The sequence below is a fragment of the Melospiza melodia genome, chromosome 2 (genome assembly GCF_035770615.1).
Source record: "Melospiza melodia melodia isolate bMelMel2 chromosome 2, bMelMel2.pri, whole genome shotgun sequence".
NCBI lineage: Eukaryota > Metazoa > Chordata > Aves > Passeriformes > Passerellidae > Melospiza > Melospiza melodia.
In genome coordinates, this window is record NC_086195.1 from 125,562,743 (window position 1) to 125,706,921 (window position 144,179).

General features: G+C 43.1%; 2 protein-coding genes and 1 long non-coding RNA gene across 3 annotated transcripts in view; 1 reads left to right on the forward strand and 2 right to left on the reverse strand.

Annotated features, from left to right (window-relative positions):
• Positions 1–27,773: 27,773 nt before the first annotated feature.
• On the reverse strand, positions 27,774–43,186 carry LOC134415240 (uncharacterized). Its single transcript, XR_010026975.1, has 3 exons — positions 43,033–43,186; positions 41,866–42,018; positions 27,774–27,933 (listed from the first exon to the last, which is right to left on the reverse strand). It is a non-coding gene; the product is annotated as an uncharacterized LOC134415240 (long non-coding RNA).
• A 3,636-nt stretch (positions 43,187–46,822) lies between these two features.
• GAS6 (growth arrest specific 6) lies at positions 46,823–86,571 on the forward strand. The gene is made up of 15 exons (XM_063149892.1): positions 46,823–46,905; positions 47,263–47,429; positions 61,175–61,199; positions 62,014–62,076; positions 66,549–66,671; positions 68,251–68,370; positions 70,371–70,496; positions 71,691–71,812; positions 71,924–72,042; positions 72,435–72,624; positions 77,941–78,105; positions 79,728–79,896; positions 81,458–81,630; positions 82,405–82,630; positions 85,985–86,571. The coding sequence occupies exons 1-15, from the start codon at positions 46,836–46,838 to the stop codon at positions 86,134–86,136; spliced, it is 2,010 nt and encodes a 669-aa protein (XP_063005962.1). The 5' UTR covers positions 46,823–46,835; the 3' UTR covers positions 86,137–86,571.
• Positions 86,572–90,428: 3,857 nt separating this feature from the next.
• Positions 90,429–144,179, reverse strand: part of TMEM255B (transmembrane protein 255B) — a 70,080-nt gene continuing 16,329 nt past the window's right edge. Inside the window, exons 4-9 of the mRNA XM_063149893.1 lie at positions 130,179–130,268; positions 106,752–106,832; positions 102,808–102,893; positions 99,945–100,104; positions 93,861–94,004; positions 90,429–91,105 (exon numbers count right to left, since the gene is read on the reverse strand). Of these exons, the coding sequence (XP_063005963.1) occupies positions 90,938–91,105; positions 93,861–94,004; positions 99,945–100,104; positions 102,808–102,893; positions 106,752–106,832; positions 130,179–130,268 (729 nt within the window). The 3' untranslated portion in view covers positions 90,429–90,937. The remainder of the gene's footprint in view (positions 91,106–93,860; positions 94,005–99,944; positions 100,105–102,807; positions 102,894–106,751; positions 106,833–130,178; positions 130,269–144,179) is intronic.

The following is a 144,179-nucleotide window of genomic DNA, read 5'->3' on the forward strand; positions in this document are numbered from 1 at the left end:
CCTGTCTGTCTGCAGCATATGTTTCTGATGCTATCTTCAGAAATAGTCAGAAATCCTACCCACAAGAGAAATAGTCTGATTGGGAAACTTGGGATGGCATCCCTTGTGTCTGGAATGAAGAAAATAGGGGGAAAAAAGCATAGGCATAAGTAAACACATCAAGTCAGTTTTCTTCTCTCCTCTGTCTGAGGCTGAAAGACAACAAAATTATTTTTGATTGAAAAAATAGTTAGAAGCTGGGCTGTTCTCTCCTGGGACTCCTACTGCCAGAGAAGTTCCTGTGCCTGTTTTCTCCCTTGCTGAAGCAGTATGCTAGGGCAGGGCTGATGGGGTGACAGGACCCAGATGTGTAAGGCAGCTGGCTGTGTGACACAGCTGTCTGAGGCACCTGAACTTCAGTGTGATTCTCCTCCTCTTTCTGCCGTACTCTCTGCAGTTTCACCTTCTCAAAGGTGTGTGTGAGAAGTTCACAGGACAGCAGGAGAATGTGAGAGCCCTTCCAGCCCCCATTATTAGGTGCAGGAAATGGGTTCTGCAGCAGGAAAATGGTGTAAGGACTGACAGTGGGTGGTGCTTGGAGATAAAGAACAGCATCTTCCCACAAGCCACCTTCTGTGGGTGCACTGCAGCTGGGCTAGCAGGGCTGACTGAAGGCAGCATTTCCTTCTGGCTCTTGGGCTACGGTCATTAAATGGCAAATAAATTATTCCAAAGCTCAAGTGGGTACTGAGGAATGGAGGAAGTTTTAAGACAAAAGCACTGCATTCCCAGATAAGATTCTGGATATGATCTGTGAAAGAAAAGATTGCAAAAAGTAATCATGAATCAGTTGTTCTGGATTCCTAAAATAAAACATATCTTGAGGATAGAAACCAGCCCTCGTAACCTGTGACCAATTACACATGCCTTTAATTTCAATCCTTATTTTTCTTCTGCTACTCCATTTGAGCCACTCTGACTTACCTGAAAATTTAACATTATTGTATTTCCAAGTTTTGTGCAAAGCTGTGACTTTGAACCACAAAGTTGCCTGGTGTTAGTAGGTTTGCCTGCAAAAATGATGTGGAAGTATTGATTAAAAAACAGGCTCACCAGCAGCCTGGGCTAGATGTAAGGAATGTTGAAGTGGTGAAAACAGAAATTGGCTTTTTACTGGTTTGAAAACCTTGCTCTGCTGAATCTTAACCAAAAGCATGCCCTGGATGACATCAGTCTGCTTCGTGTTGAAAGCAAATTCTCTCTACAAGTGTGGGGTCTGTGTGGTGTCTGACTTTACTAAATTAATTCATCATCTTTAACCTCTGTCACAGTTGCACTGTTCTGTCCTAAAGCTGTGAAAAGGAAATACACTTTTTGTTGTTTGCTTGAGGCCATAACAAAAGTACTACCTAGATATGGACTCTTACAGCAAATGAGTAAGTTTTCCTAGAGATGACAGCAGTGCACAGGATTGCCATCATGTACCAAAGGTAAGAATTTGTAAATTTAATTGACTAAGAAAGATACTTTGGATAAATGTAGCCATATATTTCTCTGGGGGTGGAAACTAAAACTACAGTCATCACGTTTGTGTAGAGAAATCTAATGATGGGAGTACAAGTGAGTTTTATGAATTAAAGATGAAGAAAGACATACTTGATAAAAATACAAATGGTGCACAAAAAAAGGGGAGGGCTACCCTGAATCTCCTTGTGTTTTACTTTCTTTAGCAAGTCTTTCTGCATTTCAGCTCAGCTAGAATTCCTACTTCTCATTCTCTATAGAAGCTATCTCTTTGGCAGCCAGGAGAGCCTATGACTAGAGAGGACACAGCTGAGAAAAGCAACTTTAAAAATAGACAGACTCATCTGTGGTGTCTGGAGATGCAAATGCTGTGCCTCCCCCTGCACCCAGTGTTGTGAGAACAGCTCTGTGCTATGTCTCCTCTTGTGGTAAGGCCCCCTGAGAGAGATTCTGGCTGTGCTTCTGCATCCCATTAATAGTACTGATTAAACTGAATCAGTAAAATAATTGGGAGTTGTTAGGAGGAGATTTTGGAAAAACCTGGACTGTCTACCTAACCAGGGGTACAGCAGTCTCATAAACACCTGCACCAACAGAGCTGACACGGACAAGCCACCCAGAGAGCCTCACCACCAGAGAGGATGTGTGATACCCTCCCCACCAGCCCACAAGATCCAGCCTGGTTTTCCCACTAGAGACCTGGGCCTTAATCTCCTTTGTTTGAACATCATCATTCATTGTATAATTTCTGCCAAAGATGCAGGAAGAGGGAACAGTGAGCAAAAAGCCCTCATAGAGAGCAGTTTGTTGAGCCCTCTGAGAGGACTAAGCACTGAGTCTCACCGAAGAGTAGCTGGTGCCCAAGCTATTTTGGTGTCAGAGATGGCTGATGCTTTTGCTTTATTTAGAAGTTGTGACTACAGGAGAGGGGATGAAGACACTGGCAGGCCTGGGCAGATAGTATCAGTCTCATTAAGAGGAGAAAGGTATGAAAATCTCATGGACAGACAGGACCCATCTTCCTGGGCTGGAAAGGGCCAAGTGCTCGGGTGTTTAAGGGCCTGCTCAGCTCTTGTGGTGGGACCTGACACAGTCAATGTAAAGCAAGAGCCAGGAGGCCATGGGCAGCCTAAAGTAGAAAAATCAGAACTGGTTTTGCCCACTGGGCTCCCAAAGCTGAATGATGCTCTCTTAATTGAGCTGTCCAGTAATTAAATTTCTCTGCACGTTTCTCCTGCCTAAGCAATTTCTGCTGTGAAGGAGAGCTGTTGTTTTCTGTTGTGCTCCTTCAGAGCTGAAAACCCTGCAAGCCACCATGCAGCCACATGTACATGGATCCCCTGCAGCTGCCTGGGGCCAGCAGGGAGGAGAGTGGGGCACTTCCCTGGCTCCCTGCATGTGGGAGCTGCAGGGCAGGGCTGCTGGGAGTCTTCCCAGGCTCTGCAGGCAACGTTGCCACAACTTCTTTTGCCTTCCTGCCTTCCTTGGCCCTGCCCTTCCAAAACTATCCCAATTTCTTCTTCTCACCTGGTGCCTGGACAGAATAGATGGAGACACACCCTGCTTACCAGCACCTTCCTCTTGTCCCAGGTGCAGGCCCAGCCTGTTGCCCCTTCTGGTGTCTCAGATCTTGTGTTCACCATTGCCCTAGTCCTGGTTGCCATCACTAATCACCAGCAGACTCAGTGTGGAAGGGACCTCCAGGGGCCCCCTCATCCCAGCTGCCCCTCAGATCAGGGCTTTTGGCTGCTCCTGAGAGTGCCTCTGTCTCTGAGACAGCACTGCTGTTTCACCCAGTCAGGGAGGTCACTTGGGCAGGGATACAGTGCTGCAGTGGGGGAAGAGCAAAGCTGGTGAGCTCTCTGGGAAGTTTTGTTCTTCCCCTACAAGAATCTCAGTGCTGCTTGGAGGTAATGGGATGCAAAGAGAAGTATTTCCATGCCACAGGCAACTATGCCAGTATCCTTGCCTGTAAAATTTCACTCATCTGAGTATTTGTGTGTGGCAGGGGCTGAGTGTTCAAAACCAGACATTAGGGGCTTTGAAATGGCATAAACCAGAATGAGTTTTCTTTTGCAGGGAATGGAGAATGATGTTCTGCAGAATATGCTCATACACAACTCTGACAGCACTGTTGGAGTGTTACTTAAACAGGCAATCTCAAACCTCTTGTGATATCTGTGAGAAGCAAGATTTGTATTTAAATTGATTCAATAAGACATCATAAGATAAAGAAAATAAGATCTACCTCTCAGTTGCAGATGTCCACCATGACATTTCAAATAGTTACTCATCCTCCAATAGTCAGGGGAAAGAGAGAGGCCTCTCCAAACTGATTCACAACACTTTTTAGTTTGTCTGCTTTAGGATTAAATTAATCAAACCTGAAAACTTTTCAGTTCCGTTTTGTAGACTGCAGAGAACGTGGCAGGATCTCTTACAGGACAGCCACCTGAAGCTGGTGAGATGAAGCACAGCCAGGGTGACAGGAGGGAGTCCCAGCTGCTGTGATGTACCTTGTCACTCAGTGACACCCCCGCTGTGCAGCTGGAGCCCTGGATGTCCTCTCAGGGTTTTCCCTCCTGCCTTTGGTGCCACAGGGACCGCAGAGGCCACTAGATGGGGGTGCAGGATCTCCTGCAGGACCCGTCCCACAGCCCCGGGTCCGGCTCAGGGTGTGCTGTTCGGCACAGGCTGACCCCGAGCAGGAGAAGCCCAGGGATGCTTTCCTGGCTCTGGGGGTGCCTGGCCCTGGGGGTGCCACACAGGGCCCAGGTGGGATGTGAGCCCATCGTGGGCTCCTGCTGAATGTGCTCTGAGGGCTCAAACTGAGTTGTTTTTCCTTGGCTCCTGTGGTGGGACAGGACCACACCTGGTCAGGCTGGCGCTGCTCCAACAGCCCTGGAAGCTGCCAGGACCCAGTGTGGCCTCCAAACAAACCTGGGCTGGCAGAATCTGAGCAGGTTGGTTCAAGCCTTGCATGACAAATCCCCAGTGCTTTCAGCTGTGCACTGATGCCAGATGAAACAATATTCCTGCTTGGCAGAGGGCAGCCAGATGAGAAAGGGGAACCCCTCCTGCTTCAGTGCAAGGAGAGTGGCAATTCCCATGTGGTACCACTTAGTTCTAGAGCACAAAAGCAGCAATGAATTTCCTGGTCATTGCTTTTGGTTTGCTTTGTACTTCTTGTATTGCATGTGGGGGATATTGTTCTAATTTTTAACAATCTCTGGTCCCCTGATTTGTTGTTCTGTCCTCTTTTCCAAAGTGCAAAAGGAAACACACTTGACTGGGTGAGCTGTGCATCCTTATTGTGAAACTCACACTGGAAAATGACTGTGTATTTAAGTCTCCAGTGCCACAAGTGATTCCTGTGGTGTGGATCAGAGAGCTACAGGTAGCCCTGTGGTCATTTCTGGGGTGGCTGGAAAGAAAACCCAAGGCCAGAGGGCCTTACAGCATTAATGCAGTACATCCCATCCACATTGCCATCACATCCACATTAGATGTGACAAAAGGATTTACGGCCCAAAGGACTTATGTTCTGGAAAAAAAAAAATTATAAACAATGTGAAGGATACTGGCATTCCTAAATTTGGAAGTGGGTATATCATCCTATTGTTTTTGCAAGCACTAGCAGAACAAGAATACTATATATACTATATTTGATCAATCTTGTGAGCCCTGAATCTTGTGAGACTCCTTTAGAGCTCCTCAGCTGACCAAGAACAACTCACAAGTGCATCCCTAAGACACAGAGAGCATCCTTTGTGCCTTACTGCTTTGTTTGCAGGGATCAGGTGGGGTTATCAGCAGAGTGGGGTTATCAGCTTAGTAGGGAGCTGCTGGCAAACCACCTCTGCTTCTGCCTGGTGTCCAGCCCCAGAGAGGCTGGGCTGCTTCCCAGGCCGACCAAGGCAGGAGAGAGAAGGAGCAGTGCTAAACAAGCACCCATGTCTTGGGAGCTGCTCAGACCTGGTCTGGGGAGGGGTCTGCACCTCAGCTGGACAGGGGAGAAGTTTTCTCCACAGTTTTCTTTCATGTCCCCTCCTGAGCATCACACATTCAGACCTTGTCCCTGGCACCTCTTAATCAAACCCTGACCTCCACAGCCCCTCTTGAGCTCCCATGGCACGAGCATGGCTGTGGCAGCTCTCCTGGAAGGAGCAGATCCTCCACGGGCTACCAGCCAACCCTGGCAGGGCTGTGTGAGCTCAGGGAGTTTGCCAGCCATGCCCAGCTGGCACTGGGGAAGCTGTAACATGTGCCCATGGAGCACCTGGCAGGGCTGTGTGAGCTCAGGGAGTTTGCCAGCCATGCCCAGCTGGCACTGGGGAAGCTGTAACATGTGCCCATGGAGCACCTGGCAGGGCTGTGTGAGCTCAGGGAGTTTGCCAGCCATGCCCAGCTGGCACTGGCTGTAACATGTGCCCATGGAGAACCTCTCCAGCGCTCATCCTGGAAGAGGAAGCATAAATCATGCTGGCTGTGTGGCTCTCTCCCAGGGCTCTGCACAGATCAGCTGATCTCTTTTTGTTTGCTCTGTGGTTTTTCCCTGGCAGGCACGTGACTCGTGGCCTGCAGATATCCCTTCTTAAGAAATGTTTGCCTGAGATTGGAGCCAAGGCTTGGAGCTGGGAGTAGAGCACTTCTCAGCCAGCTCCTCCTCTGCAACAGCCCTGAATGTCAGCATTCTGTGCCTTTCCCCAGGGCAGACAGGGCTGGCAGGACCTGTGTGCTGGGGGCACAGGCTGCTTTCAGCTACGTTTGCCAGACTGGATGGTTTGTGTTTGGTTAGCTGAGATGTCTGTCTCCAGATGCTGCAGTATCTCATTCTTGGCTGTGAGGGTTGACATGGACCAGCTGAGAAGCAGATGCTACTTTAAACAGAAAAACAGAGCTTCAGTCTGGTTTGCTGCATGTCCAAGACACTTTATACAGAGGAATTACATCCATTATGAGGTGCTGTGGTTGGTGCAGGGTGAGGCTGTGATCTCTAATGCTCACTTCTAAAGGGCTATGCTGAAGCCATGCTCCTTTTCCTTCAATGTGTGGCTTTGTTTAGCTGAGTATCTGCTCTCACCCCATTAAATTCCTGCTGCTGGTCTGTCTCACACCCATTTCCTGTCATCTAAATTCTACCTTCTTCTTCCACCATGGTCATTGCTTTTGTAGTACAAAGTACAGATTTGGTGGGAAGGGCTGTGGGCAAAGCACAAAATTAGGTTCATCCTGCACCAGTGAGGTGGTTTTGGTTCAGGCTGCTCTTCTCAAAGTGACACTGGGGTAAATACAAAAGACTGTGAGAGAGGAAACCAATGTTAGATACAGTATTCCTTTCCCTGCTATCTGTTTTGTTTCTCTTATAACAGACACAGGTGAGATGATGCTGGAAGATTTACACTCAGCAGAAGGTGAAGAGGCCACTTCCCACTGATGAGAGCTGTGTGTTCCATGTGTTTGTTCAGAGGCTGGGGAGGGCACTACTGAGCTAAAACCCAGCAGAAACATTTTCCAGCACTGAGAAGCTCTCTATGATTTGCAACAGAAAATGAAGAAAAGGGTGAATGAAGAGCAAATTCAGCTGTGAGAAACCTGCTGGAGGTTAAATGTCTGCCTTTGCTGCCCCCCAGGGCATGTTAGCTTCAAAGGAGAGAGAGGTGCTGCATGCTCTAGGTAAATTTTGCTTTAAACACTCAGCATGATGCTCTAGGTAAACCACCTCTGCCTGGTGCAGTGAGAGCCACACAGCCAAAAACTCATTGTGCAGATATACTTTAGTCTGCTCTATCAGAGCTGGGCTCTCTGGCAGCCTGACTTTCACTAACAGGGGAATTCCCCTGCCTCACTCAGCAGAGATCTGAACATTGCTCTGGGAGATGTTTTTGGGGCAGTGAGTGTATGAAACACTCATATCAGCCCAAGTCACACACACTGCCTCTTGTTAAATGGGTTTTAAAAGCTTTAACCTCAGGGTTTTGAATTATGAGCAAACAAAACAAGACTTAGATTCAGTAGAGAGGCCTTGGTGGATTATGCTTCACCCTGAGTATATAGCCCCAGCATCCCACTGTGTGCTCTCCCCTAAGCCATTCTCTGGACTGAAGGCTTTTGGAGACACAAAGGGATTGTAGTGCATCCTCTTCACTGCCTACAACAGATTCCACCTCACAGAATCCCTGGGGGCTGCTGGTGGTGTTTCCCTAGATGAGCCCTGAGCTGATCCCAAGCACTCGCTCCTGGGCCTGGTGTGTTTCTGCTGTGGTAGAGGAGAAGCAGAAATGATCTGTCACTGCCTGCACAGTTCCTGACTCCAAGGAACAGCTTCTGGAGCAAGTCCAGGGGACATGACTTCAAGGGCCCCTGATAAACTCTGGAGTCAGGTGAGGTAAGTCACAGGAGCTGCTTATCGTTCAGTTCCCTTGAAACAGAGGAGCTGAGCATTCTGTTCAGATTTCCATGATGAGAGAAAAGCCTGTGCAGCCTTAGATCCTTTCAAATCCTACCAAAACTAAGAGCTGGCATATTAATCTTAAAAAAAAAGGCACCTCTATTCCCTGCTAAACACAGGACAGCAGTTCCCAAACTTCTCTCTTGCCTACTCTGTTTTTTTCTGGGAGACACTGGCCCTACAAACCCTCTGGACAACGTGAGCTTGCATCTATAAGTCTCTGAGGCAGAAGGTGCAAAACCAGCCAGACTCCACTGCCACCACTGTTAACCCCAATGCAGTAGAGGCAGATGCAGCAGAATTGCATGTTGGGGTGTTGAGGTGCCCCTGGCACACTCAGTAATGCTCACTCGCTGCCACTGCTCTCTGTGCTTGGGACATACCAGCAGCACTATTGGAGCTGTGGCAGTTCCAATGGCTCACCCAGAGCTCTGCTTTTCACCAACATATTCAGAGGATGACCAGAAACTGAAGTGTGAGCTGTCTGTCTGTCAGCTGGCCCTTAGTGAGGGGAGTCTGAGGACATCACGTCTGTTGACTGTTAGAATTATGAAAGAAATGAGAAATCTGCCTTCCTCCAAAACCTCCCAGCAAACCTCCCTGCAGTCAGGCAGCCAGAGGTCTGCAGAGTCTGAGCAGTGCTGCTCCCTGAGGGTGGCCCTTAGTCCTCAGTGGTGCAGGGCTGTCTGCAGCACAGCTGCTCCAGCTCAGACTGAGGCATCCAAAATATATTCCAAGGTCACCATTGCTTTCCTTCCTGTAGGACTTGCCTGCACGTCAGCAGCCCTGTGGTGTTTGTTGGAACTACAAATAATTTTCCATCTTGCAAAGCACAAGGTTTGCTGCAGCATAGTGGGCAGGCTGGGTAAAATCTCCCACTTACTCCATGTTTCTCTTGTAACATTTCCCTCCTCTGCCCTGCCTCTATCAGTGGGGCTGACACATTTTCTTCCAAGTTACCAGCATACATCTGCCAGCTTCATGGGAAGTCCTGCTGTATTCCTCAAAAGCACAATACTTTCTCTTGCTGCAACCAAATCAATCACTGCAGAAAAAAAAAAAAAAGTTTGTGAAAAAGTTTGCGTATCAGATACATCATCAGCAAACATTGGGCAATTCTTGCATTTGCCCCTGGCAATGTTGCACAGGGAAATAAGTGTCATGGAATGTCAGCACAGTCTGTGTCCCTAGAAGCTCTGGAAAGCATAATTCCCTTTTTCCTGATGTAAATGCCATTTGGAGCTGAAGAATTTAATCTGATGTTCATACAGCCCCCTTGAAAGGCTAGGGGTAGTGTTTTCTGGATTGCCATTGAGTGCATCCCATCCCAGCTGCAGATGGAAATAGCTTTTCATAAGATAATTCTTTTTCTATTCTTTTCCCTGAGATCATTTTTGCTGTAGGAAATATGTTCTTCAGAGCAATGGGCTTGCAGGGGGCCAGCAAAGCATCCATGCAAGCTGGATTTTTTCACTGTGTTCTGAATTTTCTTGGCAAAGGTACACAAAAGCAATGCAGAGAGCTGCCTGGGAGGAAAGTGGATGTCCTGTAGGTCATGATCTGATGTTTTCCAGACAATGTCTGGCAGCAAAATGCTCTTCTCCAATTCTTTAATGTCTTCCAGAGGTGGGTAATTTAATCAAATATAGGTGTCCAAGATTAGATTTGACTTGTCTGTTTCTATCTGTCTTTTCATGTACTTAACACAATAAACATCACTAGGAGCTCAATTTGAGCTCCCCACTCAAACCTGTAAGTATTTTTTGGATCTCCTACTCTGCAGTTTGCAGTCTGAGCCTGTCCCACTCCCTCTGCTCATGCCTGGGGAGCTGTGTGGTGGGGCTGGCTGAGAATAGCCCTGGTCAGCTGGGAGCCTGGCAGAGCCTGCACCCACCAGCCCTCACCAGGGGCCCCAGGGCCTCGTGGTAAGGACATGACGTGGGCATGGCCAATACAATGCTGATTCTCATGCAAGGAGTTGGAAAGGTCATGGAGGGGCAAATGGCCAGGAGAGGTTGGCATGGCCTGACTCATCACTAAATTAGCACAGTGGCAAGCCTCATCTCTTGGGATGGTCAATGTAAAATGACAGGCAACTTGTGTCTGCAGAACCACTGCTTGTAAAATTGGGGCAGGTGAGCTTTGGGTTTAGCTGTGATTAGCTCAATGCTGCTACCTCATGGCCAGAGAGAAAACTGCTTCACCCTTGTATCTATTTTTAACTTTTTGATTTATCCTGTAGGGTGACAGACTTGCCACTGGAGTCTCTTACCAATGGACAAATATTCCAAATACATCCAAGTCTCCAGCTGCATACATGGGGACTTTTTCTTTTTTTTTTTTTTTTTTTTTTTTTTTTTTTTTTTTGTGGAGACAAAGTGCAGACTTAAAAGTTGCAAGCTTCACAGAGTACTCCAGTTGAATATAAAGTTTCTGTTTGTCCTTGTTACCTAGCAGTGTTGTACCCACCTCAGACAGGGAGCTCTTTGGCACAGGGGCAGCTCTGGTGCCCAGCTCCCTGCAGAGGAGGCCACAGGGGTGCAGCCACCACAGCTGGCTGGAGCTGCAGCTGGTCCCCACAGACACCATGCCCTATCTTGGGAAAGATAAAGTTAGGAGCAAGCCAAAAAGAAACTGCTCATTCCTCTAAAAAAGTTGCCAATGGGAGCCTGATTCTTTTGGGCTTTTTGTTCTTTCCCCCATTGGATGCCAACTGTCTTCTTTTCAATACTAGCTGGAAAAGCATCAAGCACCAATGCACACTAGAAATGACTCATGATTTGGAAAATTGGTCTGGCATGGGAACCCCTCATTCCCTTTCACCACCTTGTTTCCAGCCCTGACACTGAGTATTTCTATGCTGCTAAATAACAGAGAACTGGACCCATCATGAGGCCAGTGGCTGTTGCCTGCCCATGCTAGGCAGATTTAAGCAATGATTGCTGTATCACACGCACCCTGGGTCTCTTCTGAACCGCAGGTGGTGCCTCTTGGACCCAAAGACATGTTTGTGTTTTGCTGTCTCCTTTTGGTGCAAGGGTCAGAAATCCTGTGAGGCCTCAGTGCAGCCCCCAGCAGTTGCTTTGTAGCCGAACACCAAAGGTGGGAGGGAGTCCCCACAGTGAGTGCTCTTATGAGCTAATTCCAGTTCCTGCGAGAAGATTCAAAGCCTCCATCAGATGGAGAGCAGAGGCTGCAGAGCTGAGCTTGGTGTGGTTCTGCATTGGCTGAGGCCAGACCCACAGCTCCTCTGGGACTGGCACCACCTCTCCTTCATCAAATCAGCCCCTGGGCCAAGAAAGCTTCTCTGTGGGGTACAACTATTGCACCAGAGTAATAATTGTCCAGTTTGTGCACCAGAAATTAGCTCTGTTTGCCAAAAGCTCCTTCAGTGGTTCTGAGAAAAGTTAGAGGTATATTGCAAAATGATCCTCATGTACACCATACTGGACCTGATAAGATGCAAGATTTTAGGATCCCAGTGACAGAGACACATCTGGTGTTTGTAAGAGAAAAACAGTCACCCTCTGGGAAAATAAGTGTTGGGACCAGTGTAACTGGTGTCTTCCTGATGCCTTCCTGTGGAGATGTGGTTTGCTCCAGGTCAGCTCACCTTGTTAGCTGAGCTGACCTGGAGTGCAGTCCTGCCCAGGGACAGAGCCAAACTACTGTAACAAAGTGTTTGCAGCTCTTTATTTGGCATGAGGTTTTGTTTGCCAGCATGCAGGAGCTGGAGGGAGGAGCCACAACTTTGTGTCAGCAGTGCCACTGTCCTTGGAGCTGAGCTGGAGAACTGTCCTCCTCAGATGGACTCTGATTTAATACTGGTGAGCCTATGTGAAAAACACCCAGTGTTTCACTGGCCCTCTCTCTTCCTGAGCTTCCCTCCCAGCAGAGGCACAGGGCTTTGTATGGATGGGAGCAGGTCTGCAGGCAAGGCTCCAACCTGGCTGAAATTCATTGCCTTTGGCAATTGGTAAGTGAATGTTTTTGTCTGACAGAGCTTCATGGTGCATCCTGGAAGCAGCAGCCAGCCCTTGAGATGTTTTCCTCAAGCTGGGGTCTGCTGGAGGAGGATCCCTGCAAGGGAGGATGTGTGAGGGCTGAGGAAGAATCACCCACCCCTCAGCTGGACATGAATGAATGCTTAGTCAGTGAGGAAGGCTCCTCCCCTCTGCTTTGGGACCTTGAAGAAGCATTCAGAGAGCGACAGGAAGATTTCCACAATGTCCCAGCAAGGCCTGGGTGTGTGTCCCCTGGCTGTGGGGACACAGAGTTTCCAGGAACCCCCTGAGCTGGTGTGAGAGGCACTGAGGTCTGCCTGGCAGGAGAGCTGCTGGCTCTGCACATTCACTCAGCCCCTGCCATGGAGGAGCTCAGCCAAAGGACTTTTTTGGCACATTTTTCTTTCAGAAAACATTGAGAAATAGAAATTTAAACTAGCAAGCTTGTCACTAGAAAACCCCGTGGAAGAGGCTCAGTATTGCTCCTGTGGGAGCTCTTGACTGACATGTGGTGTAGAAGGTTTCAGTCTTTGGATGGTTTAATGTTAGCTTGACTTCTTTTCTGTGGTGCTGATGCAGAGAGACACGGTAATTGTACTGCTTTTGCATAAGTGCAAAATTCTGGCAGCCTCAGCTTAAGAAAATAAAATATTAAAGTTCAGATTGCAAAATATGATCCAGTTGTTCTTGGTATTAGAAAAAATACTCCAAATATTACAGTTGAGGCCTTTCCCATTTTCTCCAATTTATCTCTTTTATGTGCTTATAGCTGCTGAAGCAATAGGGACAACAAGGAATACTAAAACTGATTAACCATAGAAGTGAGTATAGAGCTGCCAGGCTGTTTCTCCAGTATCACTGCACTTTGTCATAAATCTGGGTCCTGGGGGACCCCTGAATGAAGAATGCACACAGAGAGCATTGGCATGACTCTGTGTGAAAGGCAGTTGTTTGGAGTTGCAAATAGCACTCTCCATCCCACTGCTTGCCAGTGGCTACCTATTCCAGCTGACAGTCAAAACAAGCCAGATGTAGCAATCCAGACAAAAACAAAGCCCACAGGACAAACCACACAGGGTAAGCAGCCAGAAACACAAACAGAAATACAGAAAAATATATGGTTGTGTGTTTTCTGACTTCTAAACAATTGTCTTGTCAGAGTGGGTTCCCTGCATTTATTTACTTCCATGGACAATAACCTGTCTTTTCTTAGTGTTTCAGTGTTTTTAACCACCTCATCCTCTGAGGACCATCACCCTCCAAAAAGGACCCACAGCACAGTGTGACCTAGGCTGCAGTGCTGCAGAATAAGGGTTTTCCAGCTGTGGGAGCTAGAAATCCCATTTTTCAAGAATGTTCCAGTTTCCAATATGTACCAACAACCTCCAAAAAAAAAAAAAAGTTTTTAAATGTTAAATATTTCTCCTGACTTCCTTTGGAAATCAGAAAATGCTGGAGTCATAGGTGAGGAGCATGACTAGTGGAGCCAGGCTTTATGAGTGAGCCCCCAGATAGATTGCTCACATCATATTCCCTGTCTCTGCGTGATGACTTTGTGTCCAATGCTGCCCTGGGACAGCCCTTAAGGGATCCCACTTGCTCAGCCCATGGTGCTGTGGGCATGTTTCCTCACAGTCACAAAATGTGATGCTACATTGTGCTAGACCAGCAGGATTTTGCTGTTTGAATAAGAATCAGTAGGTGACAGTCCTACTTTTCTTGTTTGAGCTTTTATATCAGCAAAACTTCCTTTCCAAGCAGCTGATGGTAGGACAGCTGTCTAGGGAGCTGCCCCATGCAGTCTTGCATGAGGAAAACCCCTCTGAGGAGCTCCAGCTTGCTCTGCAGGAGCAGCACATCAGCTGTGCTTGAGGCATGTTCCTGCCAGCATCAGACGTGACGTGCTGCAGTGGGACTTTCTTAGCCTGGCCTCTGCACTTCACGTGCTTGGTGGTGTTGGAGATGTTTCCCCAGCTCATGGCTCGTGTCTCCTCTTCATTGTAGATATTACAGAGCAAATTTCACAGCCTAACTCTCTGAAACACTGCTCTCCCATTACCAAACTGTGACATTAACTCCAAGCAGGGAAAATGCAGGTTCAAACCAGTTCCAAGAGCCTAATCCATTCCACACAGGAGAGTTTCCCCCTGGATTAGAATGCTAGTGGTGACAGGAGAATAGACCCCACACTAACCACGTGTCATTGAGTCACTGTGAAAAATGCCAATCACTTACTTTTAAAATTTTAAAAGTTTAATAGTAGTAAAACAGTTATAATAATAGTAACATAATTCAAGTAATAAAAATTTGGACAATTAGGATTTAGGATAATACGAGGCAATAAGAACAAAGAGTAAACCCAAAAAAGGACACACGTTAACAGAGGATTAACCCTTAAAAGCAATAGCCTGTTGCATATTCATACACCTCATACATGATGCATAAATTCCATTCAAACACAGGATTCTGTCTGGTCAGTGTCAACTTCTTCCTCTGAATCCTAACGGCATCTTCAGGACTGAGCAGGTGGGAAGAAGTTTGTTTCTTCTGATAATGGTGCAATAAATTCTTTTTCTCTGAAAGATTTAGGTGTCCTGTGGCTGCTATCTGGTGTGAGTCCTCTCTTTAAAAAAAGTATCTTACATAGCATAGTCTCTATTTTAACATTATGTTATAACCTAAAACTATATTTAACACCCTACTTAAGAAAATTAATACAGCATAACTTTCTAACATAGCACATACAATATTCATTTTAATATTTGTAAACAGCCAATCATAAAATACGCATTTTTCACAGTCATTAAGCTGGTTTCCTTCAGGGTCACTGCTCGAAGCTGCAGCTCTGCCAGAGGGTCAGTGCTGAGCTTTTGTCTGTGCAAGGCCCTCAGGGATGCTCAGGTGGGAGCCCTCAGCATACCTGCATGTTTTCCTATGCACATCATATGAAAGAACACCTATGAAAAGGAGAAGGTCATGTTTGACTGCAGAGTGTAAATGCATTTGTATCTTCAGCAGTTGCCTTGAGAGGGGTCAATAATCCTCAGCAGATTTTACCAGGAGGAATTTCTCTCCTGTGAAAGATTTTGGTCTTCAGGTCATGTTACCAGATGCAACTGAGCCAAATTCCCTCCATACCTGTGGGCTGGCAGCTGCTGTGGACTGTGTTCCCCTACATTCTCATGGGTTTTGGGTCATTTGGCCAACTTTAAGTTTGAACCCTTTTTTAAAAAATATGCAACATAGGTAATTTCCTCTGTGCTACAGTAAAAAAATGTCACTTAGGAAGTGTCCTTTCAAATCCATATTTTTGATGTTATCATCAGTTTTGTTTCCCTTTTTTGTTTCATTTATACTTGCTACAGCATCTTTTTTTTTTTTTTTTTTTTTTTTTTATTGTGTCCAACAGAAAGAGGCAGCACTCCAGGTTAAGATGAGATGCTGTTAGAAAGCAGCCATGTTAGCTGTGCAGCATTCCCTTGGTGCCAAATATTCATAACCATCCTGCCTTAAAACAGTTAGTTAATTATCAGATAAAACTCAAGGGATCAGCCTGATGACCTGTAGAAAGTGCTTTGTGACCGTGTGTGTCATGTATGTGGCACCATCATTGATCCCCTTCAATGACCAGGTGAATTGGTGCCACAGGGATGTAAAACTCAGAAGTTTTAGTCAATATAAGTGTTCTCCTTCTGCTGACATGAAAGCTGGGCCTGATGCATGTTCTGATCTAGGCTGGAGCAAGCCCAAAGGTAAGAGAAGCATGTCTGTCCCACTGATCCCATTCCTCACGCCACATCTGTCTCCTTTTATCACTTCAGCCTTGGTTTGTGTTTAGACTTAGCTCAGCAGAGAATGATCTTTTGTCAAGAAAGGCTTTTCTCTCTGTCATGCTCGTCATGAACCATCTTATCTGATTTGCTGCTTCTTGAGCAGAGAGCAGAGGCTGTGTGCAGGGTACCACAGGAAAATACTGCTTATAACTGTAGGAAAACAAAGTTCAGAGAGTGCTTTATGCTGCATGTGTCAGCTGATTATTTTTGCAGAACATGATGTTATTTCCTCCTAAGGACTGAATCTGCTTTTCTTAGTCTTTTCTTGTGTTATTTGTGCTTTGTTGCATCGTATCCTTGCTGCTCCTCAGCCTGTTCTCTTAGGCTCATTGGGCCCCTCTTGACAAAGAAAGCAGGTTCGTGACAATGAGTATTTATTTGCAAATATAATACCCTGATAAATGTGGTTTTCTAATATCTGCACTGGTCTTGGGAAGAGAGGAAAAACTAATACCTATGGGGTGAAATTGGAAGGCAGTGGTGGCATTTCCACCAGCTTCGCTATGGCCAGAATTTCACCACAAAGGGGTTGGGAATCCAAAAACCTTCACTGCCTCCTCTAACTGCCTGCCTCAATGCAGAACCAGGAACCCACAGAAACACCTCTCAGCTGCTGCCTCCCTACTGTTTCATCACAAAAGAGATTATTTAGGAACAGGGGAGTGCCCAGGCCCAGGCCCAGGTGCTGCTCAGCCATCACCAAAGCTGCAGAGTAGGGCTGACACCCATGGCCTCACTTCACACACTCCTGCTCCTTGTCTGGCAGGTGCTCTGTGTGGACACACCTGCAAAATCACCTTTAGCTGTGTGGGACACTTTGGCAATGCTGCTAGAGAGTGGCTTTAGTGGGCACCTGAACCTCCTGAGTGGCCTCAGTACCTAAATCAGGCCCACTCTGTCCCATCCTTCTTCCCGTGCTTTCTTCAGCCGATGTTTTCTCGAAGCAGCCCCAGAGCACTCAGACATGGTGATGCAAGTGAGGGTTTGTGTGGCTCTCTGCTCTGCAAAGCGTGGGATTAAATCCCGTAAACCTTTGGCCAAAGCAAGCTGTGCTGTCCCCTGGGACTGATCTGCCCTTGCTGAAGTCAAAGGCAACTCTGTCTGATTTTGCTGACTGTTGTGAATTATTGTCTGAAGTCAGGATTTCAGCTTTCATCCTCATGCTGTGAGGATGGCAGGATGGACCACAAACCACCATTCAACTCTCACTGTTAAGGACTCCACCAGCCTGGACCTTGTCTACTAAACAAGGAAAGCAGAGATTTGTGTATAACCATCCCACCCCACTGGCTGATATCAAAGTGGGAATAACATGGGAAAGAAGCTGCTCATAGGGAAGGCACCCAACTGGTTTGTGATCAGAGTTTGGTGTTTTTCTCATCTTTGCTATTTTCTGGAAAAGAAGCAGAATGGCTTGAGTGTGCTCATGCTCAGGACTTCCAATTTCTATACAGAAAATTGTCATAGAAAATGTGATGCAGACATTTATTCCTCTCCTATGCTCTTGCCGAAAATTATCTCATCTGTGCTCCTTCAACCTCAGATGCTGATGAGCCTGATCCAAAAACCTCAGAGGGATGATTCAGTAGGATTTCACTTTGACAAAGGCTCCTTACAAGCATGTAGTTTCCTTGGAATGGCTCTGTTGCAATTCATCATTTTATCTGAGTGCGGTTATCCCTCAGGGCACCCTGGGCTAGTGGCCCATGCTGGGCCGGACCAAAAGCAGAGCTGTTCCTGAGACTGAACCTCCCCTATCGTACTTCTGCTTAATTTATTTGCTCATGTTTTGGCATTGCTGCAAAAAATGTCCTGGCCTTTGAAATGTCAAGGTGTGTAGTGCACAAATGAGAAATCAATAATCTCAGTTGAGACTTGTCATGAGAGAGGCTTGTCTGCAATTGCCTCCTGGCAATCTTTTAAATTAATTTCTTTTAACATCTCTGTCCTTGTTCTTTACAGAGTCCAGAAAAATGCATGTGAACAGAGGAATGTGCCACCTTCAACAACTGCACAATTCATGTTACCTCTGTGTGCTGGGAGAGCTTGTCATGAAAAGGCAAGTGCTGGCAGCAGATTTCTGCTTTTCTTGTGTTTGACATTGCTTGGAAACATTTTGTGGCTTCAAACCTAAGGCCTAGGAGGCTGTCAAGAGAAATAGAACCCTCTGAGTGGGTTATTTATGAGGCTCACACTCTGGGGGAAGGGCACGGAGTGTGGATCAGTGCTCATGGCAATTTAGCACAGCACAGGTGAAGAAGGAGCAGGCACCCAGACCTAACAAAAGAGGGTGTTTCCTGACAGAAACAGAGCTCAGGCTCAGCAGATGCATTCTGATTTTCAGTTTCTGTGGTTACTGACAAAGTTTCTTTGCATGATCACATCAGGGCAAACATGCAAATCTTTCCAGGAAGGGTTTCATGCGAAACATTTTTGGCTCCTGAAAGAGAGAAGGCTGCTTGGCTTCAAGATCCCCTGGGATAGAAAGGTTTTTATATATGGGACTTCAAATCAGAATTTCTGTTTTCCACTCCACTTTGCAGTTCAGTCTGGCAGGGATGTACCAGATCTTGAGCTTTTCTAGAGTGTGGAAGGAAAACCTCGAGCACAAAGATCATTTGAGTACCAGATAGTTTCCAAAAGTCTCCTACAGGAGGATGAGCCAAACTGGAAAACTGTGATCTAGTCTTCTGTTCACATAAGACCCTCTGCACTGCTTGGGCCACAGCTTTTATAAAATTTGTCCTGTCTTACTTATTATTCCTGAAAAATAAAACTAAGCATTCTAAGAGAGTTTTAAAATAGCTCAAGTGTGACTCAAGTCCTGCAAAAGTATGTCATTTTCAGCTTAGAGAAAGTGTTTTATCCTTAATTTGCCCTGCAAAGTTCAAATCCACAAAATGAGGTGCTATTCACACCACTCTTGATGGTGACTCACCGTCCTTTAACCTCCCTGTGCTGGGCCCAGAAGCAGATCCAGGTTTCCATGGGTGGAGGCAGGGACCAGCATTTGGTGTCTTCACTGTGTGTGTGGCAGCCAAGGAGAAGCATGAAGGGAGCAATTTGCACTTGTGTCTGCATTTGAGGGATGCTGAGGGCAGTGAGGAGCAGGCACTTCGAGGGGCAGGAGTGGCAGCAGGGCATGGATAAAGCATTTTCCCCAGCCTTGTGCTGCCCACTGACATTTTCAGCAATGTTGGGCAGCCCTGCCCTAGTAAAGCTCTCCATGGACATGCACAGCTGTTGAGATGTGATTATTTTGCCTCAGTAGTTTTACTTTTCATCTCTCCTTTTCTCAGTCTCCAAGAAGGAGTTGTGCTAATGTCTTTATTCACTGCTCTTTCCTTTTTTGAGTGTAATTCTTTCTTTCCTCTTCCTCCTGAACACGAACAAATCCTCTCTTTGCTGCAGCAGTGTTCAGGGCTGGCTCTGTGCTGCAGTTTATCACCATGTCACTCAGACCCGGAGAACCAGGTGCCACCACCTGTTCTACAGATGTGGGGCCAAGTGAGCACACCATGGTGAGACTTCAGGATGCATTTCTGCTGTAACCTCTCTCTCTCTCTCTCTGTATAGAATCTATATGGTGACAAAAGGAGTTATCTTAATGCCTCCTCTGGTCCCCAGCCATTTGAACACTCTCCTTTCACAGGTCTCCTGCCCCATGCCAGCTGTGGAGTTACAAACATTGATGCTGGCACTAAAGAAAGGGGGACATCCCATATGGTCAGGGGTAAAGGAGCAAAGGGAAAACTGTTTTTTGGTTCCATGTGGACCTGGCAGGTCAGCCCAGGTCAGGACAGAGCTACAGCTCTAGAAGTGCCCCAGACAGTCACAGGATCTCCTTCCCCAGCACCCCACTGACATGGATATCACAGGTGATATGGTGGACACACATATTGGGAGTACACCTGGATGGACTCAGGACTGCATGGACAACCTCTCTCCACAGCACTCCACCAAATCCCTCAGCTGCCTTAGACCAAGCCACTGCAGTTAGGGTGTAGTTATTTTAAACTGGGACATCTTCAGTCCACTGGTGGGAGGTTGGTTGAAGTGCTTATTTCAGAAACAGATACACATTTAATGAACTATGGCTCTTTTCCCTCCCAAGTGAGTATCACTGTTCAGAATAGCTGTGAGAAGGGGAGCTGTAAACATCTCCCAGGCAGCCTGGCACAAGTCAGGCACAGGAACATAGAGATAATCTCTGTGATGCTCTGGTTAGCAAACATGGCTAATCATTCTCAGATTTTTCCTCCAGGCATGGACAGCTCAGAGATCGCCATAAAAACTGTGTTTTACAGTCTCCCTGGAGGGTAATTAGCAGCAATAAAAATATTTTCAAAATTGCTGGCTGGTTAATAGTGTGCACAACACAGGAGAGCTCTGAGCCCCAGCATCAGCTAATTATGAGGCATGAATGCCTCCAAACCAGTAAGCAGTCCAAAACAAAAACCTGCATTTGCTTCTCCATCATACAGCAGCAGCAGTATGGGACATGCAGGGGAGGTGTTGTTTCAGCCAGGAAGCGACATAAAACTCAGATATTGTTTTTAACCACTATCCAAGTAAAAGAAAAAGAAATCTCTCTTGTGGAAACTGAATTTAGAATTGTTTTCCTACACAGGGATGGCTGAAGCCATTAGGAGCCACCATTTTGCACCTTCACTTGCTTCAGGACATTTGCAATGGGAAGAAGCTCAGTGTGATGGCGTTTTACAGATCAAGCTTGTGTTCTCTCCTGAACCCCTTAATTGCCTCTTTGTGTTCAAATTTCAAAGTGTTCCTATTCCCCTTTTAGGTTCCTTCAATGAGCCAGGAGGGAAAGATTGAAAGGGGAAAGGTGGAGGATATGCCATGGGTTTACAGCTTGCAAACTCCCAGGCAGCCTGCAGCTCCACAGCTGTGCTGCTCAGGGCTCACTGCCTTCAGGCCTTGGGAGCAGCAAGTCCTTCCTTCCAAACTGATCAAAGGAAAAAGCAAAAGAAAACTATACAGTATGAACATGAGCTGTGTACTAACCAGGGACCTGGGGATGCCAGAAATGAACCTGCAAGAGTCAGGAAACAGAGCAAAGGGTGACCCCACCTGAGCTCCAGGTGGGCCCTGCTCATTGCCCCTTCCAGTGATTTTGGGTTTTGCACCTGACAAAGAAGGCAGCTTTGAAGTTGCTTTCCACATTTTGCAGACTGCACGTTACCTCTATCAGTGTGACACTGGCTGTGGAGTGCAAAGGCTGTGACTGACAGTGAAATAAAATGCTTTATTTTGAAAGAGTTACACCACAACCTTCTCACTTGATTATTATTTTAAAGTACAAAAGGCTTAAAAATAGGTACATTAGCAGTTGTACATGAACAATATGTTAGCATTGGTTATTTGGGAGTTTGTAGACTGGTCAGTCATACATCATCTGGAATCCAAGTCCATTTGAGGAAACACTAGAACATCACATAATGTTATCCTTAAAGACCTTTTGCTCTGAATACTCCTTTACTGTGATGTTTTACATGTCTCTTAATATCACACATAAATAAGAAAAAAAATTTTGGGAGTAAATTGCAAATTTTCTGAGATTAGAAAATATTTGTCCATAAAATTATCCTCCTTTCACTAACAAGTATCTAATTGTAAAACTGACTTCTGGAATGGCTGAGAAGGGTATTGTGAACCTTTCAATAATATAATATGTATAAAAAACACAGTCTTGCAACCTTCCATTTGTTCTGTATGAATAAAGTCTTCATTTAAATTCCTGACAGTTTTAAAAAGGGCACCTATTTTTAACCTAATCTATTAATAGTATTCAATATTAAATTACCCTTAAAGACTGCAAAATTATAGAGGACATTTTTTTTCAGTACAAAATCAATGCCTAAATAATTTTCACAAGAGTGTTCTGGATGAAAATTAATTTCTGCAAAGAAATTATTTAGAAAAATGGTCTAAGTTATTTGGTCTAAATTTCAAGAGAGTATTCCTGGTCAAGTACTTTGAGAGCTTAAATGGGTTTCTGGTGGCATTAAATGAAAACATGAAATGGGTTGTGAATGGGAGTGGGTGGAAGCAGTTTTGATCACTGATTGCAAGTCTCCCACCTTTCTTTGGCTCATTATTGCCAAGATTTGCTTCTGCAGAGACATTTATGGCAGCGGAGCAAATCTTGCTTTACTGAGCTGACACCATGCTCTCTGGCTGTAACAAACATACCCCACATGTTTGGGGGCTGAAATGTTTCCAGCTCTGTCCTTTCCTGGCACTGGAAGGTGCTGGCTGTGGCATTGGAGAGAAAGACCTTTCCTTTGGGCCACCAAGAGTGCGTCTACCCCTCTCTTGCACAGTCCATAGCCACAGAAGATGCAAGGTCATGGGGTTATGTGGCGGGGAGATCTGGAATTTAAGGACTCTGAGGAGCCCAAGGCCACCAGGCAGCTTTGGACACTCAAAGAGAGCACAGTCAGAGCTCTCCCTCCCTCCTCTCCACTGCTCCCCAGCCAAACATGCACATACAGGGCTAATGTGGTGTGCAAGAGCACTTGGGAAATCAAACATCTGTTTGATCACGGATCAAAACGTAATAAATGGAGGGGGGTCAAGAAGTGTTGCCAGAAAGATCCGAGAACACCCTGCTATCAGCTACAAATCACCGCTGACACTCTGCAATGGCTGGTATGCTCATACAGCGAGAAAGTTTGTACTTGGCAGTGTCAGAGCTTGGAAGCTAGCAGATGGCAGCCTGTTTTTCCAAAGGCTTTTCTCATTGAGGGATGCAAGCCACTCTCATAAAGCTGCAGGCCAGCTCCAAGTCCTGGGAGCCAGATCCCATTCTGATTCCTTGTGATTGTAACATGAAAGAACAAAGGGCGGTATCCTGCCATTGATACATTTTCAGGCCTTTTGATGGACACAGCTTAGGGACCCAGATATAGATCAATGGCAGGATGTAGTCATAATGACCAAAACTGAGCTAAAAGAATGGTGTCTTCCTATTTCAACTTTATATGACATAACACTTGCACATAATGGAGACCAGGTTTTTCTTTTAAACAAGTTGTCAAAGTATCTATTGCGTCCCATTGAAGGGATGCTTGAATAGCAAATTCCAAACTTAACACTTCAGTAAATCTAGCACATTTGTTATACTATATGTGAGAAACAACTGCTCCCTTTGAAAATTTAAAAGGTTTATTAAACCTGGACAAAAATACAACAAAAGGACTACATAAGGAAAAAGTTACAGCGCTGGGAACTGCCCACGTGCATACTACACGGCTGGTTGATCTTCAAGATGGATGCTCAGTCTTTTATACCCCTGAGAGTTGTATCAGCCAGCCCTGGCCCCTCCCAAAGTCTGTCAGTCAGCTTTTCTTTGCCATTTATCAGTGGAGACTGCTTTCTTGTTACTTGATTGAAGGTCAGGTGTTGCCCTGCCACACCCCCTAAGCACCAAGCTTTTCCATTCCCAGTTGCCCCAGGCAAGGGACACATGTGCAGCCTTCTCTTTCACCTGTCCTAGACAACCCCAGCTGTCTGATGGTCACAATACGGGGGGGAAAGGGAACTATGGAGAGAACAGAGGACATCTAAACTACAATAACATAACTATACATCACTAAAGCTTTTATTAATATTCACACAATAGTTATCTTCTAATTGCAAGAGCCAATCATCTCATTATCCATCTATAACACTCTACCACACAGAGAACTCTCTGCAGATCTTTTCAGTTCAACTTCTGCAGATAGAATATCTTGGCTGAGACCACAGCTGGGGTTGTTACCAATAAAATGAGCCACCAAGAAGATGATGGGTGATGATGCTTCTCCACAGCACTCGGTACCAACCATGCCATGTCTCCCAATTTATGCAGCACAACATTTGTGTGATGACTTTGTCTTAGAGCTAAACCTGCCTATCAAGTTGCTGAAAGTTTAATCTTTACAGTGTGTGCATTACTGCACAGATCAGTAAAAATTCCCCCTAAACCAGACACAGAAGTTTTGGCCAAACAATATTTTAAGAAGTTTACTTATTCTGCTGGTGGTTATTAGTTCAAATAACTCATGACAGCCTAATTTCTCTTTAAACTTTTTCTTCCTCAGAGTCAGAGGTAGCATTTCAAAATATTTGGAAGGGTGCTATTTGTTTTTCTTCCCAAAATCTCCACAAAGATGTTGTGGATAACTGCAAGAGTATCATCCACATTCCTTTATGGTAGTACACAGGGATATGATTTATTCAAACTCAGAGTACTTTAAACATGTGCCAGGTCTCACAACGGAGCCCTGGAGCATCCACCTAGACTGCTCACAAACCTGGCTTGAGAAAGCCATCTCTGCACTATCCAAGAGTAACAGGGTATTTGACAGTGCTGCTGAAAACCTGGGAGGCTAATGTGACCCAAGCAGGCCATCTGGGGCTATTTAGCTGCTCTTGCTGTGTGATAACATAACTTGGCGTGAAGGGCTGGAGCCTCCAGCAAAATCAGACATGACAAAATACTCCGAGCTGAGTCAGAAACAATAATGACTCTTTTTGCTGTATATAAGCAGAAATCACTGAATTTTGTATGGCAGAGAGCAGGCTGACAGATAGGAGTGGCTGCTCAGTGGTGCCTTTTGACTGCTGATCCCCTCTCAAATGCTAAGAAATGGAGAGCTCCTTAGGCTTTATTGCAGTGAAAACATTTACAGTGTTGATTCCTTTTTGGAAAATGAGGCCTCATCTGCATTAGAATGAGAGGGAGCTACTGAAGCATCTGTAGCTCAGGATGGACTCCCAGGAAGCTGGCAACCATGAAGTTGCCCTGAGATTAAATACAGAATATTGTAATTTTTCAGTCTTTTCCCTTTATTGAGGCTAAACGTGAATTAAGAGTCTTTCAGTGTTTGCCTTGGAGAGAAATAACTATTCCTCCTGCATGCTGGGATGGGACAAACTTGGTCCTGATGTGACACAGAGGAATGGGAAGTAGGAGCCCAGCTTCCATAGCTACAGATCAAGGGATGCACATCTGGGGTGGGCTTTCCCCCACCAGCAGCATGGATTAACAGCAATATCAGCAGCATTAGCAGGGATGGAACTGTGCAGACCAGACCCATGACATGATGTAGTCTCTGTTGCCTGAGGTGATAGTTCCTCTAACCTGGGTCTGCTGCTGTGGGCTGTGCCTGAGGGAATAAAGATGTCTGAGATTACACAATGAGGTAGCCTGAGGTAAAGCTGAACATGCTTTTTACTGGGTGGCAAAAAGGTAAATGTTGGGAGCCTCAGAAGAAGGCAGAACTGGAGCTGGACCCTTGCAAATTCATCTGTGCATAGCTGGCAGCTGCTACCTGGGAGGAAAAGCAAACCTAAATTTCCCTTCAGGTACTGCTGCTCTAACACTTTGGGAATGCTCCCTGTGAACACTGCCCCGAAACTGCTGTTTAAGGATAATTTTTGCAGTAGGTTAAAAAGTGAGTGAATTCAGGACAGCTTGTGACTACAGTGGAGATCTGCTACTCAGAAGAGGTATAGATCCTGCCCCAGGCTCTCTGTAGTTTGTTTCTCACAACTTGTGAGGCTTCCAACCTCCCCTTCACCTGGGGCTAGGGGTGATGTTCTGGTTTGGTAACATTTCTACCCTTGATATCTGGGACACATGACCCACAGTGCATGACAATGATGCCTCAAGCCATTCTGGTTTTGGTGGGTTTTTTGCAGCTGACATCCTCGTTGCAAAGTCCCAAGCATGCACAGGCAGAACGGTGCAAAACTTCAAGCAATGACCTCAGTTTTGTGACTTAGGAGTGCTTGGTGGTGCTGGAAGGGAAAGCAGCAGTGTGTGATTCTGTGACTGCTGAGACAGAAGTGCTCCTGTAGGCACAGCTTGCTTTTGGATTTGAAGAGTTACTGGGAAATTTAGCCAGCCTGGAAAGTTATAAAAGGAGGGAAAGATGTCCCAGAAAATAACCCAAGCTGGTTCTGGGAGCAGAAGTGTCAACAAAAATCTGTTTTCGCATGTTTTTTTTTTCTTTTGTGACCTTTTGCATCCTACTGCTATAACTCCAGGTAACTGTTCCAGCCTCTGCATTTGCTTTTCTCTCGCTTTGTTTTATTTTTATGGCTATGCTTATTGCCTATCCCATATACAGATGAATTCATAAATCATTATTTAAAAAAAACAGAACACCAGAAAGCCTGAGATGAGGGAAGGCAACTAGAACTCTAAACCAGACTCAGCTAGAGCTCTAAACCAAAGGAATGCCACTGTGTCTTTCCCAAGACTCCCAGCCTCTCCCCAGTTCCTTCCCATGTCACCTGCAGCTGCTGGTGCAGCCCTGCCAGCTGTGCTGCCTGACACCCTGCACAGCTGGCTGCAGCAGCACGGGCTGGTGAGGGTGGAGCTCCCTGGTTCTGCTTTCACAAAGGCAAGACTTAGAGAATGGTTCTTCTCAGCTGAGCTGACAAGGGCCATGTATCAGAGCCAAGGATCGCTGCAGAACTCAGGGCACATTTGTGCTGCTCATGGCTCTCTAGGTCAGGCTCAGAGAGCTGTGCAGAGCATCCAGAACACAGCTGAACATGAAGCATGCAGGCAGTACAGAGCTCTGGTGACACCCCTGCCCTTTTTTTCTTGGGCAGAATAGCTATGAAGACCCCAAAAGTGAGAAGCTAAAACCTGTTAGGGGACAGAGAGAGGAGGAGGAGGTATTGCTGCTTATAGAGCTTTTAAGACCCCAGGAGTCTTCCCATCTGAGAGCAGAGGTAAAAGCAAAATGAGATTTGCCATTGAAGTCTGAAAGTTTCTGCATGTGTTTTATTTGTGTACATGTCTTTTTCTTCAAATGGATTTTGGACAGTGTTTTGCACGGAGTGATTTCCAGAAAGTCTTGTTCTTTCATCCTCATGGAATTTTTAAGGAGATATTTGCCCAGGCTGTCCACATGAGTGTGTCTTGTAATGTTGATCCCTCAGAGAACAATCATGGATGAAATAGCAAAAAATGTTGTGCAACACTGTTTTTCTGAATTAGGAGCTTGGAAATAACAAATATACTGGAATTTGGTTTCAGTCCATTCCCTTCTTTATTTGACCTCCTATCAAAAAGAAATAATATATTCTTGTAGAATAGGAGCTGTGTCAGCCAGTATATTGGCACATCTGTGAAATGCACAGGCTTACTTCAAAACAACATTTTCTTTTGGACAGGAAATTGCACTGAATTTTTCTGAAGTCATTGGCCAACCATGCAATGACGGGATGGGAATTTGTCCTTTTTGACAGATCACTGTAGTCCTCAGTCAACTGAAGCCCTTTCAGCATGGTCCCCTTTGATACCTCTGGGGGTTACCCCTATCCTTCTGCTCCAGCAGAGCCAGCCCTCTATCCCAGCTCTTCCCACAGCCTCTTAAACCACTGAGGGCCCTGTATGTCCACCAGCCCCTCACCCTCACAGTGCTCACACAAGGTGCTGTCTACCAGTCCTGGGACCCTTTGGGGAACCAACCTTCATCCCACCCAATCATCCCACATGTGGAAGCAGGTCTGCTGCTGCCACTGTGAGCTCCATGGCTGTGTGGCTCATGGCCACAGACAGACTCTGTGGGCAGGAGAAGCTGCCCTGCCTGCCTCCACCCCAGCTGCATCCTTGGTCTGCAGCTCCTGCAGTCTTCTCGTCACCTTTGCAGAGAGCAGAAGGGAAAACAAGGAAAAGGGGTACAGCCAAAGAGTCTTCCAGTGGCTGCTGCACCTTCTCCTCACAGCTTCTGCACCCATGTGAGCCTCCACTGCTGCACCTGCTAGCACTGGTGAAGTCAACAATTCCCAGCTTGGACAGCTTGACAACCTCACCACCTTCTCAGGCACCCTCCACCACAGCCACACACACAGATCAGTGTTCCCTTTAGATCTGCTTAGAACATCTCCTGCTCTGCACTCACCTTTTCCTACCAGCAGCACATCATTTTGGAGCTGCTCTTCTTTCTTCATCCTCCCTTGCCTCTTGCTGCAGAGGAAGCTTGCAGTCAAAGAGCAGGAAAAAACAGATCACTGGGATGTTCACACCATCACAGGGTCTGAACTCCCTGCTTGTCCACAGGGACGTGCAGGCAGTCACTGCTGAGATTTTCAGGAATGGCAATTGAGAAGAGGAGGCCTGGAAAGGAGTTGGGAAGATTATGTCTACACAAGCAATTGATCACATTATTTGGCTTGCTGATTTTATAATTGTAGTCCTAAAGGCAGCAGGACTCTGTACTGGGGTTTTTAAAAGCTTATAGAGGCCATATTTGTCCTATCAATTTTTTTCAAGTCTTGGTTTGCTTTTAAAGCATCATCAAATAATATATAATCTTTTGTGAAGTCTCCCCCTCTTCCCATTTAAAACATACCTTCCAAACAGCACAGTCTGTCCAAAAACTGGGAAAATGTTTGTGTTGCTAGTATTTATTTTTTTCTGTTGAATAGTGCAATAGATATTGTGCCTGCATAAGGCAAGAATTTAACATAATTCTGAACTGACAACCTAAATAAACAGCCAACATGATGGCAGACTCCTGGGTTCTCAGGGAAGGCAATTTCATCAGCAGCCTGATCACTGAACAGGCAAAACCTGCCTACAGTTCATTACAGGCCTATTTTGAAAACACTGACTGCTTCTTGAGAAATATGTGTATTCACAGGAGGTGAAATAACTGAGAGAAGCAGCACAAGCTTCTATTTGCACAATTCACCCACGCTAATCAGCCTCTTGATTTACCCAGAATATAGGAGCTGATGTAACTGCCCTGAAATCCACTGTGGATGTAATTGAAACCTGCTGCAAAATTGTGCTTTTCTTACTGAGTGCTTACTCACTGTAACTGTGAAGTTTCAAAATTTTACCACTGTACTCTATTGCTTGTCCTGTATAGTAAATAGAATGTTGAAAAACTGGCCTTCTCCTCAGGTTTGTTGGTTTTGCAATGATTCCAATAACTACCACATCACTCAATATCTCCTAATATGCTTGCACAGACATGAAAATTTATGATAAACAGATGGATTTTGAGAAAAAGTACAGCAGCAGTTACTCAGATGTGTCTTTCCATGTTCAGCTGCATGCTTTTTTATTATTATCTATATACTTTTTCCAAGCTATATGTTCCCAAGAAACACACATTCCTTTCTGCTTGGAACCATGCAAGTGCAGCAAGTCACCCAATAGGAATATATGGGTCATGGTACTACATGACTGAACTCTGATTCAATGACTTATGCTCCTTTTCAACTACTTCATCACCAATAGCTGCTGCTGAAGGAGCCAAAACTGAATACAAATTGGAAGAACATAAGGAACAGTTTTTTTCATGATGTAAATATCTATTTTAGGCTCATTTTTAAAGATATTTCCATTTATTTTCAGAAGGAAAATGTTACATTTACTTAACTTTTGTCAACTGAAATGAATGGGCTGTATTCATTTGCTCCCAAAGGGAGCATTTAGAACTGCCATTAGTCCTATTAAAACCAGAACTAGACTTAAAGTGACCTGCAGAATGTGGTGTACAATAAAACTGCAGATGAGTCTTCTGGAGATGCTTAAGGCACAAATATTTCTCAGCAATGTACCAAACTTTGCTATTTCCCCCAATGACAATGAAAATTGTACAGAATTCCTGAAAGATTTCATAAATGATCCTATGTGTAAAAGTAGATATGAACTTTCTACTCTTCCTGTGCTGGAAAGAGAGGCTTTTAGAGTAATCTCAGGCAGTCACTGTTGTCTCCTCTTGATATCGTTGACATTTCAGGTTGTTTTTTAAAATATGCCACAGTCAGAGAGACAAAACAAAAATGACCACAAAACTTCCAAATTTTAACCAGACAAGAATGTGTAAATATAAACAGGACAGATGAAAAATTCAATCAATTCCATTTTTAATTGCAGACAGCCAAAAGGTCCTTTGCCTCAAAATAGGCTGCATAAGTTTGAATCCCACACATGACATTAACCATGACCATGCTACCATTGCTTGTGGTAGGAAGACCTTTATTTGATGCCAGCACTTTGTTCAGTGTATATCTTTCCATGACTGGCCTAGCCTTTCCACTGTGAGATATTTCCATTCTGCAGTACTCTTGAAGTAACAGAGAATAAGAAAAAAGGAAAAATGAGTGTATGTAAACAGAGTTGAAGTCTTTCAAACCACTCTGAATCCCTTAGGCTTTTGTATTTTCCCCACTGGAGACCTTTTGATTCCAACCTCAGTCCTCTGTACACTTCCCACAGATTGGAGAAACAATAGCAGAGACTGACCCAGTTTGGGCTTTCTGCTGCCACTGCCTCTGCCCCTGTTAGGGCAATGGGTGAAAGCAGTCAAAGTGCTCGGCACAGCAGGGCTGGCTGAGCCAGCTCAGGGGGCCTGGTCTTGAGAACTCCTGCAGGTATTATATCTGGATCCTGGATTTCTATATATCCAAAATATAATATTATCCATTATATTTGACAGTGCAGTGCCCAAATACATTTAAAGCAGAGGATAGTCCATGCCCCTCTCCTAGCTTCCCATGAGCTCTGATGTTTTGAGCTGAGGCTCCACTGTACCTGGCAGGTGGAGCAGGGTGTGTGGGGATGGGCTGTTTCCATGTGGGAGCAGCTGCTCTATCTCCACAGAAATGCTGAATAGCTTCTCTGTTGGCTTGCTTGGCTTAGTTCTGTCTCTATTGCTCACACCCACAGAACTGCTGGTGTCCACAAGACCCAGTTTTAGATGGTACATGGACATGCCTACAAGCACACTAGGAAAAATGTCCATCTATTGTTTATCCTATCCTTCTGTCCTACTCAGATGAGTCCCACCACAGCCTCCTGCAAACCTCCAACAATTCCTGTGATGTTTGGAGCCTTTTATTACTGCAGGGGCTTATTCTAGCCTAATTTCTAAAAATTAGTTAAAGAGAGAGAACAAGAGACTGCTTAGACTGGTTTTTATGTCACTGAATCATTATTTTTTAAATGAGCTTTAAGCAATATAGGATTAGAGGTACTTTCTGCTGATTTCACCATACTCTCCATATCTTATTTCATTCTTATGAAATAGGAATATTTGTTGCTGATTCAAATTTCATTAGACAGCATCTAGATTCAATATTTTCCTCATTTCTTACATTTTAATTTTTTAGTTTAGAGGATTATCAAGAGAAAAATATCCAGAACTTGACTGAGAGGTTTAATTTTGCAAAGGCATTGATATTTTCAACTCTTGTTTAGGATCTGGGTCCCACTCATAAATCTAGATGTACAGCTCCATACCACAAAAGAACATTAGTCTGCCTTAAATCAAGATGTACAAATGACTTTCTACATGCCTGAAGTAAGACACACTTGGTAGCTTGTCTGGACTGGATCTAGTACAGAAAGCCCCATAAGATGTTGCTCCACACCACTGTGAGACAACCTAATGAAATCCAAAGCACCAGCTTCTGACAGACACTCAGTGTTGACTGATGTCTTTCTGAATCAAGACTTTCAGCATCATGAATTAAAACTGTGGCTTTCAAGTGGCTACTGGGAAATGTATAAATGTTTAAATATGTGTATTGTTTATAAAGTTCCCCCGGACTTACATGTAGGCTACCAAGATGCAGTCTTCAATATGTCTGTCACTTTTCTTGCTCCTGCATATGTAGATGCTTACACACTGATTCTCATCTCCAACTGAACTAAACTCAAGAAGCCACAGGTAATTTTGGATGACATCCCAGGATTGCTGGCAGGGAATGAGACAATTCTATAGCTCTCAGTTCAGCCTTGAGGTTACTTGGTATGTTCTGCAAAACATGTTTTTTCCATGACACCTGTTTGTTATACATAAGGGTTAGCAAATGCATTTTTCTGCTGCTGTGCCAGTAAATGTCCTAGTTTATGAACCAAAATAAGCTGTTGGAGGAGGCTGTGTCTCACCCTGCCCAATTTAAATGAAAAAGGTAAGGCAGGAGCTGTATTTTAGTCTGTCAAAGTACATCTTTATGTGCAAAAAGGATCCAGTGGTCTGCAGATTATCAGTGAGGAAATGACATCCCCATTCATGGCTTACCCTCCAAGCAGTGGGAGGGGAGCCAGGGTGCTGACACCTGAGCCAGACCTGAAGGTCAGCTGAGCTGTCCCTGCTCCCTCACACAGAGATCTCACAACCCAGAATGGACATTCAGCCAAAGCTCTGCTCCTCATCTTGCAGGTATGGAGATAATGGGGTGCTACCACACAAAACCTCTGTGTCAGCCACACAAACATATTCCAGCCCTTCCTCAGGGAGAATCCCTTTGCTCCTTTTTGTGTTATCTTGGAAGTATAAAAATTTATCCTAAAACACAGCTCTGCAGCAAACCTGCTATACTGAAGACTGGATTATAGTGGTAATGAGCAACATTTACTGTACGATATACTTTCTCTCTGGAATTTTTCTGTTAGTTCTGATTTGCTCAGAGACTTCAGGTCTGGGACACATGGGAATTATCTAAATATTTCAACTATGGTATTCAAGGTATTCAACTATGGTATTCAACTACCTGTGAAACAGCATTATCTGGGTAGACAATTCTTGTCACTCCTTGTTGCAGTGCAACTTCACTCATTTGCTTGGAAGGGTCAAATCTTAGTCATAGAAAGGAAGGTTTCTGGTTTCCTGTCCCTCCCTTTGCCTGTTGGGTGAGCAAAGCCATACAGATCCCAGGGGCCAGCAATGATGGCTGATGGCAACCACCAAAGGAAATCTTGTGGTCTATGGGCTCTTTTGATGAAATATTGATATTTGTAACACAGACATCTACTATGGAATAATCTCTTTTTTATCAATGTATAATGTATTCAGGGTGTGAATAATTTCATCCCAAACCAGACACCTGAAATAAGTGTCAGATGAACCATGCCCTTATCTGCATCCCTCTGCTTGTCATGAGGAAAGCCTGGAGTGAGTGGATTGGACACTGACATCTGCTCCAGACACATCCAAAAGCAGGCAAGATGTTTGATTCCTGCTTGCATTTCCCAGGCCATGAGATCTGGGTCACCCTGAGTCACAGCCTTGCTCAGAGGGCTCCTCTTTTGCAACAGACTGGGGCTCTGGGAGAGCTTTTGGCTGCTGGACAGCCACTTGCTCCGTGCTTCAGGCTTCCTTCTCTGATGGAGACAATTCCAACATAGAAAGCAGTAGCTGGACTCTTTGAGGAATGCTTAATTTTATCTCCTTCCCCCTCCACCCCTGCTTCCCGCCATGGTAAGCTAAAATAATTAAACACTTGGGGCTTGTTTGCCTACATTGTTTATCCATCCTTGCTCTTGCTTCTATGTTTAACAGAGGAAATAACTCTCTATGATAATGTATCACTACAAGCTGGTAACATCAGATAAACTAAGCTGGACAAAAATGTTTTCCTTGGCAATTCTCCACTTTCTTTAATTTGACCAGAGAACCCACTTTACTTCTGGAATTGTGAAGACCCCAGTTACACTTGATTGTAACACAAGAGTTTCACGGTTTTTCTTGTTAAACTCCCTGTCAGACTGGGAGAACAATCCTGCCATTCATTTTCCTGCAGCATAATTGAGCTGATAAGCATCAAGCCACACACATCAAAACCCACAGTGAATGTCATTAGTTTTCTGCCTCTTCAGAAAAAAAAGCAATCTGCTTATCAGCCCCCATCGGAAGCTGCACAATGCTACAGGGATGCATATTAAAGGCTGAACACAGGGAAGGAAGGAGGCAGTGCTCTTGTGCACTTGGAGGGAGCCTTTTGGGGTGGAGACAGCATTCCCAGGCTCAGCAGGAGGAGCTGGGTGAGCGTCAGAGGAGCCCTTCCATTTACCCACAGGGACTGGTATGGGGACACTGCAGCAAGAGAGAGGGAAGCAGGATGGGGGTTCAGGGATCATCACATGGGAACAGCTTGTGCTGCAGCTCCTCTGTGCCTCCCATCCATGGGGTTCAAGCAATGGGGCCAATCTGGAGATATCTGGGCACACAGAGACAGAAGGACAGAGAGGGCTGCTGGAGGTGCTACACCTCTGCCCCCCAGGTAAGTGTGTGCTGTGCCTGGGGAGGTTCTGGGCTCAGATTTAATCACTCCTTGCATGGCACCCAGGATGCAGCCACAGCTTTGAGTTGGGACACCTGGAACACTGCAGAGGGCAATCACCTTCACTGTGTGCAGAGGTGTAGGATGTATGCACGTGGGGCCACACGTGAGTGAGCTCCTCTGTTATGGGTTAGCACATGTGCAGGACTCACACCAGTGCATTGCCAAAGGGTTTTACCTTTTTGTTTGGCACCCAGCACAAAGTTTTGGCCTCATATGCCCTTTTCTACCTGAAGGTTAGAGTGTGGCCCTGCCCATGGGAGACACAGGAATGCTCTGCCAGAGCTGCAGGTAGAGCATCTTTCCCCCTCGTGTCCCACCAAGTGCCTTGAGCAGCACTGGCTGGGCTTGCTGCAGACCCAGCACTGCACAGCACGGGCAGCTGCTCTGCTCATGTAACTCATTCAGCCCACACACAGTGAGTCTGCTGCTTCAAGACCCTGCATGTGAGATTCAGGGAGCTTCACGCCCAAATTGTGCACTCCTGTGCATTTACTGCACTTGCCCTGAGAGCTGCTGTCTGCTCAAGTGATGGGCACATTGAAGATTTCTAGTTTCAACAGAGAGCCAAGTGCATGGAAAGCTGAGCTCTGTTTCCAAGCAGCAAATGCACCTGGCATACAGTAAACCACACTGCTGCAATCTTCCTTGCAGCATAGGTACAGACTGAAAGCCTTAAATACACTGGGTTATTTGTTGGGACTTTTCCCACCCTTTCCTCCCTCCCTTAAGACAAACATTTATGCAATAAAATATTTCTAGAGCACAATATATAAACAATGCACACAATAAAAATAAGAACTGATAAGCTCAAGTAAGAAAATAGCTGAAATTTTATAGCCAGATAACAACTTAAGTTTCAGTCCATTTTGTTTTTTTTCAGATATTAAGGTGTTTTTCTTGCAATAGGTTTGACTTATGAGTATTTTGCTTAACACCATTTTCTTAACAGAATGCTTGAAATTTTTTTTCTTAGTTATAACCAATGTGTAATTTCTGGGACTTAGAATTTGAACTTCTGATCAAATAACTTAGAAGCAAACTGTAATTGTGTGACTTTTCCTGGTGCAGCTGGTGCCAAACCATAGATGAAGGCAAAGTGATTACAGACAAAGAGCAGCAGCTTGGTGACTGGGTTTCCTTTGGAGACAGTCAATGCAAGTAATTTCTGACTAAGTCTAGAGAAGAATCTGCAGCAGAGGCCAGTACTCAGTGCTGGGATGGGTCTTGCATAAAATATACAGTCACTCTGTATTGTATATAATATAATGTATAAAAAATCACTAACATTCTGAAGGAGACTAATGTAGGAGACACCATATTCCCTCCTGAGGGTCCTCTCAATGCACCACAGCATCACATATCCCTCCATTGTAGCCATGATATTTTCTGAGAAATCCTTTCCTTAGGATTTTTTCTCCTGAGAAGTTGAGAGACCTCAGAAACAAAATGTAAACATTGATTATCTGCTGCTGTGGAATGCAACAGGTGCATCTGTGATTGGTCCATGTTGGTTGTTTCTAATTAATGGCAAATCACAGTCCAGCTGGCTCAGACTCTCTGAGAGTCACAAGCTTTTTTTATTATTCCTTCTTTTCCTTGCTAGCCTTCTGATGAAATCCTTTCTTCTGTTCTTTTAGTATAGTTTTAATATATCATTTTCTTTTAATATAATATATATCATAAAATAATAAATCAGCCTTCTGAAACATGGAGTCAGATTCTCATCTCTCCCATTGTCCTGGGACCCCTGAAAACACCACCACACTCCATCATCTCCCTTGCTTCACAGCATTGTCCATAAGAAGTGAGGGTGCACTCCCCAGGGACAAGGAGTCGGCACCACAGGCTGAAGAAAGCCCCAGCCTGTGTCCTGCAGTAGGAGTGGATTTATTTGCCCCTTATACTAGTCTGTAAAAGGGGTTGCTGCCCTTCCAGACCTGCTTTGCCCCATTTATTTCATTAAAAGCAAGGTGCTGCTGAGTTTTTATTATGCAGTGGACTGCCCACACCAAAATGCAATATCCTGGACTGGGTTTTTTGAACCATTGTTTTTCTGGTTCCAGCCCTTAAGATCCAAGAAGGGCTTTAATTATTGTGGTCTGAGTGTAATTCATTCAGGTTTTCCCAACCACTTATTCATCTCTTCCTGTGGTAGAGCTTGCAGACCCAGCTGGCATCAACGATAGCAAAACTAAATTTCTTTTTGAAGAATCAGCACTTCATTTTTAAATTACCACTCTGATACAAGCTAAGATGAAGGAAAGATTTTCGCTCTCTCAACTTAAAAGGAAACAATAATTTTGTCCTTTTATTTGAACACTATTCTATTCCATGATTTTTCTCTTTGCCATAGAAATTTTGAAATCAAGTCAAACAACAAAAAGAAAATATGATATCATAAATCTTGGACATAAACCCCCACTTGGACTTTATAAAATTAAAGTCAATTCCAGCTCTTCCTGGGTTTTACATTTGAACTTCCCTGAGACTTCTGCTTTCTAATCAGTAAACAGGAATAATACCTTCCTGTCTCAGAGGACTGCTTAAGAAGCTTAACTGGTTTGTGTTTACAGATGTTGGGAGATGGCAACACATGCATGGCTATGGAGATGCCTGTATGTGCATATAGGTATCTCCTAGGGGGTACAGACTGGTTTGATTACTGTGTGGCTCCTGTTTTTTCACTATCTTCCTAAAACACAGAAGATTTCTTGTAGAGAGGAGGATGTTGGTACATTTACCTGAAGATCAGACTGCACGCAAATGAAACATATTTTCTTGACATATTTCTTGCCCATTTTAAGTACCAATGTTTGAAAGTTTTGGTATTTGATAAAATTTGCACAACACAGGCTCAAAACCAGCTCTCACTAGCAATGTATTGTGACATTACCATATTTTTCAAAGCAATCTGTAATGGAAAAGGGAAGTCATACTTGACCTAGATATCCCTCTCCTTCCCTAATTTTCCTGGTTAAAATAAAATGTTTCTGAAAGTCATGGTTGAACTGCAGTGCCACACAGGAGTTCAACTCACTCTTCCCTCCCCAGAGGGATGGGGGAAAGAACCAGAAGGGTGAAAGTGAGAAACTAATGGGTTGAGGCAGAGACTATTCAACAGAGAAAGCAACAGCCACACAGGCCAGCAAGGCAGAACAAGGAATTCACCCACCCCTTCTCATGGGCGGGCAGGCATCCAGTCAACCCAGGAAAGCTGAGCACCACCACATGTAATGGTGACTTGAGAAGATAAACACCATTAGTCCAAACATTCCCCCTTTCCTTTTTCTTCCCCCAGCTTTATAGACTGGTCATGACACCACAGAGTGGGGGATATCCCTCTGCTCACCTGGGGCCAGCTGTCCCAGCTGTGTCCCCTCCCAGCTCCCTCACTGGTGGGTGGGCTGGGAGGCACAAAAGGCCCTGGTGCCCTGCAAGTCCTGCTCAGCAATGGCTAGAACATCCTGAGTTATCAACACTGCTTTAGCCATAGCCCCATACTGGCAACTATAGAGAAAATTAACTCTACCCCAGCCAAAACAGCACACTGAACTATGATTTTTTTAATTTAAACCAAAGCTGATATTTTCTTTTGGTTGCTTACAACCCTTCTAAAGAACATAAGCAGGCCCCATGACTGCCTTCCCTGCCAAAGCCCACATCAGTGTCACCTTTTGTTCCCAGGACTTCAGAGGATGGCTCATCCCTCCTTTTTGTATGCTGCTTTGGGGTTTTGCAGGCATTCTCCTTGAGGAGGCATTCCCCCAGCTTTTGAAACTTTTGAATGGAAACTTCATGGCAGTCAGCACAGGTTGCCCAACAACACATGTTGAAATTCCTTCCCTCAATGATAACAGTCTTACAGTGGGATAACCTTCTGCTCTGGCCTGATCCAGACTTCCATTTTGTCTCCCACAGAGATGTCAACAGAGATGTCATTCAAGTCTCAGTCCCTCTCAAACTGCACAACTAGAATTTCCTTTCCAGAAAAGAAAGCAGAAAGCCTGTTTTAGAAATAAATTCAGACCCTTGCTATTATTATTGTTATTATTACCACCAATAGGTAAATGTACACATTTCCATTTAGATGGAGAAATCAGCACATCAGATGTTGTATTTTCCATTCAAATACAAAATATAAATGTTGATATTTTAATACATATATTTTCATACACTTTCCAGAAAATGAATTTTTGCTTTCTTGGTTATGTCTGTTTCTTGTGCTGCTCTGTTAAAATCCCCATTGCTATTACCTTTTTCCCCATCCTTTACACACACCAGAGGTTACACCACCAGCATTCCACTGACAAATCTTGCTGGAACAAGAAGCTGATCAATAAAAGATTACAGAAAGCTCTGTTTCCATTTTGCAACATGGACCTGCTGGAACTCTACTGCAAAGACTTGTGTCTTAAACAATTTAGAGATGCCATAACATTACTCCTGTGTTGTTGTTATATTTCTAGATATTGCTGTTGTTATACTTCTTGAGTCCCATACCTTCTCTTGGTGTTTTCTTACAGCTGCAGAGTTTCACAGCACAGACTCCTTCTTCTGCATGTCATTCTTTCTTAGTCAGGGCTCCTCCAAGACTGTCCCTGACTGCCCAACCCACCCCCTTTTGTCCCAGTTGTCTTTACTAGCCACAGCTGCAGCCCAATGAAGGACATCACAGCTGCAGCCCATCGAGATCAACTGGGACCTACCAGGGCAAGGCCTATATACAGATATTGAAGTACAATACAGATATCTACTGGGACTCAAAGGCCACCTCTACTATACTCCCGTTTCATTGCATTAAACCACAAATCATAAGCTAGGTTTCTATTCTGGTATTATTCAGCTCCTTCCAATGCAGTTTTACAGCTGGAAATGAGAAGGCAACAGCTCCTTGTTACCAGGCAACTCTTCCCAGCCACCAGCATCTTGCCCCAGGGATCAGCGCTTGAGAGCTGCTCTGCAGTGACAGCTCCTCTCCCTTCTTCCAAGCCCAGACTGATGCAAGGAGGCTGCTTCAGAGCAGAGTTCCCTCTAAGAGCTAAGCATTGGCAAGAGCTACATCTAGTTAAAACTCTGTTTTTGTCTCTCACTGTCCCATTATATTGTATCATACAGCTGGGAGTTTTTTATGGCTTTGAGTTAATGAGAACAATAAAGAAACATCATGGTCTTCTGCTAAGAGGCCCTTTTCACAGTCAGCAATGAATATCAGTACTCTCCCTCCTGCCTTGGAGAGACAGCTCCAACTCAAGTAATGTCTCAGCAACTCCATTTGTCATTTGGTGTTTATATTATTCCTGGTGAGGTTTTGTAGAACGCATTGTATGGGCTTATATTTGTTCTTATTGTTTTGCTGCAATATTCTTCTCCTCCTCATGTCATCCTTGAATTTATTTATATTTCTTTTAGCCTTTATTCAAGTAACTAAAAATCCCCTAGGACTCAAGCACATGCAGAATGCAGGGGAATAGAAGCCATGATGACCTCATGGTATATTCATATACCAATGGCCTAATAAAACACAAATCCTGTCTACCAGCAATGTTTATGACATCCCTTACATCACTCAAAAGTTCATTCCTACTCATAATCTGGTTTGGGATTCAGTCTTGTTGGACTCTTTTCCTCAGTATAAGTCAGAACTGGGCTCTATCTGCTGGCACTGCGTTTTCTCTCAATGTTTTCCTGACAATCACACACATTGCGATAATTTACCCATCATCAGGGTGCTCCTTGTTTTATCCCAGCACACTTCCACAGGGCTGGGGGCATCAGAGAAAAGAGAAGAAGAAACATAAGTGTCCATGGTGCAATGGTTTGGTGCAATGCTCCAAAGCAAGATTCAGGTGTCTCAGCTGCAGAGCATCCAGCAGGAAAGCCCTGAAGAGAAATTGGTCCCTTGCAAAGGTTGTTCCTCTGGTCATTCAGTTCAGCATACAGACATGGGCATGACTAGCACCTGAGGAAAAGAAGCTTTTCTCCTTCTCCCTCCAGCATAATGTATCACTGTCAGAAAATAGGATTTGGATCCCTTATTGAGGAGAGACATTAATTGGAGAGTGTTTTATGAAATTTCTTTTTAAGTAAATGACATGTGTGAAAGATGAACAACCTTTTTTCTACATCTCTCTCCATGCATTCAGCTCCACTTTTTACTCAAGTCTTTGATTCTCTCTCTAATCTACATTTACTTATTCTTTTCATCCATTTCATCATCACTAAAATTAAGCATATTTTGAAAATTAGCCCTTTTCTTCTTGATTTAATATATGCCACTCACTCAAAAGACTTGTTCAGTATAAGGGCACCTTTTCTGTGATTGTTTTTATTAGAAAATGTTAAACTTGAATACACCAGAGAAGAGGAATTTTATGCCATTTACATTATTAAATACCTCTGGATGAAATTTCACATTCTAACAAAAATATTGGCCTGATCTAAACAAAGGCACATGTTTGTGTGGCTCCTTGAAGGACTTTTATTTGGAAGAGGAGAAAGTAGTTTTTTGTATTTATCCCTGAAAATAGCCTGAATTCAAGCATGGCTTCTAATTGTTTTTAGTTGCAGTTTCTCATCCTTCTGACATTCTTTTTCATCACCTGTTGCATTTACATCAGTGTGTGTCTTGGAATAAAGTTTCACATATGCATCAGTAACATCTTTCAGTGGAGCTGCACGACTATCCAGCATTACACCAATTGCCTGGAAATGTTCTTAGAAGGCTTGCATCCTATTTTTGTTACCTCCAAACTTTCACTTCTCATCATCACAAATACTTTACAATTTTAATTTGTTTTGACTCACTTTACAGCCAGGCATTAAATGAATCTGATGTGTCCAAAACTCTGTTTTTAAAAAGGAAAGTGCAGGCTGTGCAAAAAGCCCCAGCTCATCTGTGGCAGTGGCACATTAGGAGAAGGTCCAGACGGATCTACCAAATGGGTTTTCCAAGCGGCAGGGATTGCACTGGTACCGTGAAAGGTTCTTGTCTTGGAGTCTGAGTTCAATTCTTGCTGATGACAAAAAGAAATCTTAAATTTTTAGTGTGGGAATCTATACTTTGTTTAATTAACTGAGGCCCACCTGGGCATGCTGCACACACTGCTACAGGAGCTTTTTCATCTTTGGGTGAAACAAAATGACAAATCCTGCAGGTCTTCAAAATGTCACTGTTTCAGTAAGGAATATTTGTGTGATTTTCCATATAAACAAGATTTGTGTGTGTGTGTGTGTGTGTGTGTGTGTGTGTGTGTGTGTGTGTGTGAAGACAGTAGGATATTTGACATTTGGGATTCTACTTTTTTATATAAGTTCCCTGCTAGGGGCATTCTAAAGTTATTTACGGTCTGTCTGCCCAGAGTAGTTCCAGTTTGTGAGCTCCCTTCTTTGCCTTGTCACACGTGTTGAAAATCAAGATATCTTTCAACCTCTACAAAATTCTTTTTCCAAATGGCAACATATGGAGACACTAGAGAAACATTTAGTGATAGCACAACAGATGCTTAATCATCAAGAAAGGAATCTATTAGAACTGAATTTAATATCCTCAATTGGATAACACACCTGTGAAGGCAGGAGCAAGATAAAAGGAACTGGTGTTACTCCACAACACAGTTAAGTCCACAATCTAATGCTTGTATCCCAGAGCTACAGAGGTTGTTTCAAAACAGAGAAAAGCAAAGCTATTATTTTTAAAAGGGAGTAAGAAGTAAAAAGCAGAATCAGTTATGGAAGATCATCTCCACAGCATCGTGTCACCATAAATACAACAGCCCCATTGGGCTCCCTGCCTCCAGGTACTTAGTGGTGACTCAGATTGCACAGAAAACACTCTCTGGTCCTGCACCCCCACCTCAACCCTTTGGTGCCCTGCAGAGGTATATAACCAGGAGCCACAATGTCCTGCAGGCTCTGGCAGGAGGTCTGTCTGTGCTGTTGGTCGGTGCCCTTCAGTCTGGGAGCTCACCTGTGGATGGCAGTGCCAGTGCTGCCCAGGAGTTTGCTCGCTGTCTTGCTGCAGAGGGAGTGCCACTGTCCAGTTAAGCAATTTGGTTTTGCTAGTGCCTAAAGACATTTTCAGCCACCATTTTAGCCTCTAATGAAAGGAAATCTCATTCAGCTGGAACCAAGACAGGCACAGAGAGAACAAGATGACAGTTCAGAACTTCCTTGCCCTTGAAGTTTATTTCCTGGCATCAGTCCGTAAATTATAGTTGACGACTAAGCAGCAAGTTCCAGATCTTAATGTGCTGAGTATAATTGGCATATGGCCAGCCTGTACTGCACTCAGGCCAAGGATCATGGAATCAGCTCTCTTACTCTCAGAGGGATTTTCTGATTAAGTATGTTGCCTTCAACAATAATTTAATTTCTTAAATATTCTGATGTAATCTCATATCCTTCTACTCGTAAAATACAAGCAAAAGTAGGAATGACACCTTAGGAACACTTTCAAAGGAAAAATAACAGGAAATGAATGGGAATGAGCATGTGAAGCAGCTGCTTGCTGTAAAATCTGAGATACTTTGGCATTGTGGGACAACTCAGAGGACATGTCTAACCAATTTTTCCTTGAGGTGAGAAAAGTACTTCACACAGAAGAGAGGGTCCTTCACAAGTCAAGAACATGCACCTCACAGTGTCCTTGGCTAGAGGACCGACAGAAGGAAGGAAGGGCAGGCTTGGGAATCCCTTCCTCTTGTACACAATGAATATGTAGAATCATAGAATTCTTTAGGTTGGGAAAAAACTCTAAGATCATCAAATCCAACTGGTATCCCAGCAATTCCAGGTCCACCACTGAATCGTGTCCCCAAGTGCCACAACCACACATTTTTGGAACACTTCCAGAGGTGATGATTCTGCTCTTTCCCTGGGCAGCCTGTGCCAATGCCCGACTTACCATGAATAAATTTTCCCAATATCCAATCTAAATTTCCCCTGGTACAACTTGAGACCATTTCTTCTTGTCCTGTGTTTTGTTAACTGGGAGAAAAGACTGACCTCCACCTCACTACAACCTCCTTTCAGGTAGCTGTGTTTGTAGGTGTCCCCTGAGCCTCCTTTGCTCCAGGTTAAGCAGCCCCAGCCCCCTCAACTGCTCCTCATGAGATTTGTGCTCTAGACCCTTTACCTGCTCCATTGCCGTGCTGCTTCAGCTCTAAAGCTGTGAGGCCTGCATAGTCTTCTCAGGACATTTTAGTTTCATTCTGCACTTTGGTGACTACAAATGTAATCAGTGGCAGGAACCTAAATGAACTTTGCTCAGTTAAACCTTCTGCTACACCCATGCAGCTAGTCTGCACACTACACGCTGGTTTCTTTTGGGATTAATGAAGGAAGAGAAACCAAAGGACATCAGTTGGCATTTGGAGTACGTGTCTCAAGTTCTGTGAACCAATGAACCACTTTTAGATTTTTGATCCTTAACAAACAACTTCTAGTTGTATTTTTAGTCACTTCTCTCAAAATTTGTTAGATTTGGTGCATATTTCTGGTTAGTGTCTAAAAACCAATGGAAACTAATCCTACAGGTTCAGATTTATATGTGGAAACATCTGTGTCTAGATTACTGTAAAATCAAAAGACAGTCTAAAATGGGACATGCTGAGAGCACAAGCAGTTCATGTAACATTGTTTTAATATTTTCAGCATTATTTTTCTATGCTGTTTTTCATGTTCCCTAAGACATTACTGGGACAGCTGAGACCAGATAATAAAAAAAATCCATGAATTTTGAAAAAAATTAAACTGTTACTTTATTCAACTCATTGCTTAAATCTGCCTTAAATGCTACCATGCCAGAAGAATGGAAGGTGGAAAATACAACTATTGAAGAGACTTCTGAGCTCACCAAAATCAGTGTTTGATGTCTGTGCCAAGTAACTTACTGGAAAACATAAGAATAGAACTGGTGAACTGAATGATATGTTGGAGAAGAATCAGCATTGCATACCAAGAAGGATGTCTTGTTTTGCTAATCCGTTTGATATTCAAGGAATTATATTTATTTAGACAAGGATGGTTCTGATAATATTAGATACTTGGACATTAAAAAATTTTTGAGCTGGTCTTGTACCATATGCTCTCAAAGTGTGATCATATGGGATAAACAGAAAAGGATTTTAAAAAAATGTGAAAGAAAGAAAACTCATCATTAGATTACACAATATAATGCAGTTTCCAGAACCCACAAAAATTTCTGCTGTTCAACATCTTCAGAAATTTTATGGAGAAACTTAATGCCATGAGGTCAGTTGGCAGATAATACAAAATTCATCTGAACAGACAAATCTTAAACTGGTAATCAAGAATACCAGGAGACTTTTAGCAAAAAACTCTAACTTTTATCTTGACTTAGTGAGTTTAATTTACTTGCTGAGAGGTCACATCAGTGACAAAAGTGTACAAAGATTGTACATCCAGGGATAAGGTGGAAGCTTAGAGGGAAGGCAGAGTGGGACAACCTGTTTTGGTAGCAAGAAGCTGTTCAGTTGGCTTGGCTGTATCACCTGATAACACTCTTCATGTGACAGGGTGATAAATGACAAGGAAAACTTAATATACAGACACACAAAGCGACACACCCATGAAACACAGCCCTCACCTTTGCATTCACTGGTAAATCTGCACTCAGGAAAGAGATCTCAGACCTCTTGTTCATGGCTCTGTGGAGAGACCAGGTCAAGAATTGACCCATGCAATGTTTGAAAATAGTAAGAAAAAAACAGAATTAAGAAAGAAGCAGGACATTTGCTATAATATCATATCTTGTATATTGCATGTAGTTTTGCCCAAATTGTCTGAAAAGAAGTATAAATAGCAAATGTACAGGGCAGGATGAAAAGGTGGGGAATGGTGTCTGAGGGGCTTAGGCTGCAATCCCAGAGCTGACTATGGATTTACTGCTGTAATCCCACTCCACACTTCTTCATGCTGTCACTGAGCTGGTTCAGCACAGTAACCTGGTAAAACACACACACACAGACACACAGAGACACACACACTCCCACAGACACACACACTCACACACACAGACACACACACATAAAAAAAGAAGAGTTTCCTGCCAGGTGACTGGGCTCAAATGGCACAGCCACATCTGTGGACATGGGCAGGAGGATACATGACAGAGGGAGGAAAGTGGCAGCCAGTCCTAGGAAACCTCTGCCTTCAGCTGTAGCTTCATGAACCACTTTGGCCAGCTCTGCTGATGAAATTAGGCCCCAGCTCCTTTGCCTGCAGCTACTCGCTGTCATCCCTGAAAGCCTCTCCCTCTCGGTGTTTGTGCAGCTGCTCAGCAACTCAGTGGGGGAACTGATATGAACAAAATTAATCATTTTTGTTGGATTATTCTGATAGAGTTTGCAGCATGCTAGCACAAGAAATGGATGTGGCCAAAGGACAGGAAAAAGCAACAGGGACTGGAAGGACTGCTCCTTTGAGCAATGCTAGCTCAGAGGGGTTTGGAAACAAGTAACAGACCAAAGCTCCACAGATCAGGAAAAATAATGGTTCTGAAATCATATGAGAGAGGTCTATATACTGGTGTGGTGGAAACAAATAGGGCATGATCATTCACTATTTCTTAGATGACAAAAATTCAAGTACCCTGTAAAATTATTAAGCACTGGATTTAAAACCAGTGAGAAAAAGTTCCTGTCTAGCCTTTGTGCAAATTTGAGCCCTTCCCACCACTCCTGGAGGCCAGGTGTACAAACAGATCAAAAAGCTATTGGACAAACTCATAGAGAAGTGGTACATTGGTGGCTGCTAGGGTTGCCACCGGATTTCACCTGAGAGCTTTCCCTCTGCACTTCAGGAGTTGAAAACAGAACAAAAAAAAAAAAAAAAAAAAAAGCCACTTAATGGTGATTTCTATGTTTTTATACCTCTTACCTGTATCTCTACTATTGGGTATTGTCAGACAGAAGATACCAGCGTAGGAACAAATGCTTTGAATGAGGCTGGCTCTTCTGTTTTCACCTACTTTACTTCAACTATGGGATATGAATACATTGTTTACATTTGTTTTATTATATTTGCAGTAATTATTGTGGAGACACAAAATCTGTATTAGATATACCTAAATAACAAACTAAAACTAGATAAGTTCTTTTTCTGAAACAAATTATGCCACTGAAGCTTTCTCGAAGAATGTATGGACATGGTGTTACTGGAGCTATCTGTCACACTTACCCTTTGACAGAGCAGTACAGATAGAAAGCACGGCTTTAAAGCAGTGGCACTAGATAGCCTAAGAGCCCCTCTGAGCTCTGACCCCACAGCTCTAGGTTACAGCTAACAGGGTTTCCCACGGTGGAAGTGTCCTGTGGAACTTCGGATGGACAAAGGACTGTAAAGCATGGCTTGCAACACATTGGTAACAAAAGACATTAATCTCTTTCCTGGGGAGTTCATCCTAAAATACTGGAACAAACTGAAAATGCGTTTCTGACGAAACCTGTGTTGGTGTGTGGGGAGAGCCAAGTTTCTAATTTACGGCAGGACTGGCTTGGGTTTGGTGCCAGCTTCTCCCTTCCCAGTGATGAGCCCCGGAGCTATTAAAGAGATGTGCCTGGAGCTATTAAAGCGATGTGCCTGGAGGTGAGGGCGCAGTCTCCCCGCCCGCTGCCCGCGTCCTGCCGGCCGCCCCTCGGCCCGGCTGCCCGTGACCGCCCCCGCCGCTCGCCGCGGCCGCTCCGGGCAGGTACGCGGGGCCGGGCCGGCGGCCGCTCCGCCGGGAGCCAGCCAGCGAGGTGTGTCCGTGAGCAGCGGCTCGGCGGTGCCTGGTGAGGATTGGGCAGGGCGGGCGAGCGGCTCCCCCGCCGGGCTCCGCGCCGCGCTCCCGCAGTAGCAGCGCGCCCGCCGCCCGCGCCGCTCCCGCTCCGCCGCTCCCGCCCCGGCCCCGGCCCCGGCCGCCGCCGCCGCATCGCGATGCCGCATCCCGCGGCGCCCCTCGGGGCCGCCCTGCTGCTCGTCCTGCTGGCGGCGGACTCCTCGCAGAGTGAGTACCGCGGGGGGTTCGTGCTTCCCGCACACGCCGCCGAGCATCCCCGCCGCCCTGCGTGTGTGCGGGCTGTGCTGGCTGGGGTGCGGGGGATGCGCGGCTGCGGTGAGGGCGGCGGCGGGGTCAGGGGATGCCGTGAGGGGCCGCGCTGAGGCCGCGGGGGCCCACGGGCGGCGCCCCGGGCACGGAGAGCGCTCGGTGTCCCCGGAGGGGCGGTCTGGTGTGCGGGGCGGGGGTCGGGGGTCCGGGGCGATCCGGTGGGCTCAGCTGTTCACCGCTGCCTGTCCTTGCTCCCGCTCCTCTCCCGCGCCTCTGCTGCTCCCGGCCTCCCGCCGTGCCGGCTCGGCTGCCCAGCCGTGCTGCTGCGCGCCCCGGAAGCCGCCCAGTTCCTGCGGCACCGGCAGCGGCGGGCGTACCAGATCTTCGAGGAGACCAAGCAAGGACACCTGGAGAGGGAGTGCGTGGAGGAGCACTGCAGCAAGGAGGAGGCCCGGGAGGTGTTTGAGAATGACCCAGAGACGGTAAGGACGCGGAGGCTCGGGGATTGTCCTGCTCTGCGCTCCCGCCCACCCTCTGCCCGCCGCTGGATGCCAGCTACCGGCACGGCTGGGAAAGGCATCGGGAGGAGGAGGACCCCGGGCCATGAGGGGAATGGCTGGAAGGCACACTGTGCTCAGCCCGCACAAGAGCAGTGCCAGGGCTGTCCGGTCAGCAGCGTGTCTGTGAGCGTGCTCGGAGTGAGCGGCCCGGCCTGGCACCGGCTGGCGGGACTGCCACTGGAGAGTGGAAGGGTCCTGTTCACCCACGGTCCAAAATCCATGAGGCAAGACCAGTGCAGCATAATGATACAGCTTCTCTGTCTGGATACCCTGCTCTTCCCTCCAGCTTCCCATCCCAGCTGTATTTAAAATCCCCTCAGTGTTGTAGCATATGTCACAACTAGGGCTTCTAAGACAAATGTCCTAACCACTCTTAAATCTGTGGAGGCCAATTCACCTTGGTCAGCATTTAGAATCAGTAGGTTCAGGACCTGTCACTACAACAGCAGGAGGGCACATATATGGGAACGTGGTGCTGCTGCACTTCTAGCACTGGATTCTCACGGTTACAGACTGCACACCATGCACGGAGCTGTCTTTTCCAGTCTTATCAAGGTTGACTTTCACTTCAGTCTTCTCACTTTGAGCAGTATGCAGATGCTTTACTAAGCTTGGCTTACTCCTCCAGCCACTTTACACTTCCTCTCAACACTGTTTTGGATAGGCTGTTCTCATTGCAAGGACTCTCTGGCATTGATTTAGCAGTGGGAAGCGGATTTTCTTGGTGTTCAAACTGAAGCTCAGTTCTGCACAGCATGTTCCTGTTAATGGTATGATGCTCTAGGGAGAAGATAGGACAGAGGCAGGGAGAGAGAGAGTGAGCACGTGTGTGTGTACACAGAGGCACAAACCACAGGCAGGGGAGGGATTTAGCAGAGGAGATGTTTTATGTTTCAGTAAGGCAAGTCTTGACACGTGTGCTTCATTGGCAGCCTCAGCACTGGATAGTGCAGTAGCTTGCTGTCACAAGACAGTAGTAAGCACAGCGAAAGCAAAGTGATGTGGTTTTGACCATCTTTATTTTCAAGATTAATATGGAACACTTGCCCAGGTAGTGTTTAATGTTACACCTTTTATGTGTACCTGTAGTCACATCTGCATGTAGCAGTGTTTGCTTCTGTTCTGCAAAAACAGCTACTCCAGAATGTGGATAACTGTAATGGGGTGAGAGTGGCTGGCACAACTACAGTATTTTTGTTGAGTAATATAACTTTAAACTCAATATAAATATTCATCACTTAGCAGTGAGTACAGGGAAAACTCTGATGAGTGTGATTTTGTAGCCTTCTGGAACAAAGGTGATCTAAGGTTACTACTTTTACTAACTGGCTGCTGGCCAAGAAGGTAGCCAAAGGGGATATATTGATAGATTAGTTTAAGGGTAGGATAGTGTACAAATTTGTCAGGAGTTTTTAACAGTGTTTGGTAGTGATTTTGTAAATTGTAAAGAATACACAGTTCTCCTACTGAAATGACAATAGTGAAATCATTTTGGTTTAAAATCTTTTCACATGTAATGGAAATTCTTTAAGATGCCATCATACTTTCAGTGTGTTTTGTAGGACAATGCTGGCTTTCTGTTATTGCAAGTGATTTTGATTTTTGGTGCATTTCCTTTGTTATTGCTGCTAGGTTGCACTTTGTTCTGAAAACCTGAAGAAAGGCTAGATGGTTTCCAGTGTGTCTGTGCCCCCTAACATGTCCTTCTACACCAGGACACTTAGATCTGCAGTGGCATGAGATCCCACCTTTTCCGAGACACAAACCTCCCAAGAGCTGTGAAGTTGCTTGTTAAGTGCAGTATGTCCTAGTCCTCGCATTACTTTGCTTCAATTTGATTGAGAAGCCAGTGTGCTGTAATATATCAGGGGGATTTCTGGCCCTTCCTCTCCCTTTTGCAATCAGTATGTGATGGGAAAACAGCAGCTGCTGTTGAGTAGCAGCTTTCCAATGCATGGTGGCAGAGGTTATGTATGTGGGCTGCTGCTGCTCTGCACTGGAAGGCTTCACTGTTTTATAGTGCATAGGTGACTACTCCTTCAGCAGTAACTGGATTTCATGGACAGAATATTAATGCACAGTGGAAGTGTATTTTAAACAGTAGGGAGTTGTTGTGCTGTCATTTCACTGATGCTGTGTTGTACATCCAGCCCCAGTGACTGACAGAAGAAGGAAGCTAGTTGAGACTTAGGAAAGCCAAAACCTGTTGTGAACAACACCAAGCTTTTTGAAGAATTACAGTAACTGCAGTCATGCTTCAGCATATTGCCAGGCTGCAGCTGATCCATGAGGGAAATGAAGAGATTGCTGTTGACAGATGAAGATTCCTTGTAGTTTGGGAAGGATGAAATTTCTGCATGTGCCTGCTGAACCTGGCCACATGGATTAACTGTTTAGGTTGTACAGAAAGGAGCAGCTACAGTACTTTTTGCCCTGTGCTGGGCTCTGTGAGGCTATGCAGGCAAGCCATGACAAACACAGCAGTGCAGTCTGTCCTGTTGCATCTCCCAGGTTTTATGCTTTAAATCAGCAGATGAGCATCTATGTGGGCATTTGGCTGTTTACTGTCCCACAGGAGCAATGCTCTTGCAGCCTTGACAACTGAAAGTTAGTTTCAGATTAGTTGATCAATCTTGATGCTTCTCAGTTAGCCTCAAGAAAGGCTTGTGATGTCAGACCAGAAGTGTTGTCCCTCTTCCCTTTTCCCCTCCATTAGATGCTAATGAAATGTTTGAGTCTTCCTTACCAACCTTGCCATTCTTGACTATCCTGTGGTTGTGTGAGGAGAATTTGAAGGGTTAATTTTACGACCTATGACCTAAAGATGTGATAGGAAATTGCATTAACTGGATCAATAAAACAGTTCCAGAAGTTGAGGTAAGACGAAGCAAGCTTTTAACAGCTCATGTGATGCTTCCCATACCTTTATGCAGCCAATTGTAACATCTAGCCAAGAATTTTAGGGAAAGATACCGATTTCCTGGACAGAGCAGTAAATGAACTGACATGTCACATACCTACACCAGAGCACCCTTCTTGTGGGCCTTCCATTGTTTCAGTGATCAGCTTCCCATAACAACATCTGCAGGCAGCCAGCAGAAGATGCACATTCTCTGAAACCTGAATGTGGATTTTGCCATGTGTGAGATTACTTACCTCAGCTGCTAAGAATAGTGTATCAGGCGGGGCCCAAGGGCCATTCATGTGCAGGGCAGTGCAGCTTTTGTCTTTTATGTTACGGAAAATATAAATATCAGCTTGCTCAGACTAGAGGAAGGAAGATCAATTGAAACATTTTTAGATTTTTTTTTTAAAGGCAGAACAAAACTCAGTCTGTGCCACTTGTATGACTATACATGGTAAAAGCAAGTAGCCTGGATTAATGAGTCTTGCAGCCTACCTTTTTCATGAAGCTGATTATAGCATCCTTAAACATTACTGCAGAATTCTGGGATGGTTCCTGTTTTGTAATTTCATTTATGCTAGAGGTGCCAAACAGAAGAATTAAAAGTTAATGTAGAGGTAAAAAAAAAAAAAAAAAGAAGGATGGGAAACATCTTGATGGGAGGTATGCAGACTGTTTCTAAATGTGATCTATTCAAAATACATGCTAGGTGTGATAGATGGGATGAAGTTGCAAAATATCTTGGATACAGAGATAAGAATGTTATCTTATTTAAGATGTTGACAAGGCCTTATAAAAGCAGCACTGCAGAAATATTTGACCTTGGTATGCAGTCAAGGTATTACAGCTTGTTAAGTGACTGATAAACTGCTCTGGAATTTGGTTGACCCGTTCTAAAAATCTGGTCATCCAAGCATGTAAAACAAAGGGCAGAAGGGAGTGTAGATCCTGATCTTCTTAGAAACATTGCATTTCACTGAAGAAAAAAGTGTCTTTGTGCAAGGAGTTTCTCTGCTTTGAAAGGCTCAGCATAGGGAAGATGTTTGAATGCAGCCTCTTATCCTTTGGTACCACAGTGCAGCATCTGTCCCTGCACATCTTGCTTGCTGTTGTTACTGCTGAAGAATTACTGCTCTTCCTGCAGCTCACCTTAGAAATTGCTGTGCTGAATGCATTGAAAAGTGCTAGGCACCCCAGAAACGCTGATGTAGGTCAGCCTGGCCACCTGTGTTTACTGTTGTGGATTTGGCCCTTGGCAGAGCACTGTGCAAAGCCAGCTGGTTTCCATGTGCGTGCAGAGTGCACATCTGATTCATAGGCAGACACGTGAAAATTCCACATTTTGAGGGACTTGCATCCAAAATGTTTTTAAAATCTACGGCTTGTCAGATACACAAAACACTGGCAGAGAATCACAGCATAACTTGGAGCTGAAGAGGAATCTACTCCACTGTCCCACTCGTGGCAAGGGCAGCAGTGACACCAGACCAAGTTTCTGGGGGCTTTTAGCAATCTTGTCTTGAAAATTACTGATCCTAACAAAACATCCAGCAATGTCAGCATTCTTTCTGCTAGGCTGGGTTTGTTGAGAAGTTGAAATGAAGATGAAGCAATTTATAGGGTGTGGTAAGGGTCAGTTTGGTTGGTTTTCTTCTTGATGGCTCACTGGTTTTATTTTTTATGTGTTCCATAACATGACATGGTCTTGATAACACAGATGAGCTTCATCCCTGGACTAGGGTCATCCAGACTTCATTCTTGTCTTTTAGGAGGCATGCTTGTCAGGCAATGTTTACATGTTATTTCTAAGAATAACAAGGTAGACACACGCTTGTAAATATTAATCTGTAAAGTATGAAGGCATGTAGAGGGAGGAGAGGAGTTGCTGGGAGAGTAAAGCAGTGTAAGATTTCTTTGAGTAATTTAGTGAATGTTGTGTAGTCTAGACATGGAAAATACTGATATCATCTTTAGATACAGATCTCATCATCCCTGTATAGAATATTCCTTTAATAACCAGGCAAAAATCTGGTTGTATTTGCTGTGACAGTTCTTCTCAATATACTGATTTGTTTTGACATTTTGGCAGAGAATGGAGAGAGGGCTAGATTTATATCTGTATAAATTTCTTTATCTCTTCTTGTTGGTGCAGAGAGAGAGGAGGAGTTACTGGAAAACTCTGTGTTGATGTTTTAACCTGCCTGGACTCAATACATGTAAGAATGGATTTCCAGGCACAGTGATACCTGCTTAATAGCCTTTGAGAAAGAAAATACAGGGATACTTAGACTTTTGTCCAGGAATGGGTTGAAGGAGAGAAAAAGCAAGTAAAAATCTGAGTGCCCAGGTGTATGCCACAGTGGCATCCCAGCCTGCTGGGATGAGATCCGTGTGTCCACCAGGTGCACTCCCTGCCCTTTCTTTCCTTCTCCCTGTAGTTTGGTATAAAAGACAAGGGAGCTTTGTACCAAAATCCAGTGGGTCTAACTGATCTGCAAGGCACAAGGATTGGGACTGTGGGCCTGGATGCTCCCATCTACTTTGCAGTACAGACACAGTATTTGTTGGCAGTGGTGGTGTTCAGTAGCAGGAGGGTGACAGAAATACTCCTGCCTGCCTTAGGAGGCAGGTCAGGCATTTATTGGGTAAATGCTGCTTTATCAGGAGATTTTGAGAAGGGTGAGTGAAGTTTGCCATTGGTGGAAGCAGACATGACTCCATCAGCTCTACTGCACTCATACCTGCCTGATCTGTATCAGTTTCCACTCATGGGAGAGCAGCCCAAAAATTCAGAATAGACCTGGGAATACTGACACACCACATCACAGATGTAGTGCATGCTAAATGTCCTGTGCAGCAGGAGAGAAGGAGCAAGAGAAGACAAAAGGGACTAATAATGTGCTGAGGGACTGTTTGAAGATAGGGTGGAATAAGATGCTAAGAATGACAAATTGAAGGGGGGGGGATTTATACTGGTTGCAAGATGGATAGTAATAGAAAAAGTAGATGAAGTTAGGGTCAGTCAGTTTTCTAGAGCAGTACAATAAGTATTAATAAGTACGTAAGAAGGCGAAAAAGTCAATTAAAAATTAAGAAAACAGTTTTGTGGCCATGAACTCATCTCATTCTGTTTTTTAAATTAAAAAGAAAATTAGCAGTCTACAGGGAATTAATGTAAGTTTTTAGTGCATCTGCCTAAGAATCAGGTAAGAGAAACATTGAATGTGTATAAATTGGCAGCAGTGATTCATGTGTATTCCATACTCTGAGTGAGCTTAATGAATTACAAGCAGTCATTTTCCACTAAGTATGAAGAACAAGGATGGAAGCATGACCACAGATTTAGAAGAAACTGAGAAGGAGCAGAGCAGCAAGGTTTACTTTTCCCCTCACATTGCTTTTCAAGCTTTGGTTTCACACTGGGGATTCAGCTGCTGTAGTAGAGATAAGCAACTGCTTTGCCTGTTCTTTTCACCCTCCTTGCACAGCAATTTGGGGGATTGCATGGACCAATTAAAGTACCTTAACCTAAAGAAAAGTAGCCTGCAGAGAAAAATGGTAATTTTGCAGCTGGATTGGTTCCCCAGTCCAGTGGAGACTGGCAATGGAAAGGACAGCCTGAGTTAGGATGGGAAGGAAGGCCAGGTGTGCAAGAGAAACAGAAATGGTTGTCAGAGCTCACCCTTCAAAGCAATGAATGGACAACCAAGCCTTGTAGAATCTGACTGAAGTTTTTCAGCAGGTCTCTCTTCTGTATCTTTGCTTTAATCACAGTTTTGTTATGACCGCTGCTCTATAGGCTCCCCACGTGTGTGGAATTTACTTATTGATGGCTTTGTGTTTTGTCCCTGTTCCTTTGAGCATCAGCAGTGGGAACTAGAAGAGCAAAGTTGGGAAGTAAGGAGGATACCCAGAGAGGGGAGCAATTGTTTGTGTTGTCTTCACTCTACACACCTGCCAGGACAGAAGGGTACACAAATGAAGAGATAAAAGGAGAACTGGTCATGCTTGCACTGCACAGAATTACATGTTCCTGGAAAGCAACTATATTTGGCTGATTCCTGGAACAGGGAGGTGTAGTTCAATTCCAGAAAATATTTAGGACAAGAACAGAAAAGCAAAAGTTGCTTAATTATGAAAATAATGAACAGGGAAGTATGAGACCAGATTCTGTCACAAGAGTCTGGTAACATCTAAGATGTCACTTCCCTATTCCTTACTTGCCTGTGCCCTCTGAGTCTGAATCCTTAAATGCCTTAATGTGATTGAGTGCTGCTCGTGTGAGTTGCAGCCTCTGCAGATTAAGCAAGATCCAAAGAAACAGTGTGATTGCATTATAAGGAGGGGGAAAACTAAAGTGGATAAAATGCCACAGAGTCCATGAGAGAGCATAGATATTTAAATCATGTTTGATGGGATATATGACATGTTCTGTTTTAAATATGGATAAAATAATTCCAGAGTGAATATAGATGGTGTTGGAGAGACAGCCTTTTACTTATGTTACATGTTTTGTTTTCCTTAATTTGACTAAATTGTCTGAGCAAATGTTAGTTTACTACATACAAATACTGTAACTCTTGCAAAAGTAAAGATTCAAACAAGCAACATTGAGTGAGATGACATTTGTCATCAAATTGAGATCTTGCACATTATTGCAGCTGGAGGGAAAGTAGCCTTTCAGTTCTGAAGCAGTGGAGGAAACCTCAAGGCATTTATGATCAGATTTCTGTCAGAATAACTTAAAAGCACATGCAACCAATTGGAATCACACTACAAATTATTTTTGTTGAAATATTTGGCACCAGTTATATCCAATTCATGCTGTTTACTGTCTAGTCAAACCCTGCCTCAGGCCACCTATAGAAATCATGTCTCCATGCCCCCTGCATCTTCACAAAATGTAAAGTCTCTGTGATATACATAAACATTTTTTTTGTCTTCTGTTTCCTTCCAGTAATTTTTTTCTCTCCTTTAATTATGCATTTCAATCATTGGTTGGTTTTTCCTCATTGCAGAGAAACAGTTTTTGCTGAAGTGGCACCTCAGTAAGCTATTGGGAAACAATCTTGCTGTCCAGAACAGAGCCAAGGAAGTTATGACAATAGATGGGTTTTATTTCAGACTCAAGGATTCTGCAGAGGTACCAGTCTCTATGGAAGATGTCATGCTGGAGAGTAGAGTCTTGGATGCTTCTGTTTTGGAAACTTCAACAACTTGGCAAAAGAGGCAGTCCCAGCTTTGTGCACCTGAGTAGCTGGACAGTGTGAAGGGGATACTTGACAAATGGACAAAAAAAAACTAAAAGCCACCCGAAGCAGCTGTAACTGGGGTGGTAGGAGATGAGACTTGGATGCTGCTTTTGGATTGTAATGTGACCTACTTGCTTCTCTAACTCCTCACTTGCCAAATTGTGGGGAGAAGTTCTCTGTGCTCTTCATCTGGAGAATACAGATTGCCACAAAGCACAATAGGAAACACATTGCCCTGGCTGAGTGCTGGGTCCCTCATGATGAGAGGAAAAGCTTGTGCAGGCAGCATGGCATTCATTTGAGGATAAATTCTGAAACTACTGATTCTATGTATTTAAAATTCTGAATTGCAGAACTGCTTCATGCCCTGATACAGGAGGAAGGCCCATATTGTGCAGTGTGAGATTTGCTGTGCACCTAAAGTCTGGGGCTGAGTTTTAAAAAAAGGAGGAGAGTTCTCGAGCATTGCTGAGATTTGCACTCTCAGGTTGTAACAGTTGAAAACTAGCAAACACTGAGTTACAGCCAGTTATGGTTGGAAGCAGAGATTTCTTCAAGGATAATGCAAGCCCATAGTGTGGAAACATGAAGAACATTTATGAATGAGGTCTGGCCATGCCTAAGACAAACATTCAGTCCTGAAGGAAAGAGGAAAAGGGAAAGGGAGAGTCATTATATGGAAATGAGGAAAGGGCATAATGTGGGAGTTGTTGCTACTGTCTTAGAGGTAACTAGGTAACTGAGAAAGTGCTTTTTAGAAATCACTGTTGCTAACACAAGTCAGTGAAATGCTCCAGTGTTAGTGGTGCTGCAATCACAGAATCACAGACTGGTTGAGGTTGGCAGGCCTTTTGGAGGCCTTTTGGTCCATCCTCCTTCCAGTCCCCTCCTTGTCCAAGCAGGGCCACCAAGGGCCAGATGTCCAGAAACATGAGCAGCCTTCCTATGAACTACATCTTTTATTTGTGGCCTCTAGAGCTCAAACATGATTTTCATAAGATTCTGTGCCTTACAGTCTTACCTGACCTGCTACTCAAGCAAAATAAACAGAAGCAGTAAGCAGGCCCTTTTTTCTGAGGTCTCCAGTGTTACCAATTACTTTAAAGTAAAGCACCAGTGAGAACATTTTCCTGGTGTTGACAGGGTCATTGTTATGTTTTCTGAAGGGCTATTTTTGTACAGTGACTCATGTTAATGCCTGTTCTGATTTGGTGTTTTTCCATCTTTTCTAAAAAGGACTAATGCATACCCTGTATAATTACCGTGACTTCTGGATTTTACCACTGTGGACTTTGGCCATAGAGTTGAAAACAGATGGTGACCCCATCCCAGTGTAGGTTTGCTTTGGCAGGGGGGCTGACATAGGTGTTTCTGCCCCTTCCACTCCACAGCTGTGAATTCTTACCTTCATGTTGCTGTTCTCCTCAGTTGTTTCAATGACAGGCATTTGGGGGTGGCCCCAGTCAAACTGTTCTTATCATTTGGAAGGAAAAAAGCCAAAAAATAAAAATGAACAACCTAGACTTTTGGGGGGGTCGTTTGCTTGGGTTAGTTTTTTTGAGGACACTTTTAAAATTATGCTCTCTTAGGTATCCAGACTAAGTGTTGTAGTAGCTGTTTTATCAGGGTAATAGTAAGCTCCAGTTGCAGGTAGGAGAGGAGCACCTTAGCCCCATGAACAGAATTCTTATGGCCATGCTTGGTGTCACTCTGCCTTGAAATAAAAGCATGCACTCTCAGATCTTGTAACACTGTTGTGGAAGCAAATAATTGCATTTAATGCATCAGAAGACTTGCTTCCAGTGTGTACATATATTCTTGTGAAATGGGTGGGGACTGTAGAGCTTAAATCTTTCTATTAAAGCACAGATCTGTCTCTTGGGCAGCAAGAGCAGGATCTCTGGAACTGAGCTGAAATAAGCAAGCCAGGACCTGCCTGGAGAGGCTGGCCTGGTGCCCTGCTTTCCACCTCACTGAAAGGGTGGAGATGTGCACGTCTCAGGCACTTCCCAGTCTCTCCTGTTCCTTCCTCTTTACCTGAGATCTCTGCTGAGCTGTGATTTGGGTGGTACACGATGTGTAACTCATGGGTGACTTACAGCTCATACTACAAGTTTGACCTGTAGTGGCAGCAGATAAAAGATGTGATTTACAAAAGGACCATTCATGTTACCAGGCACCACAGGCTGCCAGTGTCCTGTAGCTTCTCCCATCCCAGCCATAACTGGTTGATAGGTAGAAGCCAGCCGGACAGAAAGTTTGCTGGCTCACAAAGAAGAGAAGTGGAAATATATTTAAGTTTTCTTGGCAACACTCACAGAGGTTAGAATTTTGAGGCTACATTTGTGATGTTTGGTCTCTTGTGGAGGTCAAAGCTTCTGCAGCCTTTGTCTTCCTTTTGCCAGCACTGGGACATTCCTACTGGACAGAAGGATTAGAGAGCTTGGTGAGGTCAGTGTCTGTGCAGCAGCCTGTCCAGTGGATGTTTATGTCCAACATGTATGTGTTTATAGCTTTTTATTTAAAAAGCCAATTGCTCCTGCTTTTATTTTCAGCGGTAATTAGGAAGCAGATCTAAAGGGATAGGGCTGACCACACTTAAATGTTGACCTTTTTTGTCAGAATCGAAGCTGAAAATTTAACACTTACATAATTCTGTGGTGATTTTTGCCATCCTAGTGGTAACAGTTAAATAACTTCCTTTGTTTTGATCCTGTGAACGGTGTGTGACTTTCTGGATGGTGAGAAGTTTATTGAGCCTGAAATTGAAAGTGACTTGTTGAGAAATCAGCAAAATAGTAACAGAGAATCTTTGCCAACTCCTTCTTAGCAAGCCTCAAAGCATTTCTGTTGGCATTTTTTTAGGATCCTGAAAGTACAACGGAACACTTCTAGTGGAAAGAAGATGAGTTGCACACATTTAACAGGGACCTAACCCTGTGTAGGATTTTCATTTTCTTTGGCATCTGGGGGTCATTAAGCCTTAGTACATCACAGAAAACTGAAAAGACATTGAAGAGTTGAGTGTCACATGAGAAATAATGTGTATCTGTATCAAGTTAGGCACTCTTGAATTTTTAACTGAGAAAACTTCTCATTAGTGTTTTTTGAAAAGGGACTGCAGTTTAAGCAGGTTCCTTTTCTCAAGATCATTCATCCTTCATTCTTGATCAGTCTTTTCTCTGAATGTAAATGCATTGTCATTGTATTTACAGAAGCCCACTGTAAGAAATATTGATTATGGAAAGAAATGAAAAGCTAATCATACAAAAATGAGTCATGTTAAAGCCTGTGAGCACGTGTCTTTGTTTTAGAATAGTAATATCAGCAGGTTTTGTAAACCTGGAGAAGTGCTACTGATCAGCAAGTGCCTTGGTATAACATAAGCAAATGAGAAAGACAGGGAAAGAAGAGCTAAATTTCTAGTAATAGCCTCCTGTTTAAATCACTTGGCTACATACTCTGTGGAATGAAGCTTGTGGTGGTACAATGCCTTGGAGTTTCACTTATCTGCTGTTCAACTGGCATTGAATCAATACACAGTCAGTTTGAGTTTGGAAGTTATGTTTACAAAAGTAAATTCTGTACCACTTTTCTAGCACTCAACTCATTCATCAGAGGTCAAGGAGAAAATGCCTTTGCCACCACTGACATGGAGCAATTAGGCTGATAGCCATGAATATGAATGCTCCTATTTATTGTCCTGTCAGTGCCAGAATAGTTGTTCTTGTCAGAGTCTGGATTATCCTGTTGGTGGTTAAATCTATCTGCACATTCTTGTGAAGTACCTGGAACAAAGGGGAAATAATGAAAGAAATGTTTGGAATATTTTATTACACGCCCCTATCTTTTTCTCCTCAAGTGCTAGTTGAAGTGCAATTTGTGGTTGTAGCACATATGAGCACCCATCTGAATATTTAGACTGCTTAGATTTATTTTTGTTTTGACTGCATTTTTATGACTTGTCTTTTCCTAACTAAACCTTAAAAAAAAGGAGTGAGCAAGGACCATAGTGGGTTCTGAGCTCATCACTCTGATGACACATCTCAAGCTGAAGAAACATTTCAAAGCTCAGCCCCAAAAGATGCCAAGAATATCACTCTCATATCAGAATTGAAAATTAACATTAGTGTAAGCTGCTGCTTCTACTTCTTTGCTGATGCTCTCATAATTTAGGCTGAATATTTACATAGTTCATTTCAGTAACTGGAGCATATTTGCCAGAAGCAATTGATTCTTCTGGTGAATGACTGCAGTGCAATTGATTGCACTGGACAGCCCAGATCAAACTGAACCATGGTGTGTGCCTGTCCCTGTTGTTTATACATGCCTGTGTAGATCCAATCCAAACATCTGTAATAAGAGGAGAACATAAAATAGTTTCTTATCTTGCACATTGTATAGACCAATTTAATTTTGTAGAATGCAGGGTATTTACTGTCCCAATCTCACTGAATATAATGTTATATGGAAATTGCTCCTCTTGCATAAAAGGAAATGATACTGTGCATATGCTTTCATAATTAGCTGAGAAGTGGTTTATTAAAAAAAAATTAAGCACTGATACAATGCATAAGTTTTTCCTCATTCAATACCCCAATTACCATTTTTAACTGCACTTGAATTAGTGACATGTATTATGAAACCAGCATGAAGGTGGAAAAAAATGCTTTTTTCCTGTTTTGTATTTTTTTAAGAATGTGATACAATTGTCAGCTTCAGCCAATCTCCCATTCTTCCAAGCAGCACAACTGCATTTTTCTGCTGTTTCCCTGTGTTGGTGCTAGCAGTCATGTGGCTTGTCAGGCCTCACCAGGCTGACTATTCCAGCATGCAAGGTTGGATTCACATCACATCAGCACAGTGATGCTGCTCTCACTGGATGGGTGCACTTTGTGGATGCAGAGTAGGGAACAGTAATGCATGACCTTGTGGCATGAGAGGAATGGCAATGCCCTTTGCAGCCTGGTTTTAGAGAAATGGATGTCAATTTTCCCCTCTCTTGCAAAGCGTCATTGCTCCCTTCTTTGAGCATCCAGGATGTGATTTGTGGTACAGCAATGGGTACTGTTTGAGTTGTAGGGTGCTCCTTGCAAGAGCAAAAAGTGCTTTCCTGTGGTGTTCATGCCCTGCATCAGCAGAATGCCTTTGAGGAGGCACAGGGTGACTGAAGGATCCTGTACTCTTCCCTCTAGGTTTGCCCCAGATTCCAATTCTTTCCCCTACCTCATGCCATCAGCAGCAGCTTGGAGGGTGTCTTCATGCTCAGTCACTGACCAGATCACCTGCCATCAAAAAATACCTTGAGACAAACTAATGTTGCTTTGCTTTTCAAATGACAAAATGCATGTTTAATACTCTGCTGTTTCTGGTTCTGAATAAAAGGAAATTAGGTGTTTGGAATTGTTAAATAACTGCCATACAAGACCACTAAAGCAGCTCTTAAATAGCATGAAAATAGAAGCAAATACAATTCAATAAATCTGTGCTCTTTTTTCTCCCTTCTACAGGAATATTTTTACCCGAAATACTTGGGTGAGTTGCAGCTTTTATTTCCACTTTGTGGGAGTGCTGGTATGTGCCTAACACTGGAGCTTGTCACAGCTGAAGTCTCTGCTAAGGGATGGAAATCTGATTGCAATCTGATTGCATTGCTAACTTTTACGATAGACTTTATGTTCCTTATTGTACTTTGGGGTGTGTGTTTTTACTTATGTGTACATTTGCAGACACAGATGCTTTCTGTGTTTTCTGCATGTTGAAATCTTGATGTTGCATATATATCAGGGGCTTGTTATGAAATAATTTGTAGTTTTCTACCTTTTTCCCTTTTTAATGAAGTTAGTTTTTAACTAATCTCCTTTTATAAATGAGATTCTTTTTTAAAGAGAAAAGGAAAAGGAGATTTCTTTTTAAAAAAGAAACAGGTGCCAGATTCAACTACTGGCTTATTCTAGTGACTGTATCATAGTCATGGCATCATACTGTTTTCTATTTGTGTTAAAAATTATGTATTTAAGATTACAAATGCCACAGTGGGAGAAAAAAACATGTACTTTTTAGATATTTTAAGAAGTTTAGATGGTCAAATTGGAGTAGCTACTATCATAGTTTTAGAATCATAGTAGCATCTGGTTAAGTGATCATCTTCAAATGGCTTTTAACTGTTGTACATCAAAGCTAAAAGATTTCAATGAACTTCAGAATTTCAAGGCATCTGGGAGATGATAATATTGGATAGATTTTGCATCCACCTTCCAAATCCTTGCAGGCCAGGTATCATTTTACATGCTTTGAACAGCTGTCCTTCACCACTGCAACAATAACAATTTCATTTTCTGTTTTTCAGCTTGTATTCAGAAATATGGGTCGCCGTATACGAGAAATCCAGATTTCCTTACATGTGTTCATAGTAAGCATTTCTGGTTTTTATATTGTAGCTAAATGTTCTCTCATTCTACCTGAAGGTGTGGGACTAGCTCAGCCATCTCTGGTTTTGGTAGTATTTTAATACTGGTCTTCCTATTCTCCAGGCTTAAGATTCCATACCACTAAACAAAATCTTTCCCATTTCATAACCTAATGACACCTTGCTGTCATGTTTTAGTGCTTTGATATTTTATGATGCAAGTTTCTTTCCCACCAGTTTCCCAAAGTTTGAATAACATGAGAAGCAAGAGGGACAAGAACTAGGCAGTGCCATAAGGCATAAGGTACACAATGGTTGGCCCCTTGTTTTCTATTCCCTTGAATGCTAGCTTTGCCTTACCCCATTAAGGAACCTCAAGAAAAATTTAAAGTCAAACCAGGCTTGTGCCAGTCTTCTTTGCTTTAAGAGATCACTTTAATGTATCATGTGACTATGCTTTGAATATTGCTACCTTTAAAACCTCAAATCAGTTTGGAAGCCAAACTGATAACTTTGTAGAGGGTGAAGGGGTTTTTTTGTCCTTCACTAACACTAGAGAAGAAAATTTAATGAATTCTTCTAATACCTTTCTAGTTGCCTCTAGTAAACTTTTTACATTAATAAACTGCATTAAAACAACCTTTTAAAAGACTGAATTCCAAGATTAATGAGTGGTATGTGAAGAATTTCCCTCACATATTGCAGCAGTATCACTTATGGATGGTGAGTCCTTTGACCTGAGAATTCTCAGACGTGTGATACCTGTGTTGGCTGCAGTATGCCAGCTTGTCCAAAGTGGGATGTGAGGCTGAATGTTTACATTTACTTGTGCGTGTGGCAGAGCAAAGAGGCAGGAGTTTCTGCTGAAAATGGTGATATCCACTGGGAACACTTGTTCCAAAGATCTAATCAGGGTCTCAGAAATGAGAGTCTAAAGGGTAGTGATGAAAAAACTGAAAAAAATAAAAGCTGAATAATTGTTTTTAGGGATTTCTGCCCATTGCAGATGCAGTGGTTTGGAAAGAAAATGATAATATTTTCCCCCATTAAAATATTAACAGGTTTTTAAATGGCTGAGTTTTGGCTAGCCATCATCAATTCACAGGAGCAGTAACAGAGAAGGAGCCTGAAGCGCGCTTGGAAGAGTGACAGGCTTCGTGCTTGGCCAGTGCTAGTGTGTCTCTTAATTTTTCACAGATGCTGCCAAAAGACTATGTAGCTCTATGAGTTTGTGCCTGCAAGACACTTCTAAACTTTGTTTCTTAACAGCCTTTCTCCTCTCAAAACAAGGCAGTGGAATGTTCTTTTAACCTGGTCTACAAAGCTACTGAACAGCCTGAGGGCTGGAGGGTGATTGACTGCACAAGTTTATACTGGAAATAAGGCACAAATTTTAAGTATGACAGTGATTAGGCAGGCTAGATGGAATATGTGAGGATTCCTAATTTCATAAACTTGTAAGATAAGGCTACTACTAGGATTCCCCTCTAGATTCAGAAGAGTTGATACAGAGAGTAAATAGGTATTTCCATCATGGGTGCTTACATGAGCAGTATTCCCATCAGAGTTAGCAGAGAGTTAATCTCCTCTGGTTCTAGAGGGATTCCCCAGCCAAGCTGTGTCTGCTCTGAGGAGACCTGGGTCCCTCCACAAACTCTGTTTATTGTACTGTCTCCACTGACTGCAATGAGTATTTATAATTGCTTTACAGATAGATGCTTACTTTATACATGGATATTGATACTTTCTCTGCATATCTGGATCGCTTTCTAAAAGAGATCCTGCAGGTCATCTAGGGATTAAGGATTTGGTTCTGCAGTGCTTTGGAAAGTTCTGCAGGACTTTTGGGAAATGAATTGGCCTCAAAAAACTCAATGATATTTTTGTTAGATCATATGTGCCTGCTTTTGACTATTAAGTTACTGAGTGTAATATTATCTGCAGCCTAGCATTTTATGAAGTTTCAATATGAACAATTGTTTGGGTATCAAAAAATAAGTTCACAGAACAAAGTAATGAACTGAAAATGGCAGTCAGTAGGCATAAAAAAAGTCTTGTTTCCACACAGATTTCAAAGATGGAATTGGTAGTTCTATTCTGTATCTGCACTTGTGAGCTTCATAGGTGGTATCAGACAGCTCAAAGCACATGAAAAGGACATGCTCATCACTACTTTTAACAGCTTTGCTAAAATCTGTCATGTAAAGGAATGGAAACAAGAGCTCTGTTTTTTTTTCTTTTGCAATGATTTCAATCAGGAGCAGCTTCTATGAAGCCAGCAGAATAACACAACTGTGAAACCACCAGAAGACTAATAAGAGTGTGACTTATGATCTCAAACTCTTGTGATAAGAGGGAGCAAACAATCAGCACAGTGATGATGTGATAGAAATCTCTGTGGTTGATATCCATGGATTATACCCTGGGTTATTACCCTGCTGGGCATTGTTACTACCATGTGGCTCTGCAAGGCATGTCAGAATCCAGTTTGAGGGGAAGAATCAAAAACTTGTGGATATACCAGATAAATTATGTATAACCCTGCTGACTGGATTTGCTTATCACATAACACTGCCATATTTAGGAGGTTTGGGGTGTGCTGCTAAAAAAAAAACACAAAAAACCCCCCCAAAACTTGGCTTACTATACCTAAACCATTCTGTTTAATGTAAACATTGTGATCTATCTAAGACAAGGAACATCCAGGACAGGCTTGCTCTGTTGTGGCTCATTGCCACCTTAACCTGGCCTGTCCTTCCCCAGCTCCTCCCCCCAGCAGTGTGTCAGCTGGGCAGGGATTTACTGGGAGGGGTTCTGGCAGGTGGATGTCAAGACAGCCCATGTAGCTGTGTTTTGTTTTGTGTAGCCTGGGCTCTGTGGCTGTGCCTTTGCCCCAGCTCTGCACAGCTGGAAGGTTTTGTCTGAACATCAGGAAATGCTTTTTCATTGTGAGAGTGAACCAGAACTGGCACAGGCTGCCCAGTGGAGTCACCATCCCTGGGATAATCAAAAGCCTTCTGGCCATGGTCCTGAGCTGCAGGTGGCCCTGCCTGAGCAGGGAGATGGCACAAGTGACCTCAGAGATGCCTGCCAACCTCAACCACCTAAGATTTAAATCCAAGACAGTCAGTGCAAACAAAAGTGCTGTTCAGTGCTTTATGAGACATCAACTGCAGCTGCTGCTGCCTGCACTCACAGCAGTGTTAAAGTTCTTTCAAAGCAGCTGGTCATGACAGTGACTTTCAGGGTCACACAGAGGAAGCTAAGGAGAGACATGTAGCAGTATAGTAATCCTGACAAAAGCAGAAGTCTTGACTTTTCTCAGTTTGAGAAGTCTGATGGGGCTGCTAATCTACAAACAGTTCCTTTCCTGAAAGCCTCCCTGTCATGTTTAGAATATCAAGAGTCCATACTGGACTCAGCAGAACCAGTGCATGGAAACCAGTGCAGGTCCTTTCTGCTGCTGCTCACTCAGTGTGTACACATTGGGCACTTTCAAATGCTGGGAGGAGATACGTGAAAAGAAAGGCTCTTGAGCTTTTCAATCTGCAAAATGAGCTTCTGCACTGTTCCTTCTGGTTAAAGTTGTGGAAACAGTTAACACATTCATGTTTTTGAAGACCACTGATCTAGAGCACTGGTGTTAACAGATTACTACAATGATAGCTACCAAGTCATTTTTTGTGGAAACAAGGGTGTTCTCTCATCCTTCCTTTAGCCACCTCTGTGAAGCACTGTCCCTGGGTGTTGTGCAGGTAAGTGGGTAGGTGAATTTGGACAGGTGACTACAGTTGGTGAGTGGCTACATGACTCTTAGATTTTTATTCCCTCAGTCATTACCAAAGTGTGGTGACTACTCCCCTGCTTCTTTCCAGCGAGGAAACTCATTGCCAGGTCCTGGAACTTGGCTTAAAAATCCCCTTATGAACATTGTGTTCTTTGTAAACTGGATTAATGGTTTGCTATTCCTTGGTTGTTGTTATATGGATATTCCTTTTTTATTTTCATTCTATGTAATAAAAATTTTCATTTAAAATAGCTGGAAATCTATCAGTCCTGGTAAGATCCTCAGTTTAACTACCAAAGGTGATTGAAAAGAGTACCCATCCTTTCTTGAGTACGTTAGTTGATACTGCTTTTTTTTTTTTTTTTTTCTCAAAAATTAGTGAGAGTAGAAAAATAAGCTACTTTAAGTTATTTCTTTCAAGATATGTCCTTCAGATATGGGGGTGGTAGCTCACTCCCTTTTGCAATTAAGTGAATTCCACTGCATGTGCTCTGTAAAATTCCTGGCACAGCTTGTTTGGCATGTGAGCACTAAGAATCAGCTTATAGTTTTGCCAGGTGCAGGTATTTTTCAGTGATTCCCCAATACTGTTTAAGCTTTCCATCTTCTAATGAGAGTGAAACACCTGGTTGCCAGTGACTTCAATGTATTGTTTTGTTTTGGTTTTTTTATTCCTTGTGTAAATCAGATTTGCCAAACCAGTGTTCTCCCAATCCTTGTCACAAAGAAGGGACCATCAAATGTGAAGATCTCAAGGGGGATTTCTATTGTGAATGCAAGCGTGGCTGGCAGGGAAAGAAATGTGAAAAAGGTAATTTGGTTTCATTATCTTTTATTCTTGTAACAAAGATATTTTGGGTTTTCCTGTATTCTCAAATGGTCACTGATGCTGTGCTGCACAATTCAAAAGTCACAGAACTGAACCTGGGTTACACATTGTTCATGTTTTTACCCTTCTGGGAAACAGGTAGTTTTTCACATCAACTTTTTTGTATGACTCTGATGGAGGTCAGCTTGGTATTGGCTGTGTAATCCCAGAAGTTATGGCCCAACTTTCTGCTCCACCCCTCTGAAAGCAGCAGCAGAAATAGAGTAGTAGTGGCTTTTCAAGCAGAGCTGCATCAGCTGCTGCTGTGAACCCTGGTGTAACAGATCACAGACCACAGAAGCAGAGAAGCTGGCCCATCTTCCCATCTAGCATCCCTGCAGTGGGAACAGCGACTTCCAGTTGGCAAGTTGAGGTTTGAGTCTGATGACACACAGATTGATAAAATTAGTCTGTTGAAGCCTCCTTGCTAGTCTGACCTTACTCCATGTCCACTTAATTCCACATATTCCATTGGTGCATTTCCATCACCTCAAAAGAGAATTTCAGACAGAAACTATTCGTGCAAGAAGTTCCAGCTGCCCACAGAGTTTTCTCTACAAGTTATCTTCCCTCCTCTTGTTTTCTGGTTACTTTGGTTCTTTTTCTTCTGCCTGCAAGGCTTCCTGTCAGGGCCACTGCTTTTTTGCTTGCCAGTAGTAAATAATGGCTAGAACTGTATTCAGCCATTCCAGAATTGTGGCACCCAAGACAGCAGGAGATCCAAGTCTTTCCTTCTCATGTAAATATTGTGATGAGTTTATAGGATCACTCAAGCATCTTATATAATCAATTCAGAAAGCAGATCAGTCCACATCCAGTTGGCTTTGAGAGCTCAGGCTCTTATCATTATCATTATCATTATCTTAGTCTGAAGCATATTTCCTTATTTTATTATAAAATGCCATGACATGCTGTTCTACCCATCAGCTAACTCTGGAGTGCCATAGACAAGCAGGGCATAATGAGCAGGTCGGGTAGATTGAGGGTGAAACTCAGGCTCTGCTGGACTTTACAGGCCTTTGCTGCCAATTTCAGTGGGGCACAGTTAAGCTCACAAATGTTCCAGGTTTGAACTTGGAACTTCCTCTGTTCTCATGAGTTCTGTAATAGTAACAATATAGTGTTCCTGTTTTATTTAAAGCTTTTGTCCTGAATTACTGGCCATAGCATAATTTTAGTACTTAGTTATGATATAAAATACATAAGTAGTTTGCTTCTGCAAACAAGTTTCTTTGCCTCCACAGTGACTAAAGATACTTTTATGTATTCTCAGAGCTGTGAAGGAGATACTATTCAGTTACAGATCCTTCTCTCTCCCTTTTTTTTTTTTGTAAGTTAAACAAACTTGAGCTTATACACATGAAGTGTTTGAAAGAAATCTTTGTGCTTTTTGTTATCACTTATTGCATCTGTAATACTGTTTCTTGTTTGATATTTCTCCTTCCCAATGCCTGTTGCACTGTGACTCTGTAGATTATTTACAGATGTGAACAGCTGACTGTGGCACTTTCTTTTGATGTAGATATTGATGAATGCAGAACGCAGAACGGCGGCTGTAACCAGCTCTGCCTCAACAAGCTAGGCAGCTACCGGTGCTCGTGCCACAGTGGTTATGCTCTTAAAGATGGCAAAATATGTGAAGGTAAGCTTTGCTGGGACTCTCAGTTTGCTTCAGCGGGTTGCTTCGTGACTTGTGTCTGTATTCTGGGGAGCTGGGCTGCCCTGAGCAGTCCTGGTCTGCTCCCTAGCCCAGCAGAATCTTGCTGGTAGCTCCTCTTAACTTTACTCCACTGGGGTTGTGCTGGGTGCTCCAGCCAGCCTACATGCCTGGGCTTGTCAGCAGTTGGACCATGATGCTCTCAAGACCATAACAGAGGCGTGATTCATGGAGGATTTGTGGCTTGGATTGTGCTAAATTGGTTTAGTTGATCAGCCCTCATATCCTGACATTGCGAGGAGGAAGTGCTGGCCAGATGTGTTGTTATGATTCTTTCCAGTCTTACAGTGTTGTAGTATGTGAACCATTTGTTTTTGTTTTGTGTGTTTCTTAATTTATTGTTTTAGATTTGTATGTGTGCAGCTGCTAATGAATTCAGATAGATACAGATGGCTAAATTCACTCCAACTCAATATTAATAGGTGTAGAAAGGCGCTGGTGAAGTTTGGCAGCTATTTTACATACCAGCTGAGAACAGAAAATGAGGACCTGAAGTTTCTGATTGAAACTGCTGAATGAATTTACATAACCAAAACTTAAGCAACTGAGATTTTAGAAGTGTTAAGAGACTGCATGCTGAGACAAACTCAGTAACTCAACAGCAGGTGGCTGTTAAAGTTACAGCCACATCTTATGAAAAAAGACGCATATATCCCTTAGAGATGGATGTGATGACATATTTCTAAACAATTTGCATACATGATCTGAACAATTTATTAATGCTACCAGCAAAAAGAAAAACAGCAAGATTTTGTTTGTATTTCACTTACACTCTAAAAAGTGATAGATTACATGGTATCCATTCCTAACCAACTTAGAAGAGCCAGCTTCACTTTTGAATTGCCCTCTGGTGCCAGCCAGCATGGACAGGTGGCTGGCAAGGGGCTCACATATGTGTTTGTTTTGCTGTGTGTGTACATTTGTTCCATACCCCAGTACTGTCTCCTAGAGCACTGTGAGCACTGCTATATAAGCATTCTGTAGCTTCAATGTGTGACCTTCCAGCTGCTGAGATTACTGTCAGGTGTGGTTATTGATAGCTCAGATTTATCATTGCATTTTGACTTCTTAAATGTTTGTTCCTGTCATTGTGGGCATACACACAAAAGTTCCCTCTTGCCTTGATTTGTAGGCTAAGCTACACTGGGTACTCAGCCAGTTTGCTCATATGTGGGAAAATCAACAAGAGTCATGAGTAATTGAGGTTTTAACACATACTAGAAAGCAAAAGTAAATATTAAACTCTTAGTACACTGCAAATGTTTTGTCAACACTGGGATTCTGCAGGGTATTAGTTAACATGTGAGGAAAACAATCAGGTTTTTTTATGGACTTCCAGTTCATTGCCTGCCCTTATGGCAAAACCCCACATCTCTCTGGCATGGCTTGTTCTCTGGGACAAATTGGGCTGCTTCAATTCTCCCTTGCCTCTACAGACCAGCAGATTTAGATCTTAGCTTTGTAAATATATGAAAATGTATTGTTTGCTTGTCTGAGGACACAGAGCAGAAATGTCTGGAGTGCCATAGGCTGAGTGTTCTTTCAGTGTTTTGGAAAATATTCATGCTGTCGCTCCTAAGTTTCTGCCTGTTGCTTTTATAAACCTGCACTTTCAGTCCCCCAGGCTGGAGACAGTGGTGCTTTTTTGGTTTTGTGGTAGTTATTTTATTTTACAGTTTTTCTCCTGGCTTACTTTGCATTGCTTTTTCCAACAGTGGTTAATGGCTTAAGGTAAAAAACACCAACTGATTTTTGAAGCCTGAAGTCACTTCTTATAGCTAGCTAACCCTAAAAGTAGATTCTTAAAGATACTGGTCTTTTTCAGTTTTCAAAATAATGCAGGGATCTCCTTGCCCTAAGCTCAATCTATGTGAAGAGTGAAGTGATTATACTCCTCTGAAGTTGTTTAATTGCTTGTTTTGCAGATATAGATGAATGCATAGCATCAGCAGACATCTGTGGAGAAGCTCACTGTAAAAATTTAATAAGCTCATATGAATGTCTTTGCGATGCAGGCTACAAGTACGATGATGTGAGAAAAACTTGTCAGGGTAAGCTCAAGAAATGTGTTAGCATTTATGATATAACTTAAATCTGTAGAACCCCAGAAATTTAGTTTCAGTAAAAGCTTTTTTTATTTGTTTTTAAATCTTGCTTACACACTGGAGTTCTGTTCCCTTTCTGTAGTTAGGAGTGAGTTTGCAGTTTGCAGTCACCTTTGAGTTCAGTGAGTTTGCAGTCACCTTTGATGACTGGAATCGAGCTGTATGAGCCAAAGTACTGAGATTTCTTGAAATTTCAACAAGTGCAAGATTTGGTGAAAGCTGAGAAGCATCTGTGCATGTTGCTGTCTCTTCATAGGACAAGAAAAGTTACAAAGCAGTAGCTCTTTTTTCAAAGCCTGTCTTGTGGTATTACTCTGAACTGGGAATTTAACATGTACTGGAACCATGCAGAGTTCTGCTGGCTACACTGCCGCAAGCTTTCTCAACAGAGTAAGTTTTGGAAGTATTCCAAAACCAGCACTGTTCCCTGCCTTTTGTCTAAGTTAACTCAAATCACACTCCAGCCTGTCCTGTTGGGCGTTAAGTGTTAAACTCTGCCTGAAGAGATCCCTGTCAGCTGTCACAGTTTGCTTTCCTGCATTTGTTTGTGAAGAAGATAAAAAATAGCTGAAGAAAAAAAGAAAAGAGTGAATGAGAAACTCAGGTTTTATATGCACTCCCTGACTGCAAGGAGCAGAAGCCAGTCACTACAGGCATAGCAGAAGGGGCCTGAAGGGAGGAAGTGTTGTCTAGGAGTTAAAGCCCAGGGCTCTGCTCCAGCAGACAAGTAGTTGAGTTCTGCTTCCAACCTTCCCACTGACTTGCTATGTGTCTTTGGGCAGCTGGAATCTGTCTGTGAAAATAGATTTCACAGAATAAGCTGAGTTGGCAGGGACCCACAAGGATCCAAGGATAGAGTCTTTACTCCCAACCCTGCACAGCACCATCACCAACAGTCACACCATGTGCCCAAGACCATTGTCCAAATGCTTCTTGAGCTCTGTCAGGCTTGGTGCTATGATCACTTCTCTGGGGAGCCTGTTCCAGTGCCCAACCCTCCTCTAGGTGAAAAAACTTTTTCTAATATCCAACCTAAACCTCCCCTGACACAACTTCAGGCCATTCCCTCAGTTCTGTCATGTTTAAATGTTTAAACAAACTCAGTTTGTTTTATCTCTCTTCTTCACTGGTCTTGTGTAGATATAGATGAATGCAAAGAACAGCTCTGTGAACAGACCTGTGTCAACTCACCAGGGAGTTACACCTGTCATTGTGATGGCAGAGGGGGAGTGAAGCTTTCCCAGGACATGAATACATGTGAGGTATGTCAGTGTTCATTGCTGTAACTGCAGACAGACCTTTACTTCACAGCACTCTCTGATTCTCTTTCTGCTCTGTGAGGATAAGCACTCAGAAATGTGTTTTGATTATAGAACATCATACCATGTGTGCCTTTTGCTGTTGGAAGGAGTATTAAATCCTTGCACCTGGGGAGGATGTTCAGCGGCACTCCTGTTATCAGGCTGCGCTTCAAAAGGAAACAACTGACGAGGTGAGGACAATTTAGAATGGCAGTGAAATGCTCTAACTGGCTTTGATGCATGCAAGGGAGTTGTTACAATAATAATTGACCCTACATTCATCATTATTTGCTTGGATTATGAAGTCCTGTTAGGCTAAACATCACCTAAACCAGTAATTGAGAAAGGCAGCCTTGACCACAGAGCTGTTAGGATAATTACTGAAATATATTATTGTGCTCTTTATTCTTGATGGTGTTTTAAAAGCTGTACTCACATCTTAAGGCTTTCAGGAGTGCATTAAAAGCTAGTGTATTTTAACAGAGCTTTAGAGCTGCTAGAATTGATGCTATCTGTATAGAAAATATTCTGTGGTTTTTGAACTCTGCATAACTAATTTATTTCTTGGCACCTGTGCGGTCAGACTTGTGGCTGAGTTCGACTTTAGAACCTTTGATCCTGAAGGTATCCTTTTCTTTGCTGGAGGCCATCAAGACAGCACGTGGATCGTGCTGGCTTTGCGCAAGGGACGGCTGGAGCTGCAGCTCAAGTACGGCGGCGTGGGCCGCGTCACCAGCACCGGGCCGCTCATCAACCACGGCATGTGGCAAACGGTGAGCCCTCACCTGCCGGGGCCTTCCTGGCCTCTCTGGGGGGCACTCATCAGGTGCAGAGGACTCTGTGCATTCATGGGAAAATGCTTCTCCAACCTGTCTATCCATTACGTGCATGCCAGTATGTTATACATTCCAAGGTGAAAATATTTTTCCTAAGAAATTGAAGTATACTTTATATCCATTGTAATAAACACTGCATCTCTAATTTGCACAACCAGAGCAACCACTTGCACAAACAGTGCCTTTGAGATGCAGTAGGGCTAAGATGACTTCCCCTCAGTTCAAGAAGATGCCCTCTGACTGAGGGCTGGAAGTCAGATGAAGAGATCCTTCCCTCTTACTGTTCTTTTAAGAAAGTTTCCAAGTGTATTTGGTGTGGGGAGGTGTGTTTATTCCTTTTGTTTATTCCTTCATTTGTTTAGTTACAGGCCTCAGATTTTCTGAGGCCTTGACAAATCTCTTATGCTACAGTATACTTTTTATAAAGTCTTCAGGCCTGTTTATATAGAAAATAGACTGTTTCCCTTGTAAAGATATTGGGGTCTACTGTAGCATCAGGGAATTCCAAAAAAGGTTGTTGGAAGAGACCTCTAAAACCACGAAGGCCAACTGTCAACCCAGCAATACCACTGTAACCCCTAAAGCATCTTTTTATTGATACCATAATCCCAGAAATCTCATGAGATTGTATGGATAGTAAGGGTTCATGTTCTTCTTGGCACTCTCACAGAACATCAGCTGGTGATTTTGGGAACATTATGGTTGTTGCCATTTGTGCCAGGATCATGAAAAACATGCTGCAGTATGATCTAGACTACATGAGCAGTTTATACATGCTTTCTCACTTCTGCTTTTCCTCTCCTTTCATTTTTTCTTACTTAATTAGGTCTTTTAACTTTTAAATTGATATGCCTCTTGGAGAGTGGGTGGGAAGTTCTCAGCTACCTCACATATGAGACAAATGCAGATACTGGTAACTGAATCATTTTCTGGTTTACATTTTTTAGTATATAAAAGCTCCAAATTATACATTAAAGAAATAAGCAAAGTGGGAAAAAATTGTTTCTAATTAATAAATTAAGAATACATTCACTATCAACCACTAACATTTGGTAATGCTTCCAGCAGATGAGGTGATGTTTGGTTCAGTTCCTTTAATGACAGTGAAACAATTTTAGATTCCAGATGGAGAACTGTAGAGGTTCAGTGAAGCTGTAGATAAAATGCGTGACATGCTGTATCTTTACCTATAGAAATGGCTTCAAGCCAGTTCTTACCGAATTTTATGGTAAGAGTTGTTCTGCTAATTTGAAATATGGCAATTGTAATTGCCTGCAAAGAGAGGATTGCGACAGAAGGTGTGAAAAGCAGAATGGATGCCACTGGAGTGACTTGGGAGTCACAAAAATCAGCAGTTGTCAAGATAATTCATTTAATAGAGGAGCTAACATACCTGCTAAGTGCCTGACCTCATTATAAGATAATTACAAACTAGCCCATATTAGTCTGAGGGGGACACAGCTGAAATGTGTTTTCTTTTTTCAGGGAGAGAAGGCAGTGGGATGAAAGTGTCATGTTTAGGCAAGAATTAAATGTCTCCTGCCAGCTATCAGTGTCAGGGCTCTCATCCTGAGGTACCATCCTAACCAAGGAATTGCCTGGCCGAGTGACTGCAGCAACACACCCTGCACATTTTCTGAGGGGTTGTGTAAATCCCCCAGAAGTGCTTCCCAAGGCTTTTTGGGGCAGTAAAGACCAAGCTGTGGTGCTGTGTGGGGCAGGTGGGCAGGAGCCACACTGATGGGGGGAGGCAGAGGTGTCCCTGCAGCCAGGGGTGCTGCCCTGCCTGTGGGCTGAGCAGTGCCAGAGGCACAGATAGGATGGCACGAGTGCAGGAGAGAGCATCGTGCAGGGCAGCCACAGGAATGGACCTGGAGCAGGCCAGTGGCCATAATTCTGGTCACTGTCTCCCAGAGAGAAACAGTGCAGTGCTGATACTGCCCCAAAGCAGAAGCATTTACCCAAGGATAAACAGCAGCAGAAGGAAGGAGCTTTTAGTCTTTTGATTGCCTATTTTACACCTTTGAGACTTGGGATCTTGCCTGCTTTGCTGGGGGGCTGTTGATTTCTCTTTTATCTGCTGTGTTTTCTTCTCTCTTGCTTTCACCCTAGAGATACTAGGCTCTCTTCTGCTTGACATCTAGTGTCACACCCCTCTAAATGCCATTTAATCTATATGGCTGAGTGATACAACTGTAAATATGTTCCTATATTTTATCCCCTCCCACATTTCTCCATTTTTCTCTCTCTGGCATGGTTTTTGATTTAGGAAATCCTGTTTAAGAATTTCTTTTTACTGTCTCCTATTATAAAACACGTAGCCACACATTTCATTTTGAGCATGGACTTGTGTGTGTACTTTGCAGCCTCACTTTCCATGAAACACAGCCCCAACAACCTTCAGATGTCACAGTCCAGGCTTAAATGCAGTTGTGATCTTTAGTCTGCACTTCAGTATGCACAGAATCAAGCCCTTAGTTTTGGTTAGATCTTTACCAGAGGACTTTGGATACTGAGAGAACTTCATATGGGTTATGAGAAAAGAAATTTTACTACTTAACTTGCAGCAGATGGACAAACAACAACTATTTAAAAGCAAAAGATATGAAAAAGCACCAGCTGTGTTCTCATCTCTTGAGCAAAAGTTGCATACTTTTTACTGAAATACAATGGCATTTTCAAAACTTCAGGCCAATATTTCTACCTAGGTATTTTCTCTGGTGTTAATCCTTCCTAAAATATTTTGCAGTGAGCATTGAACCAGCATTGAAAACAAACAAGCAAACCTCAGGAAAGACTTTCAATGTGGTTAGTTGTGTGTAATGCAGCTGGATGAAGTGGCACGTATGAAATTATGATAGAGAATGCACTCGCCTTCAGTTTGTTTTGCATTTCCAAAAACAGTCATCATTTTGTCTTATTTTCAGTGTTCAGTTTAGTCCTGCTCTGAGGGCACAGTCTGGTTAGCAAAAATAATAACTTACCTGTTAAATGTCAGGGCTGAAAATTAAGCAATCACAAGATTGGTATTTGGTTGTAACCCTGCAGTTGACAGTAGGTCTGTCCCTTTTCAGTGCTGTCCACTTGCTTTTCAGCAAACAGTGGGCAGGCTGGCTGTGTGCCATGAGCTGTCCAGGGCATGAATCCAACACACAAAGCTGCCTGCCCTTGCTATGGCTGAGCATATGGGAGCCCTTAGCTATGCAAACTGTCCTGCTGAATGTCCCTAAGCCATGGTGGCTGGCAGCAAGCAACTTCTCCTTGCCACAGGAGTAGGGAATTGGAGCAGGATGCTAGCTACTGAAAGGCTTCCTCTTTTGGTTTATATGTGATGGTAGGGCACCAGCAATTAAGCTTTGACTATAAGAAGCAGGAGCTTAAACAGCCAGAGGGCATTGTAAAGTAGGCAGAATGTAATTTCCTAAACTGGAATCTGTTGAGAATTCCCACAGGGATTAACCTCTTCTCCTATGGAAGTTTTCACTGATTTTGGTTTGCTTGTATTAAAGATCAGATGCAGATTTTTTTTTTATTTATATGTTATTACTTGCTATGCAATCTAATAAAATTTTAAAAGGCCCTGAATTCTGGTGGCCCTGTAAATAGCAGTGTTTCTTCAGAGTATGGGCACTGCTGCAGCTGGCTATTCCCAATTCCCATTGGCTCTGTGCCTGCCCGGTGTCTGTGCCAGGAGCAGGGAGAAGCTCTGTGCCAGCTCCTTGTGGCACTCCACAGCCTGGAGCATCAGGGCAGTGGTGACCACGACACTGGGCAGAGGTGTGTGAGTTTTTGGCTACACAGCCTGTGGGCTTATGTTCCCACACACTGAATGGGCTTCACAGCCACCCAGTACTCAGAAAGAGCCTGTTTGAGACTGGCTGGTGTGTCTCCATGAAATGCAGTCTGGAGATGTAGGTGCTGCTTTAAACAAGCAAATAAATTCATGTCCTGTAGGATGTGGCATAGAGCAACACAGCAGGTGGAAACAGTGCTGTAGCAATATAAACCAGATTGTACTGGAATTCATAAGAGAAGAAAAAGGTTCATGAGAGGAGAAAATTCTGTGAATAATCTTTCCTACTATCAAATTCACTTAATCTTGATTACTGAAGACTGCAATCCAAAGGGAGTGCCCAGGTACAAACCTGCTCAACCCCTTTATGTTCTCCTTTATGTTACAGCCACAGAGCAAGAACTCAGAATGGCTGATGAGAGCAATTTGGGACTGCTAGTCAGAATACAGAGAGAAAGATGCTCAGGACCTGACCTGCTAGCAGGGAGAGGGCAGGACATGTCTAAACATCCTCTGAAACAGATAACTGGTTTGTACAGCAGCTCACTGATGGAAGCTGCTTCTGGGTGTCCCAGGGAACAGAGCTGTACAGATGAAGAGTGAGTAGGTGGAGTATCTGTCATAGAGTGGGAAGAAGATTATGAAATAGTGGAGGTGTGTTCCTTTCTTCTTTACAGAAGGATTGAGATTGTCTTCTGCCACAGCCACAGAACACCCCACTGGTAGCAGGACCCATGTCCAAGGCAGCAGAATCTTGGCTGCTGGTCAGTCTGGTGCATCAGCTTTGGGCTTCACCTTCCCTCCCTCCACAGGAGATTTATAGTGCTTCTCTGTGCAGCCTGGTCATAATCAAAATGATGAAATCTTTTTGAATTTTCAGTGGTAATAGAATCTTCCTAGAAGTAGCTTTTCAGAGATGTGGAAGGAAAACTTGCAGTTGCTTTTTTGAGAGAAAAGTTATTGGCTATTACACATTTTTATTACCCTCTCAAAATTTCCACTCTGTGTTGTGCTTTTTGAAGAGGTTGATATTAAAAGTCTGGGTCTGGGAGGCTTCTGCATTATCTTACACTGATCCAACAAAAGACATCTTGTTTGTCCTTCCAGCCTTTCCTTTCACATGCAGTTGCAATAGGAAGTTTCTCATTAATAACTCATTATTGCATTTACATTTTGCATAAAGCAACCTACACAAGTCATGTATTTAATCCACTCACGTTTTTCTGTAGCTGTTTTGAAGTAGGTGGTCTGTCTTCACCAATAAGGTTATCACAGACTGCTTTCTAGAGTAGATTTACATATCAAGGTGGAATGTAACTTAAAAGGTGAACAAAGAGCTTTGGGGACTGAAAATATTCCTTTATCTTGGGGATTTCACTGTGGTCTGTCCTGTACCTGCAACTACAGATACTAAGTTCTATTCGTACTTAATAACTCAATTTGGAATTTTACTTTTTCAGATCTCTGTTGAAGAACTTGAAAGAAATTTGATTATAAAGGTGAACAGGGATGCAGTTATGAAAATTGCTGTCTCAGGAAACCTGTTTACACTGTACAAGGGAGTGTACCAGCTGAATTTGACAGTAGGAGGCATTCCTTTCAAAACAAAGGACCTTATTCTACCAGTAAGTGTGGCATGATAACTTGTGTTCCTTTGCATGCCTGAAGGGCTTGAGTTCATCTTCTCCTGGGGTAATGTAGGTCCTTCCTGAGAGCAGTTCAACCTGCCCTGAAACAGGTGGAATTATCACCTTCTGGATGCAGCTTTCTGCCCATTGACTATAGCAGGAGCCTAAGCCAGTAGCAAAGTTGAGTCCCCAGATGTTTTGATTGGTAAGTTTGGGTGAGATGTATCCCACCTGCAGAGTTAGGGCACAGCAAAACTGTAGCACATGACAAAATCCTCAGTGGTCATGCTGGCTTGGAGAGCAGGAGTGGCCTGGGGAGGGGTCAGTGGGCACGCTGCTGTGTGAGGGTGACACTGTGCCTACCAAGTCTGGAACCAACATCAGGGGCACTCTGTGTTGTGCCCAAAGTTTGTTCTTCACGTGTAACAAATCACAGTTTGCTGCATTTGTTTGCTGTGTCACTATAGTGAGAGCCAAGGAAAAACAGAAGCTTATTTTTCTTTATTTCCTCCTAATTGAAGTAGATACAGCATAAGAATAAAAGTTAAGGCAGTCCTTGGGTAAGATTGGATGATTGCTGTGTTTCTGGAATAGCTGCTGCTCAGGCTGGTTTGAATGCCCACCACCAGCAGAGTTGGCACCTTGAAATCCAAATTTGCATCTCTTTATTCCTAAATTGGGTGACAAGCTTGAGGCTCTGTGACTGGGAGTGCAGCAGCTGAGCCTCACAGTTCCTGTGCCTCCCAAGAAGTCATTCAGGGCCACTGCTTGTCAGAAACAGTAAGCCCAGGGTGTAGTCAGAATCTAGGATTGAGGGCCAGAAACTCCTCAGGTTTTTATCCTGGCTCAGACACTTAATTCTCTCTCTCCTTCACTTAATTGGGGGCAGTGGTGCTGATTTGAAGACTTTGCAAGGAGCCTTCTCTTTACAAACTGACTCCCATTTTAATGCTGACATTAGGTACAGGATAATACATTTAATTTAATGTATTATTAAATGTATTATTATATAATGTATTATACATTAAAATTAAATTTAAGACATTTAATACATTAGGTACAGGATAGCCTAACTAGAAGCTGGAAGGAATGAGGTTTGTACAGAGTGGTGTGCCAGTCTTGTGATGCATGCACCCCTCCTTGAGCCAGAACCCAAAAACTTATACCATGATCAGCTCCAATGTCTGTCTTGTGTGTCATGCAGGCTGTTTGCAATGACAAAAAGGATTGGGATTTCCAGCCTTAACTTAGCCTCTAGCATTTGCAGTGCTGAATTATGGAGCTCTGGCTACAGAGCTTTAGAAATAAGTTGTATTAATGATGGACAACACATAGAGGAGCTTACAGAACCAATACAACCAAACCAGCACCTGCACTAGCTAATGTCCTTCTGGCCTGTGGAGACAAGCTGAGCTCAGGGGAGTTTCCTGGGGAAATACTGACCATTCACTTGCTTGGGGTCACAGGACTGGGGTTCCTGCCTCTTGGTTTGCATGTGCATAACACGTCAAAATGATTTCTACTGTTTATTATGAGAATATAACTCAGTATTCCTTTGCACACAATTCCTCTTCACTGAGCAATCATTTGAGGCATGAGATGCTGCTGTATCTTCCCAGATCAACCCTCGGCTGGATGGCTGCATGCGGGCATGGAACTGGCTGAATGGGGAGGACACCTCCATCCAGGAGACCATAAAGATGAATGAAAAGATGCAGTGCTTTGCTGTGGCAGGACGAGGCTCCTTCTATCCTGGCCGAGGTTTTGCTGTGTTCAATCTTACTCACAGTAAGTAGGCTGGGGTTTTTTGTTTCTGACCCGTTGTCCTGCCATTAACCATACCTGGTTAATAAACAGTGTTAAAAGTTAGGTGTGTGCCAGACTCACTGTAGATTGATGCAGAAAAGATTAAACTTGTGGTTCTTGTCAAAGGAAGGCTTGTAAATGATAGATCAAGCCAGTGCAAATATGGCCATCAGGTTCTTTCTGTGTAGCTCCAGTAACACATTTCACAGCCATACTGGCTCCAGCCCATCCTCAGCCTTAGAGGCTTTACACCTCTCTGTCAGCAGCTTAGGTGCTTCCAGTCCTTACCATTGTTTCCTGCTCAACAGGGAGACCTGAAAGCCATACTTCTGTATCTTGAGATGATGATAGACAGAAAAATTTATATTGTCTATTGTCTTGGATTCACTTCTAATCATGGGCTGTCGTTACTTACACTTGGGACAAATGCAGCAAGCATATCTCTGATAGAAGTCAATGAAATTGGCATACAGTAATAACAGGTTTCAAATCAAACTTGTCCATACTAATGTAGCACTCAGAAAGGCACCTTTTATTGTTCTAGATTATTGTGTTTGCTGATCTGTGTAATCAGCTGTCAATATTTCTGAACCCACACAAATGCTGACCATCTATTTTTGCATGGTGTGTAAGTCCTGCTCTGCAGGAGCCATCTGTTCAGTGTTATGTGGATTTTTCTGCTGTGCCATGGTCAATTAGGGAGTACCAGGTGTCTGTCAGCACATGGATTTAAAAGTTCCAAAGTAAAGACAAGGCAGCATCTAAAATGCAGGTGAAGTGCAGATAAGGCCTCAGCACCTGCATTTTTTTTCAAACAATCATTCTCTTTTTTTTTTTTTTTTTTCCTTTGCAGTGGTAAGCTCTATGAAGAATGGATTATTGTATTTCAAGATGTGGTGAAGTAGCAAAGCTAATAGTCCTGTGAAGGGAGGTTACAGGAGCACATTGATATCTTTCTTTGCAGCCTTCATTACCTTTTCAATTATTAGGGCACTGAGGCAGTAAGTAGATACCAGAAAATTTAATTCAGGGTGCAACAGGTGAAATAAAACATGCCACACTTCTGAGAGATCAGTGATCAGGAAGAGTTTGAGTAGGTGGTGAGTGTAGTATGCTTATACAATTTTTGAGTTTAATACAGGCTTTCATAGAAATGTTTCCTGCATGTCAAATTTCAACTCAGATTTCTCAATGATCTTTGGACAGACTGGTTCAAAAACTGGTTTTCAATTGACCTATCTTGTGGCAGTTCTTTGAATGTGTCAGATTGGCAGCCATGGGAATTTGACGAACTCTTTGTGATAAAAAGCTTCATGTTATCCTTTGACATTCTAAAACCAGCAGAATGCATAAGGTATCAAGAGGAAACTGATGCCATTTTCTTGTCCAATTTTATGTTCAGGTGCTTTGGAATGATTTTTTGTAAAATAAAAAAAAAATGTGGCAGTCCCTCCAGATGCTCATCTGCCTATGTTCTTCTCCAGGGAGAAATTGAACAGCTTACCCATTTGACACATTGTCCAATGAATTCCTTTTTCTGCAGTGCAACCTTCTTCTGGAAATGAAACCAAGACAAATTGGGAAATTGAAGTAAATGCTGTAATTCAACCAGCAACAGATACTGGTGTGCTGTTTGCCCTAGTTACAGAAGAAGCATCTGTCCCTTTATCGCTGTCTCTGATTGACTATCACTCCACAAAGAAACTGAAGCAACAGGTACAAACAAGTATTTTTGTACAGAAGTTTCCTTGCTGTTTCCTGGTAACTGGAAGTCAATTTCAAAACCAGCTGTCAAGTTTGCTGCCTGTCTCATTATTTGTCCCATCTGTTCAGAGCACAGTCTGAAACAACAGTGCTTGCCTGAAGTTCTGCCTCTTACAGGCGTGTGTCAGATGCTAATAGGGAGCTCTTTGCAAATGTGGCCTAGGTAAAAGAACTGCTCTCTTGAATGCAGGCATATTTTATTTTCTGGCACAGAAACTGTTTAGTGCCATAAACCATGGATTTCTGTTCTTGCTTATCAGTAGCTGTCCCAAAGTAGCCAAGAGACAGGCTTTAGGTGTGGGAAAGGTGCTGGGAAAAGCCAGTCATGGTGGAGTGTTGAATGGCATTCATAACAAAGGGCTAAATTCTGGCATTCCACAAGGGTAAGCCAGGAAGGATTTCACTAAATCCCATGAGCCAATTTTCATTTATAGTACGGCAGCTCCAGTTGGTTTGTCCCCAGTGCAATATAATGACTTCTGCAAGACCAGTAAGAACTCTCTCTGAGAAGACAGTTTCAAGAATTAGTCCCACTGGTTCACTGGTTTTTCATCTGTGCAAAATGAGCTCAGAACACAATCAGCAATAGTAATAAGCCTAATTCTCTGAAGGCTCTGCAATATATTTGTAATAAAGGACACATTGGGCTCATCTTGGTACTGGGTAAGTGTAGCTAGGTATTTTTTTGCTCATTGCCTGTTTTTCTTTCTTTCCACTGCTGTTCAGTTTGTCATCGTGGCCTTGGAGAACACAGTTGTGTCCAGGCTGGCAATAAATCTCTGTGATAAAAAGGAACACTCTGTGGATGTCCTCCTCAAGAAAGATCACTTATCCCTGAGGGTGGATGGGGTAGCAGGAGAAAGTGAACTAAGCATCTCTGAGTTGGAGGACAGTCTGTCCATCCTGGAGGGCTCTTTGCAGTCAACGAAGACATACGTGGGAGGATTGCCAGGTGAGCCTCCAGTTTTGTACCATGGACCACAGACTTCCAACTAGCTTTGCTGAGCTGAGAGTCAGGAAAACTGTTTCTGTTCAAGCTGTGAGAGTCCTTCTCTTTCTGCTTGAGCAGGCCTTGTCTGCAATGCAGAACATGATGGATCTGGGGTTGCACTTTGCTTGAATGATTGTGTCCTTATGAGGGCAGCTGGAGGCAAAAATATTAAGAGGAGGTTTTGCTTGTTCAACAGTAAGGATTACTTAATCTGAAGGATTGCTGTAAACTGGGTTATTACCTTAAACCTGGTAAAATCCATAGGAGTTGGGCTACAGGTTCTTGCAGTGCTTCATTAATGTAATGAATCCATGGGAGCACTCCTTGAGGGGAGTACTAGGGCCTCAGGGGGTTTTGCCTAAAACTTGGGAAGTGCAGTGTGGGGATTGTCCCTGGCTGATGCTCTTTGAAGCGATCACAGTTAACTGACTGCCTCCCAGCCAGGGGCAGGTAGGGCACAACCAAGGGGCTAACACCATTGGTAGTGTCTCTGGCTTTTCAGCACAACAGCGTTTCTTCTGGGAGGTCAGTCTGCTCCTCTCTTCTGAACCTGTAAGATCAAACTTTCATCTGAATCATGAATTTTGGCCAAGTTTGGGAGTTTGTTTCTTGTTCTGCCTGAACAGGTTTATCAGTCCCTTCTGCTGAGGAATGCTGTTAAAGGAACACTTATGTCTCTGATGCACATGATGCCAGCAGCTAAGCAAAATCTTGCCCTTACTTGCCCAAGCAAGGGAGAGGTACAAATGTTTGCTTCTTGTGAGGTGCTGAAGCAGTCAGGCTGGAACAGGGTGGCTGAGGTGCCACACAGTACACATGGTGTGGCTGTCCCCACCATGAACAAGAGTTTACAGAGGATTTTTGCTGATGATGCAAATGGCTCACAGTCACACCTGGAAGGGGGAGGCCACATACTCTGGGACATTCACACAGTGGCAGGAACAAGGCTGAAATCCCAAATGTGGCATTTTCTACTCTCAGATTAAATTATCTAAGCTGGCCATTGCACAGGCAAGAGAGGTTGCCTGCTTTCTTTTAAGCTGCTCTCAGATGCACAGTGGAGATTTCCACAGCTCAGAAATCGTCCCATTCTGTCACTGTGCAGGTTCTCTGTGGTTTAGACTACCTGTGCTGGGTGCAGGCCTGGTTTTCATTGCCATGGCTGTGGCAGCTCAGGCTCAGCTGGCTGCTGTAGGTTTAGCTGCTATCCCCTCTTTGATCTGTTGTGCTTAGCAACAGGAATTTCTGCCAGCACTCTGCTTTTGCCATTGAGAGGAATTGCATGAGAAACACTGTCATTTGCCAAACAAATAAACATTTCAGCACTTCAGTTGGACTAATCACTCTGGGTTAAGTAACAATACCAAATGGTCAGATCTAAGTCAGTTTGGCTCATTCAGATTTTGAAAACATTACGTAGTTTTTGGTTTTTCCGTGCTTCCATACCCTGTGGAAAAAACAGTATAGTGGTCAAACTTCACCTCTTTATTCCATTTGCCACAAAGAAAGAAGTAATTCTGGATCGAAATATGTATTAAGTCTGATCCTAAGCACAGCTAATGTTGCAGATGTGGAAGAAATACTACTTAGAGTTTCAACAGATAAGAGAGAGCATGTAGACATTAATTGCATTTTCTGTAGGCTTTTCAGTTCTGGTAAATTCTAAATTATGTAATTTATATAATGCATAGGTGATTTTTCAGAAACTATGCATTCCACTAGGTGAACAAACCTTTAAACTAGTCTTTCAAATCTTTACCACATTTTGGACAGATCCATTTCTATTCAAAACAGAAAATTAAATATTTCACATAATTTACAATACAATGAAATTGTATTTCATTGTATAAATTATTGTATTTTTACAATAAAATGAAAAAAAATTCTTTTTAATCTCTTACAAATCTATCTGAAAGCCCACACTGTCTTTCAGTCAGCCCTGTGGCACATGTGACAGCAATCTGCTTGATTCCTTAGATGAGTCTTCAAGTTGTTAAGTCACAACTTCAACTCTTCTGACTCAAAATTTAGTTTACATTCCTGTAAGGTATTACAACAGAGATGCTGCATTCCTTCAGCAGACTTTGCAGATAAACTTTGGCAAATGGAGGGGAATGGGAAATAGATAACATCTCTAAATAAAACAACTACTGAGCAATGGTAGCTCTCCCCCTGGAAGCTGAAGAGGTTTGTAGTCTTTCTTTGTGGCTTACAGATCTCCCACAAATGTTCTCTCTCCCACTCAGTCCCAGATTCTGTCTGAGCTGTGTCTGAGCACATCAGCCCTGCATATCTCCAGGCAGAGCACTTTAAATTTCATATAATCTTGAGTCAACAGGACAACCTATTGTTCAAGTTGTCCTTGCTTTGATGTAAAGATAAGTGATTTATTTAGCCACCTGAATCACTGTGAAGTTAAATATTTTTTGAGTTCATTATTTTCCATTGCACAACCAGTTTGATTGGTCAGCTTTGGGTTGTAAATAAACTAAAGACCTTTGGGGAAAGGTAGAGCACAGAGCTCATGTAGATTTTCTTGTTGTTATGTTACTGTGTTGTGTTTTTGTTTGTTTACAGTCAGTGTGTATATGATATTACAGAAGTTAGTAGTAAGACTGACTAATTTCCTCTAGTCTATTGGATTGTGCTTAGTGTCTTCTTCCTTGCCATCTGTTTTCTGTCTCTGGTAAACTGATTAAAAGAACAGTGGATCTCCACAGTAAAAATTAGCCTCATTAGTCTGACCAATTCAACTGATGAATTCCAGCACCTTGCTCATGAAGGCCAGCAAACTTCCTGTGCTCATACACAGCAAAACCATGGTAAAGATGAGTCCAGCAAGTGGCAGAGGCAGCATATAGGAAGTGCTTTCCTGTCATAAAATTCTCCCCGTAATATTTTGGAGGCTATTTTGAAGGTGAAGAGCATTTAGAGGGAAGTCTAACATCTCCACCAATAACAAATTAGAGGGTTCGGAGATGGAGGAGTGGAAAACATGGGGCTGTGTGAACACATTGTCCCCCTGCAGTGAGGCTGTGCAGCACAAGGTTTCATCCAGGAGCCCTTGCAGAGGCACAGAGCAGCTGAGGAAGGGTTCAGCCTGGGAGAAGGGCTTTGGTGCACCAGAACAGATGGTGTTTTCCTCACGTCTGGGATTGGGCTCTTGCCTTCTGGCAAGGGGGCAGGGGAGGTAGAAACGCCAGCATGGAAAGAGGTGAGCTTGAATTCGTTGAAGCAATATCCATCTGAGCCTAGGCAGGGCAGGTGTTTACTTAAAGGCAGCTGTCAGAGACATTTATCTCCCCTTTCCCACAGACGTTCCTGTCACCTCCACTCCGGTCACCGCCTCCTACCACGGCTGCATGACCCTCAAGCTGAACAACACAGCACTGGACTTGGATGAGGCTCTCTACAAGCACAGTGACATCACCTCCCATTCCTGTCCTCCAGTCCAGGAGGGTCAGTAGGTACCACTGCAATGCGAAAGTTTTATACTCAGAAACTTTCAGTGCTTTTCTTTTTTTAAAAGATATAAATTATTCAGATCTACCGCACTGCGTGTATAGTTTCTCTTAAACACTGAAGTTATGTAGAAGCTACTGATCCCTATGTCAGATTGATTATTGAAATGCTCTTTGCTTTGAGGTTTAAAGGTTGTAATATATTTGTAAATAGTTCAGAAGACTAATATTAAATAAGTCAAAAGTACAGAATGTACTGAAAGTGAATACTGTCTTTAGGCTGTAAGAGACAGTTTCATCTGCAATGTGGGAAACCTGGTAATATATGAGTATGGACTGGAAGAAAAATAATAATTCTGTATTATTTTTTATTACCAAACACTGCTTTCTGATTTGCAAAATATCAGAGAATAAAATATTTACATACAAGTTTTTAATTTACCTATACTGAGATTATTCTGTATTCTGGTGTTTGAAGGTTACACTGGGAGAGGGTGGGGGAGAGGGGAAGGGCTGCTTTTTTTTTTTTTGGAGGTTGAGGGTTGGGGTTTATATGCTTCCATCAGTGTTTCATATCTTCTCAGCTGCAGAGCAAATGGTGGCTGCTATTCTTATTGCTAGAGCTTCTCTTTCTGGTACCACAGAAAAAAGACTCAGTTGTGACCTTTAGAAAAACTCTTGGTCAACAGAAAATGGAAAATGAAGTTGGGTCAGCAGGAAACATTTAGAAGGAAAGACTCAAGAAGTTGAAAGCCATACAGCTTTTGTGTCAATAGCTGCTGGAGCAAATGATGAGGTGTTGAGAATTGGGGAATATTATCTGGTGATGACATATTTTTGCTGCTGCATTTTTGGTTGGCTCATTCACTGTGAGCCTAGTGGGAGTAGAGAGGCTTGAGCTGTGAGAGCTAGCCAGGCTGAACTGCATGAGGTGAGAATATCCATGGGGATTTATGCAGGAAAGGTTTTAGAGCCATAAAGTGTGTTCAGCTTTTCAGCTATCCTTCTGAAGTTGGGATGGGCTTTGCCTAGTTTCTCTTGAGTCACTTAAATCTTGTTTTATTTGGTCCTTGTCTTGCATCAAATGAATAAACTGAGTAATTTTGGTATATGCTGCAGTGCAAAAATCCAAGTATTGGGTGGCTAAGGTTACACCATCCTTCAGAGGATAAGCATGAAAAAAGTCTAATTCTACAAGGTCTTTTATAAATTATTCTTGGTCAGTCATGTTATGTTTTCCCTAAGCAGATAAGGAGATAACACATTAGTCTAATAATCCTCATGTGCGGCAACATCTGCGACCAAACTGTGAAGATAAAACTGTCCCAGAGAAAAAGGGGAAAGAAGGGGAAGACTATTCCAAGCATATTTTCCAGCAAGGATCCCTGTTTTATTTAGCAGAGAAGAGAAAGGTACTCTATTAGCCATTAGACATGGCATCATAGCTTCTTATCACAAGTAAAACAATCAGCAGTGATGCAGTTGGGCAGAAAAGAACAGAACTTTATCACTTTGAACCAGTCTACTCATTTGTACTTGGAGAAGGATCTACTGTCAGCTCTAATCAGACACAAGTTTGAAAGGAAATTTCCCGCTAGGCAGTAATAACTTCCTGAAAGACTGTGCATGGATAGGAAAACCCAGGAGTAGTTCTATGTTTTTGCCTTTTTTTTAGTTGAGCAAGGGAAACCACCTTGTTTCTGAAAGTGCTTTAGTTACCCCTGATGACTCTGGATCAATTTGTGATCCAGTATGGGGCTGTAGTTTGGGTTTGTGCTGGAAACAGTGTGGATAACTCTGGGATGTTTTAGCTATTGCTGAGCTGGGCTTGCAGTGCCAAGACCTTTTCTGTTTCTCACCCACCAGTGAGGGGGCTGGGGATGCACAAGGAGTTGGGAGGGGACACAGCTGGGACAGCTGATCCCAAGTGGCCAGATGGATATCCCACACCATGTGGCCTCATGATCAGCACGTAGAGCTGGGGGACAAAAGGGGAAGGGGAAGGACACTTAGAGTGATGGTCTTTGTCTTCCCAAGTCCCTGTTCCATGCGACGTTTCCCAGCTTTCCTGAAGATGTCTGAACCCCTGCCTGCTCACGGGAAGTGGTGGATGAATTCCAGCTCTGCTTTGCTGGTGTGTGTGGCTTTTGCTTTACCTATTTAACTGTCTCTATCTCAGCCCATGAGTTTTCTCACTTTTACGCCTCTGATTCTCTCCCCCATCCCAGCAAGGGAGAATGAGTGAGTGGCAGCCTGGGGCTGGGCTGCCAGCTGGGGTTCCACCACAAAAATCTCCCATCGTTTAGACTTGGAGGAACTCCACTGAAAAAAATTACAGATTCGGAAGACACCTATTTTTAAACCAAGAAGATGAAACAAGCCCTGCTTTACTTTGCTCTTTTCAAATGAAACAATCTAGCAAAATAGTTTCATGTCTGGTATTTTGGTAAAATCTCTGTGGTAGTTCCAAAAAAAGTACTGTGTGGCATAAATGAATCACAAACATGTCTGACTTTTGTGTTAATATAAGTGACACTATTTATGTGGCCAGAATTATTTTGGGTCCTGGAAACGTGAATCCTGTGGTATGTTATGGTACTCTGCAGTTCCATACGAAATGTGTGTACAAGAGCATTTAATTCTCTAATTCAGAGCAGAAATTGCTCCCAATCTTTGCATATGTGTGCATATATGTGTAGATGTTTTGCATAGACCACAATGCACCCTGACTATAAATGTGGTTTAGAGGAGAAACTCCGAATTTCTCAGTCTGGAGAATGATAGAAGAGGTGGGGGACAAGGGGGAGCAGAGTGTAAAGATGAATTGTTTTAATACCCTACTGCAGCACCATACTGGAAAAAGGTTAGGAGGAAGAGGTAGCTGCAATAAGCATCCCTTCATTCCTTCTCAGTCACTTGCTTCAACCCAAGAGAAACATTGATTTCATCCTTGTTCAGTTAGTCTAGGTGTTCAACCCAAAGGGATCAAGCCTGTTCTGGACTTCGAGTCCTCAAAACGGACCCAGGTGGTTCCCCTGGTAGTATTCACAGCAAGTAAAAAGAAGTAAATGTGTATCTTCACTTACTTCATAATCAGAGTGACTGTGCTTTTAACAGCATGCACTTGCACAAGAACTAAGCATTTGGGATGCATTAAATTAATGTTTAAAACAAAACAAATGATCTCTTTTCTGACTTCTGTTTTTCTCAGCCATGTTCATATAACTCACCTTGTCAACAAGATGAGTAAGGCACCTCGTCACCGGCCTAAAACTTTGCATCTCAGAAAAACCTTAATTGAACAAAAGGTGGCTTTTATGGTCCATGTAAATTAATCTCTCCTCTTATGTGTATCAGTACTGAATCTGCTTTTTATACATTGAGGTAAAACACATGAATTAACAGATATTTTTTGCAAGTTGCAAAGTACTATGCAAAAGGATGATCACTCTTTTTTCCATTTTAAGCAGGTCTGATGGTGTCCCTTTCTTTCAAAGGAAACTGTCAAGTAAGCTGGTTTTGTTTATTTAGTTTTTTTCAATATCCTCATAATAGAGAGCAGCTGCTTAAAATGTTAATGAGAAATACCTTCCATTCCCTGTTTTACTCTTTGGCATTTCAGGAAATTTCTAGAGCTTCATTGCTGTCTAGACTGTAAGATCTATGGAGCAAGCAGCACCAACACCCTTCCTGCAGGAGCAAAATGCAGTGAAAGGATGCAGCATTAAATGGGTTTTTGTGCTGTTTGTAAGTACCCCTGTCCCAGAATAAGGCAAGTGTGTGCCAAAAGGAATCCCAGCTAATGTGAGGAGGCAGGGTGCACACAACAGGGATATGGCTTTTTTCCTGTCAGTGGCGCTGCCAAAGGTATTGTTGCTTAGCTTTTGGAGAAAATAAATACATTAAAAAAGGAATTGGGCCCCTTCATTCCTTTCATCCTTTCATTCACTCTGTTTTAGTCATGGTGAAATGCCTGCATTAGGTCTTGGATTAACTTAAAAATAAATAAGAGGCATTTAACCTAAAATGGTTTTTCTAGTGATGCTCTTTTGACTAGAAAGGAATTAATTTGAACACTAAAGTGTACCCTAAAATAGACATCTGGAAATTGTATTTTTAGTGCATTAACATGACATTTTATTATGAAGACTAGAATGGCAAAAAGTTCAGCTAAAACAGTACAAATAGAATTAGCCTTTCTATCTGAAACTTGAAAAGAGAAACTATTTGATAGAGTACTTCTTCCTCTGTTCTTTTGTTTTCCTTTCCTTCCAAATACACACAGCTTAAGGATAGTATAAATATACACAGTGAACTTTATTGTAAAATAATTGCCACACTTTATTAGTACAACACTTTTACCAGAAGAGTTATTAAACACTACAAGCAAACAAACTCTTGCTAACCAAAATTATTGACTCTGGGAGCTCCCAGCTACCCACTCAGACAACACAATCTAAAACCCCTCAATATTGGTTCATGAAAGCAGAACACATATCTGGAGTATTTTCGTCATTTTTCCTCTTGAAGAAAATCTATTCTGCAGTGGCCTGGGAGGGAAGCATCTCATGCTTACAGTAGCCAGAAAGTTCTACTACATCTGCCTGCAGGCACACTGAGTGGTGATGTGCCTGCCCTCACAGCTCCAGGGCTCTGCCCTGCTCACCGGGAGACGTGGCTAAAAGCAGAGTGGCAGTAACTCTGTGCTGGGCTCCTTTGGGAAGTCTACTGCCTGCACAGCACAGTTTCCAGAGGTTTCTTTAAAACAAAGGAAAAGCCTACCAGCTACTAAGATAAATTCTTTGTTCTATGGTGCATATGGTGGAGGCTTTTCCCCAGGCAAGCAGTAAGTTGGTGTATAGAGGGCTGGAGCATTTGGGGGAAGACCATAGCTGGAGCTGGACTGAGATGGAGGCTGAGTTTCTTCTGATAAAGAAATGTCAGTAGATGATGTTCCTGGAAAATTGCTGGCAGGCTGTATCGGACAAGGAAAAATAACTTCTTCAGTAAAGGATTACAACCCCATCACAGCTTTGTGTTGTTTGCCATGTGGTACATAATAAGCCCCACGATTAAATTCCACATGCATTGCAGCACAACATTAACTTTAGTTCTAAAGCACCTGCTTAAGTGTAGCAATGATGGTGTCTAGTGAAACAAGAGATTCCATCTGTAACCCAAGTCATTTTTAATAGACATTGTGCAGACAGCTAGGCAATAGAGCAGAACAGGAATTTCTGCAGGAAAAGATGCTTGGCTTCCTGGGTGAGGCACAGCACCTGACTGACTGATTAGGTTATGTGTAGCTGCTCCTTTCCAGGCCTCACTGTGAAATTTAAATTACCTCAGATGTAATTAATCTCAGTCATAATACTTGCATAATTATTTGCCAAATGCAGATTCCTCTTAAGAGAAAATTTTACAGATGGGCACGTGTTTCCCTCTTTGGCAGTCAGCTATGATGGGGCTTTGCCTGAAAAAGGCACATTAAATAAATAGAGCTTAGGAAGTAGCCTATCTTCAGAAACAAACAGGGTTCATTAACACAAAAGAATACATGTAGGGAGTAATATTCTGGATAAAATCCTACTACTGCTTTAAACCAGGTTTTGTCACTGATTTCAAGAGGATGACGATTTTACTCCTCCTCTCATATGACAGCACGTGTCAGTCTGTGGGCTTCAGCTGAAGACATGGGCTCAGTTCCCCTCAAGTTCAGACTTTAAAGTGAACTTTAAGTGCCTGGAATTTAAAAATGAGATAAAGTAATCATGGATCTTTTTCAAGGGAAATGAAAAATCTGGGCAAGTGATGTTCCCTGCTGCTAAAAAAATTAATATCCACAATCTAGAAGGCCAGGGCCAGGGCTGCCCTTGGATGATGGCATCTCAGAGCTGTCCAGGGCTGGCAGACCCCGTGCCAAGGTGTTTGCTTCCTCCATGGGGCTCCATGTGACTGCTGGGTCAAACCCTCCTGGCAAGGAGAATGTTGTCCTGCATTTGTACCACACAGTGACTTAGTGAGTGAGAATGGGGGGATCTCAACAGGAAGGCTTGTTCATGCCCTTTAACTCTATGAGGCAGTGCAGGTACACTGACAGACCTGCTAGATACATCACCTCCAAACTTAGGTGTTGTGGTTTTGGGTTGGCTTGGGGCTTTATTTATTTCAGAGTTGTTGCTTCCCTCCCCTCTCAATCTGCAACCACTGCTTCCATCTGTTTGCCTGGAATTGCTTCTGCAGTGAGTTCTCTCTAGCAGGAATAAGTGGCACAACCCGTAAGTGCTGTCATCACCAGCAGTCCCTGCCCAGCTAATCAGGACCATTACCTGCCCAGCTGGCTGGCCTGTTACCACGACTAGTTGTGGCTGAACTGTATTATTTTGTTGGCACATGTCACAGTAAACAAAAGAAATGCTGGTTACATCCTTTCAAAATGCATTCCTGCTATCACCATTTCTTTTTGCCATATGGCTGATTTCTTTGATAGATTTCACCTCTCTGGCCAGCATTTATTCAGTGAGATACTGGATTCAGCAAAGGACAGGAATGAATGTCATATATCTTTAACCTGAGATAATCCACTGGTGACTCTAAAGGGTAGACTAGCTCAGTCAGGGACTTCTAATCTGTGGACAGCTAAAAATTCAGTTTCCCACATCTAAGTGTGCAGCCCTTTTGGGATGCCATGGGGTATCCCACATGTCCCTACAGATGTGACCCAGGGAAATGGGACCTGAACCTGGACCTTCTCAGAGTAGCAGCAGGGGACAGGTGGCTACTTGATCTCATTATCAGGCAGCTCAGATCCCTACATGCCAACAGCCCCTGTGTTCAGTCAGATGAATCCCAGACCCAGACTGGGATTAGGACTACAACCATTTGAGCAGGGCTTGTGAAGGTCTGAATCCAGCAGCTTGAAGCACTGAGATGGAACATGAAGACCTCCAGCCCTATGGATTCAGCCCACAGCTCTCAAGCAATGGAAGCAGATGACAGTTAAGCTTCTGGCTGTTCCTGATCATTCCTGCTTCCATCATTCATGAGTTGTACCTCTGAATAAGTTTATTTTGATTTCTTAAAATTCATATACTGATGCAGAAATTACTTCTCTCCAAACTGCAACATAATGAGTTCATACATACAGGGAGGTGGCTTGCTTTTAGTTTTTTCCCCAGGAATAGAGTTAAGTTTTCCTATTGTTTCTTACTAACAATCCCAGTGGATCCCAGTGTTTCTTACTAACCTCTCCTGACTTGGGAACAGCTCCTGGTGTCTGCCTCTGAATGTTATGAAAGTGAAGGAAGATAAATGAACAGACTTATTTGAAAAAGTAGAAATCTAGGGAAATAATAGTGTTTATTTTGGAGCGCAGATAAGAATTTGGGGAAAATGCAATGTATTTCTATTTCTCAGTGGACACAGGACTGAACAGTCACAATGGGTCCTCATGACTACTTACATGAATATTTTCAGCTTAATTTTATGTGTTTCTATCCCCTTCTCTGTCTACTCTTGGCAACTCTTACCTCACCAGCAGGTGAGAGTCCAAAGGACAACCAGAGAAATCCTGAGGTCTGAGAACAGAGCAGAAAACTAGGCACAGACTAAGTCATCCCACAGACAAACCTGGGAGCTGGGATCCAGCTAAGAGCTCCTCTGCAGAGTTTGCACTGAGTAGCAGCTAATGCTTTTGTGGTGTGTGAGAGGGGTGTGTGTCTGTACTGTACCTGAAGAGGCAGTGGGTAGGAGGGATAGGTAGAAATTGTTGCTGCAGAAGGACAGAACCCAGCGTAGGTCAGGATCTGCTGGGCGGGATTGTACAGGATCTGGGGAGGAGGTGCAGCACTGAAGGCAATTTGGGACAGAGGTACCTGTTGAGCACACAAGACAACAAAATATCAGTACAGTGCAGAGGGGGCTGAAGAAGGAGCTGCTCCTAACACAGGCAACAATTCAACAACTTTCTATTTTCCAACACAATACCAACACAAAAAAAACAGCAGACAGAATGAGAGGAGGGTGTATCCGGAATGAATTTTCTGAGTAAAAACACACAGCTATTTTAATCTTCTTCCCTTGGAAAAAGGCTGCTGGTGCTTCCCTAGCAACAGTTACAGAAGCACTGGCAGGGCTCCAGATCCAAGACACCCTGAAGTGCACAGCATACAGCTTTGGCTGCCTCTTCTTATTTATCCAGCACCAAACACCAAGTCCTTCACCATTTACTGCTGGCTCCTTCCAATGGCAACTACCTGATGCCCTCAAGTTTTTTTTCTCTGCTTTCCTACACAGATTTACCTAGATCTCCCTTTCCAGACCAGTTGTTCCTCTTTCACAGCTCACTCTCACTTGGGAAATGGAGTTTGCTGCTGGCTCTCCAGCATCACTCTCAATGTGCTTACCTCATTCCTACTGCAGAAGATCCTTCTCTCATGGCTTTATGGCATGTCTTTTAATTACAATGCAAAATGAAGTTTGAATGAAGAAGTAATAGCTCGCATTAAACCAGCTAAAAACTCTTGGTCAGGAAGAAAGATCAAAAGCTGGATGTGAAAGAGGGTTTGTGTTAAACCCTAAAATCTTGTGCTATATAACAATTTGTGAAGGACAGCAGAGCAACAGAGCTTTGTGAAATATTTTCACGAGATAAATCCAGTGGTTTCTTTTATTTCCTTTGTTTTTGTTAGCAGATTCCTCCACATGAGAGCATGGAATTTTCTTTTCACTGAAATAATAAAATATGGTAGTTGCCAGACAAATGCTGAAAGCAGCAGCCAGATTTTTTTTTTTTTTCCTTTTTACTTCCTTTCAGATTTATCAGTGGGAGATATAAACCATTGCACCCTCTGGAGATAGTGTGAGATCTCTCTGATTGAGAAAGAGGTATATTAATTGTGTTTGTACATGGAGAACATCATCTAGGTCACTGATGTACCACATAAGGTTACTGAGAAATCTAGGCCTTAGTTTCCTGGGGAAATCTGGCATTTCAGGAGCTGGCATGGAGAAAGGCTGGGATCAAAGGCACAGAGCTTATTTCACAGGAGAAGGCAAAAGTCCCTCATCTTCAAGGCATACTCCTCAAAACACTCTCATCTGCAAGGAACCCACCTTTCTACCTGCCCTGCTGGGTGGATGTGCTGGGGAAGAGACACTGCCTCAGGAGTAGGGAGGAGTAGGTAACCTGCTTGCTTCAGACCCAAAGGTTTGGGGCCAGTGCACAGCCCCAGAGGGTGCCCTTTCTTCCTCAGAGGAGGGATAAAATCAGATCCCTCTGACATAAATGAGTCAAGAAACTTGACCCACAGATGTGAAATGTAGATGCCTGTTCTGCATCTGTCACCAGCTTTCTGGTGTGGGTCTCTTTGGGTGCTGCTGTGTGACCCCCTTTGGCTTCTCCTCTTAAGGACTTCTCTCAGTCCTCTCACATTCCATCCACCCACGGAGCAATGCTCTCTAATTGCTACGGATGAACATCTCAACAGTCCTAGAAGACAAATTTGGGGAGTCATCCACGCCACATATACTAGTTCAAAGTGCCTTAATATCATTCTATCTGGTATCGGCCCAGGGCCAGCAACAATTCATGGTTACTGAAGTTGGTTGGATGCTTTTATCAAGTATTCCAGTAATGACTCTGTATTAAATTACTCACCCAAAGGGTGGGTTGAGACATTCTAAACTGCACCAACACCCAAGTCAAAGAGATAAGGAGCTATGAACTAGCCAGGAGTGCTAACAGTGCCAGCTCACTCAGCTCACTGGCCTCACACAGACCTGCCAGAGCATTTATGTCTGACCTCCAGCTTCTTTCCACATCACACTGCACCTGTAGTTGCATGAGTGCTAAGCCATGAACCCATGGCAAGTAGCTCAGTCATGAGGGGTTCATTTTGCTTTCATTTTTAGAGCAGGATGAAGGAAGCAATGCTATTTAATCTGTTCAGATTCCTTTAAGGACTGCAAGAAGGAGATTAATTAAAACAAATTTTAAAAAGCATCCCCTTCCCACCCCCCATCCTCCCCTTTAGGACTATCAGTAGTTCAGACTAATGCAGCCCTAAACTCAGGGCAGGCAGATTCCTTGGCAAGGTGTGTCAGAAAAACATCAAGAAGTCATCAAATGAACATGGGACAGGGAAGGGAGTTTCTACATTAACTCCTCATCAGCAAGTGAAATGTTCCCTGTAATTCTTTACCTGCAGCTTCTTTAAGAAATAATCACAGTGTGTTATCATTTTGGGTACCTCGACTACATCTCTTGATGTAATATCTTGATCTGCTTTTTTGTTAGAGGTGACTTTAAGGGAACTGCCTCCATGTCTTATATCCAAGCATGCTGTAGATCTTAAAAGAGATCAGGGGAGCACCCAGGGTCTGCAGGGAATTTGTCACAAGAAAGAAAAGCCGAAATAACCAAAACAACACTTTTTTTCTGTCCAGAAAATCTGATGGGTTTAAAGGAAAGGGCACTATTTTGCAAACTCTCCCCTTTGTAACATGGTTTGGCTGCCAGCATTCCCCAGAGATAAACATGATGTTTTTTGTTTGACTAGTCAGCCTGGCCTTGTGTTTTCTGGAAGTCCATCCCAAAGCAATGCTGTGAGGCATTTCAGGGGGCTTTGCAGTTCTCCCTGCAAAATGCCAGTGAGCATTTATGTGAGAAGGTGACATCTTAAAGCAAAGTAAATAGTTCTCTCACATACTTCAAAGGGTTTTTTTTCCCTCTTTATTTCAGTCCCATGCCCCTTTCTTTTCCTCTTCTACTTGATGTTTTCTTGGCCCCTGTCTTCCCCCAAGAGTTACTCCTTTTGTAAGGAAAGGGAGCAGCAGATTAGCAAACTATTTCTGGTACTAACTCAAAAGAACCCTGAGAAAGCACAGGCAGGAGCAAGGAGCAATCATTGCATTTCGGATTGCTGCTTTAGTAAGGTTTTCACAAGCACAGCTGAGGTGACTGACACAAACTCATCTTTCCCTTGAACTACAACACCCTTTTCCTGCTCACACTCAGTGGAGACATTGAACAGCTTATTCAGATGAGGTTTTTAGCTGGAGCCCTGACAGGCTCACTCCAGGTAAGCCTGGAGTCAAGCTGCTCATCCACTGCTGCTGGGATTTCTCTCCATGGTTTTATGCCACCCAGTCAGAGGACCCAGACCCTGACCCAGGCTCTGCCTCCCAGCAAGGGAATGTGCCAGATCATGGACACTGCAGTTCTCCCAGGAACATCTCCTTGGCTTGATGTTCCTCACCAGCAGTGCAGTGATGGCCCTGCAAAGCACAGGGCTGTATCAGAGCCTCAGCCCAAATCTCATGTAAGCTTAGGTTTGAGCAAGACAGGTTAGGTGGACTCAGGCTGGCTCTCTGCATGTTTCCTACAGCTGCACTCACACCCATCTGTGAGGCAGGAGAAACATTTTGGTGGCACTAAGCTGCAGTGCTCTCCCAAAAACTTACTGTAGGTGATAGCTGCCTTCACTCCACATGCAAGCTGCTCTTCCCCTCATTTCTTACTGTGGTTGTTTCTGTTCCCCTTCTGCTCCTCTCACAGGGAGGGGATGAATTAAGATGGGAAAATTGCTTTCTACTCCCTTTGGGCAGCTGCAAGTCTTCAGTGGCTGGCTGCAATCTGTTATCAATTCCTTGCAGGAGTCCCCTGCATAAAGGAGAGCCCTGCTGCACATTTCTTACATGAGACAGCTCAGGGCGCTTGTTTAGCTTAAGCTGGACAGAGGAATATTTCCAGGAAATGTTGCAACCCTTAACAAAGGTGAATTTCAAAAAATTCACATGGCCCTGCTCTACTTTAAACATGGATTTAAGCACCCAGCACACAGTGTAGACAGCCTGGGCATGCTTCCTAAGGAATGCTGGGGGGTCAGAGATGTCAGGCCTGATGGCCTGACTGGATCTTTGGCTCTGACTGGGTGCCAGTTCTGAGCAGTCCCATCCTGCCACTCTGCTCCCCCTCCTGTCCTGATGTACAACTCATCTCCCTTGCCTGCTCTATCTCTCAGCTACCTCTCATGCATTCTCTTGCCTGCTCTATCTCTCTTTTTTCATTTTACCCATCTTTCTATTCAGTTTTCTCCTCTGCAACAGTGACCAGACACATCATGGATCTAAGATGGCCCATGCTGCTATCAAACCTCCCTCTGGTTCCTGCATTTCACCTCCATCTCCATGCCTCTGCCCATTTAGTTCTACTACTCTCCTGAAAGCCGAGTAAATCATGAGCCCCTTGCTTGGTCTGTAGGCATTGCTCTAGCAAACAGGGCCACTGATAGTGACAATCCCAGGAACACCAACTCCACCCTTTAGTGTGCCAGTAACCCAGGCAAATGAGGGACGTTACTGGAGAATCCCTCTCACTGCACAGTCTCTTCTGAATGCTGTGATGCACAGCATAGTGGTGTGGCACAGGGAGTAGTTAGAAGGCTGCATTCCTTAGTGAAACAAAAGAGGATATTGAAGTGTCCGAGCACACAACTGTTTAAATAAAAATTGAACTGGTACTTCAGAATTCACCCCATTCTTAGGGAAATGAACTACACAAGGCTGAGCACGTAGGACTTGACTTTTACATGTTAGCCACAAATTAGCATCCTCAGACTCCGTGCTGGCCCACACATTCAGTGATGAATTAGAAGGGAAAAAACATATGCCACTAAGTGAATTGCCAGCATTTGTTCACACTGTTGTGGTATTTTTCTTCCATTCATGTATTTGACTGGGCTTGACCCACTTAGCTGTGAACAGCTGGCAACAGCTTTGCCTAAAGGTATAAATCCATGAGAGGCTGAATTGTTAAGGGACAATGACTCAAAACATTCCTCCATTTGCTGAGACCCCAAGGCGCTCAGCTGAGCTGGAGGAGGTGAATTTTTGGGTGTGTAATGGCTAAACCTCTGATCTGATAAGGCACAGGGTGAATGATGGGCTGTGAGTGAGATAAGAGCTGGATCCTGTGGACATGGATTGTTCCCATTGTCATGCTAACTTGTGGTCTCTAACACAAACCACTGAGTTGTGGGGGTTCCCCTCTTCCCCCCGGGGAAGTACCAGGGAATTCAGGACATTTGCCTGTGGCATCTTTACTGATGGGGCACAACTGACTCAACTGCTGCTAGGATGGGCAGCTATGCTGTCTTAGAAGGTGTCAAGGATTCCCAAAGCATCCCATAATTCACATTCTTATGTCAAGCTCCCCGCCTAGCGGGAGGTACCTGAGCATTCCCACCTGAACCAGAGTGAATACAGACCCACCAGATGCTGTTCTGGGGATTTCTCTCCACCACTCTTCAGGATTTCCTCCACCACCAGACAGATGTGATCAGCGACCACCACCTGGACCAAGACTGCACAGCAACCAAGCCTTGTCTCTTGTGGGTGGTGAGATCCTCATGCTCCTGTCCTCTCTTTCTTTCTCCTTGTGTGTGTCCTTGGGTGATGTTGCATGTTCATGTTGCAATTCTTTAATCTTTTATTACTATAGATAATAATCACCAAAACGGCTCCATAGCTGTTTTCCTTTGCAACCAAACTGGTTTATAATAAACCCTACATTGCTTATTTAAAAGCAGTGACATTTAGTGTTGTTTCATTCTCATCTGCTCCAAGGGAGCTATTAACAAGAACCTGGGTTACACTCTTGGTACCTTCTGTGGTGGCTCACATTCCAGACTCCCACAACACCCTGGAAACATATTCAAAGCATCTCCTTTGTACATTTATACTTCCTTGGTCTTAACTTGATAATGCCAACACACAGAAAGTCCTCACATAAGGCAAAATACTGTGAGCCTTACCATGTCTTTAAAAGCCCCAAGAATGGCTGCAGTGATAATCCCCAGGAACAAGCCGATGATGTTGAGGACTGTGGAGGACCACAACAGTCTGTACAGGTGGAGCACGTCCTGACAGCTGCTCACACCCAGAAACTCATAGTAGCTGGAGGACTGGTCTGAACTGAAAGAGAATGCAGAGACAATGTCACTGCAGTGGGAATGGTTTCACACACAATACAGGATCTGACTCTCCTGCTTGCTTTCCTCTTTGGCAAAGTACTACACCCTTCCTCCCACCAAAAAGTGCTCAGAAGAACTGAAGAAAGCCCTGCTGAAAAACTGGCTCTGCTAAGGCCAGCATCAAATGCAATCCAACCCTAGTTTGGCTGATTGGTGGTAGTTACCAGCATGGACCCTTTATTTTTTCTTCAGTGTCTCTAAACAGAGACATAATCTTGGTCTATGGAGGCTGCCCTTTCCATTTAGCTACCAGATAAAGCTTGCTTAGCTTTGCTTTTTTACCCAGCTCACCTAGAAATCTGCTGGCATCTCAAAAATTGGGGAAGGCAAGTTTCTAAAGCATTAATTCAGCTACAGGAAGGGAGATATTGCCAGCTAGCTACATTTGTTTATGGTGTTTGTGGTTTCAACACAGTACAGTACAAAGATGTCTTTACACTTGGATTGTATATCCAGAAATCTTTGTTCATATTTCTACACCACACTGGTTATTGTAAATCAGGCATGTGGTGAAGTTACACCTCATTGTCTTGCCAAAAGCCAGAAATATCCTACTGCAAAATTTGAAACCACAGGTTCCTGCAGTCCTTTCCAGTACCTACCTTAATTTGAGCCCACTAATGATCTTCTAGGGCAGCTTTTTTAGTAGGAAAGGTTTTTTTAAATGCCAAGCCTGTTTTTCCACTGTTAGGAAATTGCCAAATTGCCATGAGATTATGGTGGAAACCAGAAGTGGGCAGTTTGTGTTCACTCCTCTGTTCCCCCATCCCCAGTGCATGTGTGGTTAGGGAAAGCTCTGCAGAACAGTCCACAACATTTCTGGGAAGCACCAAGCCAGGCACAGTAACTTCTGGAAATATCCAATCAACGGCTTCAGGTCATGGTTCTGGCACTGAAGAACCACTACTGTTGAGTTCACCTGGGCCCTGCCATGAGCCCATCTTAACTAAATAAACCTACAGCTTCAGCTGCCATCAGGCTGGGGAAATCTGATTTACAATCCTGCCTTCATATCAGTCTATTCTAGGCCAACAACAAATCACTCTGTGGGCCTGTGCCTCTTCCTACTTCTCTCTAGCCATCCTGTGAACTGGAATTGCCAAGTCTCCAGAGCAGCATCACTGCTTATTTACCCTGGATTTGTCCATGCTAGTGCCATAAGATCTTGCTGTCCACTGTAGAATGTTGACAATAGGAGAACACACACATTTAATATATCATTGGATAATGTCACAGCAATGAGCAGTCCCAAGTGTTTCAAACAAACTCCGTGTCTTAAAAAGATGGCACTGAGGATCTCCATCTGAAAGGGAAATATGCCTGATCTCTCCTTGAGGTTACTTTAAGCAACAGTTTCAGTTTCAGTTTTTTTGACAGCTCCTAACACTTTCACCCCTTTAACAGTCCTGTTCTTTTCTGTGTTGAGTTGGGCTGATTGGTTCAGTGTTAACATGCAGACATTAGCTGTGTACCCTGGAAGGAAACATTCTCACATACTGCATTGCAAATGTTCCATTATCTGTCTGGTATAGAAAAGGTACCAAAGCTGTGCATTCTCTACCTTTCCCGCTTGTTTTGTACAACTCCATCATGTCCAGATTTAACATTTCTTACATAAGCAAAAGAGTCTACATAGGATTTTAATTCATTTCATAGACCTTCATTCACTTTGTGTCTCCCATCTGCATAAATCACTTCTCTCTAGTCCCAAATGTTCTTTTACTTCTCCAGCTGAGATATCATCTGGCTAAAAGTTACCTTTTCATGCAAAGCCTTGTGTAGAAGCTTGACTGTTCCCACCTTGTTTCCCTACACATAAAATGTTTATGTCTGGCATCACACTAGCCAAGTCCTACAGAGGACTGGGGTAATTCAGGGCTGCTAGTATGTGAAGAGGAGGCAAAACCAAAATGAAATAGGTGTAGGAAGGAAAAAAGATGAGAAATACACAGGGGGAAAGAAGGAAAAGTGACTGTGGCTGGACTGTAGAGGGTTGCAGAGGTTGCATGAGAGTATGCGGTAAAATGATATAGAAGATCAGGTAAGACAAAGGAGAATGGTTTTAAACAATAGGGATGATTTAGACATTAGGAAGTAATTCCTCACTGTGAGGGTGGTGAGACACTGGAACAGATGTCCCAGAGAAGCCGTGGATGTCCCATTAGTGGAAGCGTTCAAGGCCAGGTTGGATGAGGCTCTGAGCAGCCTGTCCCAGCCCATGGCAGGGGAGCTGGAACCAGATGGTCCTGAAGGTCCCTTCCAACCCAAATCATTCTGTGATTCTATGACAGTAAGATGTGCAAAGGATGAGCCAAGCAGAAGATTCAGTAAATCTAATGGGAAAAATACATTGCCAGACCAACAGTATATCTGAGCAGTGATATAATAATTGAGTAATTGAGTGATCAGTTTTGAAGACATGGCAAAATGGTTATGGACATATTCAAAGGAAAAGAAAATTAAATAATACCAACACTAATGAACAACTCCTGACATACTTTGTACTGGCATCAGGACTTCAGGGACAGAGAAACTGGATTTCTCAGCATACAAGCTCCCTGTGTTACTTCTTCAGGCCCTGCCAGTTACAAGGACAACCAGCCAAGAACTCCTCAGAGGCCACAGAATGCACACAGGTACTTACTTCTCACAGTTGTACAGATCACAGCAATAGCATGTGTTACTCTTCACTTTCAGCTGGCACCTGCTGTTTAAGGTATGACATGTAACCTGCCAAAAAACAGAAACTTACTTTAATGCTCAATGTTTCACTGTTGTGTGAATCATCCCACTGTACTGACCACAAAAAAAACCCAGCTACTACAACATTGTCAGGTTGTATTACCTGTTGTGCAGAAAGATCCTGAGATTCCAGAATTCATGACTGGAAGCCAGAAGGCCACCCCTGAGCTCACAGGAGTCCTGAGTCTGAGGGCATTTGCACTGTGGAGCCCAGAGCTCCCAGGACCAGCCTGCAGCCAGGGCTGCCAGAGTTTTCAAGCACTTTGCTGCACAGCCTGGTGCTACTCTGCTGAGACCCAGAGGGTGCAGCCAGGAGCCTCAGAGCTCTACAACTGGGACAAGCTGACTGTGGGTCTGGAGAGAGACACTACAGCAAACACTGAAGTGGATAAGAGAACTAGTTGTTATAGTGGGGAAATGGCAAGGGAGCCAATTTATCGGAACAGCTTCCAATAAAGGGGAGCTCTCCCCTTTCAGTGAAACCCTCCTGAAGAAGGAAGTAATTATGAATAACAGCAAGAATAATCTTCAAACCCACAAACAGAATAATTCAGAAAATATCCTAGCACTCCAGCAAATAAGTACCATTTATTGCAGGCTCTCAAATTCAAAACTGAAAAGGTTTATTTATGTGAGGAAGAATTGCAGGGATGGACAGATGTTAGAACAATAAAGGCAGGCACACGTAAGCCACTCTCCATCCAGACACAAAATCATTTTAATGACTCCTTAAGTATGGTAAGCATTAATTATTTCTATTTGGCACTACAGACCAATTGAAATACTTTATATCTAAGGTTTTGGGGTTTTTATTTTTTTCCCCTGAGAGTTTTAGCTTATTGACTTTGAAATCCTGGAGAGCTGTCAGGTTTTAAAAGCTAGCAGTCAGAAAATACATTCTTTCTATAGCTTTTATTTGATAGGAAAAAAAAATCTCTGCCACCACTGAGAATTATTTTGTTCACAAAATACAATTAAAATATATTATTGAATGGAAAACTCACAATGAAAAAGTAGAAGGAACATGCTTAGGAATACATACCTGCTTTTGACAAGTTTATCAGACTCAGGCTAAGCTCTGGCTTAGTCCACAAGAGATGTTAAACTAGATGTTTCTCACTTCCTAAGTCCTGAATCTGTGTATCCTTTTAGTATGAAAACTGTCACTGTTGATAAGTCGGTACTCCTCATGTGCTTGTTCCCAGCAAAAAGGAAAACCTTAAACACACACACACTCAGCAACAGAGCAAGTTCATCTCATAACTGCTCTCCAAGTTGGCACACTTGTCCTTAGCAGGATTTGATTGGGCAGTGAAGATGGGTGACAAAATTAATGTTAGAAGGAGATTAAAATGATTCCTTGGGATTGCTTTGCTGCTCAGGAACAAGGCTGTACCTGTGGTTAGTGTCTCATACAAATCAGCTCTTCTATCCTAAAATTGTAGAAATAAAAGGATGGTCTCAGTCTAGGTTGCAATCTGGAAAAAGAACTCACAGTTTGATACAGGCACATCCCACTTGTCACAAGGACACCTCACCCTGAGACAGGACTTTGTTTCACCACCATTTCTCTATTGTGCCTGAACTTACTGGAGTAAGGGCTAAGGGCTACCTAAGGGCTTTGCTGGCCTGAAGTCACATTCAGCTGCAGCTGTCAGCCTGAGCTGCAGCTGACAGCACAAGAGGAGCACCTACTGCCACTGACCACATCATCCTCATCAAGGCAGGGACTGAACCATCCCACATGGTTACTTCTCAAAGCAGGCTGAAAACCAATCCTGGAGCACAGTGTGCTACCTCAGCCATTTTGTGGGATGCCCTACACTTTTGCATTCAGTAGATCTTCAGACTTTGGTTTTGACCTCCTCTATGCAGTGACATTGGCCTAGGATCTGCAGAGTTAAAACATCATTTTCCATTACACATGCATGATTGGGACAGGAGGGCTTTATAAGATGGAATGGGCTGCTAAAAAGTGGTTTGTTCTCATGAATGGTTTGGGGACCACTTCTGATAGGAAATAAAAGTAGTTTTTCTCTCTCCAAGCATTAATAAAGCCAGTCTGCCTGTTTTAATGGAGAAGGCTAAAAGTACAAAACAGGGAGATCAGCATGACCTTAAACATGTTTTTGGCTGCTTCTACACTACAAGACACATAATATTGGCTGAGGAAGTTACTGTAGTCATCTATTTTTATCACTGCTTTTTTAAAACATGCATAGAACAAGACACTCCTTTTTAGGAGAAGGGTGGATAAACCAAAATAAACAAATTGGTGTGTGGTGTGAGCAAGGGTGGTGGAAACAGGCCATTTGTGGGTGTTCTGCATGTCAAGACCTATTATTTCATTTCAGTGACCAGACACACACCTTTTTCATGTCCTGGACATTTGTGATTTATTATCTCCACAGCATCAATTGAAGATATGTTCTCCTGTCATGGTAATTGCCAGTAAATCAAATTCTTTCTGCTTTGAGCAAACAGAACTGAAACAGGCAGACTAAATGAGCTAGAGATCACTTACAGGTGAGAGATGTCAATCAAAAGGAAACTGGCAGTCAGTAAACTATCTGCTTTCCTAGTTAAGTGTTTGCCTGGCATGCAGAGCATGCCCCCTGCTCACTACCTGGCAACCTCTGGAAAAGCAAAAGCCAAGTATAAATGCTATGAATTCCTAACTCTGAATTAGTATACATTGACTCTAAATCAGTGAACAACCAGACAAGAATGTTATTAGAAACTACATACTTCTAAAAGATATGGGGTTTGGTTTTTTTCCAGAATAGAGGGAGGAGTTCTGGGTGGCCCAAGTTTAGACATTCCCAGAACCAGCAGAGCTGTGGAAAACCATCTGGCCAGAAGCCTGAGGCTGGGGTCACCTGCAAGGAATTGTGGTCAGTGGGACACCAACCACATTCTCATTACAGGAATCAGAAGCATTTCTCAGGCCATGTCTGAGTCTGAGTGTGCATGCACACTTTAGAAGAGGAAGGAGTAAATCTTCCAGGAAAGGGTGTTGTCACACTTAAGAAGTTTGTCTGGGTCGGTCTTTTACATGAGATCAGTGAAATATTTTTGCCATACATTTTCTGGAATCAACAGCAGGATGCCCTAGCATCCTCCAAGATTTAAGGAGCTGCTTAACCTGCTAGTACACTTCACTAAGCTTTCTAGAAATATTAGTGGCACCATTCCCCATACACCTTTTCTTAGCCATGGCAGGAATGGTGATGAAGAACAACTGGCTTCTTGAAAGTTATACCACTGTTTATACCATTTCACTTTTCTATTCACTCCCACCAATTTATCACAATAATAAAATAGGAAAAGAAACTAACTCTGGACTTCTCAGGAAGCGAGCCATTTGGATAGAGGCACTTTCCTGACCAAGCTAATGTCACTGAGATAATAAAAATGCTGCATTCAAACTGCTGATGTTCTTGACCTGTGCTGGATGAATACAGAGATTTGAAGTCTTCTGGATGATACAGATGGATTAATTTAGATATTTCCTATTCCACTTGGAGTCTACAAAAGCCTTCTTAGAGGAAGATGCCAATGTGACAAACAAATTCCAGACAGTTATTCTACAGCATGGATGGACTAGGAATCATTCCAACCCCAGAGTAAAGTACTGGATACAAACACTGATGATGACCCAAAACCTCACTGACTGTAGTGATTTTAAATCATCAGAAGCTTGGACAAGCAGAGAGTCACTTGTGGAGAAAAACAGTGGCACTTCTATCTACCCATGATCTACATGCACACACATGCTCTCAAACATCTCCCTCGCTCCTCCCCAGCACAGCAGAAATGAACACATAATGAGGTGAGTTTGTTTACCTCAGTCTGGTAGGCATCATATAGGAATCCTATTCCACTTGAATAAAACTGGCATCTTTTGTTATACAGAGGTCTGGGTTCCTGTAAAGAGAAAAACAGCCAAAAAAGTGATTGGTTTGGAGGAAGTGGAAGGCACTATGTACATTTCCCCATGTGGATGTTTACAGCTCAGTGGAGCTGAAGCAGTGCAGTCACTTGGGTAAAAGGCTTACATCCCCTGTGCTGGCCTTTCTTCCTGAATGGTTCTCCTCAGGGTTTCATTTTCCATCCTCACTCCACCTCTAAGCTATGTGAGGATCATCTATTTTTCTCTAAAAGACATCAACTCTGGCATTTAACCACTTGATGTCATTTAACCACACTCAACGTCAAATAGTACTGCTCTGACAATGGTCCAGTCATTCTTTTTTCTGGTGCAGTTTCTTACCTAAGAACCAAGATTTATTTTGCAGGTTGTTTTCAAGATATTGGACTTTCTTTTTAAAGATTTTCAACAATGTCCATGGTGAGAACAAAGTCAAATAGATAATAGTCTGAGTATTCCACTTACAACACACACTTCAAATCCCAGAAGTAAAAAAAAGAATAATAAGTAAATTAAGGCATTAAGGCATAAAGAGAAAGCAATTTACATTGTTTGGTTTTGCCTTATTTTCCATTTATACAGTTGCAAAAGATGCATTCACTGCTCATATTTCATATTTTACTTGTAACAGTTCCCACAAACTGATATAAGGGAAGAACACAATGAAATATCCTTGGCCAGATGGAAAATGTGTGTTTCTGACCTTGGCAAACAGCCACTTTGAAGCCTGGAGGGTGCATACCTCAGTCAGTTTCAGGACTAGACCATATTTGTTTTGGGAGGATTTGACAGCTTTAGTCCTCTGTGATCCAATGTCTATCCCAAAGCAGTCTTGGAATTACTTATTTGCAAAAAAAAAAGAAAAAGACTTTTTCAACTTTCCATCACTTATCTAGTCCTGATCTGTGCCTTCAAAAGCATGAAGAGCTGGGAGCATTTGTTGATCTGTTGGAAGGTAGGAGGGCTCTGCAGAGGGACCTGGAATGGTTGGATGGATGGGCAGAGTCCAATAAGATGAAGTTTAATAAATCCAAGTGCATTTTGGCCACAATAACCCCCTGCAGCATTATAGGCTGGGGATGCTGTGGCTGGACAGTGCCCAGGCAGAAAGGGACCTGGGGGCACTGGTTGACAGGTGAGTGAACATGAGCCAGCAGTGTGCCGTGGTGGCCAAGAAGGCCAAGGGCTCCTGGCCTGGATCAGGAACAGTGTGGCCAGCAGGAGCAGGGAGGTCACCCTTCCCCTGTGCTGGGCACTGGTCAGGCCACATCTTGAGTGCTGTGTCCAGCTCTGGCCCCTCAGTTTGGGAAGGACATGGAGACACTTGAGCGCATCCAGAGGAGGCAACAAGGCTGGAGAGGGGCTGGGAACACAAACCCTGTGAGGAACCACTGAGGGAGACGGGGGTGTTTAGCCTGGATAAAAGGAGACTCAGGGGTGACCTTGTCATTCACTACAAACTGAAAGGTGGCTGTAGTCAGGTGGGGGTTGGTCTCTTTCTCCAGGCAGCAGCTGACAGAACAAGAGGACACAGCCTTTCCTCCAAGGGAAATACAGGGTGAGCATTACAAAAAAGTTTTTATGGAAAGATGGAATTGTGCGCCCAAGGTGGTGGATTCATGATCCCTGGATGTGTTTAAAAGAAGACTGGATGTAGCACTTGGTGCCATGCTTTAGTTGAGGTGTTAAGGCATGAGTTGGACTCAACGGTCTTGAAGGGCTCTTCCAACCTAGTGATTCTGTGATTCTGTGGAAGTACTCAAGCACTCATTGCTCCTCAGTAAGTCAGTCAGACCAGATCCGAGACAGATGATGCAAACCCATTATCTGCTATCCCTCTTCCCATGCCAACTTACAAGCAAAGGACTATTTAAGCTGTTAACAGAAATCTTCACTGATTAACTTACACTGCATTTTAAAGCTTTAAAATCCATCGGGGAATAACCCAGATTTTGCATAAAGATCTGCACTACTTCAGCTCACAAGCAGAGTATTCTGTTTGTTGGATAATGAAGTGTGAACTGTATAAATCTGCCGATCCAAAATACATAACTAGTTAAAATGCAGAGCTATGCAGGAATGCAGAGAGATCAATGAATAAAGCTTCTCCATCAGCTTGTTTGCCTTTCTGATTACTCCAGCAAACTTAAGCAAGTTTGGACACCAACTCTCAAGGGTTAGAGAAAGGTTAGCTTGCTGCATCCAAAAATATTTATTTATACTACACAAGTGTAAGGAAAAAAAGCTTCAGTAACTCTTCTTCTCTAGAGGAAAAGCAAATACCACACGAACAGCATGCCGTGTCTTGAACTAGGTCAACATTCTTCCACAGTCCTGGGAAAGCAATAGCCTTTAGCCATGACTTCCAGGGACAGCTCTGGTTGGGAGGTCTAAGAGGATTGCAATTTCTTTGCCAGAACAAGGAGCTGACGAGGAGAGGAGCTCTGCTGGACTTCATAGTTACAAACAAGGAAAGATTGCTTAGGGATGTAAAGGTCAAGGGCAGCCTTGCCCCCATGTTATGCTGGAGTTCAGAATCTAGAGAGGATGGAGCAGGATTCCAACTCTGGACTTGAAGAAAGGAGACCTTGGTTTATTCAGTGATATGTTTGGAAGACTCCTATGGGATACAGTCCTGGAAAGCCATGAGCCCCAGGAAAGTGGGTTGATATTCAAGGTTCATCTCCTCCAAATTGAGAAACAGTTCATCCCATCTAGCAGGAAATCAAGCAAAGGCAGCATGAGGCCTGTGTGAATAAACAAGGAGTTCCAGATGTAACTTCGGCATGAAAAGGAAGTCTACGAGAAGAGCAGTAAAGGGGAAATCACCAGGGAAGAAAAGAGAAAAGTTATATGAGCCTGCACAGATGGGGTTAGGAAAGCCAGAGCTCTCTTGGAATTCAGTCCAGCAACGGTTGCAAAGGGCAGGAAGAAGGGCTTCTATTGGGTGTATTAGCAGAAATCAGGAAAATGTGTGCACATTACCAAATAAGGCAGGCAGCATAGTACAAAGACATGGTAAAGATCAAAGTATTCAGTGCCTTCTTTGCCTTGGTCTACAGTGGAGACCTATGGGAAAATCTGGTACAAGAAAGAATTGCCCTTGCAAAAGGGGGATCAGTTTAGAGAACATTTAAGCAGGCTGGAGATACATCCCGTCTTCAAGGATGACAAGGAAGACAATCAAGGCAGCTACACACTGATGGGAAGGGATGGAGCAAATAATCTTGGAAACAATTTCCAAACATCTCAAGGACATGAAGGCAATTTGGAGTAGTCAGCATGGATTTACAAAGCAAGAGTCATGTCTGAACCACCTATTGACCTTCTACAAGGATGTGACTGGTTTGGTGGATGAGTGGAGCTTCTTGCTCACCTGCTTCTGGATCTTTATCTTCACTAATCCCTCCATTGGTCTCTCATTCTCACAGACAAGCTAAATAAGGGCTAAATAACTGGAGAGTGAGCTGGACTGAAAGCTGGCAGAACTGCTGAGGTCATAGTGCTGGGAGCAGTGATCTGAAGTCCAGCTTGAGGTGACTTAATAGTTGTCTGCTCCAGGGGTTACTGCTAGGATAATATTGTGTAGCATCTCAGTTACTGAACTGGGTGATGGGTAGAGTGCAGCCTCTGCTAGCTGTCAGATGATACAAAACTGGGATGAGTGGCTGAAACACCGCAGGACAGTGTCATCATTCAGAGAGACCTGGACTGGAGAAATGGCCCACAGGAACCTCAATAAGTTCAGTACAGGAAAATGTCAAATCCTGCACCTGGGGAGGAATAATCCCATGCACCAGAAAAGAGTGGGGCCTGAGTGTCTGGAGAGCAGCTTTAGAGAGGGTCCTGGTGGGTAGCAAGTCAAACAAGAGCCAGCAATGTGTCCTTGTGGCAAGAAAAGCCAGCAGTATTCATGACTGCATTACAAAGAGCACCACCAGAAGGCCCAGGAAGGTGTTTCTTCTTCTTAACACTGGTGAGACACATCTGGAATACTGGGTAAAGTGCTGAGCTCCCCAGTGTGAGAGACACCACAGACATGGTCTGTGAATTAACAGACTGGAACATCTGTCACAAGCAAAGCAGAGCTGGGACTGTTCAGCCTAGACAAGAGAAGGTTCCCATGTACCTTATCACTATGGGTCTATACTTGAAAGGGAAGTGAAGATGGAGCCACATTTCTCTCAGTAATGTCCAGAAAAATGACAAGATGCAGTGGGCACAAACTGAAATATGGGAAATTCCATTTAAACATAAGAAGAAACCTTTTTTATTCTATGGGTGATTAAACACTGTAACAGGTTTCCCAGAGTGGTTGTGGAGTCTCCATCCTTGCAGATATTCAAACTGGACACAGTTCTGAGCCACCTGTGCTAGCTGACACTGCTCTAAGCACAGGTGGTTGGATTAGAAATCTCCAAAGGTTCTGCCCAGTCTCAGCAACTCTGATTTTGTGAAGAGGGTCAGAGTCTATGTCAGCCTATGAGCAGACTAACGAGTTCTCTCAAAGTATCATAGGTTATGAGTTCAGCACCTGGAAACAGATGCTCCCTGGCCTTACCTTCAGGGCGTTCACATCTTACTATAGGTTGCTGATGAGTGACTCCACTACATCACACTATGAGGCTGAGTCTGACCCTATGCTAAGATACTCCCCTCAGAAACCTCTATCTGCTCTTAAAGGCAGTGAGAGAGCTGTCTAATCTGCCTCCATCAAGTACAGGAAGATCCTCACTTTTGGCCCTGATCTCTTGGCTTACACAGTTTTTCTACCTCTTACACTTTCTTCCTCTTAAAAAAGAAATTGGTCCTTTCATTGGTTTTGTCTTCAATGGAAAAGACAAGCACACTTTTCATCCAAGTGTGCTTGTGACTGGAAGCACCACTGTTCTCTGAGGAAAGAGGTGATTGATTAATCCATACCAGCTATTATGGCTTGATACTGATGTGCAGCAAAAATGTCAGAGCTGTGACTTGGAAGCGACCACAGTGAATACAGTTATTATGTTTGCATGCACAATCATGACAAACAATAACCTTCCTTCATGCACCTAATTTTGAACAGCAAGCTTGCTGCACTGATACAGCCAGTCTTCTGCATTCAGTCCATTCTCTAAATGCATCTCTATGTGCAATGAAATAAATGAGTGATGATCAAGTGTACAAAAATAACAAAGATTAGATAACATTGGCCTTGTCCAGACACTTACAGAATTTAACACCTAAAGCACACAGCTTTTAAGTAAAGGTACACTGGGGATGCCAAAATGTTGCATTGGTAAAAGCTTCCATTTTCATGTTACAGAGCTGCTGTGGTCTGTCTGTCTACTGAGGTGTTTATATGAATAAGGCACCACATAGATATTAAAAAGTGCTTAAAAGTTATCCAGCAGTATGTCACACCACATAAACACCCGCTGGACTTTATAGGAGTGTCTCTTACCAAAGGCAAATGAGACATACTTTAAAGCTATAAAACTATTCCTAACAGATTGGTCTTAAAATACTTCACATTGCTCACAACAGACTGTGTATGAATATAGTATATACCTACCAGTCCCTGATTCTTCCTGATTCTACTGCTTATAGCAATAGTGGTTGAGATAGAGCTACTGTTAAATACTATATATGTGTGTGTATGCATATATATACATTTCATCTATTAAGAGTAACTCTAAAGTGTATAACAACAATATTCTTTTTAACTAATTTAGTGTCATTTGATACCAAGAACTTCCTCAACCACTATTACTGAGACAGAGCTATGCAATACCTCCCACTAATGTAAAATATTCATATATAACACATAATGTATTCCCTTTCTCTGCTTCTTTGAGTAAGTCCCTTTAAATAGAAATGGGCAGGTGGGAAAGTTCTGTTGCTAAAAGCTCTGCTGATACACACACAGGACAAAATACGTAGGCTGGTAAGGAAGGATGAATTTTCTACAAAAATGTTGTTGTAATCTTGGGTTTGTTTATTTATTGGTGCAAAAGAAAAATGGACAGGTTTTATTCAATCCTTCTGAGCACTGGAAAAGATGATTTCTTAGCTAACTACATTTGTGTATACCAAGCAGGTACAGTCAGAATGCCATCAAGCTAAGTTTTCAGATGTGTCAGAAAACCCCCCAAAACCCAGGATACTCAGTGCTTCCCTTTAATTTCAGACAAATCAGAACTACTCAGCCTTGAACCCTACAAAGCAAACTGTAGCTTTCCCTCTTCTTGAATTTTTTTATTTCAATACTTTTCTAGTATGTGTATTAAAACCTGAGAGTGACAGACAGACAAGAGGGAAGGCTTTATGCCAAGGAAGAGAATGGTCCAAATATAGAGGGTTTTGGTTTGGCTGATGGTTTTATTTTAAGAGCATACAACAGAAACCCCACATTGTCTTTGATGGTGGGAGCGTTGCAGTACATTTTTTGTGTAAGAAAAGAATTTTTTTAACAGTATCTTTGGTGGATTTGATAAAATGCCTGTGGGGAGGTTGAAGGGCTCTAGGCTGAGGTATGGAAAGAAGCTTTTTCTATGCCAGTTTTTGTTTCCTTGGAGAACAGATATATTTTGGATAACATGGGGAAAATTCTATCTCCCTTAAGTGTAAGCTCACTTTCAGAAAATGCAGATATAGCTTAAACTGTATAGACTGAAATGTATGCCATACTTTACAAAACATGGCTAATAATTTATTGAAATAATTATACAGTGAGGGCTAATTTTTTCCAATTACAGTATTTATTTAGTCTTAGCTTCCATAGCTGCATCAAGAGAGGTGTAGATTCATCAGTGCCAGGGAATGTTCCCAGGGCTGAAACTCAAGCATCAAGCCTATTAAATTGTTAGAACTGTGCTGGTGATGGCTTTGGCCTGGGCAAACTATCACTCTTCCAAAATATTTTCTGGGCATGGTTTGTAAATTAGTATGGGCCAAGAACCATTCCCAGTAAGTAATTTGGACATTGCCATTTACATTCCAAGAGACTTTGAGAGTGAGGACGTGGGTTTCACCATGCCAGTTGGCCTGGGGAGCAAGGAACCATCCTGGTCACATGAAAGAGATGAATATAGATAAAATTGAGGAGTCCAAAATCAGAATAATGTTTTCAGTGTCTCATTAGTGTCAAGTTTTAATTCTGTTTTTGCTTGTTTTCATCTACAGCAAAGCTAGCAATGAATAGGAGAGGGAAAGCTGCCAAGATTTTTCAAGTTTAATCCTAAAAACAAACTGAAACATCACCCTTCAGTGCCAGCTCAGCCTTGTGCCAACAGCTGGGTGTTCTGGAGATTATCATTCCCCTCAAGATCACACTCTCTGCTAACTTTCTCAAAACAGTCATGCAAATATGAACAAACAGAAGTTATTAGTAATTAGCTTTGATGCTTCTCTGGGGCTAGATGGAGCACAGTTATTTGTGTCTGCCCCACACTGGCTGACAGCACATGGCACATGGGAGCACACAAACCTGAGAGCTTTCAGACCAAAGATAAAGAAGCTCCTAAAAGAAGGGGCCAACATATTAGGAGCCTGGGAAGGCAGGCAGACTGGATCACTGTCTGGGGGCCCAAGTTAAGTTGGTTGGATCCTACCCTGTACAAACAATGAGAGGAAATGCTACAGGTCTTTTGTAATTCCTGTCTCACTCTGACCAAGGGCTATTTCTCCATCTTTTCCAATAGCATTCCCAATGAGAAGGGTTTCTCCTAAGGAAGACTGCTAGAAAATCCTAGGGATTCACAGGAGTGATTAATACAAAAATTGCTTTCAATCACAAACAAATGAAATATGTCAATTTTAAAAAAATTTATGAACAGTTTCCATATTGGTTCTGGCCACTTTAGTGTTAGGAACTTCTGAGTCTAAGGCCAGTATCATCAACACTGCAGTGCGGGGGCGTCAGCTTTGAAGCACAAAACATTTTACAGCTCAGTTTGCTCCCCAGCCTTGTGACTCCCACATAGAGCACATCACCACTCCCCTCTAGAATCAGAAACAAGGGTGGGTTTTTTTGAAAAGTGTTTTGGGCTTTTATTCACTGGCAGATAAACCTACAATTCAGTTTTCAGTTTGTAATTTCTGAAGCAGAAATGGCTTTCATTTCAGAAAACAATTTATCTTGCAGTATTTCACTGTTACATGGAAAAAGAAGAAACAATACCCCCTGAAATCTCCAAGTCTGTATTTCTAGTTATTGAACCCCCATCAACTGCCAGAAAACTAACTAATTAAAATAACCATTTTAAAACTGCTAGTTTCCTGAAGACCTGTATCTTCTCTTGTGTTGTTAAAGAATCTTTAACTACCTGGTAGTCCAACAGAATGCCTTACTCATAATTCATGAGATATAAAATTTTTGTATACATATAGTTACATATGGTTTGTTTTGTAAACTATTTGTTTACATACAGTTATTAACATAGTTTTCCTCACATGCCTCATTAAAATTTATTTCTGTAACTAATACCATTAGTTTCAAACCTTTCTATTTCAGACAGCAGCTGAGCAGAGAGTTCTTCCGAGAGTTCAGTGTGTAGCAGGAGCCTCAGGGCAGGACACATCATGTGCTCCCACAGGAAATGTTGACTCCTTGGACAGACCAATGTCCTGGGCTGCCCAGCACCACCATGGGGCTCAGTGGGCTTCTCTTCCCCCCCTTCAATAGCTGGGGCAGCTGTTCTGGGAGTGCCAGGCATCAGCTCCTGCCCTCTGCCAGGATGTGCTCTTTCAGTCAGTGCCAGGGACTCTAAAGAGGTTGCCATTGCATCTCCACCTCTCTTATTCACAAAGAAATTCAACCCACATAATAAATTGGCGGTAAGCATTTGGCTGGCAGCTATCTGGAATGCTGTGGTTGCTATAAAACCTCAGGCTTAATAACCACTGTGACCCTGAAAGGAAGTCCAGGTGCTAGAAAATAAAGTCATGGGCATTATGGAGAGATGATTGAAAGACAGAAATTGTAATAAAAACAAACAATTTTTTTTTTTTAATTAAGGAAGTTGGGAAAGTACAGTTATGATCAGAAAATTAAATGTACTACTGGATTTGGCAGTGTTAAGTTTACATTGAATTTCATCATCTTAAAGGTCTTTTCCAACCTAGATAATTCTACCATTCTACGATAATCCCTTCCTATTTCACCTTTTGACCATGCATTAAGACAGTTTTTTTCTGGAATTATTAACATAGCCAACAAGGTCATAATCAGCTTTTGAATCTAAATGTGTCAGTTCTGTTTCACTTCAAGTGGGCCTCCAGGCCTTTCCATTTCTTCATTTGAGCCATTTTCCTCCTCTGTGATTGTTCCTTACTTTTTCTGATGTTTTGCTCTCTCGATACCATCATGTTGACTATTGACATGGGAAGTCCCAGGCTGTCAGGGTGTGCACAGTGCATGCTGGGTGGGATTTGGAAGGGAGAATGCTAAAAAATGAGCCATTTCTGGACTCCCACAGTTCTGTGTGAGTGCAGCAGCCCACCTCTAAGGCCATGCTTCTGCCAAGGGCTGCAACAGACCCAAATGGCAGGAATAGAATGCTTTCAATTTTTTTGCTATTTTCTTTCAAAATGTATACAATAATTAGGAAAGTATGTTAAGAAACTTTAAGCCCTAGAATAGTGCGTGTTAATTCAGTTTCTACACATGTTGCCTATGCCTTAGGAGTCAAGGGCTCCCAAATGTACAGTTGATCAAACGCTTCAAAGCAAGGCAGAGTGAGACAGAGACATGCTTCTGTTCATGCCATACTGCTACTGTAACTACAGCACTTTAGTGATCCCCTGGTGCAAATAATACATCCCCAGTGTTGTTTAAGCACTTCAGAGGCAGCCGCCAGGGTATCTGGTTACACTCTTTGGGTGAGGTCACGCCATGAGAGCAATTCCACTGCAGACTGCAGACAATGCTTACCCTTCTTGCACTTCTACATCTGCCTTGCATGAATTTAAGAGCTAATCTTCTTCTAGAAATGCTGCACTCCAGCCTAGAGACCCTGCCTATTTTGTCTGCTATGCCGAAACAACCCAACTTCAGTGCTGAAAATAGGACAAGCAGTTGGTGGGGCTTAAAACTTTACTGTCACAAACTAGATTTATTTCACATTTCCAGGGGTTCTTTTTAGAATTTCTATTTAATCTGAAAGACTGGATCCTACTGAATCCTCTTCTCTTAACATTTGGTAGCAGCACATATTCATTTCAGGTCTTTCAAACCAATAAAATATTCAGAATACCTGTAAACTGTCATGGCTGAAAACCACACAAATATGCTTCTGTCTCATTTTATATTTCCTCGCTGATTTTTTATTTATTTCTACTTTGCAGTGGTAGCCTTAGTCTTACTCTTTATTTTGGTGAGGTTTGTGCTCTGGTAGTACTGCTACAGTCAAATGAAAAGCCTCCAGATGCTGGAGCTGCCCCATTGTAGGACAATGGGCACAGACAGGACACTTCCTGATGCGGACTGACAGGTCTGTTCTCAGATGGATACAGATCTATTAGGAGAGGTTAAGACCTCTTCAAACAGGTGATTTTCCCTCAATGACTTTAGGCCACACTCTCCGTGGCACAAAGGTGGGAGGAAAGGCCTGTCAGCCTTCACAAGCAGATGGAGTGCAGAGGAAGAGGCAAAAGAAATGGGAGCTGACTCCCCTGCACATTCCCAAGGAGGTTCAGTGCTTGCAGTGCCTTTGGCTGAGCAGGCTTAGGTGGTGGTAGGAAGGAAGGACGTGTGTGCAGAGCTGCTGAGTGACACGGTGTGTGTCTGCTTGGGCGCTGCCGCTCTGGCTGCTCTGCGGATAAGGCCACCCAAGGCTCCAGTGAGAAAGCCTATTCCTGCCTTAATACAGCAAATCCAAGCCTGGTCTGCTTTTCTTTAGTCAAGTCTTGCTAGCCAGCGTCTCTCAGGATGAAGCTATAGACCTTCCCACAACACCTGCAATAGCTATGTTGTGTAGTTAAAAACTTAGCCTTACCACTGGCTTTTACACAAGTTTCTAATGATGCAATTAGCTGATACTATTCAAGGCTGTAATTTTAGTTATTGCTTGATGCAGTTAGGTATTTAATTGCTTATTATAGTTGATTACTTCCATTGATTACATTACTTTGATTATAGGGTTTGTTATATGAACTGATTGCTCTGTCTTGATTGTAATGATGTTGTGCCGTGTGAGTAATTAACGTTTCCACAAGAATGCAAGAACTGTTTATTCTGTTTCTGGTAATGTGACTCAAATACATGAAAAACTGCTCCATCTCCTTCCTCTTGCCTTAATGCTATCAGAGTATGTAAGAAATCACTGAACCACAGAATATTCTGAGTTGGAAGGGACCCACAAGGATCACCAAGTCCAGCTCTTAAATGAATGGAATGATCCCACACAGGGATCAAATTGGCAACCTTGGCATTATGAGCACCATGCTTTAACCAGCTGCACTAATCTCATATAAATCTCCAAGTATACTACTGCAACAAGAGTCATTTTGGAAGACACTAGCCTTTAGGCATCTGAAATACTGAATATCCTGCTGACTGAAATGTACAGGGGTTTAATTTATAATGCTCTTTTGGATTTGTTTTATAGCAAAGGGAAGGAAAAGAGGCTGCACTAAATACACTAATTGGGCAATTTATAAATATATTGAGTATCTACATCTACAGATAAAATGCTGGAGGCTTAATAAACATTGGTTTTGTGTTGGTTTTAATTTTCAGGGCATGGCACAACATATCCCTACTATATTTGATTAATGTAATAACAACTTTATGCATGACATTTTTATGTTAGCTATTGAGCAGAAACCAGCCAGAAAGCAGCTGTTTATGCCCAGCAATTTGCTATGAAAGGTCCCTATCATTCCTGTAACAGGGAGACCCCCAATGCCACATGTCAGCCAGGCTGACTGGCCTCATCCAAATGGGAGGAACTGAAGGACTGGGATCCAAAAGGTCATAGAGGAGAAAACCCATGAAAGAAACCTCAATAGGAATGAAAAGACATGAGTTTTAAAAGTAAAATTGTCTAAACAATTAGTGAAATGGTTCATGAATGCCCAGACTGCTCAGGTACAATTAGCTTTTCCCCATCTCCACTGGCTTGTCATTTTGAAGCTCACATGCATCTCAGAAGATCTTAGAAATGTTGTAATACATGGCGCTCAGTGCTCCAGAGGAGAAGTCACTGGATATACTGATGGCTGGGAATGTAGAGAGAACTGCACTGAGCCATACAAGAAAACTTTAGGCAGATTAGGTAAAAAAATTTCTTAAGTATGTTACCTTCTTGGAATTCATCATAAAAGACTAAATAAATATATTACAAGTGTGAAGTTCCATAATCTAGCAGCAGTGATGCAACACATTTTAATAAGCTCTTAACAGAGCCATAAATAATCATAAATCAAAACTTAGTTGAGTACCTGGGAACATAGTTTCCATGGATGTTATATGCAATTGAATAATCATCCACCCACAGAGAGAGAAATTCCTGCTCTATGATATGATTATTCATACTAATCGTGGTTTCTTCTTAAAGGGGAAACAAATAAAACCTTTTGCTAGAGCTTATTGCAACATACTGAAACACCCTTAATTACACCCTTAATTTTTACTCTAGTAGAATTTAAGGACTTCAGATCCGTATGAATAAACAATGCCTTTATTTTTTTCTTTTTTTTTTTTTTTTTTTAACTCCACTAGTTTCTGCACTGGGCAATTGAAAACAATGTTTTTCCTTTGAGAAATGATGAAAAAACTATTAAGTATTTTTGCTTCAATCTGAAGTCTGCAGGTGGTTATTTTTGCTCCCTCTATATGTCTGTGTAGAAGCTTTGAAATTTTTTCATAGAAAAGAAACATCTATTGTTAGTCTAGAACCATTTCTGAGAATAGGAAACAATAAAGGACATTATCTTCTGCTGACAGCCCATCAGAGTGAGGTAGATTAGCTTTTCAGAACAGATTGCAAGCCCTTTGCCCCAGTCACCCACCTTTCTGAGGATTAAAGTGTAATTAACTTGCTTTGTACACTTCGCATAAATTCCATCATGGCCCATGCTTTGCAAAGTAAGGAAGCAAAGATGGAAGTAGACAATAAATCTCCCCTGACCCAAGCTACTATTCTGCATTGCTGAACAAGTTCTGCTGTCTCTGCCACTCACCTGATTGTTGGATGTATAGCAGCCACACAGATGCAGAAGCCATTATCTATGTACAAATGCAGAAGACTATAATCCGTGAGAACTAAAATACCAGTGTAATTTTAAATTTAGATCAAATCCTTCTCACTTTCTCATATTATTTCTAGCATTAATAATATGATTATTAATATCAGTAAAATGTGTACAATTTCCCTATCCTATTTCCTTATTTCTGAAGCTGATTTACAATATACTCAATGGAATTCATCCCTATCTAAGTACACTAGAAGCAAAGCTAAAAGAAAATAATTAAACCTTCAGAGTCAGAGATTGGAAATGCCAGATTTGCTACAACCCCAATGCACTAAAAATTCTGCCCAGTTGTACACTGACATTGTGGTCTCTGTGCAACAGGATCATGCAATTAAATGGCAGTGGCATTTAACCATTAGCTTTCAAATATTCAAACGCATTAACATTTTCCCAAAGTACAAATTCCCATTTTAAAATAAAAGAACAGTCTTCCTCCCTCCATATTGCATGTAATTGTAGAAAGATGGTCTTACTGCATCTTCACAGAACTCCTCCCTCAAAGCTGCCTTGCTGCAGTTTGAATGACTAAAGCAAAGACATTGATGAGATATCTCAGTTTGGGCTGTTACATCTCAAAGAGGGAAGCCAATGGATCAGTGTTTATGTCAGGGGGCTTTGGAATCCTGGACCAATCCCTGGTTTTGTCAGCAGTGAAGGCATTTGTTCTACAGTGGGGCAGATGGGAAAGGAACCCAAACCCCTCTTTTCCCTTCTTATCAAAAAGTAAATTCCTCTTTGGTATCCAAACACAGTGTGTGTGCTGCCTAATGGTTGAGACATTTCTGTTTGGTTGGCACAATACCAGCCCTTCTCCCTCTGGAGAACAAGTCACAGCAGGAAAGGAAAAAAAGGATTTTAAAGAATTTGCAATTTGGCTAAACCTGAAAGGAATTTCAGGGATTAAAAAAAAAAAAAAGAAAAATGCACTGTGTAAACTGGGAGCTTTGTCCTTGCCAGTGTGAGAGGCTCTGCAAACTCGAGGGGGAATCATAAGAGGTTCTCCAAAAATAAAAATGGTTGCCATTATTTTTCTTACTGCAAAATATCTGGCAACCATAATGCATACTACCAGCTCCTCTGTAATGTCAGTATATTTGGGCTGTATACATAATACCTGTCTGGAAACAGAGGAATATTTGTGGGTACAAAATCCCTTCATCTGTGTTCTAGACCAGAAAACATTAGCAAGATGGCAGTTTTGCTGACAAATCCCTGGATGCATCCAATATATTCAATATATATGTACTCTTATATATATATATGTATATATATATAAATATATTGAATGTGCTCATCATTGGGCTGTCTTGTATGTTATCCAGTATGTGAGGAATGGTGGTTTTAGTAGAGAAGTTTTTAAGTTATGTTCATGTTGAAGATTGCATTTCCTCTGTTGATTTGAAGATCAGCTAGCCTAGATCAGAAAGATTGATAAATGGTGTTCAAGTGGTTTAGTCTATCAAATCCTAAACATTTTCTAGCAGAGGACAGGTCCTGGCACCACACAGACAGGTTTTACAACAGGCAATAGAGTTTCTACCTGACTGTAAAAATAGTTCACAGAAGCCTTCCTTGAAGATCCTGCTCTAGAATGATCTCCTGAATAACAAAGCCTAAATAATTTCATCCCAAGACATGTGCTTCAAGTTCATAACCTCTGGATATGCTTCGTAAGATTACAGAAAAAGAAGCTTGGAATTCAGATATTTCAGTGATGGAGGATTATCCATAACCTTGACAAAGCTGTTTCCATAAGTCATTATTGTCAAAACCATGTCTGCTTCATGGTTTGAATCTTTTTAGCATTGACTTCAACTCACTGCACTTCTTTTGTTTTTGTATGAAGGACTAAAAGGCATCTGCTATCAGATAACATTTGACTACACAGATACTTTAGAAAGGCCATAATCAATTTACCTGTCAACCTTTTCTATGTTAAATAAAACAAATCAATCTTCTGAGTACTTTTTCTAAAAGCTCCCACTTCAGATTTCAGATTTTTCTTCTCCAAACCCTTTCCAAGTCAATCAAGTCTTTGGCAAAGCAACAAGGAAAACCAGAGCTGGAATCAGTAATCTAGCAGTGGTCCCACAGGCTATTCCTATGTTGCCAAATAAAAGCCAGAGACCAAACTCCACACAGTCCCACCACTTTGCTCACATCAACACAGCTTAGCATTATATGTCCAGTTCAAATCTGGCTTCAAAATACCTTGTGGGCGTTCTCTGAAACTCTTCTGTGATGTCAGTACCTTCTCTTCTAGTAGATGTCCTTCTGACTTCTGTTTTCAGGCTTTTGCTTATGTACCTCTGACTAATTTACCTTTCACAGGACTGGACATTCCCAAGCTATAATGTGCTTCACAGGGAAAATACATCTGAGTAACAGGAACAAAAATGATAGTACAACTGGCTCCAAGCTCTTCAGGCCCTCCAGGAAAATTCTTTTTCAAAGTATTTGCCCTTTGATTTAAAGTATTGTCAGCTGCATTTGGACGTGTGAATGGGGTTGTCTTTCAGCACAAAAGAGAACTCTTGGCAGATGGGCTTAAGCTGGTTGCAAGAATCCTCCTTTGCTCCAACCCTCGTACTAAGTGCATAAAAAAGAATTAATCCCACCCTGTAAATGGCTGGTGCCCTAAGAATCTGTGCTTCAGTGTCAGATGCAAGGTTAGTACTGGAATTAATACTGTGGGACAGTTGACCATTGGCATCAAAATGTACTGATTGCAAACTTAAGCACTCTGTATTTAGGAAGTTCACAATGAAACAATGCTCAGTGGACCATCAACAAAAAAATCACTGCTGAACTAGTGCTAGTTTTCAGTTAAAAATGTTTAGTACTCACTCTGCTAAAAGAAAAATACAATTGCAAAGCCTTTCAGAGAATCACAGAATAGTTTGGGTAGGAAGAGACCTTTAAAGTCCATCTAATAGCAATGAACATCTTCAGCCAGACCAGGCTCAGAGTCCTGTCCAATCTGACCTTGAATTCGTTTCCAGGGATGGGGCACCTACCACCTTTCTGTGCCATCTGTTTCAGTGTTTTACCACCCTCATTGTAAAAAACTTCTTCCTTATATCTAACTTAAATTAACTCTCTTTTACTTTAAAACCCTGTCCTATCACAACAGGCCCTGCTAAAAATTTTGTCCCTATCTTTCTTATAGGCCCCTTTAGGTACTGGATGGCCTCAGTCTGGTTTCCATGGAGCCGTCTCCTCTCCAGGCTAAACAACCCCAGCTATCTCAGCCTGTCTTTGTAGGAATGGTGCTCCATCTCTCTGATCATCTGTGTGACCCTTCTCTGGGCTTGCTCCAAGGGATCCATGTCCTTTCTCTGCTGATGAGGACTCCACAGCTGGATGCAGCACTCCAGGTGGGGTCTCACTCGAGCAGAGCAGAAGGGCAGATCACCTCCCCTGACCTGCTGGACATGCTGCTGTTGATCCTTTTGATGGTATATGCTATGCCATGCTATTACATTAATGAGTCATACAGGATGGAAATGGAATTAAAAGTAATTAGGTGTAATTTTGTCTCATGTGGCAACATGGAGAACACAAAATGCATTTAGAGTTGTTCTTCAGAGAATCTACCTGATTCAATTCCAGTGAGAAATTATTCTTTGAGTTGTATTAGACATGGAATAAAACTATTTGTTTTTTTCTTCAATTGGAAGGCCAACAGGCTCGCTCAGAACATTTTCAAATGGCTTTTAGAGGATCTGACCTGCAGTGTGCAAGACTGTGGCCTGTGTTATGTGCCATGGGCTTATGAAGCCACCCCATAGTAAAATGCAGCAAAGCTGCCAGTCACCCCTGCTGCAGTCCTTGCCTGAGTGTCTGTAACTGCATGAGAAGCTCCAGAGATGGGAAGGGGATGGAGATCCTTGGCCACTGCACATTCAAACACCACATGTAGCTGCCGGCTCCTGAGGGCACACACGGCAGCACCGGCATCCTCTGGCCCAGGCCTCAGAGAGCAGCGAGGAGCCCTCAGTCACTGCTGGGAGCCCTCAGTCACTGCTGGGAGCCCTCAGTCACTGCTGGGAGCCCATAGATAACTGCTGGGAGCCCTCAGTCACTGCTGGGAGCCCTCAGATCACTGCTGGGAGCCCTCAGTCACTGCTGGGAGCCCTCAGTCACTGCTGGGAGCCCTCAGTCACTGCTGGGAGCCCATAGATAACTGCTGGGAGCCCTCAGTCACTGCTGGGAGCCCTCAGTCACTGCTGGGAGCCCTCAGTCACTGCTGGGAGCCCTCAGTCACTGCTGGGAGCCCATAGATAACTGCTGGGAGCCCTCAGTCACTGCTGGGAGCCCTCAGCCACTGCTGGGAGCCCATAGATAACTGCTGGGAGCCCTCAGATCACTGCTGGGAGCCCTCAGCCACTGCTGGGAGCCCTCAGCCACTGCTGGGAGCCCTCAGTCACTGCTGGGAGCCCTCAGCCACTGCTGGGAGCCCTCAGATCACTGCTGGGAGCCCTCAGTCACTGCTGGGAGCCCTCAGCCACTGCTGGGAGCCCTCAGATCACTGCTGGGAGCCCTCAGCCACTGCTGGGAGCCCTCAGTCACTGCTGGGAGCCCTCAGTAACTGCTGGGAGCCCTCAGTAACTGCTGGGAGCCCACGGCCACTGCTCAGAGCCCTCAATCACTGCTGGGAGCCCACAGCCACTGCTGGGAGCCCATAGATCACTGCTGGGAGCCCTCAGATCACTGCTGGGAGCCCATAGATCACTGCTGGGAGACCACAGGACAATGCTGGGAGCCCTTACTCACTGCTGGGAGCCCTTACTCACTGCTGGGAGCCCTCAGGCCAATGCTGGGAGCCCTCAGATCACTGCTGGGCAGGGGTCTCTATGTCTCTGCCGGGGAACCGCTCTTAACACAGAAATCAGCAGATCTTCATCACATAGAACATGTTTATAATGTAGTTATTTGTTCACTAGGTTGGGGCTGCCAGCTTTACATTGCTTAATACAGCAGCTTTGGAGTTCTACCAACCAGAGCTCAATCTGTATGAGCATTCCCCAGATCAAAGACTCCATGTTCCCACTGCCTTGTCTCTGTGCCTCAGAGAAAGTGAGTTTACATAATGCCCATCTTATCAAATAGTATTTTGAGTTATGTATATAAAGAGAAGGCAAATATTTCAATTTAATTTCTAAATTCCAAAATAGGTAGGTAATTACCCAGCGGATACACTTCAGCAGTCCACAAGCTGCACTCAAACCATATGAATGAAGATCTGAATCTAGGAATGTTTCAGTATCCTCTAGTTCAGCTAAGTTCATTCTCAAGTTCATTTCAGGGCTTAGCACCTGACGATATACTCTTTTTTAATTAATTCCTTAAGCCATCACTGTCAAGAGGAAGAAACTAGGTCAGCTGAAAATGAAATTAAATCACTGTCACACAGAAGTGGCTTTGAAGAAGAGGAACAACTTAACACTGCTTGGTTTGGTGTGCATTTTAGATGTCACAATGGACAAGTAACTCTGCCTTCCAGAGCACCCAGCTTTTCCTTCACAGAATCACAGAATAAACTTGGTTGGAAAAGGCAATTTCTTCCCTTCACACCTGGATTTCTTGCTGTTGGCTATTTTAGGTTCCACCTGGAGTGCAACTGCAAAACTAAAGATCATATGGCAATGGTCAAGGCTTGCAGTCATGAATAGGAGATCATAGCTGCTGCAGAGAACCTGTACCTGCGGTGGGACAGGGAATCTCCCTGTGTGGTAGGAGGACATTGTTGAATGATCTCGATTAGAACAACTGGACTATTCTCATCCACTAAACAACAAAATGTCTGAAACAAACACAAATGCACATAAATTCCTTTAATCACCATATTTTTCTGAAATAACATCACTGCACTTTAATTTCAACTTTGATTTATTTTTCTTGATTCTGGTTTGGTTGTTTTTTTCTTTTGAAGGTGAATTATATCTGCATTATTTCTTAAATAAGCTACTGCTATTTTAAATCAAGCTACATTTTCTTCAGTGTTTTTAATTTTATAAATGGTGTGATCCAGACCTTTCTATACAGCAAAGTAAGTCTTAAATAATTTAAGCCTCTCTTTTCTGAAATACATCCATTTCCTAGAAGAATTTTTGTCAATTTCATGCCTTCTTGGGAAGGAAATAAAACAGAGGAAACTATTTTATTATTCTATTCACAGTTTTATAAAAGCAGGAGAAAATGTGCAACAATAATTGTCTCCATTCCACTGCAGGCACATACTAAGAAAAATCTGCAATTATGTGATTTGTCCTCTTCACATCCTTTCCAGCTCAAATGAAGCTAAAAATAAAACAAAAAAGGGGGACACATTTCTTATTCCAAATTGATGTGAAAGATGCTGTATTTGTAGTCAGTCTGAAGACTGCTTGGCTTCAACTACCATTTCTCACAAAAAGTTGATGGCTTTAGTATAGGCACCTGCTCTGACATTGAATTTGTCCTTTCCATGACTGGAGGGCAGTTTACTCCAACTCTTCAGCAGTTGTGCCCCAAAGGCAGTGGACAAAATGGCAATATCACAAGCCAGGACTGAAAAAGGCTGGTACTGCCTGTAGCAGTGGACTGAATGTGGTGTTGCTGCTCTTCCTGAAGGAAATGAGCTGTGATGCAAAGAGGATGTAACACAGTGTCAGTGACACTGTAGTCTGCATGGCATGTGTTCTTCTGATAAAGCCCTACCATTCCTGTAAATTAAATTAGGAGCACACTTATACTATCATCCCTACAGACCTTCCCAGTTGTGTTAGTCAGAGAAACTTGGTGATGTACACCTTTACTTCACCTGATCCTATCAAGTTCCTTATCAGACAGAGGAGAATGAGTTGAAGGGAGTATGATCATGCTGAAATGCAAATTAGTTTTCCAACAAATAGTGCTACTTAGTATTTCTTTGCTCTGTCATAGGTGAAAGAGACAGCAAGATACAGATGTGACAAACAGAACTAGGCCCAAGTGTAAACAACTGGTCATGGATTTCCATGAAGCCTGTCAACTGGTTGTCACAGACATTTTTTCATAGAAATCCTTTCTTTCAGATTTCTGCATCTTCTGGGAAGCAAGGGCCCCAGAAGAGAATGTAAACAATTGTTATCAGCTGCTGTGAAATGCAATAGGATGCACCTGTAATTGGTTCATGTTCCATGTTTTTAATTGAGAGCCAATCACAGAAGCAAGGTCAAAAAAAGATTCCCTGGAGACAGAACTTTGTTAGATATTCTATTCTATTCTTAGCTTAGCTTAGCAAGCCTCTGCAACTTCTCTCTTTATTCTATTTAGTATAGTTATAATGTATTATATATCATATATCAATAAATCCAGCCTTCTGATCAAGAAACAAGATTCTCGTCCTTCTCTCTCACCCCAGCGACCTCCTCAGGTCACTGTAATATTTGGTGACCCCTCGTGTCAGAGCAAAAATTAATTTGATAAGACCAGGGGAGCAAAATTGCTGCACTGGGTAAAATCCTGTATGTGTAGCATGTGATGGTTGCTTTGAAGCGACCACAGAAGTGGATTCAAGCCAGGAGCTGAAGAACTGAAGATCCTGATTTGGACAGAGTTCACAGCCAAGGCTGACCACAAAGAGAACCTGAAAACCCTCCGGGAGATGTTCAGAAAGAGCAGCAGACCCGTGGAGCTGGCCAGAGCAAGCTGGACTCTTTCAAAAGGTACTGTTTGCTTTTCTATCCCTGAGGATTCAGCCCTTCGTAGTTTGTGGCTGTTTGTATGGCAGACACATGCCTTGCAGGAAGAGGTTCGCTTTACTCCTTCAGGAGAGAAACTTATTGCCCTCTGGCAAGAATGGTGTAGAGAAGACAGATTTTTTTTGGAAAAAACAGATCTCTATGAGTTCTTTCGGTGGGCAAAGCTTTTTGGGTTCTTTACTGATGTCCTATACGCTTTGGATGTTTTCGTCTGGGAGTGCATGAATTCCATCTTTTATTTCGTCTACAGTCAGGGACGTCTCTTCCTTCTATCTATCCAGCATTTATAAAGCTCTTCCCAGTTCTGAAACGAAGAGCAGCTACTTTTCAATGGATTTCTAACTGCTATGGGCAGGATCCGTTTCCACCGTCCTCAGAGGGAGAAGACACGGTTATAGTTATAATGTATTATATATCATATATCAATAAATCCAGCCTTCTGATCAAGAAACAAGATTCTCGTCCTTCTCTGTCACCCCAGCGACCTCCTCAGGTCGCTGTAATAACTGGTCGTGGATTTCCGTGAAGGCTGTCATGATGTGACTGAAGCAGGATCATGTTACCGGGTTGTACAACTCCAGCACTCCTGGGAATGGATGGAAGGTGACCAGCCCCTTCCACCCTCCAGCTCTGCACAGGAGATGCAGTCATACCCAGTCACTGACTTACCCAGATACAGAACTGCACTCCAGATTGTAAAATGCTTTTTTCTTGGGTGGGTGCAATGACTTTGTGCCTTGGTGTTCTCCTACTGAAAACACCTAGAAAGGGGTGAGGAGCAACGGCTGTGTCTGTGCTTGAGACTGAGCACACAAACTGTCCCCTGACACAGGACCTCACCTCAGAGAAGCTGTGTCTACCCTCAGCAGTGGGGGGCTGTGGCTGCACTGCAGTTACAATGTGTAAGACTGCACAAGTGCCATCTGAACACTTCCTAATGATCCCATTAAATTAGGACAGAAACAAGTCAGGTTCCTGGGAAATTACAGAATCACAGAATCCTCAAGGTTGGAAGAGACCTTCAGGATCATACAGTGCAATCATTAACCCTAAATCACCTTTACACCATATCCCTAAGTGACATATCCAGATGCCTTCGTGGACTTCCAGAAATGGTGACTCTGCCATCTTCCTGGGCAACTTTGTCCAATGCTTAACTACTCTCTCAGTATCCAATCTGAACCTCCCCAGGCTCAAGTTAAGGCCAGTTCTTCTCAAACTTGCAAGTGGGTCATGGCATAAAAGACTGACCTTCACCTCACTGTAACTTCCTTTCAGATAAATAACCTCTGCTTCTCCAGATTAAACAACCCCAGTTGGCTCAGCCTCTCCAGGACAGGTCCAAAATTTCAACAAGTGTCAGTGGTTTTCCAGGGCACAACCACTGAATGTTCTGGAGCAGGGAATCTAAATAGGAATTTGCTCCCCTCTGCTTTTAAGCAGCTCCCATGGAAAGGCTCCCTGGGCCTTTGCTAACCAGAACAGTTAAATCAGGTATCATTCAGACCAGCTACAGGATAAATCCAAGAAAAAGCAGGCCACTTTGGCATCATGCAGGGTCTGTATACCACAAAACATGACTACAATCCAGAGCATTTACCCATGCTCACATTGCACACCTCAGCTTTTTACACCAATAGATGTTTTTTGTCTTGTGCGATGCATATGAAGCTCTGAAACACACATTTGGTTTAAAGCCCTCTTCAGTAACACTAAAATATAAATCAGTTTATAACTTTTTGCTCCAGGTGATCTAAAGCCTAATTATTCTGAGGTATTTGCTAACAGAAATTCAATAGGGTCTCACTGATGCCAGTGGAGTTATGCTGCCCCTCAATGAACATAAGCAGAAAGATGAGTGGCTCGTGGTATTTCATAAGAGAGAGAGCTTGTATACTATCATGCTGTATTATTTAGTATACTCCATCTGACCTCTAATGTCTGTTAACACACATGACTACTTATTTCCTGATGATTTTGGAAATCAAAGCTCAATTAAATCTATGGCTTTGACTGATTTTTTAGGTATTCTATCACAAAAGATAGAACAGCAAACAACACATTTCTAACATAAACTAGCATATTCAAATCCCATCAGGTGAGGGTGCTCATCACTGGTTGCATTCCAAATCCTTACTGTGCCCAAAAAGCCTTTGTACAATAGGAAACAAATTCTGGTAGTGGTTGAAATATCTTCCTTTTCTAAGCAGATACACCTTTTAGCATGCCTTTCATGACATCATTTTATTCCACCTTTCTATTTGGAATCTCCACCAAAACCCCTAATATACTGCTAAACATAAACCAAAAGAAAATATTTTCCTGCTAGAAATGACGTAACTAATCAAAATTGAAAGATGACAAAATCAGTGCACTTACTATGTGTCGTGCTGCGAACACTCCATCAACTACTGCACAACAGAAGGCTGCCACAACACCAAAGCTGATAAACACAATGGAGGCCACCAGCTGAGAAGAGAAAATAGATTGAGCAATCTTTTCAGTATAATTCCTTAAATAAAACAATTACACTAGTATTTCTAGTATTCTGAAATTATGGTTCCTGCTGCTGTAATTCACTTTAGATCATGTGTCAGGATGACAGTCATACACTAGTAAAAAGGCAGACATTCTTGATGCTGAGTTGACAGACCATCAAGCCTACTCGAAAAGTTTTAATCTTTCAAGACAAAATTAGGTCAGCTGCAAGAGTTAAATTCAATGGTGATTTCTTCCAAATCAACTTACTTAATAAAACAGCAGTGCTTCCACAGGGACATGGTAAAAAGTAATCTTCCTGTTGGCATACATAAATCTTTGGAGCTTTACTACATGGTAGTATTTCACATCAATAGATAAAGGCATCTGTAGTAGGTTAATAACTAGCCTGTGAATGATCAGAAATCCTTTATCATCCCAAATAGCTTATGCCACAACAAAATCAGAGATTCAGAGGACTGGTACCTATGGAAGGGCTGGGGTGTGCTGCCTTGGCCCCCACCCTTGTTGGAGTTTCCAACCTGGCCCTCAGTCTCACAGCGGACAGAGCAGAGCACAGCAGAGCTCAGTGAGTGTCCCAGCTGCAGCACAGACAGCACAATGTCTTCATCAACCTACGAGCCATAGCTTCAGACCTCCTTCTACCTCCCAAACTGCTTCATTCATTAAGCACTGTTAATTCTCTCTCAACAGGACTGCACATGGTGCACAGCTGGAGCACAGCTCTGGCACAAGCAGTGGTGGTATGGAGGGCTGGGGGGAAAAGGCTGTACAGGTTGGGCATGCTGAGCCCCTGCTCTCTGTGCTGCAGCTCTGACAGCAACTGCAGGGCTACAACAACCCCAGACACCATGAGCTCCTGCCCAATTCACTCTGGAGAAAGCAGAGCACTTGAAAAGAATGTGGAATGCATCTCCACCAGGGACCAGTCAGTGTGCTGCTGGCACACACTTCTGAGGTGACACTGGCTTCTTCCAAGGCCACATCTGAAGGGTGCAGTGCTGGGAGCCAGGTGAGACAAAGCCCTGAAAGACCAACTGTGCACTTGGCAGGGTACTCCCCTGGGTTTGCTAGCCCCAGTGCCATCAGATGAGGGAGAGAACCTGACAGTTCTTCCTCTCCCAGATTAGAGGATTTTGTGATGCTGGGGACTCTGCACCCTGAGTTTGAAGGAGTGAGTTTCTGCAGGTGAACCTAATATGCACTATCTGGCTGTGCTTTTTAATATAATGTAGTGTATAGTACTCATGTCTCTGGCATTTCTCAGGCAAAGTCCCAAGAGGAACCCCTTGAAACATCCTATATGTTGATTTTAATTTACAACAATATTAAGTTATAGTTAATAACAACAACAGATTAAAAAAAGTTCTTGAACACTGACAGAACAGCATCCTTTTTTTGATAGGGCACATGGAAAACGGATTCAGTAAAGAACGTGGAACCTTTTTGTTATTTACCAGTTATTAAATGCTCCTTCACAGCATGTATTCCTGAAATGCCTAGATACAGATTACAAAAATTGTATCCATACAGTTCATATATCCTTTTGCCTATACAAAATCTGCATTACCTAGATGCCATTTTCACAAATTTATAAGGCATCACTAACTCACTTGAAAAATGGACTCTTTAGCTTGTGTTAGGTTAAGAACAGCACAATGTGAATCCTCCCAGGGGATGCAGCATTGTTGATTTTCTCAAAAATATTTATATTGGGCAGATAAGAAACTACAATCATACAAGCCCACAGCTTGGATGCACAGATCAAAGCAGTATCACCCACATGGAGGTAAGAGCTCTTGGAGAATTCACAAAAAGTACAGTTTAAAAGCAGAAGAATCACAATGCTTTCTGACACACTCCTTAAATCTCCCCTCAGCTCATGTGTCATACAATCAGAGATGAGCCAGCACTGACATAGGGATTGCTGTGGAATTGGAATCCTCAGCATGGGGAGAAAAGGGGCACACACAAATGTGGCTGAGGTAGATGGTACTGGCTGATCTTGGGAGCCTGCTGCATTCCCCCTGCAGCCAGCTCCCTCTTGCTGAAACCCTAGGAAAACACTGTTGGCTGCATCACGCTTCAACCTCTGCTATCCCATGGCTCTCCAGGGTGGAAGGTCATGTCCCATGAATCTGGTTGTCTAAAGATCTTGGCATGCAATTCATCAGATTGAGAAGGCTGTGGACTCCTATCACTGCAGGGTAGAGGGCTGTGCTGCCCTGTGGCAGCTGCATTTGCTGTAGATCCTGGTCTCTTTATTTGAAAAAGCAGTAGTGTTTAAAAGTTCTGATTAAGCCATTATTGTCTGATACCTCTATCTTGTTTTTCAAGTCATAGCAGTCAATCAAATAATTACTGGGCTAAGCCAGGTGTTTCCAAATTGCCTGAGCTCAAGATGAATTTACTGAAAGCTGACCTCACGGTGGCTTTTCATTTCACACATGAACAATTTATTGATGATCTACAATCCCCAAACCAACATTTTCCACTCATTGAGATAGCTTAAATCACCTAATGAGTGTGCTGGCCTTTCAGTTTCACCATATAGCCTTAGGAGACCACATAAAAAGGTACAGTAAATCACAGTATAGAAAGGAGCTATAGAAAAAAGCTGAGGAGCTTTGCACTCCTCAGTCATGTTGGAGATCATCTATGCTTCCAAGGAATTGTGTGCAAGTCAAAGGTTTACAGCCTGCTGTTCCTATCCATAACTACTAGCAACTACTTCAGTGAGCAGTCCCTTCAGAATCAATTTCATTTCTTGACTGAAGTAATATTTATCATGATGCCAAAGTGGCAGAACATGACACTGAGAGCTTTTTATGACTGAAACTGCCTTATATACATTTGAACCACAAAAGAAGTGACAGTACAAGAGCACCACTAAAAAATTCCTTAAAATAAAATTATAGATTTATATTCTCTCTCAAATCTCTCACTGCTTATTAAGAAAGTACAAAATGAATTACTTCTGAAAATTGCCAGGACAACCAAATGAAGAGCTGTTGTAAATTCAAAAGCTAATTTTCCTGAGTAGTAGGTGATTGGTGGAGCAGTGAATTCACAAGCCTAGGACTGTCTAGAAAGAGAAGAAATGCAACTCATTTAAAGATAGAGAATGTTTGCTGACAGGTATAAGAAATAACACTTTAAAGAAAATAAATACTGATCCATCACATCATCTTATCTCCATTTTCAACAGCATTATGTTTTGTCAAGACAGCTATTCATTATTTATAGCAATATATTCTAACAGTTATTCAAGAAACAGTTTTGCTTTTGCTATTCCATTGATGTGCAGCCAGGCTTCTCTCCAGCTGTTGCCATCAGAACATGTTTACTCCTGGCTCTTGTATAGAATACAATCATCTGATTATTTACAAGGGAGACATAAAACCAGCTATTAAACACTGAAAACTGTACTGTGTGGGCCTAACAATCAAACTCAAAAGGCGGTTGTTTAACAGAGGGGTTTTAGCAAAAGGGAGAACAAAACAGCACATGGAATGAGGGAGTTTTGTACACAGTGTTAACTAAAGAGCTGTAATCTATCTTCAGCTGTGTCACAGAACTATGAAAATGCTCTAAAAAGTAAAACCAGTGAAAGGCTGGACTGCTAAATTCTTGCATACTGGCTTCTTTCAGAAAAGACTTGCATTTTTTTTCAGAATTCACCTGTCTTGGAGAACCTCCTGTCCTTCAGCAGGCATACAACACCACTGCCTGCACTATCACCCTCCTGCACAAGTGAGAGTAGTGAAGGCAACAGGGGACACACAGTGGCCAGAGATGCTGGTCACAGACTCTTGTTCAGCTGCCAGAAATGCACCTGGCACAGGGAGTTGGCAGCTATGTATCCCACAAGGATTCCCCTAAGAGTTGGCCAGAGAGCAGAGCCAAGAGGATGTTTGAGTTTGATGAGGCCAGCTCAGCTGCAGGCACACTCTCATGTACACACTGCACACAAACATGCACCTCAGGTCCCCAGGCACACTCTGTGCTGAATGACACACTGATGGTGCCACATCCCTGGTGTGACACACACAGACCTGCAGCCAATGTTTGCCAGCAGACCCACCCAAAGCCACGTTGCTCCTCAGCAGAAGCACATGCTGGCTACAGGCTGGCACCTGTCTGGCTGTTTCCAACAGCCCTGTGGATACTTCTGGGAGCTAGCTACACTCTCAATTCTGGCACATCCCTGGTTTCCTCATCATTCTAATTTAGCCTCAACCTATTCTCAACCAAAGAGCACAACTTCTCAGGTAATGACAGTAATTTCTAGCACCAGATGCTGCGTGAGATGCTTCCTTCTCTTGATCTAGACCAAGCAGATATGAGACTGAAAAATGCATGGATTTTTGTTCTCAAAATCACCTCGGTACTGGATGCAGGTTGCATTACATCTAACAGACTCACTTCCCTCATGCTAAATAGGTACTTCTGCATTGCACAGCCTCCAATGTCTCCAAGCACTGAGCTGTTCATCAAGCCTCCCTGGGATTCTTTTTCAGGCAGAGAAGGAATCAGAATTATCCTGACTGATGTAAATTGACAACCACTGCCACTCAATATTTTTTGCTCTACAAAGTCAAGTCTTTGCAAAAGGGGGTGTAAATGTAATGCCACAGATTTGTAAAGACCTTTTTTATTCCCACACAGGTTCAAGTATTTGGAAAAGAAATGCATGGGGCAGTTTGTTGTAGGCTGCCCCTAACATTATATTTCTCAAATTACAGTTTAATTCTGTGGTCCTTTTTACTGGTTGGATTTCCCCATGACCCTAAGATCAGAATTGTAGTCTTAAATAAATCTGCTGCACTTTTTCAATGCAGATGATGATGATGATGATGTAAGAGTAGAAGTTTACAAAAACTCATATCACAAATCCAAAACAGAGAATGATTTTTCACCCCGGTGCAACCAGGGAGCTGGAACAAACAATCTCAGCCAGGAGCTGCATCTGTTACCATGGTACCTCAGCAGGTCTATAGATTAATGGCCTGCAAAATTAAGATAATTAAACTCATTGCATTGCATTGTATTTCAGATGCTGCTGTCAACTAAGCACTGCCTGTCTTGTGAAATGGGCCTGTATGTAACTACTTTTATTGTGAATTAATTTTCTCTAATTGGAATGCCCTCTCCTGTGCGGCTGCTTCTCACACAACAGCCAATTCTTTTTCCTGCCCTTAGAACAGATGTTTTGCTGCTGTGATGAAAATGAAGCACAAGCAAGACTCCTACAGTTTTCATAACTGAGATAATTAGGAGGTTTCTCACTAACCAGGTAATATGCTCCACAATTTATGGCCTGACAACATACTCTTTCCATAGGCTGGTTCTTAAATAATGGCATGGCTGTAATTGAGGCTCTGCTGGAGGGTTGTCACACCACAGGAGATGGGATCACATCAGGTTCGTTATTCATTAATGCCAACTCCAGTCATAGCTGTGCACTGGTTACAATCACAAGAATTCATAATGGTGAAAGACTTTCATGACTGCCCAAACTATGTATTCCAGTTCCTAAAGGAACCCTACAAAAAGTCTGGAGAGGAACTTTTGATATGGGCCATGTAGTAAGAGGACAAGGGGGAATGGCTTCAAACTGAAAAAGGGAAAATTTAGATTGGGTATTAGGAAGAAATTCCTTACTGTGAAGGTGGTGAGGCACTGGAATAGGTTGCCCAGAAAACCTGTGGATGTCACATTCCTGGAACTGTCCAAGGCCAGGCTGGATGGGGATTGAGCAACATGGCCTAGCAGAAGGTATGCCTGTCCATGGCAGGGGGGCTGGAACTAGGTGATCTTTTCAAGGTCCTTCCCAACCTAACCCATCCTGTGATTCTATGATTGTGTTGTCACATGTTTAGATTAAGTCTCATTGTTAGATCAAGTGACCAAATTAGAAACCTATGGCCTTTTCACAGTATTATCACTGTTGAATTCAGCAAGTCCAGTCATATTGTTCAATATTATCAGCAAAACCAAAGATCTTCAATTCAGATTTCCTTCCCTCTCTCTGTTGTAAATAGCACCTCAGGGCACAGACTTGAGCCTGTGTGATTGCTTGCTCACTGCCAACTCAAAGGGCATCTTCTTCCTCAATCCTTTGGTTGTCTGCTGTCCAGCCCTTTCTCCTGCTTTCTGTCCCAAAGGGCTGCATCCCTTCATCCCAGCTCCTGTGCCCACCCAAACACACAGAAAGCCAGTGAAATTCACTCCACAGGCAGAAACTACTGATTCCCTCAAATGAGTTAAATCAGAAGACTGCAGAGAGAGATGAGCACTAGATTCAGTGCAAAGGAGAAGGTGACACCATGTAGCCATGACAGAAGGGAAGGGGCAGAAGTGCTGACAGCAACTAGTAGATTGTTTCACCTGTTCCATGTAATTTACAGTCCTAGGGATTATCAAAGTAAAAGCTAGGTTTTAGCTGTAATGAATAAATCATAAGGACTGGGGTTATTTTGTTGTTGGTGGTCAAGGAGATTTTTGTTTTACTACCTGTGAAGAAGTCTGCTGTTTCCCAGTATCGTGTCAGGTATAATTAGGAAAAATAGCAACATGAAAAGGCCAGTTGGTGTAACACAGGCAGGAGAAAAGTCCCGTGAGACATTTAAGCAACCTCACATGCATAAAAAGGTCGAATTAATTAGATAAAAAAGAGAAAAGAATACAGAAACCACATGAGAAGTATAAATTATTATGCCAAAAAGAAAAAACAAGATCAAAATCCACTTTCAAAATTAAAGTGGCATTTTCATTTGGAAAATGTATCTTTTTTTTTTCCTTTCCCCACATCCTGAAGGGGAAAATTGTGAAAGGCAGGATTTGCAATATCTTTTGTTATACCTTAGGTAGTCACAGTTAATTTTTATCAGACATAGGCATGTAAAAAAGTAGGCACATTGTTTTCCTCTTTTTCTCTTCCAGTGGTACTGCTGCTCAGCTTTTGTAGATAGTTCATGATTTAGGCTACACACAATGGCAAGGGACTGCAGAAGACTCCCATCCAAGGATGGGAAATGTGCAGCAGGGTGACTGAGCAGTCCTGGCTCTCCCCCAGCCCAAGCAGGTTTATGCAGCACAGCTGAGTAAGAAAAGAAAGGGTGTAGGAAAATGTTCCTCACTCAGAGTCACCAAATGTGGTGGTGTTCGCAGGGGTCCCAGGACGAGGGAAGAGATGAAAATCTTGACTCCATGTTTCAGTAGACTGATTTATTATTATATATATTATATTAAAATAAAATTATATACTGTGTTTTGCGGAGATAAACAAAACTCTGCAACTTTTGTGAAAGTTGTAAAGCCGGTATATTTATTACAGCGCTGGAGGCATGTGGGAATCGTTCTCTTGAAATGACATGTGTACCTTTGGGAACTCTAGATCTCTTTTTATCTCCCTCTCAAATACATATGCATGCAATTTCACAATAGGTTCATACATATTCATTCTACTGATTTCGGTGACACTTGCTACTAATTCTTCAGAAGGAACTCCTGGGTCCGGTTGCCCTGCTCTGTATGCCCCTCCTCTCCCTCCTTATCTCTTGTCTTTGGCTGAAGCAGTCCCTCCAAGCACAGGCCCTTGAAGAGAACAGGCAGTCAGACTACACAGCAAGCTACAGACTTAACTCAAATATGTACATTCTACTTAAATCAAAATGGATTTCTACCTAGGAAAATTTCCACTCTGCCTCAACTAAACTATACTAAAAGCATAGAAGAAAGGATTTAATCAGAAGGCTAGCAAGGAATAGAAAGGAAAGGAATGATAATAAAATCTTGTGACTGCTCACAGCCTCGACATAGGTGGTTGTCATTGGTCATCAAGTAAAAACAACTTCACATGCTGGGTAAACAATTCTCCAAATCACATTCCAAAGCAGCAAAGCATGGAGAAGCTGAAGCTTCTCAGCTTCTCAGGAGAAAAGATGCTAACGAAAGGATTTTCCATAAAATATGTCTGTGACAAAAGGGAGCACAGGTCCTTAGCCTGCTTACTCCAGCTCCTAAAGGCACACACAGACATCTTTAAGACAGGGACTACTTTACTCATCAGATGAACAGACTGCTCAAGTTGCTGGGAACTTTTCTTGTACCACTTACTGTGGCAGCTTGTTATGGAGAGAGGGGAATGGAGCATCTGAGCACACTCACACAGACCTGGGGTTGTGTGATGGCTGTGCTGGGTCCCATGGCAGGAGGGCTCACCCAGGGCAGGAGGGCTCATGCAGGACAGGAGGGCTCACCCATGGAGGGAGGGCTCACCTAGGGCAGGAGGGCTCACCCAGGGCAGGAGGGCTCACCCAGGGCAGGAGGGCTCACCCATGGCAGGAGGGCTCACCCATGGCAGGATGGCTCACCCATGGCAGGAGGGCTCACCCCATGGAGGGAGGGATCACCCATGGCAGGAGGGTTCACCCATGACAGGATGGCTCACCCATGGCAGGAGGGCTCACCCATGGCAGGAGGGCTCACCCATGGCAGGAGGGCTCACCCAGGGCAGGAGGGCTCACCCATGGCAGGAGGGCTCACCCATGGCAGGAGGGTTCACCCAGGGCAGGAGGGCTCACCCATGGCAGGAGGGTTCACCCAGGGCAGGAGGGCTCACCCATGGCAGGATGGCTCACCCATGGCAGGAGGGCTCACCCAGGGCAGGAGGGCTCACCCAGGGCAGGAGGGCTCATGCAGGGCAGGAGGGCTCACCCCATGGAGGGAGGGATCACCCAGGGCAGGAGGGCTCACCCATGGAGGGAGGGCTCACCCATGACAGGAGCGATCACCCATGGCAGGAGGGCTCACCCATGGCAGGAGGGATCACCCAGGGCAGGAGGGCTCACCCATGACAGGAGCGATCACCCATGGCAGGAGGGCTCATGCAGGGCAGGAGGGCTCACCCATGGAGGGAGGGATCACCCATGGCAGGAGGGCTCACCCATGGCAGGAGGGCTCACCCAGGGCAGGAGGGCTCACCCATGGCAGGAGGGCTCACCCAGGGCAGGATGGCTCACCCAGCCAGCTTTGCTTGCTATTTCCCTTTAGGGCATGAAAGCCCAGAGTTCAAAACTATCTCTAGAAAAGTAGCATGGAAACTTTTTGCCCTAACATTGTACTGTCCAAATAAAAGCTTGTATGCTAGTTCTAATAGTTCCCTGATCTAGGTCTCTCTGTTGTTTTCACCCTCTAGAAATGTTGTCTTGAGCATTAATCCTTAACTTATGCCAAGGCATTTGCTTTGCTCTTTCTATAATTCATCTTGTCTTTTTTTTCTAACTTGAAGAACACATGAAGACACAGTTTCTGTGAAAAACATTATATGAAATAAAGACAAATTTTCATATATTTTTGTCTTCAAGCAATGAAAGATTGGCAGGAATTCAATCAATAGCCATTACGAAATATGAAACAAAATTACTGGGAAAGGTTACCTGATTAATACATTCTTTCTTCTCTCATAATCTAATATCAGCTACAAAACCAGACTTAAAATAGCTAGGAAATTATTTCAAATTGTTTTAGCAAAGCAAATCTTTACTAGAATGACCAATCTACAGAATAAAAACCCATATCAAGAAGCTTCTGTGCACTTAAGAATTTGAAACTGGAGTCACCATTACATTGCAATCAGAGAATGAATATGATTTATGTGTAAATGAACACATATTAAATTCAAGATAATTCATTCACTGATGAGTAAAATGCTTGTCTTGATTCAGTTAAAAATGCCACCACTGATGATGCACTATCAAGTCTCCTAGGATTTTGGTAGAATCTGATACTTCACTGGAGTCCAACAGATATTATTAAAACAATTTTCAAAAAAATGAAACAGAACTGAACTTGCTTTGCATTTTTCAACAGAAGAAACAGAAGGAAACCAAAAAAAAAAGGATTTTTTTTTTTTTCCAGGTGCAGGGTTAGCTTTATTAGATCATCCTGGTAACCATTACTGCAGTTCCTGATTTCCTTCTAGCAGCAGCACATCTCAGCTTTACTCTACTCATTCAAACAACACTGCTGTATTTTGTCCCAAGTCTGAATTGATCCAACCCCCTACTGGCTGAACTTCTTATTTCAAGGAGATGCACTTCATCTGCTCTGCTCCTGTGTTTTCACTCCTTTTAGAGATATTTTTTTAATAGCTGCTCTACTTTTCTTCCATCCCATTAAATCAGGTGTGCGATCAGCCCCCTTTCCTCTGTTTCAGACTCCCATTGTTATGTAGGGCAGCACTGGGGCTCCTCAGGGCAGCTCAGTCTAGTGTGCTTTTCCAGATAGTGCCACTCTCTGGCCACCCTTACATAGAAAAGGGAAAAAAAATCACCTTGATTCACAGCTGGAGAAATGCTAATGGTTTTGGAACCAGTTTAATCAAGACTTAGTCGAGTAGGCACTTCAAACTGGTAAGAATTCCTCTTGGCAAATATCAACAAAAGCACTTAGATAAGAACAGTTAAAAATTATTACACACTTGGGGACATCAAATTCACTCTAAAAGAAAAAGCTAAACACAGCATTAAAGGAAAGGGAACAAAAGTGAAACAAATTTAGATTCACTGATTAACAGTGCTGACATTACAGGAATTCATCACATACTTCTTTTTATGGATGCTCTTTTATTGCTTAAGCTGGAACAAGGTCATTTCATCACTTAAACAGCTGTTCTGGGTGGTATGAGAACAATAACCCAAAAATATATAGCATACCATGTGTCATAAAAGTTTATGCTTCCTGATAAAAAATGGTGGAATTTACACAGATTGAGACTGTCAGAGCTGACTGTTTGAGCAGCAAGAACTGTTTTTACACCAAAGTCTCTGTTTTGACAAATCCTCTTTCCCTGAACAGTAATTACATACACACATCCTCTTTAAAGAAATGCATTAATTACAAGGTTTTTTGGTGGTGAAATTCTACCTGCAGGGTCTGGAAGATTGTATCTGTCCATCAGGGATGTCGGCTATTTAATTTGCGCTAATTCTTCCACAAGAGGTTCAGAAACTGCCTGTCCTTTCCACAGGGCACAGCCCACCTCACCTTCTTCACCATGCACACACCAGAAATTAGATTCCTTACTGACACTTTCTAGCCCATGCTCCTGCCTGCTAGGAAGAGTAATTGACATCTTCATTGTTCCACAAACTCATTTCATGGGTCATCAGGTTTACTTTTGTTTTCAGCTGTGTGACAGAAATGCTTTCATTACATAAACAGCACAAGAAAACAAACTGGCAGCTAAGAAGTGCTCTATTATGCACTTGATCCTGTGTGCTGTTCCCAAGCAAGATCTCAAAGGAACCACATCCCAAAAGACTGCCATTTAATAAGATAGAGAACTTAAACTGACTTTGTGGCTTGAGTCTCTGACTCTAAAGAATGGTGACAGCCTTTAAAGATTTCAGTATTGGAAATAAGCTCTGGTGGTGGAGAGACATTTTCATTCATACAGGTATGCATCTTTCTGTTTCTATTGAATTTAAGCTTCCAGAAGCAAACTAAAGTAATTCCTGTTGCCAAGGAAGCTCTCCAAATAGAAACCAAAGAATCTCTTTCAAAATTTCTCCTTTTGTAACCAACATTCCACTTCTGTCTTCCAGTGAGGTGAGAAACCTGAGGTGGGTAAGACCTGAGACTGGTACAACCCGGGGACCCGCAGAGGGCTGTGTGGGAGGGAAGAACTACAGTGCTGGGCTGCAGGTGGAGGTACTTGGTGTCATCTCTAGCTGTGTCAGACACAGCCCTGATGATGGAGCACAAAGATTGCTACAGACCTGACTGTGCTTCCCATTACAGCTGAAACCACCTGGCACACACATCTATGAAGAGTGTAAAAAGCACTTTGCAAAATAAAGACATAATGTCAGTGGCACAGTGGCATAGACCCCTTTGTCATTATTACAGGTATTTTCCAGGACATGTCAGCTGTAAATTCATAAAGGTACATGTGTGAGCATATATTACAGGTTAGGTATTACATGGTTATAATTTCATACTAGATTTCTATATTAAAATATTTACATATAAATAAATATTTGCATGTCTAGCTGATGAATCTGTGCTGGTAAAATCTGAAAGCATACACATGTAGACATGTAATATGAAATGCCAATCCATAAGGAACTAGATCAGGGAAGAGCTGAAACACTTCCCACACCTCCTTTCATAAATTGCACAGTGAAAGCATCTATTTTTGATGCTTCAAAATTCTCCAACACTGTTGGGAAATTTATGCTATCTATCTTCAGGCATTTCACTCACTGACAACACTTAGATGATGGTTTCACACCACAGTGAGTTGATATAACAGATTATTCCTGGCAAAAGGGACAAGTCTTGTTCCCTCCTTCCACAGATTCCTCTCCACCCTTACCCATGCAGCCCCACCAGTGAACTTGTGCTGTGTCTGATGCTCACTTGGCTGTGAACCTTTTTACTCACTTAACCAGTGCAGAGTATTTATAGCCAGGGCAGGGCAGAGGAGCAGAAGGAGTCAGCAAGACAGAGGAAGGAGCAAAGGAAGGGAGATAAAAGAGCTCTTTGTGTCAGTGGGTATTTACATTTATTATAAATTGGAAATCCTCACATTAAGTTCACAAGGTCAAAGAACTGCATAACGAAATCCAAAGTATTTTACTTGGTCTTTATTCATGGACTATATAACACTAATAATAGAAAAATATCTCTCATAATATTAGACTATTAGAAACAACTTTTCCACTTCTTTACATTTTACTTGCCCACAGAACTTTCTTCTTTTAATTTTACTTGTCTTCCTTTTGGAAGGTGCTTTCATACCCACCAATATATCACCTACCCTCCTCCTCTACAGCTGAAATAACTTGGCCTTCAAAACATTTCCAGTTATTCATCTCACTTCTACTCCTGTTTTTGTGGAATATTTTCCTGCATTACAGGGAATAACACAGATTTCCCAGACCAACCATGGATAGACCACATTCCAAATCCCTTCCAAAAAGGGTTAAAAGGGGCCTCAATGCTGATTCCTGCACAATAAGGCAGCTAATACCCAAGACTTCACCATGCTTATGGGCCATCTACACTTAGGCTGGTCTGCTCTTAACTAGAAATAACACAGAATTCTAGTATGATATCTTCTGCAATATACTCAATATTATAGAAGAGAAATATAATTGTCACTTAACACAGGATTTTTCTTACCACACTTTAGCTAACTACAACTCCAGAATGTAGTGTAAACCACCCTTCAAGGTCTCTTCCAGAACCTAAGGAGAAAACAAGATGCCTCTGAAGAGCACCTCATCACAGTCTTGAAGAGCTAGTCATGAGAGCAGGAAGACATTCTCAAAGAATAAGCTACTTGAAGTTATCAGCTAATAAGATGCTGTTATATTTTGAAAAAATGCAGATTCATAAAGAGGAGCCATTCAAGCTCATTCAAGTGTGTCAACCTATTCTGATTATCTTTATATAAATCTTGTCTGTTTCTGAAATGTGCAGTTAGATCACACCACAAAACCTAGCACACATTTATGCCTGAAAAGGCATCAGTAGATCTTTTCCATTTCAATAATTTCAAAGATGCTAAACGAGAGAAGGATAATTACTAATATCTTCCATTCTTAAAGTTTTTACCTCAGCATTAATTGTTTTTCTCAGAACTGTGTGAAATATCAGCATACAGAAAATCAACACTGAAAGAAAGAAGTGCTGTTAACTCTGCCAGAAACTCCTAAACCAGGAGAGAAATAATACCTTGGTAGTTACAAAGATTACCTTTACATGTTCTGCATTTCCTCTGCAATAGGAAAGGCTTCTTCCATTTATTTGCAAAGGAACATCAAAGATAACCTCAGGGGATCTGCAGAATTTCAGAATTTCTTTCTT

Bases quoted from the DNA above. Each gene is read 5' to 3' on its own strand.
- GAS6 (XM_063149892.1), top strand. From the start codon at position 46,836: ATGCCGCATCCCGCGGCGCCCCTCGGGGCCGCCCTGCTGCTCGTCCTG. The intron at 66,672-68,250 runs GTAATTTGGTTT...CTTTTGATGTAG, and splicing joins GGGAAAGAAATGTGAAAAAG to ATATTGATGAATGCAGAACG. The intron at 81,631-82,404 runs GTACAAACAAGT...ACTGCTGTTCAG, and splicing joins CAAAGAAACTGAAGCAACAG to TTTGTCATCGTGGCCTTGGA.